This window comes from Oreochromis aureus, linkage group 6 (genome assembly GCF_013358895.1).
Source record: "Oreochromis aureus strain Israel breed Guangdong linkage group 6, ZZ_aureus, whole genome shotgun sequence".
NCBI classification, from domain to species: domain Eukaryota; kingdom Metazoa; phylum Chordata; class Actinopteri; order Cichliformes; family Cichlidae; genus Oreochromis; species Oreochromis aureus.
The window spans coordinates 31,003,538-31,114,049 of record NC_052947.1 but is presented as its reverse complement, the minus strand read 5'-3'; the positions used below and the strand labels follow the sequence as shown (position 1 = coordinate 31,114,049).

General features: G+C 39.7%; 6 protein-coding genes and 1 pseudogene across 8 annotated transcripts; 3 read left to right on the top strand and 4 right to left on the bottom strand.

Moving 5' to 3' along the window:
* Positions 1–11,158: 11,158 nt before the first annotated feature.
* Positions 11,159–18,126, bottom strand: LOC116310615 (long-chain fatty acid transport protein 1-like). The gene is made up of 14 exons (XM_031727481.2): positions 17,968–18,126; positions 17,710–17,889; positions 17,462–17,600; positions 17,098–17,353; positions 16,804–16,962; positions 16,184–16,253; positions 15,873–15,964; positions 13,910–14,019; positions 13,581–13,790; positions 13,349–13,475; positions 13,095–13,232; positions 11,899–12,063; positions 11,661–11,807; positions 11,159–11,569 (listed from the first exon to the last, which is right to left on the bottom strand). Exons 2-14 carry the CDS (start codon positions 17,877–17,879, stop codon positions 11,412–11,414), a joined length of 1,941 nt encoding a protein of 646 aa, XP_031583341.1. The 5' UTR covers positions 17,880–17,889; positions 17,968–18,126; the 3' UTR covers positions 11,159–11,411.
* Positions 18,127–18,810: 684 nt separating this feature from the next.
* Positions 18,811–34,952, bottom strand: LOC116310613 (adhesion G protein-coupled receptor E5). Of its 2 annotated transcripts, XM_031727479.2 has the most exons (17): positions 34,440–34,952; positions 30,369–30,449; positions 29,773–29,925; positions 29,264–29,407; positions 27,366–27,506; positions 26,826–26,869; positions 26,381–26,485; positions 26,132–26,285; positions 25,910–26,029; positions 25,632–25,831; positions 25,308–25,475; positions 24,759–24,953; positions 22,560–22,777; positions 22,198–22,356; positions 21,154–21,325; positions 20,860–20,961; positions 18,811–20,674 (listed from the first exon to the last, which is right to left on the bottom strand). In XM_031727479.2, exons 1-17 carry the CDS (start codon positions 34,468–34,470, stop codon positions 20,633–20,635), a joined length of 2,229 nt encoding a protein of 742 aa, XP_031583339.1. In that variant the 5' UTR covers positions 34,471–34,952; the 3' UTR covers positions 18,811–20,632. The 2 variants fall into 2 exon arrangements, with proteins under 2 accessions (XP_031583339.1, XP_031583340.1); XM_031727480.2 differs by lacking the exon at positions 29,264–29,407 and having other exon boundaries at positions 34,440–34,949.
* A 14,002-nt stretch (positions 34,953–48,954) lies between these two features.
* Positions 48,955–53,033, bottom strand: LOC116310612 (basement membrane-specific heparan sulfate proteoglycan core protein-like). The gene is made up of 8 exons (XM_031727478.2): positions 52,895–53,033; positions 51,549–51,704; positions 51,337–51,471; positions 50,577–50,749; positions 50,284–50,470; positions 50,018–50,197; positions 49,653–49,919; positions 48,955–49,559 (listed from the first exon to the last, which is right to left on the bottom strand). Exons 1-8 carry the CDS (start codon positions 52,941–52,943, stop codon positions 49,555–49,557), a joined length of 1,152 nt encoding a protein of 383 aa, XP_031583338.1. The 5' UTR covers positions 52,944–53,033; the 3' UTR covers positions 48,955–49,554.
* A 2,947-nt stretch (positions 53,034–55,980) lies between these two features.
* Positions 55,981–63,312, bottom strand: LOC116310580 (annotated as a pseudogene).
* Positions 63,313–74,555: 11,243 nt separating this feature from the next.
* mvb12a (multivesicular body subunit 12A) lies at positions 74,556–80,007 on the top strand. Its single transcript, XM_031727406.2, has 10 exons — positions 74,556–74,693; positions 75,853–75,942; positions 77,717–77,800; positions 77,888–77,987; positions 78,069–78,198; positions 78,313–78,453; positions 78,622–78,734; positions 78,827–78,885; positions 78,999–79,049; positions 79,136–80,007. The coding sequence occupies exons 2-10, from the start codon at positions 75,853–75,855 to the stop codon at positions 79,220–79,222; spliced, it is 855 nt and encodes a 284-aa protein (XP_031583266.1). The 5' UTR covers positions 74,556–74,693; the 3' UTR covers positions 79,223–80,007.
* A 1,672-nt stretch (positions 80,008–81,679) lies between these two features.
* LOC116310611 (transcription factor AP-4-like) lies at positions 81,680–92,098 on the top strand. The gene is made up of 7 exons (XM_031727477.2): positions 81,680–82,050; positions 84,076–84,241; positions 84,466–84,564; positions 86,237–86,407; positions 87,069–87,215; positions 87,352–87,516; positions 89,373–92,098. The coding sequence occupies exons 1-7, from the start codon at positions 81,962–81,964 to the stop codon at positions 89,526–89,528; spliced, it is 993 nt and encodes a 330-aa protein (XP_031583337.1). The 5' UTR covers positions 81,680–81,961; the 3' UTR covers positions 89,529–92,098.
* A 1,706-nt stretch (positions 92,099–93,804) lies between these two features.
* On the top strand, positions 93,805–109,161 carry LOC116310610 (sarcalumenin-like). 2 transcript variants are annotated; one of them, XM_031727476.2, is made up of 8 exons: positions 93,805–93,868; positions 99,791–100,735; positions 102,979–103,068; positions 103,706–103,801; positions 105,534–105,650; positions 106,212–106,445; positions 106,861–107,210; positions 107,672–109,161. In XM_031727476.2, exons 1-8 carry the CDS (start codon positions 93,811–93,813, stop codon positions 108,170–108,172), a joined length of 2,391 nt encoding a protein of 796 aa, XP_031583336.1. In that variant the 5' UTR covers positions 93,805–93,810; the 3' UTR covers positions 108,173–109,161. The 2 variants fall into 2 exon arrangements, with proteins under 2 accessions (XP_031583336.1, XP_031583335.1); XM_031727475.2 differs by having other exon boundaries at positions 102,976–103,068.
* Positions 109,162–110,512: the final 1,351 nt, after the last annotated feature.

The following is a 110,512-nucleotide window of genomic DNA, read 5'->3' as shown; positions in this document are numbered from 1 at the left end:
CATTATAACATTTTAATCACTATGTATCCAAAGTAGAAGTGTGCTTTTGGAAGCATTCAGTATGGCCACTTTTTAATGGTTTGATACAGCCAAATGTGTGTTATTAAGCATATTATTAACTACCTGTTAATAATAATCACTGATCAGTGCATTTATAAACACACAGTACTCGCAAAAGTCTTGAAGCATTCCTCATTTATTTATAATTTGCTTTAAAAAAGACAGCCTTTATTGTTTAAGTGGTCTTGAGCAACAGTCTTCCGTGATTTCTGAAGGTCTTTTAAAGTTTTTCTTTGGACATGGGTTGCGCTTTAACTCATTTTGCGACCGGAAGATGCAACAGACATGAGGGGGATGTAGCAGCCAAGGGTGTCACTGTTGTGTTATACTGACATGAGATTGGATTGGAGCTGGCTGAATTAAAAGGCAGGTCTGAACTGGTTTCAGGGGAACTCATTGTTGTCGAAAGGCCATTGCATGCCAGCTTCTATGCACCACAGCTACAGTAAAATTGAACTGTGAGTGAGGTACTGAGAGGTTAGCTTATGATAAGACAAATCCTCCTTATATATTCAAACAACCTTGTCTTTTTAATAAAGCCATCTATACTTTCCCTTTGGCATATGCTGTCCTCCCTTTTAAGAATACATCACTCAGTCTGCTCCTTGTACCTGAGCATTACAAAGAAGTTTTGTTTTTGTTTTTTTTTGTTAAGCAACTCACTTATGACTCATTCAAACATAAAAAGGCATCTAACTAAATGGATGTGTTGTGTCTACACATACAGACAGATTAGAAAGGAGCAATTTTAAATTGTGTCTTTAGGCACTTTGTTAATAGCAGCCTATCATGGACAGTGACTGTCTGCAGCCATCTGTAAAACACACTGGAGGCTCTGAAATGATTTGGTGCTGTATTTCATCCAGTGATGTTGGGGATCTTGTGAAAAGAACTCTGGAACTATGAAGAGATACATTTTAATCTACCATATTATCACCTGGAAACTGTCTGTTTGGCAACAGATTCATGTTTCAGCCTGAAAATAATTCCAAATGCATTCACAATGCAGAAAAAGCATAAATTAATAGAAAAACACACAGTGAAACCATTAGTCATGGATTGGCCTCCCCAGAGCCCAGACCTCAAAGTTACTGAAGCAGTGTGGGATCATCTTGACAGAGCGTGGAACCACAGGAAGCCAAAATTCAAGAAGAACTTTGAAATGCATTCAAGAAGCCTGTAGGACAATTCCTGAAGACTACTTTAAAAAAAAGTTTGCCTAACAGATTTCAGACTGTGTTGAAGAATAATGGCTGTCATACCAAATACTGACTTTCAAGCACTTTAAAATTGGTCAAATAATAATTGTTTAAAATATATATATACACAATGAAACTGCCTTTCATAAGTTATAACCGTTGTTGTGCAGTGTGCTTTTACTTTGCCTATATATATTTTTTTCTGATCAGTAAATATGATTATGTGGGCGTCGTGCATCAGCTTCCATATTAAATAACAGCTTATTTGGTAACTGTTTTATCAGCATTTGTGGAAATCTGCCTTTTATATGGTGTCCAGCTGCAATATGTCTGTGCAGCCTTTAATTTATATATGTTTTCTTACATGGTTTTCCCTTCACAGACAAATATGAGCTTTACATTTATATGAATTGTATTTTACAGCATATTTATTCTGATATTTTTCATATGGTGCTGAGGGTGTCATCCTAAAGTCACACATATTGTATCATCCTCACAACACCCCCACATGAAACGTGTTCTCACAGCTATGTTTTTGCTTTATCATAGCATCTTAAACTATTAACGCCTACTGCTGCGCTTATTTATGTAGCATTTTCTTTCTTATCGACCACTCAAAGCCCTTTAGACAACAAGTCTTTTTAGCCATATATTATATTGCATTATAATATAAAACAAAAGCACGTATTTTTAACTCGACTCTAACTTTGAATCACCAGTTAACCTAATATGCCTGTTTTTAGGAGGAAGCCGGAGTCAACCTTCAGGCGCATGGAGAGCATGCCTGGAGAATCCCAACTGGGATTTGAATCAGGAACCTTCTAGCTCTGAGGCAACATTTGTACCATTGTGCTAAGAACATGCACAGATCAGGCATAAGATTATGACCACCTGTCTAGCATTGAGTGGCCCCTTTCAGACACATTCAAATCCTTACACTTGCCAATTTTTTTCCTGCTTTTAATGCATCAGAAAAAAAAAAAACGTTGACTTGATCCCTAATATCCCACCCATTAACCGGTGCCATGATGAAGAGATAATCAGCGTTGTTCACCCATCAGTGGTCATAATGTTATGCCTGATGGGTGTATATATAGTCTCTTTTCTTCTGGTAGTTTAATTAATTTGCATTTTGCAACCTAAATAAATGTACATGACCTCTTTTTTTTCTTTTCTTTTTTCTTAGAAATTGAATAGAAACATGCAAAGGATATAATTTTAGAGGTCAAAGCCTCTGCTGTGCCGCCATGTAGTTCCTTCATGGCTCATTGCCTTCATCAAGGACTGAGAGCATATGTTTTTCTGAGTTTTTAGAGCAGGCTCCCTGTCTCCTCTGTCAAACATGATGCTTGGCATGAGTTTTTCAGATTCTGATTAAGAGCCTTCAGAGGTTTGGCTGGGCTTCTGCTGGCAGTCACAATGACGGAGCAGCTTGTCATGTACTGGTTCAGAGACACCAGAGCTGGAGCTGTGGGGGATGTTGGGATTGACATGGAGATGCACAAACTGCTGTGGGACTGTCTCATCTCAGCAGAAAAACAAAATGTAGCATGTAACTGACAGTGTAACAAGTAATTGGTTCAAGATAAGCACGGCACACTTATTTTTAAACCAGAAACAACTCCTTAAGTCTGACTTAGCCGGTGACTAAAAATTACATATACCTTTTTTGGATATGAGAAGTCAGGATGTCACTTAGGATGAATTCAAAGATAGTACAGGGATGGATAAAGAGAGCTTTTTCAAGCTGATACCTGGCATCAGAGCAGGTCAGATAATAAAACCATATTAGTTTATTACAAGAATATTAATAATTTTGATGTGACAACGGAATAAAGCAGCTTACAGACATAAAAATGTAAGGAAATACCTGCTCAGTCACACCTTGTGTAAGTACTGGCAGTGATATCTACAGGATCATTTGCAGAATTAATTGAGATCACAGAGTCAACAGTTCTGTTCCCAGGTGCAGGGTAAAATGAACATGCCCAGACAGAAACAGACACATACAGGGAAATGTGCAATAGCATTTTACTCTGTGACAGCACAATCTGAACAAACTCTGGGGCATAAAACTCACAATTAATCTCACCTTATTACACACCTTAATCACGCTGTCTTTGATCCTGCACAGCACTGCTGTGATCAGAGACCGAGCTCCAAAATATCGCAGCACACATATTAACCCCGTGGAAAGAAAAAAGAGTGATGGGATAGGAAAACCAATGTGATGGCATTTTAAAAAGGCTTTTATTTGCATTACTTTACTGGATATACAAAGTGTTTTGTTAATTAGCTTTGCGGAGAGCATTCTGAGTGGACTTCCTATGTGTCCAGTAGTGTCTCTTAGCCTGCCAACAAATCCAACCTACACTGCCGCATGCAAGATCCATCTGCTCCAAGTCAAAGGTGTCAGCATTTCAGATAACAACACTTAAATTTTACCCTTCAATAATTCAGCAAACTGCACCGTGAATAAGCCACCAATTTTATCAGCTCATTAGAGCTATGCAGTTGGTTTGAATAGCATAAAAACTACCTGTAGGCTTTATAAACATGGTATTAAAAAGAAAAGCTTACATCGACTTCCATTAAAATACTCTATGCATCTAAGGGCATGCACAATACTTCACATTCCATGCTGTGTTTATACAGTTGCATGGCTGCTGGGTTAAAAAGTGAAGTTGGCTAAAGAAACTGAGGAATCACCTCTTTCGTCACCTAAAGAAAATACGATTCATCCTTTTGTTGTTTTCTTTGTTAATGTAAGACAAAATCTGCAAAATTCTTTACACTGGTTTGATTTGTGAACATTTGCAATCCAGTGACATTATTTAATAATCATAATGACAGATTTTGATATTAGTTCATCGCTTTGGATCTGCGTTAGCTCTTGTCCTAATCCGTTCATGCTGTTTATCCTTACCTTATCTTCGTCAGACTTTTCACTGCGGTGGAGTCCATAAATCGTATGTTAGCAGTCAACACTCTGGACAAAGATGCCAAATAAAAGCATGTCGATGCTTGTGCACTCCCATTCATTTGGCAGTTTATTTAGCAGTTTTAAAGAATGGATCGTGATTATAGTCAAATCTTCTCCTTCTGATGTAGAATAAATATAGGCAGTTGTGAAGAAGCCTTAAAACCCTCAGTTCGTTGATAAAGGATGGATCTCAATTTATTGAAGGTCAGTCGTGGTATTTTTGTTGGTAAACCCTCAGAAAGACCTTTGCTTTCCTATTTTCAAGCTTCAGAAATCAGTTGTCTCTTTCATTTTGGCTTTCATAAAGTTTGTCATTTCCACCTTCACACTTCCACCTTTGCGTTATTACTGGTGTAGCAATTGTGAAACTCTGAGGTGTTACTAAATGAGAATTTGGCAGATTTACTGTTTCCCCATTTTTATTTACAAAAAAAATCACAGATCTGTTTGAATGTTAAACATTTAGCTAGCACAAAATTCATGTCACACAATCACTGACACTGATAAATGCTTATTTTTAATCTTATTTGTTGCTATGCTGAAATTATTCACCAAGGTAAAACTAATATTCGGCCCATTTATCAAGCTATCCTCATTTATTATCTTTATCTGATGACACGTTATGCAGACTGACATTAAAGCTTTCACTAAACAAAGGAGTTTGCATCTCCTGCTGTCACCCAGTCGCCATTACATTGGCACGTCTGAAGTATTAAAAGAACATAAGGGCTGGATGAACTATCACTGACCTGATTGAAACTATGGTGAATAACAAAGGGAAGTTCTAGCTAGATGCTGCCCTGCCTCTTGTTCATCACCCTCATCAACTTGGAATCAAGCCACAAAATCCATTCTCTGAAAATGGTGCGACAGAGGTGAAGTGGCACAACACAGAATCAGCTGTTGTAATTGAGCAAACTGATGATAGAGCTATACAGCTGAGAGGGGTAATTGTGTGCAGCACACAGAGAATGACTAAGACATTGAACAATTTTACTTCAGAGACCCAATTTTCACTGTCCTTGAAACTGATAACGTTTGGAGAGAGAGGGGGGTAACAGTCAGCTGTCAGGATTACTGGGGCTGAGTGGGAGGACATCTGAAGATGATAAGAGAGAGCTGACAGAGGAAAAACATGAAGCCGAACTCTATAAAACCTGTATGGTTGTTACGTCCCCCGGAAGGGGTCTAGGCATGCGAGTGAGGGGACCAGTAACAAATGAGTCCAGAACAGAATGAAAGGAGAACAGACAGGTGTTTTTAGTAAATAAAATAGTTTTTATTATAGATAATCTTAACATAAAGAGCCGGCAACACCGTTTTACCAATAACACTTGGAAAAAGGAAAAAGGTTGCAACAACACAGAACACAACAACCAAACAAAAACTCCACACCACGTGGAGGCACTTCCAGGGGCCCACAAGCTCACCCTGTCACTACTAGCAGCTAGCTTTACTGCCCCGAGGCCCACAAGCCAACCCTACTCACGTAAAGCAGCTACACCGCTTCCACACTATAGGCAGGACAACCACACACCTAGCACTCAAAGCAGAGACACCAGAGAAAGCCACCCCTGCTCACAGCTCATCCCCAGCTTAAATAGCCTCAGAGGTGATTGCTGACTGGATTCAGGTGGCAAACGAGGCTAACGAAGAGCAGCTGTGTCCTGGGGAGAGAGGAGAGTGAGAGAGACAGAGGGGGTAGGAGTGGCAAGAGAGGAGGAGGCGGGGAAAAACACCACGCCCACACAAGGGCAGTTCAGGAGGCCCAGCTAGGGCCGTAACAATGGTAAACACATGAAGAGATGCAGGCAGAGGCAGCTTTTTTAGGTTGATGTGTTTCATCTTGTCCCTGCCACTGTCTCCGAACTTGCTGCTCAGAGTTTTGACCAAAACATTTGAAGATGTCATGCCTGATTAAAGTTTGCCCATTCACAGCGATCTATGTGTGCAACGTGGCAAAAGTTATTTAATGACATTAATATTTATATTTACTCACTCACCAAAATAAAACCATTTTTAACAAATGTATTTTGCCTTCAGGGTTCACTTAAGCATGACTTCTAATGGATAAAGGAAAGACTAAACTGTGAAGCACATATTCAACTTGCAAAAATGTCTTGTTATTTTAATAAAAGCCTGAATCATAAAGCCTTGATCCTGCTAGAGCAAACACTGAATAATTTAAAACTCGATACTACAAGTGTTAATTTGAAATCTAAAAGAACCCCTGAACTGTGACTGTGCATGTTCTGACAAACACATGCAAGTACCGAACGTTACCAGAACTCAATTACTGCTACAGTTCAACGGGAGGGAGACGACTGAGGTAGTAAAAAAAACTAAGAAAGGAATGAAGTTAGCCCTTGGATATGAAAATATACATCATAAATTACCGGGTCATAAAGTCAAGTTGACACTGCAGGGTGATATATGGCTACATCTGGTGGACGCACATTGCCTGAGCTTTACGTTTGAGGTGGAGGTATTGTTTCATGCAGGTCACAGAAAAAAGTAAGCCTCGCTTCTCGACATATTGCACATGCGGCTCTAATACCAAGACACATGGGCACATGTAGCGCACTTCCACTTAGCTGTTTTCATTATTTGTCATCTGTTTCGTACAAACATCCAGCTTCTGTAATCGTGAAACCGAGCTGGCATCACGTTTGAAGGCTTCAACTGTCACCACCAAGCCCCTCTCCATGGACCTCTTCCTGGATTTAAGGCAAAGAGCCTTATCTTTCCTCACTTGTTACTTGACTCTCCAGAGTGTTATGAGAAATGTGAAGAGCACTTGTCAGCGTTCTGTTTGGATGACTAGGACCCCTTAAGTAAACTATTTGCAGCTGGAAGGCATGCACAGCACATGGTTTACCTTTTAACATGGGCAGCTATACACTGAAAGGTAATGAGCATAAGACTTTACATTCAAAGAAGGAATAGAAAATAATCAATGCTGCTTTCCTATTACAGACTTTACAAATTGAGGTTACATGAAAAGAGGGAGCTCATATAAACATTTACCAAATATCTCACTGCGGTATTCTTAATTCTTCACTCCTTTTACTTAACATGTGGCGTGCAGGAATTTAACCTCAAGCTTCACAATGTTGTGTTCCAAGTTTTACCAAAGCAAAGAAACCTCTTTATTTGGCATCCCATGTGAGTTATGAGCAGAAGATTAACCAAAACTATTTTCCCAACTTATTCTTTCATGTGAATACGATCAGAGGCCCCACCAACTAAACTTAGCCAGTATTTTATGAAAAAAAAAGTTATTTCACACATTTTTCTTTTGAAGGATGTTTTTCAGATTTCTCTTGACAGAATCACAAAAGTGAAAGACCTAGAAGAGATCTGTTTATTTCACTGAAAGCAATAAAGCAACTTCCTGAAGGATCAGATGCAGAGCAGCTGGCAGGAATTTACTTTTTTCCTCAAGGACACTTCAGCGGGGTAGATGATTGCCAGCAAGAGTGCTTGAATGCTGGTGTTCTAGTTGCAGTTGCACCGATGTCATGAAGCCAAACCAAACATTAGCACAAAGACATCAAATAACAGCAGAGCTCTCGCAGCCTTACAAGATCTGAACCCTATTCTTTGCAAAGACTAAGGGGGCCCTCTCAAGACTGTTTCATACTTTTTCATTTGCATGCTTCCTGCAACCACAGCAAGCGGATATTTAAACAAGGCAGCAGTCGGGCTTTAAAAAAAATCTCCTGTAAATATTCATTTTCCTTCCCAAACAGATGCCGCCTTGTGTTAATCCAAGATTAGTTGATTCAAGCTGAATTTAGAGTGAATTTCAAAGCATCATCGAGCTGAAAACTGAGCTGGTAATAACTGTGTCTATCATTGTCTTACATATGTGCTGTCTCACAAGAGTCAAGACATGAAATTTGAGCTGCACATATACGCACACATGCAGACCACAATGCCAAGAAAAACTGAAGAGCTGGAGAGGTGGGTTGTGTTTCTGTCAAGTCTGTACAAATACGAGAAAAGATTTACTTTTTTTAGATAAAAGACATATTCTCATATTCAAAACATAATTTATGAAAAAGTAGTGGTAGTAGTATTTCTGCTTTATAGTTATTTAAAAACAATTTTTTAAAGAAACATGCCAAAACTGAAGTAAAAGTACTTTTTGTGCAGAATGATCTTGTCATTGCTCTCCTGTTGTGGCACTCGATCAGAGCATCAGTTATGCTTCTTAGTTTTTGTTATATATTGTTGTGAAAAACTCTTTGCCCTTTCCTGATTTCCTTTTTTGTGCATATTTGTCACACTAAAATGTTTCTGATATCAAACGAATGTTAATATTAAATGAAAATAATCAGACTTAATATATTAAGGGAAAAAATATTAATTAAAATCTATCCAAACTTACCTGAACTTATGTGAAAAGTAATTGACCCTTAAACCTAATAATTGGTTCTGCTATACTTGGCAACAAAAACTGCAATAAAATGTTTGAAATAACTGGCAATGAGTCTTTGGCATCACCGTGGAGGAATTTTGGCCAATTCTTCTTCTTTGAATTATTTTAATTCAGCCACACTGGGGCCAGTTTAACATCACAAACTGGTGTCTTTTTTAACACTGGGCAAGTTGGGTTGGAATGCTTTTTTCCTCTTAGTAAATGAAAACATCTTTTAAGGACTAATTTTACTTTTATTTTGGCTATTTTTGTCTAATATTAAAATTTTTCGATGATTCGAAACATATGAGACTAACAAATATGCAAACACCTAATAAATCAGCAATATATATATAACAAACATATACCACTCACGGTGATTTGGTATCTGACAAAAGCTCAGGCTTCAGAGTCTTCAACCTATGTATGATGTCTATATGAGGAAATGTCCTTTATATGGGCATCTTGGACTCACATCTGTGACTGTTCAACCCTTCTGTGTGTAAGGGATAGCCAATCAGAAGAAGGCTGAGTTATAGTAGAGGAGCCAAACAAGCTTCAGACAAAGAGTGAACTGTGGGGCTACACCAAAATCAAGTATATGATAAATAAGGACTTCTGCAACTGTGAATAAATATTTGGAGACTCCTCAAGTACTTGAGCAATTGAGTAAATGTACTCGCTTTTCACTACCTGATTTGGTAAAGTACTAACATATGTTACATACTAGATAACTAGCAGCTAATCAGAAGGGCACTTATTACAGAAAGTGTGATAGATGATTAATGTTTAAGTAATGTTTCTTTTTGCCTTTAAGGGGAGCTCTGAACATCACAAATGGGATGAGCAAAAGGATGCTTCACTGCAAAGATGTCCCACAGACCTGTAAACATGCATTCAAATGATTGGAGCTGATGTTTTATTTATTTCACCGTCTTCTTACTTTACAAACAGTTTTCATTGTGTTTTAGGCTGACAAGAAGCTCACAGAAGAACACATGGAGAGGGATTTATGTGAAAGATTTTTGTGAAACAACCAGAGTAACACTGAGGGAGTAACAGGAAGATAAGAGAAGCACACCGGTATGAATGGAAAAAGTGAATCAGTCATGCAGTGAAATCTCTGAAAGACAAAAAATGTCACAGAATAAAGAGAAGCTTGATTCAATCAAATGTTTCACAACTAGTCAATAAATGAGAATGGGTATTTAAAATGACAAACTCTTTTTCACACAACTCCAAGGTTGGAATTAATTAGTTTGTGGCTTTGTTGTTTATTTTAACAGACAAACATGATTATGCCTGACGCTATGACACATTTTATATTAGTACCTGTGAAAAAACACTAGGGTAGCTTCCAGTATGGCTGATAAGATGAAACACAATGCCCTCTAGAGTTAGTTTCCATACATGCATGCAACTTTCTAGTCGCTTCATGAACTCAAGAGGCTCTCGACCCCATAAAAGATGGACAGCATCTGAGGGAGTCTCCTGGGGTCAACAGTTTCCACGTCACACAGACAGGAACAGAACAAAATATGGGTAAGTTGCCACCTTCGCAGCCATCCCTAGTCTTATGCATGCTGCAGGAGGGGTCTTTAAAACTTGAATATGCTGTTAGGATACAATTTCAGCCTTGTTTGTTTGTGCTGATAGTTTCAGTCAGATGAGAAAAAAAACTGTCCACTTGTGTTTGATTGGCCTATATTTATTTCTTGAGCTTTAGTTTTGTTTATATAAGTCTGCAACTTTCTGCCTGTCTGATTATCTTCATCCATGTAGCCCCAGTTAGTTGTCAGTGTCAATATATGCCCATACATCCCTTTAGTCTTTGTTGTCACTTTTCTCATGTGCTCCCTTGGTGCTCTGTTTTCCTTGGAACCTGCTCCTTGTTCCTCTTGTTTGCAGCCTAATAAAGATGCTTTTCTGTTGTTGAATCTGCTTCATCCACATTGGAGTTCTCATCACATCAGTTGCAGACAGCTACCCATGTGTCGCACGTTTTTGGGAGAATGATTGATATTAACCCAGATATCATTTTTAACTTTAAAATGCCAGTGTCTGCCTTAAAAGCCAATCAATGCCCAGGATGTACTGTAATATAACACATTGGTGCTTGGACTCAACGTGACTGGTATTAGGTGATGAAAGTTAAAAGTCACTTTGCTTTCACAAAAAGAACCCACATATTTTGTGCCATGATTCAAGGCTACTAATTTTGACACATGATAACTTGAGAAAAATGCTTAAAAGGATAAAATGTAACTTGCACAAGCTGGTAATTCAAGTTTGCCGTGCGGTGCGGCCCCGAGTCTTACTGTGCTGCTCTGTTTGACACAGGTCTTTAGGCAGCTATGGAGTATTGGTCATGTTAAAAAATGATTTTTCAAATAAGAATAGTTATTTGATATAGTTATTACTTAATTTCCATAAATTACTGAGTTTTCAGTCATTCTTTTTCTTGTAAGAAGGAACATGTTTTATTACTAGAAATACAAAAAATTTGTATTTATTATGATGGGAAATTCACACATTGTTCATATGTATATATATATATATATATATATATATATATATATATATATATATATATAATGCCTCAGAGAAATCTGACCAAGCCAAATCTATTCAGGTAGGTGAGCTTAATGTTCATCTTAAAAAAACGACAAACAAAAAATACTTATATCAAAAACACAGTCAGAGTAAGTTGGTATTAACCCAGTAGCCTCGTTAGCGCCTTCTTCTTTCATAGAGACACTTTCCCCTCATTGATGGCATCATATAATTCATCAGTGACAGACTCATAATGTCCAGCACGACTGTTCAGAAAATAAATCTTTTCACTCGAGTTTTGTGGCTTGTATCCTTCCTTCTGCAGCCGTGTCTTCTGAATTTTGAAAGTACCTGTGAACAAGATAAAATATATATATATGTAGTTTTTATGTAATTTTATAAAATCACATTGCCGTTTGAATGTTTTTCCACTGATGTTCACCTGTAGTGTCAACAGACGGCATGAGCCGAAGGAAGACAGGGCGTGCGTAGGAGGGCAAAGCTTTTTGTACAGCGATCAAGAATGCATCAAGGTCCAACTGGTTTCCCTCCTGAGCTATTGCTGCCATACCGGCCTTCCCTTCCACACCTGAACACAAAAAGACACAGAGTATTCATCGGCTTTTGAGTCTGTTTATTTGCCTGAAATGTGCAGATGAAATAACTCATTTCATCTATACCTGGCACAGACACTCCATAGACGGCAACATCGGTGTGTCCCAGTAGTTTGCTGAGGACTCCCTCCACCTCTGTCGTGGAAACGTTCTCCCCTCGCCAGCGAAAAGTGTCGCCGCTGCGGTCCATGAAATACATGTAGCCATAATCATCCATCACCAGTATATCACCTAAAGCACAGACAGTGACAGAGCAATAAAATAATCATCATTCTGATCGCTGAAAATGAATGACAGTCGTGAAAAAGAACGTATTCACAGGACTGGGAAATACTAAGATACCCTTACTGCTTCCATAGGAATTAAGGAAATAAGCAGCAGCCAGATGCTTTTTAATTTTGAAAAAGCCAAAGACTCTACAGGCTTTAGTCAGCATGTTAATTAGATCAATTAGAAAAAAGACTGAGCAAGTATGGCTAATTTGTAAAGGTTACCAAACAAAAACCCTCTTCTCTCTAAAAACAATATGACACAGCTTAGGTTTGCAAAGCTGCATCTGAACAAACCACAATACTTCTGGAATAATGTCCTTTAAATAGATGAGATCAAAGTAGAGATGTTTGGACATAATGCACAGCACCACTTTTGACTACAATCAGCTGTCAAGTACCACGGTGGAGGGGTGATTTGGGTTTGTTTTGCAATCACCGAGCAAAATCACTGCTCTTTAAGGCCATCTGTCTGACAACTAAAGCTTGGCCAAAGGGCCGTCATTCCAAGCACACTATTAAGTCTGAAAAAATCTACAAAAAAAGGAATCAAGGTGTTGCAATGGCCCAGTCAACCTGATTGAAATTCCATTGTGGATGTTAAGATAGCTGTAAATAAACCAATGAACTGAAGCAACTTTGTAAAGAAGAGTCAAAATTCATCCAGAACAATGTGAGAGAATGACAAAGTCAGAAAATGACTACTTTCAGTGAGGGTTGAATTCCCAATTCATAAACTGCTAAAAAAAAAAACAAAAGCTTGCTCCTCACAATGCACCATCATCTGGCCTGGAAACTGTCGTAGCCACTACATGTAGTAAAAACTATAAACAAAGGTAAAAGTTCATATGTACACCACATCTGCGTCTGCAGCTTTCTTTTCTGGATACCTGTGAGATGAAGCATGTACGATATTGAAAAGCTGGAAATCAAGAAACAGACAGTCCATCATTATTATTCTGACTAACGTTAAAGAGATAAAATAAAACATGCCTGAGACATAAGCAGAGTCTCCCATCTTGAACACATTGCGAGCGACTTTCTTTTTGGTGGCATCCTGATCAGCATAACCGTCGAATCTTCTGAGCGGATCGGTGTGGTTGATGTGTCCCACTAACATGCCCGGCTCTCCTGCAAAGATGAAAGATGATTTTTGCAATTGTTTACAACTGTTTTGTTTGCCTTTTTTCTCCCTATTGTAGCTTTGCATGTACATATGTGTGTGTGCATGGTGTGCATGGTGTTACCTGGCTCACAGGGTATACAGAGGTCTTGTGAATCCCTCAGTAGTTCTTTGCTATCCTGCTGCACCCTGACCAATCTGATGGGATAAAAATTTGGTAGGATGCGACTATTGAAGCCACACGCCCCGACCTGGATGTGCAAACATACAGTATAGCAGGTATGTAAAAAAGATGTTGTCTTTTAAATTCTTTAGCCTCCTAAGAAATCAGTAAAACAACATCCAGGTAAGGATACCTTTCCATCTATGTTGAGCAGGCTGCAGTTGCACTCTGTGGCACCATAAAATTCCCCAATTCTTTGGATTCTGAATCTCTTGACAAACTCTTCCCACACCGAGGGACGGAGTCCATTACCGATGGCAACACGGACCCGGTGACGAGCCTCTGATTTTCCAACAGGCTGGGCCAACAGATAACGGCAGATCTCTCCTATATACTGGATTACCTATGTGTGCGCACAGACATAGAGGTACAATTACACACTAAAACTAGAACTGGCTCAAGAAAATCAATAGGACATCTGCCCTGTGGCTAGGCACAGTTATTGCACCAGTGTGTACTCACAGTGCAGTTGTGTTTGACACAGTCATCCCAAAAGCGACTGGCTGAGAATTTCCTCCTGATTACAACAGTCAAACCAAAGAGCAAACACTGCCCTAAACCCATGATGTTCCCTGTAAATATCCACATGAACACATGAGCACATACAACAAGGATTCTGTGAAACAAATACTGACACTCCCAGTCAACCATGCCAGCCATTTGAACAGTGTTAACACTTGTTTAAAGCATGAAAGGTGAAAAGCTTTTCAAAAGACATTTAGACATTTATTAAAATTTCACTTTTGAATATAGCTTGATTTAGCCTTGACAGGTACCAGTAGACCTCTTTAAGACCTCTCATTAAAGGAAAATTGCTCAGTGGGTAAACCCAAGTCCTTGATTTCAAATTATGTTGAAGTGAAAAACTTTGTAATAACCTAAAGATGATAACATTTGCCCTTTTTTTACTTTTACTTTTGAACCAAATTTAAAGAATAGGTTATTCTGAAAGGATAGACTGGACTTGCGCGTTAACTGTTTGTAGTGTTATTTTTTCCCCATGCGTTCTGTGCTCCCCGTCATCATGTTTACTGCTCGCCTTCATGTTTCAGTCATATGTAGCCTATTTTGTTTACTTTCTGTTTCACACTGAAGATTAATTTTCTCGTGTTTCTTATTTCACTTTTCGTTGCTGTCCCTCCTTTGTCATTATCTACCTGTACCACCTCTACCTGCTTCCTGTCTTCTCTTGGTGTGCATGTCTGTCCTTTGTCAGTTTATTGTCATATTGTCTGTCTGTTCAATGTGGCTTTATCTGATATAAAGCATGTTGAGGTAGCTGTTGTTGGGGGGTTTGTTGCGCTGTCGGAGACTGATTGCAAATAGTTGAGCCAACTGGTTGCCCAGAGATTGAGCATGCAACACCCTCAACTTTGGACAACCACTTCTGGTTGCAAGGCAATTCCACAGGTCAATTGATGGGGCCAACCTGCCTCTAAAAAACTGCTGTCCATCTGCAGTCACTTGCAGACAAATTGGGAAATGTTGCCAATAATCCGGTCTCATTAACAAACACAAACAGATTGCTAACAGTGAGTCAGTCTCAGCTGATAAGCGCAGCTTGCCTGCAGCACATTTCATTCAACTGACTGCCGGCTGGTTTTGATCAAGGTTTTCAAGCATCTATGTCATTTTGCAGCTAATCGTTCTGTAGCAACTGAATCACTATTTCTCGAGGAATTTCTGAATTTCTGTTTGAAATCTTTGAGGTTCTGCTGGATTCTGAATAAGTTGTTCACATGACTTTGTCGCCATCGTGATGCTCTAAAGTTGCCTTGAAGACAGCAAATGACTGAAACGACTGGTCCCAGAGTTAGTCCCTGACTGCAAGGCACCGAAATTGCAAGTTCATTGCACACAGTTGCAATAACTTTAGTCACGCTCCAGTCTCCAAACACTGTTTTCCTGAGTGTGACTTTAAGGTTCTTCTTCTTCTGCCCTTTTTGGTATGGATTCATGTTTTGTTTTCTCTTTTGGATTTTAGTATGTTTGGGAATTTTTGTATCGGCCAATAAAGTCTCACTTTTTGTTTATTTTTGCCTTCCTCCGCATCCTGCATTTGGGTCGCGCAACAACTGATGAGCCTTTACCAAATTTAGCCCAGAAAATAACATCACTAAATGTCCAGTGAGATGAATGTCTGGCTTCAGGAAAAAAAAATATTTTTAGTATAATGATGAGATTTGTAAACCTCAAATAGATTTGACCATTTATCAAAGCCAGTGGAAGCAAAAATAAATAGTTTTTAAAAATGGGGTAATATATTATTTTAAAATAAACATAATAATATAAGAGCTATGAAGAATGATTCTGATTATTATTATAATGACATCGTGCTTGTAAAGATGTGTAAGCGTGGGAAATCTTACTAGATGTTAATTTGAAATGTATTTTGAAATCATGGATGAGAAGAAACAGCGTCTACCTGCAGAATGATAGAGAGGAAGGCAGTTGTACATGATGTCATCAGGACGTAAGCCAAAAGAATGAAAACCAAAGGCTGTGATGCGGTAATACCTGAAAAAAGAGAACACCAAACTAACTGACAGAAGTCATCATCATTACTTCTCTCATTATTTAAAGATAAGTAAGTACTTAAAGTGTAATTTTGTGACTGAAATGTCCTAGACATGACTTATAAGTAAATTCATGAAGTGTTATTAGCTGTTGATAAAGCTTCTTAGGTCGCTCAGTGGACTGCATCATCTTTGCAGATGTGTCCACAGATAAACTTACCGACTGTGCACCACTACAGCTGCCTTTGGCATTCCTGTTGTACCAGAAGTGTAGATGTAGAAAAGCCTGTCTGCAAATAGAAAGAGAAGAAGAAATTTCCATATTGCATTCGTAAAACCTTTTGACGGTGTTTTTACATGGGTGGCATGCACCGTGACGCTCCCGTCATTCTTTACATATTTTTTTGTTACTCTATCTGTTTTCTCTCCGTCCCATACAGGCTAATCAAGTAAAGACTTGAAGTGTGTCAACATAGGAATGCTAAGCAATAACAAAGGCAAAAACAATGCCTTTGTTAAAAATAAGAGAACAAATGCACAAAGATATAAACGATTGAATTAAACATGGCCAGATTTCAATTTGTATGCATTATATAAAATAAAAGATAAATATTGTTCATAGTCTTGAACTTTATAGTAACTTGATGATTTTTTTTTTTTTTGACACACACGTGGGCTAAATTAGAAAAAAAAATACGTAAGACAGCCAAATTTGGCAGCCAGCCATTTACTCTAGCAGGCAAAGACTTGCTAAGGACAAGAATGTGTTGCAATCAAACCTTGTAAAATGTAAAATGCAGCATACCCCTACCCACGTGCACAAATTCTACAGAGCCTCACCATTAAACTCTTTCCTTATCTTGTAGGGTGGTGGGTGTGTGGGTGAACGGGCCAGCAGAGAGTCCAAACTCTCAACCTGAAGCTCATCCTTGTCTTCCTGCTTACCAGTGCTGAACAAAACCATGCTGGGCTGCAACATGCTACTCACCTCTGTTACAGCTGGAAGACAATCAAGTGTGAAAAATGTAAAGCAGGCAAACCAGCACATGTTTTATTAGCTGCAAACAGATTATTCCACCTCTGGCCAAATAAGCTCTGTATTTATCTTATAAATAAAATATATTTAGTTCCCACCTCCAGTCATCTCTGATCCAAACACCATCGCTCGAGCTCCAGAAACACTGAGACAGTGTAGCAATGACTGCTGTCTAAGGTTGTAGTTGATAAGAGCAGCCTCCACACCTATCATAGCAAAACCCAGCCATAAAGCTGCCATTAAAGGCTGACTTTCCATGTACAAAGCCACCACATCACCCTCAGTCCAGCCCTGAGCCAATGCCCAGTGGGCCACAGCGTGGCATCTCTCCTGTAGCTCTCTAAAACTCCAAACCTGAAATGAAATGAAAACGTAAAATCAGACATCTTAATTCAGTTGATTTGCTGTTTTAATTAAGGAGCTATTTTTTCTTTCTATTTGTTATTCTTGATGAGACCTCACCTCTCCTGTGGCCTCATATATCAAGGCGGGCTTGTCTGGGTGTTGTGTCACTACCTGGGCAAACAGGGCAGGGATGGTTCTTCGGTTTCGCTGATGGTGATACATGGAAATTCTCACTTTAATTATAACAGCTAAACACCTTTTAAACACAAAGAAGAGGAAAGGAGAACAGTGAAGGGCATTTGCAAACAGGAATGGATCAGCATAGAAGCAAATGTGGGACAAGCCCATGCAAACTACCTACTTACATAAGGTCTCTTTTAACGGTATGTAACGCTATATGAATGTTCTTCCAAGATCCCATATGGACCAAGCACAGCCCTAGCCCCACCAGCAGACTGCAGAGCCAGGGGAAGGAGCGCAGCCACACAGCGCCCAAACAAATGAAGCTCAATATGACACCGATCTTTCGCTCCATGATCTTATCTCTGAGAATACAAACAATAACTTCAGGCACAAAAATCATGAAAATACACTCAACTGAAATCTCATGAGATGAGGCTTACCTCTAAAAGATTCTTAATTATGATAGTCCAAGAGAAAAAAAAGGATTCAGTAGCAACAGTGTGCTGTGAAGAGTTCCTCTACAAATCCAAATAAATGTCAGCTTCACTGTTAAATTGAGTAACAGCGCCAGAAGCAGCTCAAAGAGCTGTCAGATGTTTGCAAAGCCAGAGGTGAAATGCCTGATAAGAGGCAGCACACAGCAGAGAGTTGCACAAGTTACAACCCATGCAGTTCCTGCGTCACCGCAGAGCCAGTGTGAATTACTCCTGAATCAACGCGCTGCGGGTCCTGTTTATAAAATCAGAAATGTGTGATTTCATGAGGAAAATTATTTACTGGGTTCATGCATACGCACGATTTCTTTATCTGAATAATTGTATAGTAATTGTATATTGTAATTCTTTATCATTAAGTGTATAGGGCTTTTTAAAAAATCATTACTAAATAGATGTCTGTGAAGGTTCTCAGTCATCCAGGTCATCGTAGACTAAGGAGCTTGGAAAGAAAAGCGTCTGGACTCAACTCAAGAAGTCCAGACGCTTTTCTTTCCAAGCTCCTTAGATTACTAAATAGATCATTTTGATTAAAGCCGTTTTCAAAGAAAATTTTTAAAAACTTCCTTTAAGAATAAAAAAGACTATTTGGATTCACAAGCAATATAAAAACTATGCTTTATAAATCATTCCATTCCATGAAAGGATAGATGGATTTGGAATTTACATCAACAGCGACTCGGTCCCGGATAAGCGGAAGAAGATGGATGGATCAACAGGTCAATTCGTGGGGAAAAAAAGGTGGCGTGTTACTGATTAATGCTAATAAACCACAATATTCTCTTCAGATGAAATAGAAGCTTTAATAAATCTTATGGTGCACATTCTTCAAAGAAAACAGTACCAAATATAAACAGAACAAAGTAAAAAAATAAGTTCATATAACTTACATTCACAATACAACAAAAAAAGCATGTAGCTATTTTCACATTGATATCCATAGCATTGTATGAAAAAAAGGTTTGATGGCCATAAAAGTGCAATCACACTTACCAACCGAAGAACAGGGTAGATGTTAAAACCAACAACGAGGTGACTCTAATATATTTCGCAGTAAGGATTAAGACAATAAAAACAATCGAAATGTTTCCTTATATTAACATCTTTGTCACTTTTTGTTTTTTCTGTAACTGGAAATATATTAAAAAGTTTATTTTTACTGTTCAGGATCTGTAAGTGAGGCTGGTGCACTGTGTGAGTAAAGAGGTGCGAGATCATCATATTTATCATCATGGAAAAGTGCAACAAAATAAACAAATTCAGGTCTGTACAGCTCCCATCGCTTTAGTTTTATAGTAACTAAGAGTGTGTAAAGGCACATTGTGACAGCTCATAGGCTTAAACACAGTTTGCTTGCAGGAAGTTGCAGGTTTATCAGTAGGGTGGGTCTGTTTTTGTGAATTACCCACTCATTTTGGGACAGATTTAGAATTTCAAGTTCACAATTTTGAGAATAAAAAGAAAACCCTTGAAATATGCACTTGGGGTGGGAAGAAAAGGCTCAGTTGTTAATCAAGGGCGAGTCTTTGAAAATAGCCACAAGTAATTTTCTGAAAAACCACTTGTTTTGTTCGTAATCAAAGAAGCAGACATAAACTCCTTGCAAGAACCCACATGGGAACAAGGGGAAACTCAGGGACACTTCATGGGTAATTTGCATCATTGGTCAGCTGTTTCCGTTGCAGCCTACTGTTAAATAGAGTACATGGAAACAAATATTATGACAGTAACAAAAAACGTTCCCACTCTTATATACAAACAGCCATTTATGCAAAAACAAAAATACAAATATGTAAAACAGAACAGTTTGCATGCTCATTTTTTTCTTGTAGCCTACATAACATAGACTTTATTGTCTGCACTGAAATAAATATTAACATAATTAATCATTTTTTATGACTTTGAAAGGAATACAGCTTATATTATTTCTGTGATATGTTCTGCATGAACCAATAAGCCACTCAAGCAGCTTCACTTTCACGCTCCTGAATAAACACTTCTAATAGCCGGCTTTTTCTTGCCTGTGACTTTAATGACATTTTTTTTTAACTCAGTGATAAAAATCAGTCATTACCAATACGCCTTGAACTGCAAAGAGTGCTACAGCACACAAACAATGAGGAAAATAACCTAATTCAAGAGGTAAATCGGACCTTGCGACCTTGTGAGTAGCAGACGATGCTACAGGATTGAGCTGAAATTTGGTCCCATTAATATTACGTTACCTAAGAGGAATAACCTGTGCTTAAGAGGTCACGATTTCATTTCTAACTGTATGATGTGGCGCTTTAAAGTCAAGCTATAAATGCTTGCTATCAGTACCTAAGAATGACATTTTATTTTGATATAAAGGATTTTAAGAGGACTTGGATAAAACTAGAAACTATAGTTTAAATGTAAATCTCCAAGAACCCCTTTTTTTCTTTTTTTCCCAAGTCACCGAGTGTGGGCGAATCTGCCCACAACCCCCAGCATTGTGTAATCATTTAGTGAGTCACTGCTTTAGACTTCACCAGAATCAAGTTTAAATGAAGAATTGCTGTAGGTGACAAAATAGGCTGAATGTGTGATAGCCATTAAGTCTTTGGAGGACAGCATAAACTTGAGCTCTTCATATTTGTGATTCTCCTGTTTGCTGCCCACTCTTTGAACCCTAAAGGGAGACAAGCCACACAGTTAGAAACAGAGTAATTTAATCTGAAAAGCTAATAATTACACATCCCTAGTAGATTAAAAAGTACCAAAGTGCTACCAGTGAGAAAATGCAGTTCGTTACTTTCCACTTCAAAGTGTGCTTGTGACCAATGATGATATCCAGGGGTATTATTGCATGCTTACTTGTGATTGACTGCTGGAGGGATTTGTGGTGCTTAGGTCTGAATATCTCTTCTTCTGTGACGTGCAGATACAGGAGAGGAAATTGGCATATTCCTCTCTCACCTACAGAGGGCAACAAAACATTAAGAAACAAATCTGTTTTGGCACCTCGCAATCTGACACAATCTAGCGTGTTTGTCACTGCTTTTGCACTTTTCATTGATTTTTTTTTAAATATACATTTTTATGCTGTTTTAATTTCTGTCTTAGCATCATGTCCACATGAAGCTTTACACAAATATACTGTATTCCTACCTGTTTGGACAGCAGACAGTGCATGATGAAGACCAGTGCGCCCTGCAGGCTGTTGAAGATGGTGAAAATGTACGGAACCGCAACAGGGGGATCCTCTTGAAACAAGAAGACCCCAGATACCCACATCAGACCCAGAATACACATCTGGGCTACAGCTGTCACAGTGAAAGCTCTGCAGACGGAAAAGAAGGATGGGACAAAGGGTAAGTCGATAAAGATTACCGGAGAATGGTAAAGGTTGCACACGGATGACTCAGTTACTACATCAGTGTTTGGAAAGCCCCATTAAAAGTGAAAGAACACAATGAGACATGTGTTCTAGGCAAAGCAGCTACAGAACAGATCATTTTAGTTCACTTTGCTGTTTGCTGAATGTATGTGGAAGCAGAAAAGCCGAAGGCTAATGATAAATATAAAAGAGAGGCTAAAAGAGGCACTCTTAAAAAAAAGTTTCTGTCAGTTTACTCTGTATGGCTCCTTTGTTCTATTTATTTATCCAGCCTAGCTCAAGTTACCAACTTAGCCAAGAATCCATTTAGCAAACAAGAGGATCCGAAATGTGAAAAAGAGGCTTTTCTTCCACTGACAGAAAGTGTTGGATTATAATTTAATGCCTTCTGACTTTTTCTCTACTGAAAAAAACATCTCGCTCTCTTGTTTCTGGCACAAGAAGTTCACTTTCCCAACTCCTTGGACTGAACTACACATCATTCATGATCGACTAGCAAAAGGAAAGAGGGATTCTTTTTCTTTTTAACTCTAATGTTTTTTGCAGCTATGAGCAGAGGGTCCATGAGCTAAGTATGAGCATACTGTAGGTAGACAGGCGAGACAAAATCCATTAACAGGAGCCCATCAGGGAGCTGTCACAACTAAGAAAACATTCCCTCCATTTTTTCCCCCTCACAAAACGTTTTCTTTCTATCAAAGCAATTCAAAGTCCCGAAGCTGCCATATTGAATCTATATATTGTACGTTTTATAGTTACACAGTTTGGTCATGCAGTGGAAAGGGTTACACATTCAAATTAATACACAGACTGACTTAATTTTGTGCAGGTTGGAGAGGTCTGGGTTGAGGCTGGCAAACTTCTGGGCAAGTTTCCAGACGGTGATGATAAAGAAGAAGACATTCACAAAGATGACTAAGCACACAGGCCCGAAGAAGCTCCAGACGAAGCCGTCATCCGTGGATAGCCAGCAGCTACGTTTAGGAGTGATAAAACACACGTTCACAACAGGATGTTCTTTGCTTCACTGAGATAGATAGCATTAAGTTTACGTAACCTACTGATGTCATTACTATGAAGCAACTGTAGAAACACATGCACAGACAACCCTTCTCTGTTCATCACAAACTATTTATTTTGCTTTTAGTTACTGGAAGACTTTTACTAGAAGACTTACTGTTCTTTAGTGCCGTATCCGTTTGGTCTGGCGCAGGCGGATATAATGACGATAAACAGAGGCGTCCCATAGCCCACAGCATATAGGTAGAGGGGCCGCATGGTGGCATTGAACACCAGAACAACCATACGGTACAGCTGCACCCCTTCTAACAGCATCCAGGTGAATACTGCCAGGAAGAAGAAATGGAGCATTGCTGCAACAAACCTGCAGCCACCCTGTAATGTAAAAGGACACGGAAAAAGAACATGTCAGAGAGGAGAAAGCATCGCTCTATCCCTGATCGCACAGCAGTCAGCTGCTTGCAATGTTTATGTGAGTGAGAATTATTCACACAAACATTTTCCATTCTCCAAATTTAATTAAGACCACATGATTAAGTAGCTTAGTAGCATTTTACATCTTTACGGCCAATGTATTAACGGAGCAAAATGTACATAAAACATCACAAAAACAGTACCACAGCACCAGTTCTGCTCCAATCATATGGACAAGCTTAGCAAAATACACCATTTTAGCATGTAACGCTTCACGGTCATAAGTCAAAAGGCAGACATCAGCAGTTTTAGTTTTAGTCTTAGTATAGCCATTGCACTTCAGGGTGAGGTGTGCTCACTAAGTGCTCTTGTTTCATTTTTGCTTATCGGGAACCTTCAGTCATGTGATCTGTCTGAAGGAGAAGAGACTACAAAGTAACTCTTGACAGCTGTGAAAAGCACAGGGTGTGACAAATCAAGCCAACAGCAACACTTTACCAACACTTTAACAGTGGCCAGGCTTGGCTGTTACTTTGTTGCTGTCAGAGTTAACCACAGACAATTCCTCGGTGCATCTCTGCTGCTGAATCCCAAAACCGATCAATAGATTAACAGAGCAAGAACTAAACAAAAGCATCGGGTTAACCAGCAAGCTGCTACCTTGTCTGCATTATCAGGTAATTATCCACTCGCCCTAATTATCACAGTTTGTTATCCATGTATCTGTGGAAGCTTATCAGCTCAAGGACACCCTCTCTCAGAGTTGGCAGATGCTCCTGGCAAGGCTGAAATCCGCCCACGGTTTCCTGAGCTCATCATTGTTTACAGTTAGTTTGTATTACTTCCATATGCAACATATGAGCACTGAAAACAATCTAATTGTTAATGAGACAAATTATAAGTGGGTTTTTGTACTTTTGAGGTGTTAAAATATCCAAAAAATGGCATTTTACACTTGCTAGGCAAGGTACTGTTCTCTGGTAGTATCCTGAGCTGCCACCCTGCCTCAGCAGTACTTACTCTGTTCTCGTTCAGATACAGGTCTTTTCTTATTATTGCATTGGTTAGTTTATAGCTGAGCTGCTGTAACAAGCCAGTGTGTCTGATCAAAATATATTCTGTTCTTAGTCAGATGAATAAACGACAGCATTAAGAGGTAAACAAGCCTTCGTCTCTTTTTGCAGAGTCGTGATTGTGTAAACTACACAATTCAAACAATCACAGTTCAAACAGTGAAGTGTAATTAAGTGTGACTGCAGTAGGTAATGTCAGCCAACATTATTCCAATTAAAAATGAGTCCACAGACATCTAGAGGCATTTTTAGAGGTACTCACAAAGTCAGTAATGGATGAAATGGCATTAACTACAACTAAATGGGAATAATCAAGCAAAGCACATGTTTCCTAAAACCGTACTTCTGGCTAGCACATGTGGAATAGGTTAGGTTATGGGTATAGAATCTGATTCACACTGAAGTTTTCTTTGCAACAAAGTTCCCTGTCCTCATTTTTGTAATTCTCTGCTTCATTCTGAGCCTACTCCAACAATCTGTCTGTGAAACATTTTCACAGACAGATTATTTTTAAAAAGTACATTTTTTCCCCTTTGGAAAACCCACAAGGGTATTCTGCTTTATCACGTCAGAAGGTGCCGTTTGAGATTTATTTCTGCAGGAATGCTCCAGTGTTAAAGTGAGAAAGACTCTGCTTCATAGCATGTATGCAGAAAGATAAGTATCGTGTGAAGAAGTTGCATGACACTATATGACAAACTAGTTAGTCACATTAACTATGATTTGACCCACATTCTATAGTACAGGCCATTAGCTGCGTGGTAACAACAACATATTGTTGTTACTGCGAAATCTGGTGAATTTGCATATTCTACTTAAATAATGTAGAGCATGTCACATGTAGCTTTTTTTTCCTTTTACAAACGTACCACAGGTTCAATTTTAGAAATGCCAGCCAGGAAGATAAGATCAGCGATGAAGAGGCAGATGCAGAGGTGCAGGTGGATGGTGGTGCGGGTTCCCTGTATGGAGCGGCAGAACTTGAAAGTCAGGATGCAGAGTGTGAGACACAACAGGGAGATGGTCAGTCCTATTTTAGTCACCAGCTCGAGCCCATAGGTGTGCTGGAAGAGAAGACAATAAGTGTGAATGTGAGTGCAGCTGGTTACCAGTGAATAACATTTTGTTGCACATTTCTTTTCAAGATCATAAAATAATTTTACTTATAAACTTATAAAGTAATGCTATTCTAATAGAAAATGATTTGTATTTTATTGAGGTATAAGTCATGATCACTGATGACCTTTACCCTATGTTTTTAGAGATACTGTTCTCCCATGTCTTGGGAATTAGGGGACAACTGACATCCATCAGAATTTTGTTTTTTTTTTATCAAGATATAGCATTAGGTTTAGGGTCAGGGTCACCGATGAGGTCTTAAACCTTACATGGTTACACTTTTTTAAGCAGTTTCTTACCTTGATGGGGTGAAGAGCCATGAGCACTGCAAAGCTGCTCAGATGGTTACATGTACATATGGTGTGTGAGGCATTGGAGTCCTGCTTAGAACAACCATCTGTGGACCAGGCCCCTGTCTCGGTCCAATATGCACAGATGTAACTCACGTTAGGCGATACCTCTATGTCCTAAAACCAAAGCAAACATGTCAAAGACGCGATTTATGTTTTATCTACATCTCTTGTTCTTTTACTAATTCTTTTACTCCTCATGTTTGTGACTGTGATGCTCAAAAGAAGTAAATGACTGATTTTAAAAAGTGGATGTGGCACAGGTGGGATTACCTCAAGATGTCTGAAGGTGATGTTGACAGAGCGGCTCAATGTTTGAGTGGAAGGATTTGAGACCACCACAGATACAACTTTAGAGAAGACCTGGTAGGAGGGCTCTGCTCCATTTTCTTCAGATCCTTTGACCATCTCGAAAGACCTGTTCACAGAGCTTTCAAGGTTTTTGTAGCTCAACAATGCAGCCACAGCAAAACCTGTAAAAGATCCTCAGAATATTAGAATATTATAAACTTATTATGACTTGAACTGGACAGAAAGGAACTGAGATTTACCAGAATATTTTCCCGTCCCGGCTGCTGTTGCCCAGTCTGTGTCCAGATAAGCATACTCGCTGGACAGACGAATTTCTCCAGTTGGCCGAGTCGTTCCTCTTTGAACAGCAATCTGTGCATCTATTCAAGCAAATCACTCATTTCAAATCATAACGCACTTTGCATCCTAACTATTAGTTCCCAAGATGGAAATCATCAAGTTCACTAATTCAAAAGTGTTACCTATCCTGTTGTTCTCCATCTTAGTGTGCTTGTTTTTTAGCTGAGGCCCAATGAATAAAATCGATTCCTCCACAGTAGTGAGCAGCTCGCTCACACTTTCATCGATGTTCAGGGTTCCAGGAGACAGGATCGCATCAGTCTCTGTGAAAAGTTTCTGTCACAAATAAAAGACACAGAGGGGGGATTGTGAATACTGTGTATGCATTTGCCTTTGGTATGAGTGTATGCATACTTGTATCTTTTCCTAACCTCCAGTAGCGCATCTCCATCAAGCTTTACTTTACTGCCAGTTCCAGACAGAGCCAAACAGCTGTTTCTCATCATGGACATGATGTTTGCCAGGCCCCCGAGGAACTGGGAGACACATAGACAGAATAAAGACACTATTCAGCCTGCCCTATTCTAAAGTTCATGTATTTTGAACCTTGCATGACCATAGGGTTGTCTAGAGGAGCAGGTCCTACGTGGTGTGCCAAAGCAAACTGGTGTACTTGTGTGCGAATCCAGGTGTGCTATGAGATTTTTTTGCCAGCCAGATGTTATTGTCGCAGTAAATAACTGCATAAAAAGTTGTGACACTGCTAACACAAATTTCCCCTAAAAAAGATAAATAAATAATATCCTGGCTCTTCTAATTATATCTGTGATTGTTCCATTATGCTGATCATGATCATAATTTTATTTCCACACTTACCTGTTTGGGTTTTTTCCCAGCACTGAAGTTATCGCAATCGAGTTCTAGACAAAACAAAGCATTAGGTTATCACCACACAAGCTGACTGGGATTCTTGGCTCCAGCATGAATAGAGTGTGTGATAAAAAATCTCACAGTAAAGGAACAAGACTATGCAATGTGCTGGAAGACATAAGCCACAATCTAGATTCTTGAACTGATAAGTTCAGACAGAAAGTAGATAGAGTGTAGAGTAAGCCCTGATATCAAAAACGAAACTGAGTCCCAAAAGATAAAAGAAAGCAAAACCACAAGCTGCATGACTAAGAAGGAAAAAAATGGACTGTACTCAGGAAGGGCAGTGGATGAAATTTGGTTTTCTTACTACTTAAACAAACGTGGTGGTGTAAAAGATGGTCTGCAACTAATACAGTGACATCTTTGTCGGGAAAAATTGCAAAAATGCAGCATAGGTGTGTTGCCTAAAGTGAAGAATATGAGGACATAAAAGCTGTGAAGTGCACTCGTTTATAGGAAATAACAAAAAAACTGCACACTTACTTGAGCATGGTGTCTTTTCCACGCTGTAATTGGTGTATCCATTTGAGCAGTTGCACCAATAACTCCCAATAATATTCTTACACTCTCCATTGGGTCCACAGAGCTCTTCTTTATTGTCACTCTCTGTGCACTCATTAAGATCTGTGTAGGGATATAGAGCAGAGGCATAGGTAATGGCTCATGTTCCTCAAAAGTAATAATTTTGATTACAGAAACATCTCTGAATACAGGAGGAATTGGTCCATCCTTCAAAAGAATAAACGTCTCTGAAATGTAGCTACCCGCACAGTCATGTGACTTTTATAATGCTGGTAAAAGGATCTTAAGGGAAGAGTTAAACTTTTCCAGCAAACGGTGTTGTGACATCTTGTCTTGTATTTTGGGATCACTAAGTTCTACTTGCAGGTTATTGCATGTAGAACTCACAGGAGATTTCTTTAGTTTAGCTCAGAGGACACTGTGTTATAATGTAAAGGGCCTATAAGACTATCAGCACTGGCAAAGTTTTTGTAAGCTTTCATTTTCTCTTGCTGGCTGGATGCTACTGTAAGCCTGATCTCCCGCTCTCTCCTCTCTCTCTTTTGTGTCTTTTTGTTATTGGAGACAGATTTGATTTCCTTATTTTATGTTGAGCTTGTTTGTACTCAATGGGTGTACAGATAAAGACACCTGTGAAATGTATGAAATAGAAGAACTTGACGAGAATATTCAAACCCAAATTAGCAAATTTGGGGGAGCCTAATTTTAATATATTCAACTCCATGCGATACCTATGGAAGCCCGTTCTCACCACTAAAAAAGAAAAGAAAGTATCCATTTTAAGAGAAGTAACTCAAAATTTCAACTTATTTTCTCAAAATATTGAGTTATTTTCTCAAATTTTTGATGTATTAACTGGAAATTTTGAGAAAAGTAACTTGAAATTTCGAGTTACCTCTGCCAATCATATACCGCAGAGGAATGCGCACTCAACAAATTGGCGCTTTTGAGAGTGTGTTTGCTGATTGTAAAGCTATGTGATTCAGCTAATAACACAAGGATTTCACCATCAGCCACGCCGAAAATACTCAGCAATTTGTGCATTCATGACTGGCAATAGTACTGGTAGCTTAGCTGTAGCATTTGTAGCTGAGAGCTTCAGCTTCCAGGTAACAAGGAAATGACGTCATTCACGTAGATTACTGATTTGCAGCGCTAACTCGAAATTTCAAGTTACTTTTCTCGAAATTTTGAGAAAAGTAACTTGAAATTTCGAGTTATGGATACTTTTTTTTCTTCAGTGGCAGAAACGGGCTTCCATAGATACCACTATCTGAACCCTACACAATTTTCCAGTTGGAACTCTGGCTTCAGTATTCTGTAATTTATACAAAGACCATTATTAAACATTCCAGAATTCACATTTTGCCTTAGATATCAGATCTCCTCATCATGATTACTGCTTTTATTCACCACTCCAGTATGTTCCCATAAATAAGAAAATTGTGTATATTTTAATATTTGCTTTAACTTCACTATTCACCATGACTTAAAAACACCTTTATCATAGTGATTTTTCAAATCACTTATTCCTGTTTGTGTTCAATAATCTACACCAGAAGCCAACCACCCCACATTCAACAATTTTAATCCATTTATTCTTCAAAAATATAACATGGAAAACGTCAATAAATAAAATATCTTCTTGGCACCACACCTCTGACTTGTAAAACAATACAGGTAAATACCATCTGGTTGGTTAAACAAGTATAACTGAGTTTCAGGAGATAATCCCAGATCTCTAGCTTTAGCAAACAGACTATAGTGAGCTTTCCAAGCCTGATATCTGTTTTTAATATTACACACTGTTAACAATGGTGAGAGCAGACTGGAGAAATGCATGTCACACACACACTTACCTATGCACTGTCCCTCTGTGAAGTTAACCTTTCTTGAATTGTGAATGAATCCATGTTGGCACTGACAGTAGTAGCTGCCAATTGTGTTAATGCATCTTGAATGTTCCCCACATATAGATCGATAAACTAAACACTCATTTGTATCTGTAGATTTCAATACAAAATCATAAAGCATAGCCATCAATAGATAATAAAGCACAAGATTAGGTTATCAGGCCAATCAGTCAATCACACCTCATTTAGCCTAATTTTACTCTTTTTGGAACAGGACCGCTCAGGTTGAACTGATGACACTACGTACAAAAAAACACCATTCACCTTCACAGCTGCTTCACTGTTGCTGTTAATGACAGTGAGATAGGCAAAATGATGGCTACAATTGTATCTCCCAATTAATTTTTTAGCTTATGAGAGCAGTTGTTGACATTATTGTACTCACTGATCTCTGAAAAAACACACCAAAAATGGTAAGAGCAAGCTGGAGAAATGCATGTCTCATACAAATTTACCTTGGCACCTTCCCGTTGTTGCTGTGAAGTTAACCTTGTCTCTCTGTGGCAAACGGAATCCATGTTGGCACTGACAATAGTAGCTGCCAATTGTATTAAAGCATCTTGAATGTTTCCCACATACAGATGGATTTTCTGAACACTCATTAATATCTGTAGATTTAAATACAAAATGAAAACACATAACCATGAGTAGATAGTAAAAAATAATATTCAAGTTTTTATTTTATTTTTTTTACAAATGGAAACATATTATTTCAGTTTAAAGCAAACTTGGTATCTGTCTTATTAGATTATTTTCTTAGCGTCATATTTCTTTAATTAGCTGCTAGTATTTGAAATGATCTAACAATTTAAAACTCCTGTACTGTTGTTTCTAATGTAATCCTCCATGGACGTGAGCTAAACATCCTAAAATGGGAAAAGAAATAAGGAAGAATGCCATTAAGAAAGGCCACTTCCCTATTAAACTATGCTAAGAGTCCTTGCATAATGGTAATGCCATGTTTGTCTGAGAGTTCTTGTTTTGAGAAACGGCGCACAGAAGCAAGAAAATGTCGAAGAAGAGTCAAAACGATAAGTAATGACAGATTTACCAGTGCAGTTTTTGATAGTTGTGTTTTGGCTAAAGCCAATTCCACACTCCAGAACACAATTTCCCAGTGCACATGCTAACCCTGTGGAGAAAAAGCAAAAGAAAAAAATGTGATTAAATTACAGATCTTATTGAAAATCCATCTTCTGATATAAAGAGAAAAAAAGTTTTAAATAAACAAATTGCGAATGTGAAGTTGCCATGTAATATTCTGTGTCTTCAAAAAGTTTACTTCATTTTAACGTCTCTGTTTATGTTCCCATCTACAAATATCCATCACTTGTACTCTTACATGCTAACACACTTTGCTAAGAGTGTGAACTAAGCAAACAGAATTATTTGCTTAGTTCTCAGTTTTGCAAAAGTCATTATGTTTCCTCCCTCAGTTAGCAATTTGCACACATGGTGTTTAATGCTCCCGGATCCTTCTTCTGTTTTTCCCTTCTTCTACCATAATGAGGCTTCTGTTATTTCACAATGAGGCTAAACTGTCCCAGAGTAATGCCACAGGCAGTGTTGCACAGTGAACAGTGACAGAAATGTGAAAAAGGCTGACTTGTTCTTGTTATATGATGAAATAACCACAGACAGAAACAATACCTGAATTTTTTTAAAGACTAACCGCATGCTCACATGCAGACGACTCTACTGACCATTGAGCACATGTGCCCTAGCTGTATGACTCATACACATTTTTACTCTCTAGCTTTTAATTGTGTTTTGTTTCGTTCTTAGTGTGTGTTTGATCTACTTGTTTTTAAATGTGCTTATAAATAAATTGTTTGATTGATTGACTCCTCTGCCTTTTCTGCCATCTTTTGTAAACTGCATGTCTATTTTTCTCTCTCTGTTCCTAGAAGTACATTTTGACTTGATAGACAGTAAATACTTCCTTCTGTAAACTGTTTCAGTTTTGTAAACACAGTAAGGTTATCTTTTCGCTAAAGGCCTTACTGTGAGAAGTAAGAATAAAGGGGATTTTTGAGTTTGCTGGAAAAAGTCCAGCTTTTGTTTGCCTTTGGTTACAGTAATAGCATGTGAACAGAGACAAGGAAATTAATCATGCAAGACCTATTTTGCTATACTCGTGCAGCATCTTTTTTTAGAAATATTAGTTATTTAAAAATATTGTGATTTGAAGAAAAAACAGAGCCTCGTATTATGGTCGAAATTATTATGTTTGAGTGCTGAACTAAATTGCTGGCATTTGGTGATATCATTCATTCAGTTATTACTAAGACTTTAGCCCCTATCATTATTGTTAGACAGGGTTTTCTGTGGGCCACAGTTAATTTCAACTTTAAACCTATATTCATCTGAACTCTGTTTATTTTTAACCACAGCGCAAACATCTAGCCAAAATTGGTTGCAGACCACATATTCAGACATGTAGTATTCCTGTCTAACACATAGTACACAATGTTGACTTTTATATTTAGTGCTGTCACAAAAGATGTCTTAAAAAATGTCATGTACTTTTTAGATTTTCACCATCTTCTGAGGGGACTAATTGACCCTTTTGCCTATTATGTCACATTATCATTACTGAGCAGTTTGTGGAAGTAATGTTTATTTCATTCAAAGGCTACTGACCAACTTTTGACTTGGTCAGCACACGAACTCATTTTTTGATATTCCTCACAACCGAAGACCAGGGACCTTCAGTTTTTACAACAGTGGTCAACAGAGCTGCAACACTTGGGTGATATAACAGGATGTTCGACACATTACTGGTTTCATGTTAACAAAAAACGAGTTTTGCCACATATTGCGATAGCTCAACGCAGACAGGTTCGTAAGCACAGAAAGCGTGAAACTGTGATGCAAAACCCCCACAAAACCAGCAACAACAACAACAAAAAGTTGACCAAAAGAAGCAACAAATGCTGCAGTGGGCGATAACTCTTATTGTGCTTGTTTATGAAGCAGTGCTATATTGAGCATTGAACAAGCAACATTTTGACAAGTACAAGGAAAACAAATTGGCATATTAGCAACATGTTTACATAACTTTATATAGGAAATAAACATAGACTGTATATGGGGAAGGGATAGCTCAGTAGACAGCGTGTTGCCCTGTGAAGGTCGGGGGTTCGAATCCACTGAACGGCTACCCTGAGGTACCCCTGAGCAGGGTACCGTCCCTACACACTGCTCCCCGGGCGCCTGATTGGTGGCTGAGTGAATGGGTTAAATGCAGAGACAGTAATTTCCCCACGGGGATCAATAAAGTATACATTATTATTATTATTATTATATAAAAATCGCAGCAGCATTGTGATGTCACCCTCTCTGCACTAAATCATACTTGTTATTAATCTCTGGCTCTCTTCCACAGCATGTCTTCTATCCTGTCTTCCTTCTCTCACCCCAACCGGTCACGGCAGATGGCCCCGCCCCTCCCTGAGCCTGGTTCCGCTGGAGGTTTCTTTTGGTTAAAAGGGAGTTTTTCCTTCCCACTGTCACCAAAGTGCTTGCTCATAGGGGGTCATGTGATTGTTGGATTTTTCTCTGTATATTATTGTAGGGGCTACCTTACAATATAAAGCACCTTAGGGTGACTGTTGTTGTTATTTGGCGCTATATAAATAAAACTGAATCGAAATGGATTGAATTGAATTGAATTGTCAAGTCTTATTCTAAAGCTTTAAGCTGACCATTTTGTCTGTGGCCACCTCGGCCCGCTAAAACCAGATGCCATTGTGCATATGACTCAAACCTCAGTGACTCTTGTCTTACATCAGCTACTTCTCAGTCACAGGGCAGCCATCCTGGACCCTGCACTATTATTTATTTGGCTTTAATAGGGACCAAAATGTTGAAAATGTGAACATCAAACTCTATTCAGTAAAATCTGAAGCCAGCAGTTTTAGAGACAAACACAAGTGTTCACTGGGATTATAAATCAAGTGAACAATGCAAACACATTTTCTCATAGGTTTCTTTAAAATCGAATGTATTTCTGCAGCCAGATGCATCACCCTGTGTTAGGTGTCTTTACTTTTCAGACCTGTACTCTATTAACAACTTTTATACACAGTCTATGGGTATATTAAACTCGTTGCATGGTGTTTGTTAGTTGATGATTGTTTAGTACGTTTTAGATGTATTTATCTTAATAAAAACATGATCTCATTAAAGAATATTGTACAGCGTCTGTACAAAGATGACATAAAATAGAGTCAAGTGAGCTTCTGAAATCAGCCTACATTACATGAACCATCACTTCTGGTGTACCACTAGACAAACCAGAAGAACTAACACGAACGTCATGCTCTGATGCATCTGCGGTTTATTCAAACAAGACTTGAAGATTCCTCTTACGGTGAGGCACGTTGTCTGCGACCTTTGCATATTACTGCTGACATATGCAACGGTCTGATTGAACAGCGATACTGGATTCAGGTTCAGGGTTTCTGAGGATGTGGCGGTTTTTCTGGAGGTTTTTACTTGACGCCAACCAGTCTGACAAGCACAACCCATTCAATAAAAGCGAATTACCTCAAGAAAGATCTACTTAGAGTTCAGCTAAGCTTCATTTATATAGCACCTGTTCGCAAAAACAGTCACCTCAAGCTGATTCATAATGTAAGCTAAAAACCCCGGACAATCTGACAACATAACCAAGCACTTAGCGATAGTGGGGAGCAAGAACTTCAACACCAAGAGACAACTGGTAGAACCAGTGATGTGTAACGATCAACCGCACTAGTTACGGGTGAGGGAAAGGACCATAGAGACCGCAAACAACAGTCAAGAAACAGAAACTGGGGGGAAAACACAAAAGAAAACTGTTTGACAGGGTTATGTTACCACTGTTAGCTAGAATGAACCTAAATAACTTTTAAAAAGAAAAAAGTAATAATATTATATTTTCGAGTGACAAACTTCGTTAATATCATGCTGGATGGATTAAAATGTTCTCTAATTCTTGAATTTTTAATTTTTTCTCTTTTTTGCCCATGTCTCGTAAAATTAAGAAATTTGTTTTATGTACCCTGAACTTTCCCTTCGCACACTCCTCGTCACTCATTTCCACACACACACAAGGTAAAGTCATTTTAAAACTTACCAAGCAGAAGTAGTTCCTTCCCAAATCCCATGCTGAATAGGAAAACAGTTCCACGCAGAAGTTTACTTTTGAACTATCGCGACTATGAATGAAGTGAAAATCTGGTGGCTGTCCGCTCACAAGGTTCAAGAAAAAAATTTCAGGTCCATAAAAATCGAAAAAGTATCTGAGTGAAAAAACAAACGCTGATCACTGAAAGGAAACGTCCTTTTTGTACAAGGTATTTTTACTTGTGGGGGGAAAAACAAGAATGAACCTTCACCAGCTTTCTTCCTCCCTCAGATTCAGACTTTCAGCCTGGGCATGGCTCACGCTCCACTCCCTACCCCTCGCTCTCTCTCGCGCGCGCGAGACCTCTCTCTATCTCAGTCTCTCTCTCTCACACACACACACACACACACTCTCTCTCTCTCTCTCTCCCTCTCTCTCTCTCTCCTTTCTTTCTTTTCATTTATCAGCGTGGCCCTGTCTCCCTCACACTGCTCTTTCTTGCACTTTTCTTTGACTCTGTGTCTTTCCACATGAATACGTTTCTCACACTGGCACATATCACATTGCTTGCACACACAACCCCCCTCTGTCTACACCAGCTTTCACATTTCCCCCTACGCTCCAGTGGCCTCTATTTCAGGAGCTATTCACATGGGAGACAAAGGGGGGGGGTGAAGAGAGGGCGATGACTAACACTCAGCCTAAACAGCTGCTGCTGTACTTGAGTTTTGCCCGTAAGTAATCTTATATCCGTTCCCATTCTCCTCCAAGTCCTACTCTGCTCTTCTTCTACATTTTCTTCTTTGCCTGCTCAGCATTCAGCCCTTCACCCAGTTCCACTGAGCCCTCTGCATTTTCTCAACCCCCCCGAGACTGCGAGAAAACAGACTGGAGACAGATAGAGTGACCTCTGTTAAAATGAAATCCACCACACAAGCATAATGCTGTGGTTCACAGAAAATAGCAGGGGTTTGACAACAGCTTTACATTTGATAAAGGCATAAATGCTTTTTTTTGTTAGAATTAGTCTCTTACAACTGAGGGCCCTTGCAAAGGTTACACCCTCTCTCATCACTTCATTTCATCCAGGCTTGGTTATTGCAATAGCCTTTATTTGGGCATCAGCCAGGCTCTGCTTTCCCATCTGCAACTTGTCCAAAATGCAGCAGCTCGACTCCTAACGGGCACACACAAACAAGACCATATTTCCTTAGTTTTGGCTTCCAGGCACTGGCTCGCAGTGTGTTTTACAATTAGTTTTTAAGTTTTTGCTTGTCTTTTAATCTTTAAATGGGTTAGCAGCTTCTTATCATTCTGATCTGTTAACTATGCACACTCCCAGAAGATTACTGAGCTCAGCTCACCAGATGTTTCTGGTTATATGGAGAAGCAGATTAAGGCACAGAGGAGATCAAGCCTTTGTTGTAGCTGCCCCTAAACTTTGAAACAGCCTGGTCCTTCACATCACAACTTAAGCAACACTCGGCATCTTCATAGCCTGCTTGAAAATTCATTTTTATTCCTTGGCATTGAAACCAGACTTGGCATTTGTTTGTCTTCTGTTTGTTTTTCTTGCTTTTATTCTTTTAGTTGTACAGAACTTTGGTCAGTGTTTATTGTTTTTCAAACATTAAAAAACAAAAATGACTTGACATTAAAATTAAAGAAATAATTTCTTTAACTAGAAAACACGTGGGGGACAGTCTTTTGTAGCTGAGTGCTCTGTATCTTCATTAGCAATATAGGATCATTATATAAACATGTGAGTCCTACAGGTCTCGCCTTTAACAAGAATCAGAATCACATACTAAGACTGTTAGGGTTACTGCAGTGTACTACAGTGTAACATCTCAAACCAGCTTCCAGCTTCCAGACACATGATCCTGATCAAGAAACTGATTTTTGTTAAATCAGTTTTATGATCATGTTTTGGAAATGTTTGGAAAATAATACAATAATGACACTCATCTTTATATCTATATTATTGCTTTTAATATCTTCCCATACACACTGCTTAGCAAATACATTCTGAACCATGACATGTTACACACTGACACTTAGTCAGGGAAGCATTATTATCATATTGTAAAGGTATATCCCCTTAGCTTTATTTTCCGATGCATTGACTGCAAATATGAAGACAGAAACCTTCAAAAGTTTGCCACAGGTAACAGCTGGGGTGGAAAACAGCAGACCACAAGATTATGTAACCAGTTTGACTTTTTTCCATTTCATTTTACTTTCTTTTTGACTCTACTGCAGCTCTATAATTAGGTTTGGGCTTTAGTTAGGTATAGAATTGACTGATTGCATTTAGCCATCAAACCATGTGTTTATAGGTTTAAGGGAAAGAACATTAAAATACACGCTTTCAACTTAAACCTTAAACTTTTGCAAACTTTTACCATCTGCAACACACTTCTTTGATTTTACCTTGGTTACCCAGGTTTACACATCCTTGGTTACCATGGGTACACGTTCTGCAACCATAACAACACCTGTGGAGCCCTTAAACCCACAGTGTCATTGCATGGTTTTCTGATTTCAATGATCTCTGGTTTGGTCCTATTGAAGTGCCTTGAAGATTGAAAAATACAAACTACAACTACAGTTAACTCCATTTTTTTATCAGTAACACATTTATCAAGACTTATCAAGCCACATTCCCCAACTGGGTAATGTGGCTGTTACTTGTTTTGTTTTGTTTTATATACATAGGTTAGTCTATCACACAAACATGCACTTTCACTCGCAATGATACATGAGGGGACTTTTTTGAGGTTATCTTTTCCCCGTATGTTCCCCGGGTGTAACACTATTACCTTGAAAAAAAAAAAAAAAACACTCCGACAGAAAAATATATTGCCACCAGTCAGCACCCAATGAGGTACACAAAGGACACTTGTGATGACAACACAGAACATCGCACTAAGATGCACATATACAAAAGCTGTGACAGAGGTGTGAAAACCCACAGTTGAAAAGGGGGAACGAAAGATTTAGATCTGTACTGCAAATACTTTAGAGATTGTTTTCATGGTTACTGGACAGTTAACAGAAACAGTGTCCACCACTGATGGAAATCTCTTAGTGTGCGGCACAGATAGCAGTCGTAGATAACCAGTTGCCGCTTCCTGTTGCATGCAGCGACAAGTCCACTTTCCATGACGAGATAGTTGAAAAATCTCTGCTTGATTCACACTGAAAGTAAATCTCATTGACGTGACCTGTTTTCCTGCCTTTGGTCTCTTGTTCTCTTACTGTCCCGGTCTTCTGAAGCATCATCTTGACTCTGCATCTTCATATTTCCTCATATTCTCACAGACAAATGAGGAGACACTTGGAGACAGACAAATCACACACACATGTAGGCAGGAAGAGGATGAGAGAATCCAAGTTCATGTCCCTTCAGCATCTAGAGTAAACAAAAGTTTAAGTAAAAGCAGATGCGATGTGAGTTTTTCTGTGTGTGTAGGGTGGAAGTGTGTAGGCAGGGTGCACTGACCTGTTTAAAGGTTGTTCGTTCCTGTCTGTGCCTCACAGACATGAAAGAAGAGTGTCAGCCTATGAAAATCAGTTGCAACTTTATCTGCAGCTGTATTATTATATACTTTAGTGCTAACATATGGCAAGATCCATTTATCGTGTGTGTGTGTGTGTGTGTGTATGGGTGGGTGGGTGTTTGTGGGTGTGTGTTGTGAGCATGCGCTTGGCAGCCAAAAAACATTAATCCCAAATGCACTTAATGGATGTCTGCCCATTGTAGCCATCAGTCATCCAAAAAGAGAAACTCTATGGGAAAAATGCAATCTGTCAGAGGGAGAGTGATTTTTAAACAAGACGAGCAAATAGCAGTGATCAAATGACAGCTCTAAGCTATGTGGTCACAGCAAGTGGTTAGTGGATTCCTTTGGTTGCTTTTAGTGTGTGGCACATTTTCATTTGACCAAAAAAGTGGAAAATGAAACCGTCCCCTGATCGACTATCTGTACTTCTTAAGTATATATACAAGTTTAAAAACTGCTGATTCGTGTACAAATCTAATGCATCCATCTGTAGGCAGCTACCTCATGTAACAGATGCTGTGCAGAAGCTTTTATTTATGACTCCATAGCTATGAGTTTAGGTATCGCTTTTGAGCATTGTGTGTCTTTTATGACTTTTTGAAGGAAGTTAGACATATAAATATGTCAATATTAATGAAATAGAGATAAAGAAGTTGGTCATAACTTCTCTCTAATACTGGAAAAGAGGAAGATTTTGTTGTTTGGAAAACAGCTTCAGTTCAGCCTGTGAAAACAGCAGGCTTCAAATATAACATTAGCTTGAGAAGCAATAATTGTAAAAGTTAAAGTGGAGGTTTTAATTGCGCTGGCCATTTACAAAAAAGAAGCACTTTTAGTTGTTTTATGAGAACTGTAACTAAAAATAACTGTCAAAATAAGTGATTGGTGACTTGTTTTTAGAAAGACTTTGCTGGAAGTCAGAATACCACTGTTTTTCGAGAAATCCCGAGATTAATATTTCTTTTTACAATAATAAATGTCCCTGAACTATGCCTTAGTTATGCTGCTATAGCCACGGGCTGCTCGGGAACTTCACATTTGCACTTCTAACTAACTCTTCTTTCTCCCAGAGTCTTTGTTTCATCCTTGTTTCTCCATAGTTTCTGCTTTCCTCTTCTCTTTACACTCATCCCCCAGAGCTGGCTGCCTGTGACAAGGACCTGACGCACACACAGGCAGCATTGTAGGGTGAGCATCCATGTATTTAGAATACCAAGACACAACAACACTAAATCACACTCTCACGCTTCCGTGTCTCCAGTCCAGTTCAGCTCTCCTCATCCGGTCTGAATTGGCTCCTAAAATAGGGAGCATAATTAGACAATCAGTCCCAGCTTCTCTGCCAGCCACCCTAGCACTGCCCCCTGAAGCCACTGTACCTCTGCAGCAGAGCCGAAGACCACCCCCCCCTTTCCTGAGACTTCTGTAACAGGGTTTGTGCTTGCTCATAGCAGATGATATACTTATTGGGGTTTTCTCGCCTTATCTTGCAAAATCAAGCACCTTCAGGCAACTACTGTTGTGAATTGGAGCTATAAAAATATACTGAACTGAATTAGAACATGAACTAGATCTCCTGTGTTTTTATGATGCTGAGTCATACCTGTCAGACATGTGGTATTAAAGTCAACAAACACAGGACTGAAACTTGACATAATTCATAATATTGAATATATTTTATGATTTTATTCTGCTTTTGCTTTAACGGATTTTTCTAGACTTTTTCACCATGGACTACTTGAGGGTGCATGGGAGTTTGCCCAACCAGTCTACATGTGTTTTGTGGACTTAGAGAAGGCATTTGACCGTGTCCTTCGGGGGGTCCTGTGGCGGGAGGGAAGGCTCCGGGGGTATTGCGTGTCCGGCCCATTGCTACGGGCCATTCGATCCTTATACAACCATTGCAAGAGCTTGATCCGCATAGCCGGCAATAAGTTGGACTCCTTCCTGGTGGGTGATGGGCTCCGCCGGGGCTGCCCTTTGTCACCAATTCTGTTCATAATTTTTATGGACAGAATTTCTAGGCATAGCCAAGTGGCAGAAGGTTTTCACTTGAGTGTCTCAGAATCTGCGTCCCTACCCTCACCTATGGTCACGAGCTGTGGGTAATGACCGAAAGAACGAGATCGCAGATACAAGCGGCAGAAATGGGCTTCCTCCAAAGGCTGGCCTCTCCCTTAGAGATAGAATGAGAAGTTCGGCCATCTGAGAGGGGCTCAGAGTAGAGCCGCTGCTCCTCCACATTAAAAGAAGCCAGTTGAGGTGGTTCGGGCATCTGACAAGGATGCCTGCTGGGTAAGGTGATCTGGACATCCTCCCACCAGGAGGAGGCCCCGGGGCAGACCCAGGACACGCTGGAGAGATTATATCTCTCGGCTGGTCTGGGAACACCTTGGTGTACAACAAGCTAGAGGAGGGAGGTGTCTGGGGAAAGAGAGATCTGGGCTTCTCTGCTTGGGCTGCTGCCCCCGCGACCCGGCCCCGGATAAGTGGAAGAAGATGGATGGATTTTTCACTATTTGGAAGTCTCAATCAGAGGGATGAAGTTCATGTCCAAAAGAGTAGTATAGAGAACACAAACAAAGGAAAACAGAGACAGAGAGAAATTCTAAATTTTAATTTCAGGATAGAAGTCACACATGGGAAAAGAGGGAACATAAGGAAGCAGGGTTGTATCGACTGAGAAGAGTGACTGGATACAACACTTGCATTACTATTCAGAATGGGGTTGTTTGGCGTTTGAGATTATATAATACAGCAGTCGGCTGTAACAGATTAGTGAACAGGTGATTCAGCTGTGCCGCTTGTTATATATAATTAACATTGCTTTGAAATGACAGCTCAAGAGTTAGAATTTCCTATTTTGTTAAATTGCTGTTGTCTCAACTCTTCGCTCCTCATGTCTTCCTCACCTCTGCGGTGAGGGAAAAAGAGGATTTACAATTAAGAGCATGCAATGAGAAGAGGGAGCTCTCTCACATTTGGTGAGTAGGTGTAAAACTTGGGTGACAAATTTTGCAAAGAACCAAAATCCCCAAAGCACTAGCTAAAGGAAGCTAACATCTCTTGTAGCAATGAAGCAAGCTTTAGTAATGTGCAACCCTTTAATATTAAGCCAGAATCATTTGATCAGAGCAGCTTTAATAGCCTTTTGTCATGCTTAAAGGATTGATTGATTAATTAACAGCTTGATTGTGAAAGAAAACCAAAGTGCAACATGAGCAATAAATAGAAGTTGTTAACTAAACTGTATTTTAAATATAAAATTGTATTTGCCTTTATGAAGGATATGTGCATAGATGTATGTAAAAGACAGAAGTAGCCATTGCGACATCACCCTGTGTTTTTTGAGAACCAAAACCTTAAGAAGAGCTTGGTCATCTCCATGACAACTGCATAAACTTAACAAGTGTGGTTTACAGACACAGAAATCTAGATAAGCAGGAAGATGAGTATGAAAATAAAGTTTTAATTCATTGAAATTTAGTCAGGAAATCCTGACTTGCAAAAAGGAGACGCTTGAAATTTGGTCTGCAGTCGCTATAACTGAAAAATAGAAAGTATCATAGGTTAGGGGTTTGAAAGCTTTGGCAGCTCACTCATGGTGATGGGAGAGTTGTATTTTAAAAACATATCTCTAAAACGTATCTTATATGCTGATCACAAATTTTAAATAAAAGAAAGCATCAGCGGGCATTTGGGGTCAAAGTGGAATTCACTGCCATGCAGTCTGAAAGTAGAAGCTGCTTCAGTCTTACATCACAGTGGTGCGGTGGAAAGTTTCCTGTGGAAATTTTATAACGGTGTCCACTTACACACACAGACACACACAGATGCAAGCACACACGGGATCTTTCCATATTGAAACAGAGCAAATAGATCATAATCATATAGCTGCAGTTGCTGTTTACATCCTGAGACACATAGCCCTTTTTTTTTTATTTCCCACCAGTCCACAGTACCTTTAGACCAAGTGTGTCTAGTTTGTCTTCTTTTTATGAAGCTTGTAGTAGTATGTTTTTTTAAAAAGTGGTTCCATATTGTAGTGCTCAGCTAACAATGTGCCAGAAAGGGCATCAGGCTTTAAAAAAAAAATCAGCCACATCAAACATGCAAAGTTACCCACTGTGCCAACCTCTCGTGAAAAAGGCAGATGCCAAAAGTAGCTTTGTAATAAAAAAAAACAAAAAACAAAAGCACCGCTGCATGAAACCTCAGTAAAGTCAAGAATAGTTCAAGCTAATGTGAGCTTTAACTTTAGGGCTAATCAGACTGTGCAAGTTGTTACACATTGGAAAAAGTTTGGTTTAAATACTGTAACGTTACCTGTTCTGGGCAAATAAACTTGTTATTTTAGGTGTCAGTATTGTAGATGGTAGTTCAGTGCATAGCCATTACTTTAATGGTAGATATTCTGATAATAGCAGTGATTGCAAAGAAAATAGCAGATTCCATTCAGTTCTGATTTTAGTGTTGGGTTACACTCGATAATCAAAGCAATTTACAAAGTGCTTTGTAGTGATTTCAAAAAGGGTTATTTCTGTCTTAGACACAAACTTGTTTACCTGCATGTTGCTGAATTGGACAAGTACAAGTATGAAAGCATGTAATGTACCGTACACGTTGCTTCACACTGACTGTGACCATCATTCTGTGTGCCTCCACTTCTTTTGCTTTTATACCGTGTATTTTTAACCAGAAGTGCAACAACTTTTTTTCACATCTGTGGTTTCCTTTAAGCGCCACAGACGCAAGTGAAAGGATGCAAGTTATACTGACACATGCTCGCACATATATACACACAGCTGTGGTAAAGGTTCTGCAGTAATGTTTGTGTACGATCTCCCACTGCACTATTGCAGTGCAGAACGAAGTGTTGTCAAATTTGATGCGATTGAGAAGACCTTTTATTATGTGGTTAGAGTTTCAAATGAAGAGGCAAAGGTCGTGATCACAGGTTGCCTTGACACCGGTTCGTATTTACGGAGTAAAAAGCACCAGCTCCAACTTTAAAGCGCAGCCACAAGGAGCTGGTTGTGCTTTAATTTAAACCACTGCTGGCTGCTGCTGACAACAGCGGTCTCATTTTGTGTTACACCCACCTATAGTTGCCATAGTGTTAAATCTCTTCAACAAATATAATCTAGTTGAAAAGACGGATTATAATTCATCTTCGTTCAGCTAATACAGACATGTGTTTTCTGTGTTATATCACAGTATTTACTAAAGTATTTTCCTTGACTAAGAAAACTGGATGACTAAATCATGGGTGATTATTTTTACTCTTTATGATTAAACAAAGTGGAATCACATCTTGGTCAAGCATTAACAACCCTCAGTGCTATTTGCTTTACTAGTAAAACGATTAAAGCAGATCTCAGAGATGTGCACGTATGTCTTGTCGGTCTTAAGTCTGAATGTGGGGTGACTGAAATGTAAAAACACTTCTAAAACCGAGAACAGAAAGCGCTAAAAGCTGAGAAGTGTGCATAGAGACAGGGCACATGCAAATTGGGATGCAAAATAACCTGTTAGTCATTTTTCAAAGTAACAGCATTGCAAGTGCAGTCCTTTGCAGCTACTGTATAGCCTGTTTATTAAAGCTTTTATCCCTGAAAACGATCGCCTCCTCTTGAAACCAAAGCTGATAAGATCCGTGAGAGAAAACCAAAACATTACATAACATTAAAAAAGTTTAGTAGAGTATGTGTTCTCTAGGCTTCATTCACCTAGTTATTCACTGAGAGGACTTCAACATACAGGATTTTTTTTTTTTAATGCTAAATAATGATTTCTGCACACTATGAGCCCCAACAAGTCAACAGATCTACAAAAAAAAGGCTACTGATGGCTTGAAAATTACAATTGTAAATGGACTGGTTTTTATATGTCACTTTTCCACTTTAATCAGCAACAAATTAACAACAAACTTAAAGTAAATAGGCCACAGTTGCAAAGTACAGGCCTTATACTGTGACAGAGAGAATACAGAAATATGTGAGGAATCATATGCCTGACTGGTGTTTTTGTTCTGTGACAGGTGGCTAATGGAAGGAGTGAACAGAAGGATTGATTTCCCAAAGCATTTTTTTATGGCAGCAGGTTTGAATTAGTCTGAGGGAGAAGGAGCTCCGCCACCTCAGTAGTGTGGGCTGGAGTGGGTGAGATGGGTGCTCCATGATTGAGAGCAGTTTGTGACCTCCTGTCCCTCACAAACACCTCAGAATTCTAGTCAGTGATGGTTCCAGTCATGTGGATTAGTTTGTTGATCCTGCTGGCATCTCTGGCACTGATGATGGATGCTGTTCCCCAGCAGACAACAGCAAAGCAGATGGCTCTCGCTACCACAGACTTCCAAGCATGTCACTTCACTTTATACAACGTGTCTCATTCAAACTTTCACACACATTCATTCAAACACTTTTTTGTATGTCTGATTGTTTTCTATTCAACATTCACACTAAACTCAGGACTCGTGGTTTTATTATCTTGCTTAAGGATTTTTTGGCATGCAGACTGAAGCATCCAGGGATTGACCCACCAACCTTCTGATTAGTAGATGACCTGCTGCTCTACCCCTAAATAAGCACACACTCTTAAATATAAACCAGCCTTAAAATGTATTAGTACCTTTTCTAACTTGGTTGGATTAAACTGCTGTGTAGGGATGGTAATCGAGCACCAGTTCTTGTAAACAACTGGTTCCCAGTAGTCCTTTTCCTTGGAATTGTTAGTCTGCTTGCCTGTTGATCCCAATTATTAGTTCCAGTTGTGCTCACACTTAAATCAGTTTGTGTTCAGTTCTTGTGTCAAATAGCAAAAACAGCAGCACAGTCTACAGCGTGGATATGGACATAACTTATTATGACATTGCGTATTTTTAGTGTTCAAAATGATAAGAGTGTGATCGTAAAGTGCAAACTGCACCCAGGACAGAAACAGCTGCAATATACTACAAATTCAACTTTGCCTTATTGCAAGGATGTGCACAGACAGCTTTCTAACACTAAGCTAGCCAACCCAGAGTGAATGCCGACGCCAGCCCAGCAGTTAGACCCTGAACTTCAACAGGTAACAAACTGATGAGCAGTCAGGTTGCTGAATCTGTTTCTACCTGCTTGTATTTCTACCGAATAGAATCACTACAGTGAGTGCTTGAAAGTGTCTTAGTGCTTGTTTAGGTCTTTGCTTTGTTCATACCTAAATGCTAAGAGAAAGATTATATGTGTGTCGTCATTAGGATAGGGGTTTGTGTTGTGTGCAGGGCTGTAGCCTCAGGTTTATATTGTTAAATGGTAATTATGAGTATTATGTTTGTTTCAGTTATTTTACAGAAAACCATGAAAGTAATGTAACGAGTAGTATAATTAATTACTTTCTCCTGGGAGTAATTGTGTAATAATTATTACAAACTAAACACCAGCAACATGCACAAACATCAACACTGCATGGAATCCATTTGTACAAATGTAATGTTTTTGTTATGCTGCTTAGCAATGGTGATGACTGTCAAAGCAGAAACCAATGAGACTCTACAAGATAATTGCTAAGGGGTTGAATCAATAAGTAATTTTTATAATGGAATCGGAATCACTAAATTCTTATTAATTCCCATCCCTACTGCTGCGTACCGATATTTTAGATGGTGATGATGTTTACCAATTGCATTTTCAAATTAAATAACACAGTCACTGATATTAATCTAATCATTACTTGATAAGATCTCATTTCTGTTCTCTTGCAATATTTATATGGTAAGTGATAATTTGCTTCTGATAGGCATTATTATCAAGACAACTTGACATTTCCTGCACAGGCAGAGCAGCACTTTTCATGCTTCTGCAAGTGCTAACATGGTCAACAACACAGCAGCCTAACGCGCTTGTGTTTTCACAGCTTCACTGTTCGAACACCAAGGTACATAAAAAACAACCTGAGCAGGTTAAAAATATAATTGATTACACATTGAACAACTCAACAAAATCATATATCATTCATCCGGATCAGGAAAAAAATAAAGAATTATTATCTAGTTTACAGGAGACGTCTCTCTACAGGGATTACTGCTTTTTCCTCAGAAAACATTTCAGTTCATTTATACAAGATGATTTAGTGAGATTAGCATACACAGTATATTATTGTAACATCCTGGTGTACAAACAGGAATGTCTTATTGACACAAAGTGAGATCAGACAGCGTTTGTTAGTCTGCGCTCTGGTATTCATCCCAGCTCTGGAGCCAACACTGTACAGGAACTCCATTCATTATCGCCACATTAGTCAGGCTTCCTATGGCCTAAAGAAAATGTTTTTGGTTTATTTTTTTTCCCTTTCCTGCTAACTGCAGCCACTTTACAGCTTATCCAGGTTCACCGGAGGGAAACCCTAGCAACAAACTTGCCAGGCGCCCCTTTTCCACCTATTATTTCCTGGGGAAGCTCTCCCCTCATAGGTTCCTTCCTGAATGAGTGGGATTTACAGCTGGAAGATTATATTTCTCTATCCAAAACCAGTCCCATTTCTCACTGTTGAAAGGAAAATTAATATTTGGGTGTGTTTTCCTCTCCATGTGCACTAATATAACCTTTTTGTTTTATCCTCTCCTCACCTCTTAAGCCTAACATAAGCAATGTGTGGTCCAGGATAGACGTAGGACGCCTGTCCAAGCCTCCTCGAATGTAAACCAATCTGATGCTTCTTAAATTGTGACAAACTCTCTGTTTGAATATGTGCGCACATCACTTTTGTGGGACGTCAGCTGGAGCCCTGCAAACTTCTCTGTTTATATCAGGGTCCATTACGTAACATGTGACTATGTCTATTTAACATGTATACAAAGACATACAGAGAAAGACAGAGATTAGATTTAATAGAGAGTTTGCACTATTTCACTAAAAACATCTTCTCCTCTTTTCCAGCCTATATTGGGGGGGGGGGGTCTTCCTCAGCTATCATGTTTATTGCTTTTATTTTGTCTTCTTCATCTTCCCTCCCTGACTTGGCCTCTCTGTGAAGTGAGGGGGCGGAATGAGGTGATAGAGGGCAGATGTTTCCTCCCCAGCTTTGAAGAAGCTTGTAAAGATCAGGAGAGAAACTATCACTATCGGGGTATACGCCTGTTACGCCACAGAGGCTGGGCGTTTTTACGAGGGAACCCACAATCGCATGCAGCAGATATAGAGTTGATTCTGGCAACAGTTTTGGAAATGGTAGCTCACTGCTCAACCCTGTGCTGCAGCTGCAAACCCTAAATGTCGACCTAACGCCTCATTACGCCAGAGCTGCTTTAACGTTTTTACAACAGCGCAACCACTGATGCGTCCTTTTGCAACATGTGTTTGAACACACAGCCCTTTGTTCAAGAGGGAGTGGTAGTCCTTCTGTACACAAAGCGCTGCCATGATCTTCCTGTAGCCATACGGGAATCAATACTGTGGTGTCACCTGGCACTCCTTTGGCTAAGGGTGTGAGGCCCTAATGGAAATGTATGAGTGCAATAAATCCACATACTGCCACCATGTGGTCAAGGAAGTGACTGGGAAGTGATACCATGGTCACAAGGCAATCTCATGCCAAAATGATGACATGAAAACCTTGTGTTTGGGGAGTTACGTGAAAACCTTGGGTTTCACAATTTTTTAAAAGCAAGGTGCTGCTATTGCAACATTTTCTTCTGTAACTCGCACTATTAGTGCTGAAACATACACAAGTGAAAATACAAAATGAAGGCGATCAAGCCCAAAACTCTAGAATACTGAAAAAACTACCAAACATTCCAAAAGGGGAAATACAAGCAAAAAAAGCACATAAACAAATATGCTTTCCTGGAAATGCTCCATGATGCACAAGGGAGTGAATGACGCAATATGACCTCGTGGCAACTTAGAAACTTAGGAGTCCAGACTCAAAGGTCTATTTACAGTTGGTCTTGCAATTACACTTTAACACAAGCTCAATGTACTGTGACAAACTAATCTGAATTGAAAGGGTCAAATGCAGTTTTTTTTCAGGAACTGATTTTGTAATTGACAATAGGTAAAATAAAATAGTTGACTAGTTATCCCAACATGCAGCTGCTCACAATTACATATGTTCAGATATAAAAATGAGCATGTTTTTTGCATAAATGTTGATAACACATGTTGAAAATTGATATTTTGTACTCTTTTATATATTAATAACAAAAATTAAAGTAACAAAGGAGCAATTTTAGAATTAAAAAAAAAAAAAACACTGTTCATGTGATGTCCAAATTAAGCACATCACTTCCTCTTAGGTCCCAGAAAAAGGGGATGCAGGAGTCATGCTGCCATTGCTGACAGCATTGTTTTATATAGTTGAGTGCCCATTCTTTCTGAACTCATGACCATGGCATCACTGAAACAACTGTGGGAAACTCTTTAGATCTGGACACAAATAAAGCAAAGGTCACGACCGTGTGACATCATCAAAACACATTCTTGGCCCAGACTCGTGAGAATTCATATGCTAATTATGAGAAATCTGTGCCACTGGTCAAGTGGCTTAAAGAACAAATAGTGACGTGAGGATATTTCATGTTTTAAAATGTTAAAAGTCATTCTCTCTCTGACTTCGTAATAGTGCGAAGAAGAAAAAAAACACTTTTCTGAACATTATTAAATGTTTAAACTCTGTAACGGAAGATGACCAGATTTCATATTTGGTCGGATATGAATTGGTGACATCTTTGGTTTCTTCCACACTACGAGTCTGGAGACACACAGATGTGAACGGGCTGCACAGCTGCTATGTTGTAATTTTAGTTTCAGCTATTTTTTCTGTGCATTTTCATATTTTTTATCATTTGTGGATCTTAATCTGAAATATATTTCCTCCTATGTGGTTTCGCTCTCGTATGTTTTTCCCCTTCAGAAGGCACCCTAATGTCTACACAGTCATTTTTACAAGCAATTTTTAAAAACATGCATAGCAAATGAGTGGTTTAACTGTTTATAATTGCATTATTATAGCTCAAAAGATGCATAGTCCTAATTTAAGTACACTTCAGAAAAAAAAATATTTCTTTTAGTACAGATTAGACAATTTTGTTTAATATGGTATACAGTGATTTGATTCTTAACAAAGGCTTTTATAATGTTTTGTACATTAGATCAGGAGCATTTTCTATCTCGTATCGTTGCATTTTGACAGTGTAAGCTAAGCAGATGACAAGAAGGGAGGAGGACAGTGTGCAGATGCATTCCACTAGAAGAAAACACTCCCACACATACATGCTGTTAGCTGTCAGTAGATGCAGAGTTCCAGTAAAAGCTTCCTGAAAGCTGATATGAGACAACAACAATAGTAGGGGTAAAATTTTTCTGCAAAGAAGAAAATTAGCCCAACATGCCTAGTAATACCAAATGTTTAAATGTCAGCATAATTTGCTTAATCAAACATCTAAGTAGATGAATCTATTAAATATTTTCTCTGGTTTCTTTGAATTAAACACCAGAGCATCATCAGCATTACGATCCATTCTTGCACAAGGTGTAAGCACTGCATAGATGTTTACCAACGAGACACGCTGGGTTTTCTTAAGCTGCAAACAAAACAAAAAAGCAAGATAGCATTAGAATCTAAAAGAAAGAGATCATTTGTAGTCATGAAACCGCTCACTTTAAACTCAGCTCACCTCTTATGATCACTCTGGTTGTAGCCTCAGTGGAGCCAATGTGGTTTGTGGCCACACATTTGTACGTTCCACTGTCGCTTTGTTTAACTTTGGCTATCAGGAGCTTTCCGTCGTTTGTGAGCTCTGCTGTCGGGGACAGGCTGGGCCGGCCCACCCGACTCCATGTGAACTGAATGGGATGAGTGCCGTGGGCAAGGCATTGCAACTGTAGTGCATCTCCAGGTTGGAGCCTCACCTGATCGGGTAGGATGGTGGTGTATGGGGGTGCTGTGTGGAGAGGAGAAAGATACAATTTTGCTTACCATGAGTAGTGGCAAGGACTGAATGTGTGGGATCTGTGTTTAAATATCCTTATGTCCACTCACTCTCCACCTCCATATCTGAGTAAGCTTCACTGTAGCCATGTATGTTAGTAGCGTTACAGATATATTGTCCCGAGTCTTGGCGCCCCACGCTGGTTAGTGTGAGAACTCCACCATTAACTGTGTGTTTCCATGGCAGTGGAGCTCGCAGCTTGGACCAGGTGATAACAGGAGGAGGGGAACCTAAAAGGGAAGATTTGAAGGGCAAAATGAAAACTGAAAAGCAGAACTATGAACCATCTAAAATATGAGCATTATAGGCATCTTACCACTGGCCTGACACTCTATTATGACTGTATGTCCCTCCACTGCTGTAATTTCAGTAGGGGTCACTGAAGCTACCGGCGATCCGGGCTCCCTCTCGACAATGATTTCAATTTTGGCCTCAGTCATCCCCTCAGTGTTTTCAGCGAGGCAAATATAAACTCCCGAGTCATCTGGATGTATCGCAGGAAACTGAGAAAACAGAATATCATTTCCTTTTTCATTCATTTGAACTATTTTTCTAGCCTAAATGTGAAAATCAGTTTAACCAAAACTTGAGCACAAGTTAGTATTTCACCTTGATGGTGTTGACATCATTTTCTTCAGCGGTAACCAGCTTCAGGGTGGAGCCTTGGCGTTTCCAGGACAGCGTGGGATTTGGCCTGCCTTGGGCACGGCATTCCACCGACACAGCCTCACCTTTCCTGACTCTCAGCGGCCCCGAAGGTGTTAGTCGTACTTTAGGTGCGTCTAAAAGCAAGAAAGGGATACACTACAGATACTGAAAACTGTAAATATGCTTTTTTTTCCTTTATACTTTTTTAATTTTTTACAAAAGACTGACAGCAAACAGTTGGTTGTGTATGCCTACAGCACTGTAATACATAGTTTGCTCCTATATGATGTTGGTGCCAGTGCAGAACCAGTTCTGCTTTGGTTCCTTTAAAAGAACCAGCCCACATTTCAATATAATGTTACATAGAATTTAATAGCAGAGCTTGAACTAATTTGTGAAGAAAATCATAGCGTATCTTTGAGAGAATTTGTGGAGATAGTGGTTCCCTATACTGTTTCCAGCATCGGGTCCCAACGCTGTCTGATGTCACCACCAGCACCAGTCTTTTTACTCAGCGAAACCCTAAACATTTTATTTTTAACAGTATTTCTTCCTAAAGTTTCATTAAATACTAATTTACCCTTCATTAACAAAAGTTATTGTAAATTTTTACAGGGTTTTGTGTCATTGAAAACAGCTGCATATAAAATGTGTTTCCAGGGAACCCACGCTTTCTGGTTTTGCACAGTTGGGAAAAACTGGACTTTGAATACAAGCTTACATTTGACGGTCAGCATAACGTTGGCGGTGCTGCGGCCGGCAGCGGAGGATACCACACAGCGGTACTGCCCATGGTTTCCAGGTACAGCGTTAACAACCGTGAGCACAGACCCATCAGGACCGACTTTTACGTTATCTAGAGGGAAACAGGGAGACTTAAGTTAGACCTTACAAATGCTGTACAACAGTGATTGTTTTAACATGCTGTCTGACCTGGTAATGCTTGGTTGTTGGCCTTCTTCCACTGTACCTCGAGTGGCCGTGAGTTAGAGTCTGTCAGTTTTACAATGCACCTAAAACTGACAGACTCTCCTTTGCGCACAGTAGCAGCTCGTGGCTCCACTGAGATGACAGGAGCCTGACCAGCCACTGCACAGAGAAACACAACTATCAGCACGCACAGTAAATACATACTTTAATTAAATATACTTTGTGGCCACACACTTTATTTATTCATTTATGTATTTTAAGTAATGAATCTGCAATGACTTATTGTTCAGGCAGTCTTTTTTCTCAGAATATAAACATAATAGTGCTTTCATTGTTTATTCAGTTATATTCTATTTAGGAAATAATTGGCTTGGACATTAAATGTAGGTTGCAGTGTTTGTGCTGCTTTAAGGTCATATTAGCAACAGGTCACTGAGGTTGCTGTAGAGTTTAATGACTCCTGGCCAGTGTTCATGTTCAGAGTTGCCATTCAGTGTTAATTAAATTGCTGTTCCTGTAGCTATACTAGATCTCGATGTAGTGTCAGTATATTGCAAAAAACTCTTAACTTTTATCACAAAATTCAAAAAATAAACCAGGTTATTTATAGTCACTTTGTGTGAATTATTAATTATTATTATTATTAAGTCATCCAAACTACTATAAAGTATATTTATAAAGTGCAGATATATGAAATTCTTATCCGTCATGTTCATTTTACTGCTCAACTTAAGTAATGGCTTATTTCAATTCTTCATTCTTGCATTTTTTTAGGAACTGAGTTTGAATACTTTTTATGTTTTTTTAAATGTAAATAAAATCTTATGAATTTTATACTGCGTGCAAGAATACACGTACGTCTTTGTGAACCTTTTGACACATCTGGGTAAAACACAGAGTAAACAAACGCGAGCCCAAAGCAAACAACCCGAGCAAGTACTCAGATGGAACGGGCAGTCGATGACGAAACAACAATGTACAAAAGATGAGGTTTTTTTCTCAATGAAGACTTTGCTGAATAACATTGTTAGATGTGTTTAATTTCCCTAACTCACACGTGGAGTTTGAGATAGCTGTCGCTTATATTTAAGTCTGGGGAGAAAAAAGTCTGTTTCAACGGTTAGTGCCCGTCAGTATTTTGGTTAGAAAGTACTTTTATCGTACAGAGTAGTTCCAATGGGAACTACTGCAGTCTGAGAATAATCCCCAGTGAATCTTGCAGGTATTTTCAGTCCGGTGGGTTCAATCTTGTTTCAATTAGGCCTTTGAAGTTCTTAAACAGACACTGTGTTGCCATCTTCCAACAAATGCCTTTCTCCTCTTTCATTAAATCAAATGAAATGACTCACCTGAGTATATTAGAGAGAACAGGATCAGAGCCCCACGTGATAAATCCATGATGAACACAGAGCAGACTAACTTTCTCCGCTGTGCAGCCTCACTGTCTGTCTTTCTGTCTGTGCCTCTTATCACTTTCAACCTTTAACCCCTTACCAACCCCTTACCCTATTCAAATATCCTCTACAAATGCCAGTCAGCTATTAAATGGTTATATTTTTGCAATCTTTTTCAGTTAATTATTTTCTGATTCTGGTGACCTGAATGATATGTCTTTTGAGCCGAGACCACGCCAACTAAAATAATTAATTTCACAAAGCTGACAAGCACTGAACTTGCAGGAGATATATGGGGAAAAGCACCGAAATCAGATTTAGTGACTGCGTAATTATTTATAAGTCTGTCGACTACAGGAGGACTATGATTTTACTGCTATGCTTTAGAGGATTATTCAGCTTTCCAAGAAAATAACATCCCTGCAGTGAAAAGCTCTCCATGTGTCTGTATTGATTGGTGAGCTTGGTGATAGTGGCTGATGAAACTGATTTTTGAGGATTGTGAAAACAGAGCTGCCCTTGTTTTTGTACTGTCTGCAGATAAAGACAGTCATTTATATGCAATGTCACCAGATATCACTCATAAGAACATTATTGTTTGTCATATTAGATAAGCTCATATCAACATTTTAATATATAACTCCAATAGAACTACTGTTGGAATAACAAGCTGGTGGTTTTTATTGCATAAAATATAAAATGCCATAAATAATGAGTAACATATTTGCAGATAAACAAATTAATGTAACTAAAGCAGAAGAAAAAACAGTTTTAAATTACTTAAATACTAAAAAACTAACATTCCACATTATTAGCATGGCCATTTATCATACAGATTATCGATTACACTGTGTAGCACTCACTTCATTATCAGATACTCCACAGCAACAGTCCACCCTGGCAGCTCTCACTCTCTAACTTAATCAGTTTGTCCTCTTCCTCAAATGTCTTTTGAGGACTGATTTTCTAATCCTGGAAGAAGACATTTTCACAACATTCTCCTGTTTTGAAATGAACATTAAATTAGCTAGAACATTAAAACCGTGATCAGTATACAGTTCTGATCTGGATGATGTGATTGCAGGTATATGGGAACGTCTGATTCACTTTTTCAGTGAATTCAGTTCTGCAGTTAATCAATCAGTATGCTTTAGTTTGGCACAAAGAAGTCACAACTTCTTTTTTACTAACCTGTATGTGTTCAACTGAAATCCTTATCAGACATACACACTACTAGTCAAAAATTTGGACACACTTTCTGATTTAATGGTTTTTCTTTCTTTTTATGACTATTTACATTGTAGATTCTCACTGAAGGCATCAAAACTTTGATTACGGCTTTGCACACTCTTGGCATTCCCTCGATGAGCTTCATAAGGTAGTCACCTGACATGGTTTTCCAACAGTCCTCAAGGAGTTCCCAGAGATGCTGAGCACTTGTTGGCCCTTTTGCCTTCAGTCTGTGGTCCATCTCATCCCAAACAATCTCACTGGGTTTAGGTTACTGTGGAGGCCAGACCATCACTCTCCCTTTTGGTCAAATAACCCTTACACAGCCTGGAGGTTTTCCTGTTGGAAAATACATGACGGTTTTCCATGTTGCTGCAGGATGCTTTGGTAGCCATGCTGGTTCAATCTGTCTTCAATTTTGAATAAATCCCCAACAGTGTCAGCAAAGCACCATCACACCTCCTCCTCCATTCTTCACTGTGGGAACCATGCATGTAGAGACCATCAGTTCACCTTTTCTGCATCGCACAAAGACACGGTAGGTGGAACCAAAGATCTCAAACTTGGGCTCATCAGACCAAAACACAGATTTCCACTCGTCTATGTGTTTCTTGGCCCAAACAAATCTCTTCTGGTTGTTGCTTTTCCTTAGTAGTGTTTTCTTATCAGCTATTAGACCATAAAGGCCTGGTTCGCACAGTCTCCTCTGAACAGCTGATGCAGAGATATGTGTGCTACTGGAACACTGAGTAGCATTTATCTGGCCTCTAATCTGAGTTGCTGTTAACTTGCAGTTTCTGAAGCTGGTTACTCAGATGAATTTATCCTCAGCAGCAGAGGTGATTCTTGGTCTTCCTTTCCTGGAGCGGTCCTCATTTGAGCCAGTTTTGCACTTGATGGATTTTGTGACTGTTCTTGGGGACACATTCAAAGTTTAAGCAATTTTCCGAACTGACTGACCTTCAGTTTTTAAAGTAATGATGGACTGTCGTTTGTCTTTACTTAGCTGATTGGTTCTTGCCATAATATGAATTATAACAGCTGTCAAACATGGCTGTCAGCTGTGCACCAACCTGACTTCTGCACAACACAACTGATTGTGCCCATCCGCTATTTTGAAGAATCTAAAATATAAAACACAAGTTTTGAGGGTTTTTTTTTCTTTGCTACATAATTCCATATATCTTCTTATATTTGAAGTCTTCAGTATCTACATTGTACAAAGTAGTAAAAATAAAGAAAAAACATTAAATGAGAAGGTGTGTCTGAATAAATAAAGAAAAGAGACGCCAAGAGACAATAAAATTTTGTGAGTGTACATGACCTGGTTACAAAGTCCCCAGAAGCCAATTTAGATGCAGTGACATGCGAATGCCCTCTAGTGGTGTGGAGAGTGGATTGCGCAGATGAGCAGCACTGAATGTTCTAGAATGAGACCACAATCCCCTTTCCTCATAACGAAAGAAAGAAAGAAAGAAAGAAAGAAAGATACAATCATAGCTTCAAAACCTAAAAAGAACAACATGCATCTTTTATTTTACAGCATTAAGATGAAAGGTCCACATCTGGTTTAACACCACATGCAAGCTCTAGTCCTATTTTCATTTTATCATTAAAAAGATAGTAGTGTCAGCACAAACAAAATGTGAGAGGTTAAAAAGGAATCCCAGAAAGAGGTGTACAAATGCACCACAAATCCAAATAAAAGAAAAGCTTTGGGGAAGATTTGCCCGTGTCCGTTTGTGACGCCACTTGACGCTGGCCTCAATAGTTTTCCTTTGTATTAGTCTAAGCAGGAAGACAGATAGTGGGGAAGGGATAGTATACTGTCAGCTGTGACAGAGCACATGTCGCCTAGAGGTCTGGGTGAGGGGAGATATGTACCACTGTGTCTTCAGCCTCCTTCAACCTGATGAAAAGAACATTCAGTCAGTCTGGATTTTCCTAAATATGTCTGTGAATCTCAGGGTATTATTATTTTGTTGCATACACTTTCACTACAGACGTAGTAGCTCATCAGGTTCACAGTCCATCACACACATCACTGATCGCTCCCCATGATGAAATTCTAATCAATACTGTAGAAAAGAGTCTTGTAAACAATAAAGGGACAGACAGCAGACGCCACTCCGCGACATAAGTGACATCAGCTTATCATTCATTCAAACAGATGATCTAAAAATCCTGCTTATGTGTGTTTAAATGTTCGGTCAATAAATCTGATTCTGATACAACAAAAAGCCATAGCCATGACTTTAAACACTATTAGTTTACAGCTGACGCTTCACTTTTAGTGAAATTTATAGGTACGTTTTTGGTCGATGACACACAAGATGCCAGAGAAGTGCAGACTTCAGCTTTTTTTGCGGGGTTTCACAAATATACTGCATTGACTGTTTGGAAATTACAGCCATTTTTATACAAAGTAAATGCGGAATTCATTTGTAAGAAAATTATATTTCAGTTTGAGCTACGATTTTTATGATGATGATGCCTTTTTAGTCTTGATCGGTAATCTAATGTTAATTTTCAGGAGCTGACACAGCAGGAGCGATTTTAACATCAAACCTTTGGGGGGGGGGGGGACTCTGTTCCCAGTGATAATGTCATTCATTGCAGTTTATACATTAATAAAGGAAGAATAGTTAAAAAAAAACAAAAAAAAAAAAACAAGTAATAATAAATTACTTTTAGTAACTTGACTTTTATGTCACAAAATACTTGTTAAGAAAATGAATAATGCTTCTGGCCAAAGTATTCAGCCCTCGATAACTCTGGAGAAGTCAGTTCAACTTGGTATCTGTTACAATGTTTCTTTCAAAAGCAGCCTAATTAGTTGGATGGCTGATTGCATTGTCTAAGATTAATAACGACGAATGGCATTCACTTATTGGGCATTATTTACACTGGAAAAATCAGACTGATTGCCACCCTGATTTTTCCAGTGTCTGAGCAGCACAAGTCTTATTTATTCATGACAAGCTTCACTATTGAAGAATCCAGTGCTTATGTGTGTGTGTGGCAGATAAAATCATTATGTTATGATCACAAGACATTTAAACCTGTTTTTGTTCTAACCTGTACCATCTCCAATAGACTCCAGAATATCACATTAAAACATAATGACAAATAAAATTAAAATAGATAATTATTGCTAATTTTAGGCTACTGCAGTTATTTTCAGGCGTGTTAAAGTGAAATTTGGGGCTTCTTGAGCACCCAAAGGGGTTCAAACTCGCCAGTGCAGTGCAATATGGGTACAGTGGCTATAGCACCTGGGACACACAAACAAAGGTCTCTGCAGAAAGCAAGTCGTTGTTCTTTGACCTTGTTTCTTACTCTACATCTAGCAGATGAGGCTAGAACAGCAATGTGTTAGACTAACTACTCACATGGAGACAGAGAGGATGAAGAACAGCACCTCCAGTGACTCCTCAAAGCCTCCCATCAGGTGGGTACATATTGCTGGGTATCCTCCTGTTGGCAGACAGGGGGACACTTGAAGAAAATATTTTCCACACATGCATGAAGTAAAGATTTGCACACACATTTCCTTAATCTAAAAAAACAGACACCTGGTGGCTCTTCTTTGAAAGTTTGATAAATATTTTTATTTTTCTCATCTGGCATTAGAGAAAGGTAACCTTGAGGGTGTATACCTGAGTTTGGTGTAGCTGGAGAGTTGGCTTGGCTGGAAAGCGAAGACACACTTGTCGCTGTCTTCGTAGCATAAAGGTTAGCTTCCTCCGGGAACTTTGCAATATTCTTCTTATACCAAATCCTCTTGTTTCCAAACCAGTTGGCTATCTGAGAGAATTAAGATAAGAAAAGGGAGCAAGTCAGAAAATTCAGCTGGCTTCTTTAGATTAAACCAAGTGCTGTCTCTGGTCTTTCTTAACCTGAGCAACAGTGATGGCGCACTTCTTGGCCAGCTCCTCCTTGACTTCCTCATTAGGGTAAGGGTTGGCCAGATGGGAATAAAAATATTCATTCAAAATCTCTGTTGCCTGTTTGCTGAAGTTCCTGCGTTTCCGTCTGATGGCTATACATATATAAAACACTATTTAATTAAAAAAAAAAATGCTGGCAGACACCTGAAGACTAAACTTAAAGAGGAGGCAAGGAAATAAATATGAAAACCAACCTTGCATCCAGGAACCTGGAACGTAGGATCATGACAGCTTCACACGTGCTCTGCTTCAACTGCGTCTGGATAGCCCTGAACTTACGGTGGATGATTGAAACCATTCGCTCAATCTCTTTGGATGAGATGGGTCGCGTGCGGGACTGCTCCCGTTGATCACATGGCTGGTGAATTTATTGCAAGCCTGATTGTGATGAAGGCAAAGAGTTCAGGCATGAATGTGAACAAGAGGGCCAAAGACAAGAATTCTAACACACCTCAGTGATGTAGTCTAAACCCTTGCCTGTTCACCCTAAACTCTCTTAACAACACACCTGTTCATATTTGTCCAGTTCCACATGGTAAATCTCTCGAATTTGAGAGAGTTTCTCTTTGTAATCCACATGTTCTAAGCTCCCATCATCAGGCGTTCCTCCGGCTGCTGCGGCCACCACTGCTGCAGAGGCTCCACCCTTCTCTGGACCAGCAACCCCCTCTGCTAACAGCATATTATCCAGTCGCATTATCTGAGCATCTGGAGGGTCTTCTTGTTGAACACCTTGGATACTCAGGGCTATAGAGCAGAATATAAACTGTTATAGGCTCAATAAATAAATTAATCAAGTTCAAGACATGCAGCATGTCAAGCATCTACACTCTTCACATATACTTCATTTTTTCATTTTCTGACATATTTTTGAATAGTTTGTACTGAATTTAAAAACTACTTGAACTGACAAGATCTTAATATGTTCAAAATGTAGAGCATCTTTTAATCAGTGGCAAACAGAAGGGGAAAAGTAGATACAACAAGTCAAAAAGAGCTGACACTCCCTATCCTGCTTATGTAATACTGCCATCAGAATTTCAGTCTCTGCTGTGTAGATTTAGAAAACAGCAAAGACATTCAAACTTTTTAAGATTCATCTTAATATTCTCATTTGACTAGTCAGTCTCCTCTAAGCTGCATGGCTTTAAGGTGGTAATGATTGTGAAGCAATGCATTCAAATGTTGCAGAAAAAAAAATTGAACCACACAAACCAGCAACGCTGCATCAGCAGAACACTTTAATGGTTCAATTCAATTTCATTAATGCAACACCAGTTCACAGCAGTCTTTACTTTGTAGGACAAAAACCCTACAGTTTTAAACTGATGACCCCAACAATCAATCGCCTATGAGCAAGCATAGTTTAAATTCACTTTGATTTATATAGCGCCAAATCACAACAATAGTTGCCTCAAGGCATTTAATATTGTAAGGTAAAGACCTTAGTGTCTGTTGCTATGGTAGCAATGGCATCTTTCCTTATCAAGTCTAAGGCAGAGAAAATTCAAGAGACACACACACACTCATCTTCACCCACATGCTGTTAATTAATTAACACCAACTCTTAAGGAGCATCAAAACACTCAGTGAAAAAAATTAAAGCTCATTTGAGAGGTTGTTAATGCGCACAGTTATGCAAATCAAACGGCAATTACAAGGCAGTTTCATGTAGCATCTCCCATTCATAGTGTCTAATAACTGCAATGACAGCCTTCACATCTTCACATCCAGCTTAACCTCTGCAGGAATTAGACAAACGCACCGCAGTACACCAACACTGTGATCAGCTTTAACTTTATAAGGCACACCAGTGAACCGTATTACTGTAGAGCACTAGTACTACACTTGTCTCATACAACAGTATTTTTAAGATGTTCAGTATTGCATAATTAAAGTATAAGTAGACAGCAATTAGCAGACCAATGTGCCACACTGAAAACTACATCAGATGTAATCCAGAAACCCAATATTTAACACATTTGTAATGTAGCCCACCCGAAGTGTATCTATGTATGTGTGTGTGTGAGCTTCTCCAAAGCCAGTAGATCACAAACAGTAAAGATCAGAGTATCCCCACCCCCAGTTTTTCTCTGTGCCTGCACTGCTCATTTATCGCCCTCTGTGATGCTCCCTGATGATACTTTACATAATTTGCTGTTTGTAGTGTAGATTCTGGCACATATTACTAATATGATCCAAAGAAACAAGATTAAGAATTCATACAATATAATTGGTTGGTTATTATTAACAGCCACAGCTGCACACAGGCAAGCATCCTACAGCTAGCTTGAGTATGAATATTTAACAGCACATTTCAAAGTGCACATTTTTTTGACGGCCCCCAAAAGATCTTTTTTGTTCCAACAATCCTGCTGCTAGTTCTGAACTCAGCCCCGCTATTTTCCTCTCATATTGTGTAAGTTTCACTTTCAGTTTGTGTTGCTCACATTCATTCAAACTACCTCTGTAAAGAAGAACACGATAAATAACAGAAGATTAACAGAAGAATTCATACTGGTTCATTTGATTAACAAGGTTCAAAAGGACAGTTATTCATCGCAACACTTAAATGTCATTATTGTTACTACTGTTTTACCACATTGAAAGGTATATCTCTAAAATTTACTGATGAGGCATAAGAGTGGTATCAATATTTTTATTTAACAAGAAGCCAGTATTTTCCAAAATCTCAAACAACTTAGTGCAGTTTACACTGACTTGGTCATACAGAAGGTTGTGAGCTTAGCACCTCTCAGGAAAACTATAGTAAAAAGACGTATCCTGTGTTTTTGAGAAAATAAAAGACATTTTCTTAATTAATTATCTAATTATCGTGCTATGTTGACATAAATAAATTATTTTCTTATCTTGAGATGAGCTGATTGGAAAGCATATGATCACTTCTATGCTGGTTTCCAAAGTCTTCCAAACTATTTTTGTTACACACACACACACACACACACACACACACACACGCACACACACACAAGCCTTTCTTTATGTCATCTTTTCCAGCCCTCATTTTCCCCTCATGTCCAATTTTGTGAATCTGGGCTCTTAGTTTGAAAATAAGCAGGTGAGACAACTACTTACTTTGGAAACTCTGAATCCTTTTTGCTGCCACCCTTAAGCTTCCTGTTTCCAAGCTAACTGAGGTAATACCAAGGTGTACGGCGCAGTTTGTACTTTTTTGGGGTGTTTTTTTTCAACAAGGAAAAAGTTGTCGACTGATATTAAATTACAAATCTTTCCTGCGAGGTTAAATATAGATTTGTTCACTTACTGCAAATTCAAAATGAGTTTGGAATAAATGCAGGATAAGAAAAGCAGGAGTATTATTGTGAGTCTAAAGTCACTGAGTCAATCTTTCTTCTTCCATATAAACAATTAGACCTATTTAAACATTGCATCATCTCAACTGCTGGCACAGATTCCTAATGTCAATCACCCAGATTAGACGATCCTGTTGCTCCCATGTATTTCTCAGTCAAAAGCGTCTGTTGTTATGACGCTCCTCCTGCAGTAGTGCTTCTAGCCTTTTCACCATCTGAGCATTTGGAGGAGAGCATCATCAAAAATCATCAAGAAAGCCAGCAGAGAATGAGTTTTGGAAAAATACCATGGCAAACTGTTGGGGATAGAGTGTGGAGCACAAGAGCAGGAGAGGGAGAAAGAGAGATGCATTAATGACAAGTTTCATGAGGACGGGAGAAAATGTAGATAAACTAGTGTACATCCTGCTTATGTGTCTCCAATCTCTCTGTCGCTCTCTGCCACAGATGTGTCATCTCTCATGTCATGTGAGTCACTACCTAAGATATGAATAGTAAATTAAATCTTCAAAAGGGATACAGTTTATTTGCAGTCTTGTTTAAATCCCTTGTCCTTACACACTGACTGACCAAGAGTCGTTCAAATGTGATAAAAAGTCAACTTTAAGCCTAAAATTAACCACAATAATGAATTTGATGAGAGTAAAAGTCTTGTATTAGCATGCAATGTGTCTTTGCTGGTTGATAAATATAGAAAGAAAGCTACATATGCATCTTACCTGTCTTTTCTTTGGTCTCACACAGGACGCTGAAGAGGGCAGGCTTCGTTCTGTGACAATTTAAAGCATGTTTCCTTTCATGGAAAATCATAGAATGTGGCAGAAAGACAAAAGACTCTGCATTAAAAAACAATTCTTTGTTATTATCAGTCATTTACACCCATAAAAAAAAATGCTCTTATCGAACAGATAAAGCAATTTTCCACAAATGACATTTGACCCTGGAGTCTTCTACTGATAAACCATCAGAGATCAGAACGCAGACCTTCTTTGCACGGTCACCTGCCTGATGCAAAGTTTTTGCTATGTCTAATTGCAGCCATGTGACAGAAACAGTAACAATGCTGATCATTTTTCAGCAAATTCACAGTAAAACAATAACCCAGAGGAGAGGAGCTAAAATGGCTTGTTTCAGACAGTGGAAGAACTAATGGATTGCTGCCAAAGTCCAGTATTCTAAAGATTTATGAATGGCACTATGTGTTGAAGGGGTCCCGGCAGTCTTATAAGTAAATTACAGCAGATACACGGTGAATACACTCATATAACAAATAAAAAATTCAGATCAAGAACTCCTTACTCAGTTCAAATCCTTTCTCATTTTTTCTCTGGTATATTATTTAGCATTACTGCCACGTTGGTCAATGAATCACAGGTGACTTGCAAACTCAGCTTTGTATTTATAGTGAGATGATGGATCCTGTTGGTCTGGGCTATGGGATAAAGATGGAGATATTCTGAGGTGCAAAAGGATTCAGCAGTATTGGGGGTTGGTAATTTCAGTGTGTGATGAGTGAGAAGTGGAACCACCATGCAACTCGGCGGGATACCGAATCCCTCCAATCCCGTGTCTCAAATCTAATTCTCACGTTGTACCTCTGTTATTACCTGGCCTGGGCCGCATCCAGACTCTCATCTGTGATGGCCATGATCTGCTGGAGGATGTCGCCGATGTCCTGCAGCGGTTGGCAATTGTTATGGCGTTTCCTATTATCGTGTGGCTCATCCACTTCCTCTCCAGTTAAACCAATATGACACGATATTTGGTGGGCTCTGTTCTCCATACCTCCAATGTGGCACTACCAGTGTGGAGGGAAAGATGGGAGCAGGGTAGCTATAAATGAAGTTCTTTCTCCAACTTTCCGCGCTTACAGCAAACTGAAAGGTTTCCCACAAAAACGGAAAGGTAAGAGCGGTGTAGCCTCAGCAGCAAGGATTAGTGAGAAAATAATAGCAGGGGGGCAAAAGCTCTTAACTAATGATCTTTTTCTTTGGCAAGAGAGGGCACAGCTCACTAAATATTTTTTCTGTTATTTTAATGAGCAGGGTCTGGAGGGTGAAAATCTCAAAGAGAAAGAAAGCAGTCTGTTTAAATGGACAGCGGTCTTGGCAACAAAAAGACAACAATTGCCAAACTCGCCAACTCGTTGCTGCTTTGGAATACTCAGTCTCTTTTTCAAACGCCAATGAAATACTACAGAAAACAAAACAGATACGCCAAATGACTTTCCCACTGTGTGAAACAGTTGTGTGTATTACGTTAAAGCTGGCTATCTCGTAACCTGAGCGCCTTTCTCATGCCGTCGTCTTCGCCTGCTCTCCCTTTATCCCCAAATGCCTACTCGTTCATTAAAAGCGCAAACCGACAGGGTCAGTAAACATGCTCATTCGCGATTAACTTCATCCATCTGGTTCGATCCAAGATCCCCACAGCCACATTTGTATCATTTGTTGTTGGTAATTCCTGTTTGCGTGTACCACCACCCTTCCAAGGGAAACGCCGTGGAGCAGCACTGCCCACTGTCAAGTTAGACAACAGGGGGAAAGACGATTTCCGCTTGTAACACGGATAAAAATAACTGTTTTTAATCACAGTGAATTTGGCCGTCTTCGCATGGACTGCTGGCTTTTATTACTTCTGTTTATCAGCTTAAATGGAAGCATTAGAATCATAATTTCACCATAAACAGCGTATGCAGATGTTTGGAGTCTGTACCCCAGGGCAGGTCGTCGCTGTCTTAAGTTACCATCCATAGCACTCATTGATCGCATAGAGACATTTTTCATTCATAGTTGTTCGCTGTTGGAAAATGCTGCAGTGTAGCGCCAGGTGTTGGAATTGATATTTTTTATATTGTCATTTGTGCTTAGGAACATATAATCATTTATGCTTAGAAATAAATCATCATTTGTATGCTAAGGAATCAGTGGAAGTTGGCTAAGGACAGGTGAAGGCCTGGGCTGACTTCCCTCGCGAGCCACAAAGACAAAGAGCTCTGTCTTTGCCTTGTTTTGTCGTGCAGTTATTGAGTGTGTCTCCAACTTGGGAAAGGGTGAAACTGCAGATCACCCGCAGCCCTTGGTGGATACACAATGAAATATGAATAAAATATTATAATATACTATTGCTGTTATATAAATATATAATAGCAGTAATAATAACGAAATTAAAGCTGCAAGCAGCGATATGAGGGCCCTCGCACCCCCGGCGCGTCGAGCCAAGCCCAACACCTAAAACCAGCGCTTCCGATCTGATGTCACATTGATGGAATTCATACATTTAACCACCAGCTAAAATTTCATCTCATTCAACCATTATTATAGTCGTCCCACTAGGTGGCGCTCTAACCATTACTGACAAATGGCATAACAAACATTTCCGAGCTCGAGTCTCATCACGCCTGCGACCTTTGGGAGAGATTGGACATTGTGTTTTTGAGCGACAGCAGATTACTGCTTTTTGGCGAGTGATTGAAACTCCACGTGCCGCCATGACCACCCCGTTTCCCTGAACGTAAAAAGCTTCGCAATTTAACATCACAAAGGTCTTTAGATTCCACACACAGGAGATCGCGTAAATCTAATGAAATCCCTTGGAGGAGTTCGTAAAAGTATGAGGCCTGAAAAGAGGGGAAAATGTCGCCAAATTTACACATTAATTTTAAAATGGCTGACTTCCTGTTGGATTTGGGATATTGCTCCAAGAGACTTTTTTGTACATCTTGATATCTCCAATAAGCTTGCCAGGTTTCAAACTCATACATAAAACACAGAGCAGGGGCTGTTGTTTTGAAATTTTGTAGGGGGCACTGTGGAGCCATTTTGCGCTATTCAAGGAAAATGATCACATAACAACAAAGCCTTCATGACATTGGAGGTGTGTGCCAAATTTCAAGACTTTTTAAACTTTCCAAGCCCCTTAAAAGCCACTTCATTGTTCATGGTGAACTGCGTTGCCACCAGGGTGCGCCGTTCAGTTTAAACTCACAATTTTCTCACTGAAGCATCATGAGGGACTGATGGTGATATTCACCGCTTTTGAGGTGGCCACGATGAACCTGTGAAAATCAGTAGAAGAAAATGAAAGCCATGGCATTTCCTGGTGCCACTAGGTGGCGCTCTACCTATTCCTGACAATGGGCACATCATTCTGTTCAGGGCGGGTGTGACATCATTCCTGTAAAGTCTGGTACTGATCAGACCAGATTTCATTGAGTTATACTAATTTGTTTCTTAATGGCGAGACATCAATAATCGCCATGCTGCTGGGGTCACACCCTTTCGCGAAAACTCACAGTTTTCACTGTAACCCAAGACCAACTCCTTAAGGCTTTCCTGGAGAAATTTGAGGCTGCAGATGTCAACCATAACAATACTGTACACCAAAGTGTAAAACATGACATTTCCTGTTCCCACTAGGTGGCGCTGTCCCTGGTGTCAAATATGGCAGTTGAAATATGTTCAGGGGTGGAGCCTTATCATATGTGTTCTCTTTGGTCCAGGTCAGAACATGTATGACAGAATGAGAGGCAATAAGATTTTCATGGCGAGTCATCGAAATTCGCCATGGCGCCACGGCCTCACTGTATCCCGAAAACTCAAAAGCTCCGCAATTTAACATGGCCCAGGTGTGTAGTTGACACTGACCAAATATGAAGCTTATGCAATCAAATCCCAAGGAGGAGTTCGCAAAAGTTCGAGGCATGGAAATGGCAAAATTAGAGCCAAAATGTCACGTTCACTTCCAAATGGCGGACTTCCTGTTGGGTTTAGGACATGGCCATAATAGACTTTTTTGTGCGTCTCCGAACGTTAGATATGTGTTCGAGTTTCATACATGTAGGTCATACCCATCTCGGGGCTCGCGTTTCCCATTTTCTAGGTGGCGCTACTGAGCCAATTTTCCCTGGACATGTCTACGGACATTAAAATACGTAAATTTTCACCAGACCTGATGCGTGTGCAAAATTTCATGAGTTTTTGAGCATGTTTAGGCCCTCAAAAGGCCGATTCATTTGCCGTAATAATAATAAGAAGAAGAAGAAGAAGAAGAAGAAACGGAGCAGATACAATAGGGCCTTCGCACTCTCGGTGCTCGGGCCCTAATAATAATAATTTGAAGATGCACCTTAGTCAGTTATGACGTGAGGTGGATAATTGCTAAAAATAGTCTGCATCAAGCTTATGGTAGCTCAAATTAAGTAAAATGACATATGAGATGAAGTAAATGATGAAAATAACTAAACTAATAAAGTGCATAGAGGCACTTCACCTGCTTGAAAATCTGTTATCCTATTATGAGACATTGTTAAAATATAGGGTAAACCTATACAAACGATTAATGTGCTAAACCCTGTGTACAACAACTAAATGGAAAATGGAGAAGCTGAATTAAATCGATGATCACTTTTAAGCAGTTACAGAGAGACATGAACGTTTTTAATTCTCAGAGCAGGAACTGCATGAGAACACATCAGAGGAAGGGAAACAGAGCTAGCTCAAGCATGCAGCTGTCCGTGAGCAGTTTTTAACACTAAAGTGGAGCACAGTTTTTTTGTCTCCCACTGATTTGTCTGCAGCAGCAGCTTTACTTGCATCCTGACTCATGTGTGAAGCGTTCATTGCTTTGTAGTAGTATACTTCACTGTCCATATGAAAAAATGAATCATGAGTTGACTAAAATTATTTTTAATAATTTATATTTATTTTTAGCACTCAGTCTAAAGGTGAAATGCTTTATGTTTGTAGCATAACTGATAAAAGTGATCTACGCAACAGTGTATGCAATTTATCACTGTCTGAATACCTCAAAAGAATAGGGCAATAAACCAGATTATTGATTTCCAGTAAAGGTCAAGATAGAAATTTAAATCAGTTTACTGCTGATTCTATACAGAAACTGGTTCATAAAAGTATTTTCTATACATATTGAGCTATGACTGTGTCTTCTGTTATACTTGCGTTGTTTCTTGAGGTAGAGTTCAACAACAGTAATATGTTTTGTTGTTTTGTTATTTTTTGTTTGTTTGTTGTTTTCTTGGGTTGAAAAGTAGATAAATAAATAAATACATTTGTGATCATACCTGTGGATCACAGTGCCACATAGTAATTAGGCGTATGATTTACTAATGCAAATGAAGCACAAGTTTATTCTAAAGTGCAAAGAGAACAAAGAAGAACAGCACCTTGAGTTGTGTCTTCCTTCCTGTGTTATTTTGGTGGCTGTTGTTCTCTGTGTCATGTGCTGAGTTTTTATGCATTTTGTCTAACTCTTTCTTTGATAGGTTGTCTGAGTAAGAATAATTGTTACCTGTGAGCTGGCTCTCATCATGCAAACTTAATGATGATAAGTTCAGAGCCAGCTGAGAGCTTTGTGGTCTGCTTTGTTTTAGGTGATAAGGCAGAAAAATTAAAAATTAGTTTCTTGTTTTAAGTGTAGAAAAAAAAAGGAAATGAAACTATGCTATTTCTCTATATAAATATATATGGATAGAATAGAATAATCCTTTACTTGTCCCAAAAGGGGAAATTTGGTTGTAACAGCAGCAGAGGAAAAGCACATATACAAACAGCACTGACACATTTTTGAAGAAAACATTTACATGACAAACGATAATTACAAAAACAGAGTACTGTAAAGTTATTAAGCTTAAAGTACAGGGGTTTTTATATATATATATAAATTCAGAAAAATAGTGTGCAAGTTATAACAGTTGTAGTTGACAGCTGCAGGGAGGAAGGACCTGTGGAAACACTCCTTTGGGCATATAGGATGCAGCAGTCTGTCACTGAAGGAGCTCTGCAGTTCAGCAACTTTACATGCATGGGCTGGGAGACTCCGTACAAAAAATATATGAATAAAACTCTTTATATTCGTGCAGTATTTATTTCCTCACAAACCACATTCTTTTTGTATCTGCCGGTGTGACGTGTTTAGTCTTAGCTTACTTACTGCTTTATGGTGGGGTTTTTACACTGTAAAAGGAAGGATGATTTACTGATGTTTGCGTTTTGTAATTGCATTAAGTGTTTTGCAAGTATGTGATGTTATTTTATTACTATAGCTACTAGTTTCATGCAGCATTGACACTAAAATTACTTATTGTATGACGGATCACTGAACTACACTTTTGTTCACTAACAGATATTAGAGCAAACCATATCTCTAACATTGTTGACACATTTAGCTCAGACAGGAAACACACATGTCACTGTTGAAGCTGGAGTGAGTGCAAAAGAGGAAGTCCTCCTGAGAGCACAAAAAGAAAAAAAAAGACGGGGGGGGGGAAGCTTACAAGTTAATGTATACTATCTCTCTGAAAACACCTGTACAGAACTGCTGCAGTTTTTGAGCCATGGGCCACGCCCTGTCTCAACAGGGGGGAGGTGGCAGCAGTGGGATAACACCTCCACACGTTAGAGTTCAACACCCTCTCAAAACTTTTTTGTAAAAGCATGTATGCTCAGGGGAACTTGAGACCCAAGAGCTGAAAAGCAAAGAAGTCATGAGTGCAAATAATCTGCCAGATGATTCTGTTTCTCTACAGGTAGAATGCCTGAAGCCAGGAGCCTGGGTGCTGATAAAAGTCATAAAGAGAAAGTGCTGGTCACAGTCACGGTGGGACGGACCATGCCAGGCTCTCCTGACAACACCAACAGCTGTAAAAATCGCAGAATGACCCACCTGGATACACCAAAGTCATTGCAATAAGGTGACACACTTCCAGGCCAGCTCGGAGTAAGTGGCAGGAAGACCGGGAACAAAGGGGAGGGAAAGCCTCCAGGGCCCCTCGTCTCAATCCGGTGAAGAAAACAGCTGAGCCACAGGTACTCATCAGAATGGTTGGTAAAGTGTTGTCTACCTTGTTTGGTGTAATAGCCCTGACGCTGTCATGGACACCTGTGGAGATCCTGTATGACAAAGGAAACCACACCCAGTACTCTCATGGATTTTCAGTGAACTCCTGGTGGCAGTTTATGAATACAATTGCTCACCTGAACAATAAGACAGACTGCTTTGTGTGCGTGTTCATATGCCTTTGTCTCCATACACATCTAGACTGTGGCCATACAACATTACAGAGAACAAGACTGTTTGTCTATTGGCTATGGCGGCCAACTTCTCAACACTTTTAAACCTCACAGGATTGGTCACCTGCCCAACCAGTAACATGGACTGTTTGGAAGAGACAGACTTACTGGCCCGGCCTCAGGTGTCAGACCCACTGCCGTGCATAATATTGCTAAAGAAGCCGGGCACAGCCCAGCTGCCTGTGTGTGTGTGATAAATAATGGATCACCAGCGATAGAAGAAATGACACAACAAAACCATCTTCATGTTTTGCCTTCCAGAGAAGGAAACCAGGTGTATGGGTTGCCGTACAAACACGACCTGTGCCCACAAGTCAACCTTGAAGGCGAAAGAATGCAAGTTCAACTCATTGTATAGGATGACTTTCAAAACTTCAGCCAAAAAGAGCGAGCGCCTGTTCAAGAATTGCCCCCAGCTGAAAGGGGGAGGCCTGCGCTCTTGTGAAACTATCAGATCATGTTTTCTTCATGGAAAGACTGGAACATCAACCTACTATACGCAGAAGACACAGTTCAGACGGCCTGACTGAGCAGACGGGAGTGCCGTACCAGTTCCTCATTTGGAGAGTCGGAGAGACGTTTGGTCAAAACCTGTTTCCGTGGGTCGGCCTGGGAAAGGTACGAGACCACGTGGAAATCAACTGTTATGTGTTGTTGAGACACATAAACCTGACAAAGGCCCTAGGAAAAGCCCTTGGAGAAGAGCAGAAAGCCATCAGAACGGTGGTGCTGCAGAACAGTCTGACTTTGGACTTGATTAAAGATGGACCGATCCGATATTAGGTATCGGTATTGGTCCAATACTGACGTAAATTACTGGATCGGATATCGGAGGGAAATAAAAAATGTAATCCGATCCATTAAATATCAAAAAAGCACCTCACAAAACTTGCGACACCCGTAGCATGTCGGAGCAGTATGTGTCATGTGATAGAGCGGCTGTGTGTATTTGTAGCCTTGCTACCAAACCGGCATTTCATCTCCGAGGAAGTTATCCCAGAGAGAAGTAAAGCAAATGTGTAAGTTCATCTCTGAATGTTTGTAAAGCATTCCCACGTTAAGCTTAACAACCGATATATGGAGCGAGTGCCTCTCTCTCTCCCTCTCCTGTTGCTACTTCAATCATGAAACTGATCAATGATCAGCTGATCGGCTTTTCTGTCCGTCTCTCTTCTTTGTTTTTGGCCCACTTTGCACCAGAAAGAGGAAACCAGCGGCTGAACAACAGCAGCACGTTTAACCTGGATAAGCTGTTGTTAGAATTTATTTAATATTACTTTCTACACCAGGATCCTTTTCTACGTAGCTGACGGCTGGTAACTGTGCAGGGGCGGATCTAACAAAGTTTAGCCAGGGGGGCCGATAGGGCATTAACAGGGAAAAGGGGGCACAAAGACATACTTTTCTTTCTTATTCTCATTTAAAATGTCTAGCTTTTAATAAATAATTATCTGAATCCTACACCCAAAGTTTTAATCTGATGTAAAATGTATAGAAGTCCATTACTGTATATAGTAACTATTAAGTTTAATATACCCTAGTAAGCTATACTGCTTTTTCCTTTGGGAAGGTACCATCTGTGCAGTCTGCAATTCTGTTGAAGAAAGATGTTGAATCTATTTAATTATTCTTGAAAAATAATTAATTTCTGTGCAATTTTTTCACCTTGCATCAAATTAAAGTTGATTACGTCGATTAAGCATCATGAGGTGGAGGGTGGGGGGTGGTTCCCTATTTTTTTTTTTTTTTGCTGGGAGTTTGCAACCCTATTAGTTAGGTTGCTTAATATTTCTGCTAAGTACTCTTTAAAATACCAGAATAGGGAGGATGGTGTAGGTTTAAGTTTATTAGATTGATCAGTATTGCTGAACTATGAAATATTTTGGGTGCAGTGTATTTTTTACATACAGGTATAACAGAATAGCTTTAGTGTTTTTGTTTATTTAAACTTGAGTATGAACTTATACAAAATGCAGCAAGATATTAAAAAAACAGTTTTATTGATTAAAAAACACACTATATCGGATTCATATCGGTATCGGACATAAAAAAGTGGTATGGTGCCATCTCTAGACTTGATAACTGCATCATAACAAGGAGTATGCCAGATCATCGGAGACACTTGCACCTGTATGCCAGGTGTATATACGACTGAAGGACACATCTATGAAGCACTGCAGAACTTAACCGCTCTGCAGAGATATGTGGCAGCCCACACACCCGGAGGGGACACGCCACAAGGCTGGACAGCCTGGTTAATGTCCGGACCGTGGTGGCATATGTTTTTAAGAGTGTTAACCCCAGTTCTTGTACTGTTGACATTGTTTTGCTTGTTTGCGGGTTGCATTTTACCATTTCTAAGATCAATGATAAATAAAATGATTGCTAACACCTTTACTAACTATATTCTATTGCAGCAAGGTGATGTGGATGGCATGGCCGAAACGTGTTTAAAATGATGCATGCACTGAAAATGTTATGTACAACTGATAAGGAGCTGAGAGCATAGTGCGACGGAAATGCCTTGCACAAACGACAAACAGGAGGGAATGTTGGAATTGATATTTTTTATATTGTTATTTGTGCTTAGGAACATATAATCATTTATGCTTAGAAATATATAATCATTTGCATGCTGATAATAATCATATCCTTATTAGGTCTGATAAGATTCTGTGCGCACTTGTGTACCATGAGATGAGAGGAAGCAGCCTCGATGTTATAATTTCCATTATAGCTTTAGAAACCAGACTGTTTGTCTGAGACATTACCTATTGCAAGTTCCTGTTCTTATCATTTAGATAAGAACAGGTACTTACTTCTGCTTTTCTGCATACCTCATACACAGTACAGTTTAAATTCATTGAAAGGTCATATGTCTATGTATGGTATAGCTGGAAACACACACACACACACACACACATACCCACACACACAGAATATAGACTCTGATGTTGTTAAGATGTGCCTGCTTAAGAATGTCACGTGTATTTGTAATTGCATATTCATGAATGATTGCTTGCTGACAATAAAAAGGGCTGTAGCGAAGGAATCAGTCGAAGTTGGCTAAGGACAGGTGAAGGCCTGGGCTGACTTCCCTCGCGAGCCACAAAGACAAAGAGCTCTGTCTTGCCTTGTTTTGTCGTGCAGTTATTGAGTGTCTCGTGTTCCAGCGGGGTTTGTGCCTAGATAAACCCAACACTAGGCAAAAGGGGGCAGGGATAGCTCAGTAGGGTAGAGTGGTGGCCCCACGATCGGAAGGTTCGAATCCACTGAACAGCTACCCCGACGTACCCCTGAGCAAGGTACCATCCCTACACACTGCTCCCCAGTGCCCCTGCTTAGTGGCTGTCCACTGCTTCACTGAGTGAATGGGTCAAATGCAGAGAGAGTAATTTCCCCACGGGGATCAATAAAGTATACATTAGTAGTAGTAGTAGTATTAAACTCATTTACATTAAAGTGTAAATGCAGTAAACCCACACAGAAGGGGGGTGTACAAGAAGTTAGTCCTGCAAAACTTCAAGTCTTCCAAGTTTTAATTTGAACTCGACACTGACCATCTTCCAGACTTGTGCTTGTTCTCTGTGGCTGCCTTTACGCAGCTCTGCATCAGTAAGTTTGTCGGCGGGCTCCGGGGAGTGCTGCTCTTTGATTTGAAACCACGAAGAAGTCATCATTTCGCTGTGGAGACCATGTTGGCTGGTGGTGCTTGAGACGATGATACCCCCATGGCTAGTATCAGCTGGTTTTGTAGGGTTTTTATTGTGGGATCATAGTTTTACTGTAACACAGGTGGCACTAACACTAAATTATTGTTGTATTCTCACAACATCTCAAAACTGAGATGTATTATGTATTATTGAAACCGCACGTCTTTGTCTTTAATATATATATATATTGTCTACAACATTACTCCTTTACATCAGGGGCCACAGTGGGCTCTCACACACCTTCCAGTGTTTTGGTGTGAGTGTGTGTTTAACACTGAAATAAATGTGACAGAGACTTCATGCATTTCAGGCTGAGCTGTTGAAAAGATGGGTGAATCGCTCGACAGTAAGCGAAAGAGTGACGCTCATACTCAGTCCATCATTTTCATATTTATTTATGAACTCTCACGCAGGCGACTGCATGCACCCCCTGCAAGCAGATATGCAAATGTGTCAATGGGACACACACACACACACACACACACACACACACACACACACAGATGCAGTTTACCTCATCTGCCCCTTGTTTTACTCTCAGCAGATTACAGCTGGCTCCTTCTCATTAATTACCTACTAATTAACTGGCCAATCAACCAATAAAGCTAAGTGCCCTGGATAAGCTGACTTCCTTCCTCGTCCACAGTCCACCTGCTCGACCCACCCCCGCACTTGCATGCACGCACACACATTCTGCATGTTGCCATGCCAACAGGGACCTAAGCCACTCTGGTTGATGCTTGCAATCAAGGGTCTTTTTTCTGGTTTTCATACACATACACAAACCGACACACAAACACACACATTAGGATTACGAGGACTGTCTGGTAGTTTCATTATATAATTATTTACAGTTTTAGCTTCTCACCCGCTACTAAAAGCTTGCAAAAAGGGCAAACATGTGTTTTCCTTTCTTTAAATTGTTGAATAATTTCATTTACAACAAATAAGAAAGGATAAAATAGTGCAACTTTACGAAGTATTCTGAACACTGTGTGTGTAGGAAAATGTCACCCAGAGCATGCGGTGCTTTCCTTCATTCACTGATTTATTAATTCTTGCTTGTGCAGAGATAGTGGATTGTAGGACAAAAAATCAATATCTATGTTCTGTTATGCAGAGAGATTAAATGAGGCAAAGTGTTTCTTCTATCGTTAATTCTAACACTTTTTTAAAGCAGCAAGTTCAATGGAAGCTGTGAAAATTTGAGCCGTATTCTCACGCAACTGCTGCCATCTAGCGTTCAGAAATGAGTTTGATTTATAAAGCTGACGTCATGCCTCGGAGGATGATGGGAGTTGGAGTCGGGACGGAGTCAGAGTACTTCCTGCTCCTACGAGGACGTCCAGGAAAATTTCCGTTGATACTAAAAAGTTTTTCTTTCACCTCGGAAAAGAACACCACCTCGGAGAGCCAAAAGTAAATACATATACAGAGTAAGTGTGTATTTTTTATAATTACACGAATGAGCTCACGAAGCGGTGAATATTTAGCTTATTTAACAAAGAAGCGGTGAAGTGAACAATCGCTATTGCCACATAAGCTAGTCTTGACAGGGATGTTACACGGTACTTGTCTTTAATTTAATAATTTCACCAGGTGTTGTTGTTAATAAATGTAACAATAAACGTATGTTATGAAAGGCAGACGTGTGTTTAAAAATGTGGATAGTGAAGTTTAGCAGTTGTTTTAAGGTACCTGCATCTGGCAGGGTGATTTCCCCACCCGGTTACCAAAATAGAGCTCAAGTTATAACAATACCAAGCACTGTCAGGAAGTTTGATCAAGTAAATTGAAGTTATTACAAAAAAAAATCATTGGTGAAATCATGAATTGCTGAGATTTTTTTTCATCTTCATTTAAAATCGGAGTTTTATATGCTTGTTTGTCTTTCTGTTACATTGTGACTTTGCTGTTATTCCAATGTGCTATTCGGTTTTGTTTAGTCAAATGTGCTTGTTTGAACAATTTACCACGCAGTAAAAAGTCTTTACCAGTAGAAATGTATTTATGTTTATGGGTGTCATGTAGCCAAAAGTTGAGTAAATGCTTAAAAAAAACAAAGACATTAAAATCTATATTAAAAGTGATGCAAGTGGATTAAATACGTCTGCTGCTGTTTAAGATGAACTCTTACACTGAATAGTGTCATTCTCTGCCCTAATATATATAGACGACTGCCTGAATAGGATTGTTCTGTTCTAAAGGTAATTTTGACCTAATTGAGTTACCATTTAGGAGTCACATGAACTAAACGATTTGGGTGTGACAATGCCTCAGTCTCAGAGGGAACATGTTATTGTGCACGCATTGAAATTGAAAAAACAGATAAGCTTTGAGAAAGTTTGTATTAGAATGACAATCCAAAAACATCCTTGGGCAATAAGAAGACTGTCAACATTTTATTTATATACATAAATATACATATATTTATGTATATATATTATTTATATACATAAATAAAATGTCAACATTTTATTTATATACATAAATAAAATGTTGGATACATAATTTATGTTAAGACCAACCATTAAACCATTTTGTACCTTGTTTACCTTCCATATTTATATAAACTTTTGTTTGTGTCTTCCTCAGATGTCTTTGATGGAACGTGGGAATGTCCGGCCAGTGACCGCTGTGGCCTGGGCCTCCAACTCTGGCACTTGCCCCAAAGATTTCACCCTTGTAAGAACAGAGCTAAATTATAGATATTTCATTTTCTCCAACTCCAACCGCAAAGTTTGCAGGAGAATTACAATAAAATCTCTTGTCCTTGTTGTAGGGTCACAATCACCTAGAGACTAGTTAGCAACTGCTTGGTGACCTCCAGTCTCTTGGGAAAAATTTGTTCCCTTATTGGGTGCAAGTAGTTGCTGGAAATTGCTAGCAGTTGGTGTGAAATCGATTGATAAGCCCCAGCAATACATGCAATCCGTTGATTGCATTCAAAATGCGTGAATCGGCTAGGATTACAAATCTGTTGCTGTCGATATACACAAAAATTCACTTGAACTACTTAAGTTTAGAGTCCAGCCAGAATCTTTTTGATTTTAAACAGAAATTCCTCCTGAAATAGTGATGTGGTTGCTGCAGATGATCACTGCCCTTGTTTTTCTATAGGAATATAACCAAAATACAAGCCACACAACTGCAATGTGTTCTAAAGAGACACATTGCAGTTGCGCTGAGTTGCACAGACTTGACTCAGATTGATTGTTTTACAAATTAGATGGGAGTTACTTCCAAACCTTCGCTAATCTGTCTGATTGCATTTAGTCCAAGTCAGATCACAATTGTACTGAAACAGGTTGCCTCCACCAGGTGACCTGTGCAAAGGTGTTGCACACTCAACTTCTGGGTAACCAGACGGTCGCTGGTCGCTGCAACAAAACAAGTCAGCGTGTTAATTATGAATTACAAGTGACTGTGACAACCACAAGTTTTTTGGTGACACATCCTATTTGGGGTGGCTCTAGTTTAGGAGACAGAGCAGCCCACCAACTAATCGGAAGTTTGGTAGTTTGATCCTCATCTGCTTCAGTCTGCATGCCAAATATCCTTGGGCAATATACTAATTCCAAGTTGCTCTCCGATGCATCCTTCAGAGTATGAATGTTAGATAGAAAGCACTTACATAGGAAAAGCATAGAAATAAGTGTCTGTATGAATGGGTGAATGAGGCGAGTTGTATAAAGCGCTTTGAGTAGAAAAGCACTATATAGGACCCAGTACATTTACCAGACCATTTTGACCCAATGATAGCCAGCAACCTCTACAACAAGAGGGCTCTTTGTGCTCCTTGAGTAGAAGAATACTTGTATTTTTTTCCTTGATAAATTAACTTTATAGTAAGTATAGTAAGTAATAGCCTGGGAAGCGGGATTTTCAGAAAGTAAGCTTAAGCAACTTAATATATATACAGTGGTCCCTCGTTTATTGCGGGAGTTGTGTTCTTAAAATTACCCACGATAAGTGAAATCCGCGAAGTAGGCAATTTTATTTTTTACAGTTATTATATATGTTTAAGGCCGCGAAAGGTGGACCGCGTTATAGCGAGGAACCATTGTATATTAAAACAGCCTGTTCATAACTTCCCTATGCACGCCACCATTTTATCAAACTTTGGCCACTATTGGCTTAAAAAAAACATGGCAGTAGCCATAAAAACAAGTCCACAAACAAGTGGGTGATGTCATAGTGCCAATTTCCATATTTTATATTCCGTCTAAGGTTCAAACATATCTGTGCTGATGGCCAGTATTTTGATCCCAAACGCGACTCTGAAGGAGAGCAGTTAAACAAATGTGCAATGATTCTTTTCTGTTGAATCCAAAATCCCAACTTTTAAACTGACTGACTCAAGCTGACTCAAATTTTCATGGTACTTGCTTATTTTGAAATAAATCAAATGTGTTTGTGATCCCACAGCTGTCTCACTGTATCTCCCCTTTTTCTACAGATCAGCCTCACAGAAGACGGAGCATCAGCAAATTTTACACGCACCTTTGGGATGAAGTCTGGATATTACCTCTGTTATAGCAAGGTGAACAGAAAATGCCAACTTATACATGTATTACCTTTATATTACCACAATACATCGTTTATTTTTCTAAATTTTCCATAAATGCAGGACTCAGCAGGTGGTATGGTAGTGTCTGACATCCGGATTCTTTCTGATAAGGACTCACTTCCTCATGGTTACTGCTTTATAGCCGAACATCTTGAACCAAGTGAGCACACACATTTATACTTATTTAGCAGAATGCATCATATTCATTCACTTCTGACCTACCGTGTGATTGTTTGTCCAGAGGCCACAGTTTCCAAGAAAAAACGTGTGTGCGTACGCATCGTCCCAGTGGGCAGTGTGGAAACAGCTGTGTTGGATATCAAGCTGACAGCCAAAAGCAAAATGATGTTGCAGCATTACACATTTCTGGGGTACATTCAGATACATGGACTTTTGTCTTGGGCCTGTTTTATCAAAGCATTTTCATGAACTTTTATGAATATTATGTTGCATATAATTTGCCATTACGTGCACTTTTTCTTTAGAGACATCCACGGCTATGTGCTGTGGTACAGAAAAGGTTACTTTTCTAAACCCACGCCTCAAGCCAAGCCCCGCAGTGTCAGCCTGGACATCCGCCAACTTTCCTTAGAGCAGCCGTCTCCTCCTCTACCCCTCAGACCTAGGTACAATGCATATGTATATTTAAAATGGAGACGTTATTATCAAAATGTCACATATGTCCCTTATTAGAAGTCTATATAGTTACAAATTTTAGCGATGTGACATTATTACAGCAAAATGTATTATCTTGTGGTCGACATCTTATTTGTTTATCTTATTTATTTCTGCAGCAACCCCCCTCCTCCTCAATTGCCACCCAGCAGACTTAGTAACAGACGCCACACTCTTCAAACAAAGGATGAGTTAGACAAACCTGCTGATGGAAGCATCCATGGAATTACAGGTACCCTGGGTCTCCCGTCACACAAAGGGATTCTTATTTACGCTTCTCATCACAGAGACCCACTCACCTAGGCTTACTCTTATTCTCTGCAGCTCTAGATGGAGTTCCTTTCAGCCTCCACCCAAAATTTGAAACCCAGGCAAATGAGACGGTATGTTTCAAGTTTTCAGTATTCAAGGGATGGATTCCAATGCCAAATACCACTGACTTTCCTTTGTGATCCCAGTTCTCTTATACAATTATCTTTGACTATTTTTGTCTTAGAACTCGGATTTGAATATTCCCATAAAGTCTCTCCAAGACATTGAAAATGAGGTAAGTTCTCATCTGATACTTTTTATTGGGTTTATAAATTGAGAATATTGCCACATTGTTTTTTTCTTATAATTTTTTCCCCCCAGTATAACTACACTTTTGCCGTGGAGGAAAATGCTGCCAATAGGATCAGACCATCAGTACAGATGGCAGGGATCCCGTCAACTCAGTGATGCTTGCACTTTGTCAAAGTTACAAAATAAAATGTTCTGTTATTCTGTTCTCTCCGGAGGGCATTTGCCAATCATGCTACAAGTAAAGGATAATCATCCCTCCAATTAGGTTTATATTTTCAGGCTTTAAAAGGTCAACTCTGGATAGCCCTATTTAAGTCTTGATCCAGATTTCCATTTTCAAGCGTTTAAAGTTTCTATCTGCCAAAGAGAAGGCCTATTTTAGCAAGGTCCTAAATGTGAGCACCTTTAACAGCATAACAGCTCCTTTCTGGCTAACCATGTTGTGAACATATGGCTTAAGTTCATTCTTTTCTTTTACATGATTTATTTCCAAATTTAGAAAACTTCTGTGCTGACATACAAAGGTGCACCTTCGTTTGCTCTGTTGTGTGGTGTCCAATAAAGTTTACCGTTAGATATTTTTGAAGAATTGTACTAAGTGGCCTTAGTGAATACATTTTCCTACAAATGATGACTCATTAGATACACTAATATATCTCAATATAGACCATGGTGCATTTCTTATATGAAGAATACTATCATTTTTTTATTATTTCAAAAAAATGTGTACATAAATATAAATATGTTATTTAAAGGTGAATATAGTAAATTGGGTCATTTTTGAAACACTTTCTCTGTATATTAGTTACTTAAAGATTTGTGGTAAAAAGGTCACTGTTTTTGTTTGTTTTTAAGACCAAATATTTCATCAGTGTATAATGTCGTTTTACTATCTCTTTAACATGTGCTACATGGGGAAAATAAAAACCTGAGAACAAAAAGCATGTGTGTTGGTTTAAATATTATAACTTAATAAAACTGTCCAGAGGCACATGTGACCGGTTAAGCTTCAAGACTTGTGAAAAGGCCTGCTGATAACATGCTGTTTTAGATGACATACTACGGTTTCATTACAGCAGCAATGAAGCTATTAGGAATTTATTATGTTGACAGTGGTGTGGTGGTTAGCACTGTTACCTCACAGCAAGAATGTCCTGAGTATGACTCCACCATCTGACCAGTGCCTTTCTGTGTGGCGTTTGCTGGTTCTCCCCGTGTTTGTGTGGGTTCCCTCCAGGTACTCTGGCTTCCTCCCACAATCCAAAGACATAATTAGTGGCGTTAGGTTAATTGATGATGATAAATTTCCCTTGGGTGTGAGTGTGGATGGTTGTCTTTCTCTGTGTGTTAGCCCTGCGATAGACTGGCAGCCCGTCCAGTCCGCCTCTTGCCCTATAACAGCTGTGATAGGCGCCAGCTGAAGAGAATGGATGAATGGTTATTTTCCACTTTTCATGTAAAGAAAACAAAGAACCAGATTTTCTGGTTGGGTGACTTTCCAGCTTAATACTGCCACCTGCTGTCCTAAACCGGAGTTTTTTATGCTGAGGAGCTTCCTTCTGTAATAAATCATTATCAGTCTGCATATAAGAATTTTATTCAGCTGTAATGTTTCCTTTTACTTTTCACATTGTGTCCTTTGTATTCATATGTAAGGTGACAAATTAAAAAATACATTTGGAGCAATTTTAAATAATTTTTAAAAACCGATGCAAAGGGAAAATATATATATATATATATATATATATATATATATATATATATATATATATATGCACATACGAGCTGCTCAGTCATGCCACAAAGTTCCTGGCATACAGTTTTTGTGCTGAAGTTAATGCCAGAGGCAGTTTGAAAGTTTGGCATTATTAAGACAGAGTGTTGGCAATTTTAATGCACTATGCAACCCAACAATCAGTGACTCTGTTCTTTAAAGTAACGTGGTCTACCACTTCATGGCTGAGTTGCTGTGGTTCCTCAACACTTCCACTTTGCATTAATACCATATACAGCTCACTGTGGAATATCTAGGACGGAAGAAATTTGACACACTCGCTTGTTACTACAGTTACTGTAGTAAACTTGAATGCACTGAGTGCTCTAGAAACACATTGTTTCACAAATATTTGTAAAGGCAGACTGTACAGAAGGTGCTTGATTTTAAACACTGGTGGCAATGACTTTTTTTGTCCAACACATTTTCATGTTGGTCCTTTGTTAACTTACAATGACAAAAATTATGGACGGTTTGTTCATAAGCTTGGTAATGTCATTTATTTACAATATTATTTACACTTTTATCACAATCAAGATGTCAGTATTTGATTTTTATGTGATACGGCTATTAGTACCAACACTGGACAGTCAGTCGCTGCACTTGGAAAAACAAGACGCGAACCGCTGCAGTTTAAATTTACCTTTAACCCTGCTGATTCCCGGGTTATAGTTTGGCGTAGTTCAAATTATATAGTCGGTATTTTGCTCACTGCTCGTAGATTTGCAGCACTGCCTGCCGTCAGATTCTTGCTGGTCTGTTTGTTCTGCTTTCCGGAAAACGAGCTCTGATTCCAACCAGCTGTTTCCCGCCTCACATAGATCAGCTGCACACACACACACACACACACTCGTAGTAGGCGGAGGCAAGAAGCCACACACACACACTGGAGGTAGCCCCATCAGCTGGGGAAAGCAACACAGCTTGAATTGTTATTTTTCTAACGTTTTTCTTCAGTCAAACCGAATTGAAAGCGGCTTTTTAGATGTAAGCTACTGGCGAGTACAGTGGAAATTCTGCGAGGGAGAACGAAAAACAACCGAACATCTATTTATTTTAACAAGGAGCGCAGGGGAGGGAGAAGAAAACAGCAAACACGGACTGAAGGTGGCTTTGAAAGCATGGAATATTTCATGATGCCGACAGAGAAGATACAGTCCTTACAACAGTTCAAGAAATCGGAGAAGGATGTTATTGGAGGTCTCTGCAGGTGCGCAAAAATCCTAACCATCCGTGTTGTTACCGGACTGCGTGAATAAATAACCTTTCGTGTAACGCGTGTATGTGTGTGCGCTGCAGTCTGCCTTCATGTAGCATGCTGTTAGCTTCGCTGCCATGTCTTGGCAGCAGGAGCGTGGTTGTGGAAATTAGCTGCCAGTGCTTGTGCCAGTTGATGTTGTTAGAGACGAGGGTATATGTAACATTTTACCCCCTTGTTTTTAAATATGCTGGCTGAATTGTTTGTAATAACTTATTATAAAGCATGTTTGTAACCGCCTGGCTCAGGAATATGTAAATCAGTGAGGTGAAATCGATACATTGCCGTCCAGAGCACGTGGTAGTTAACCCGCCGCTTTGCTGCTACACAACAAATCACGTTTGTAACGTCACCGTTGCCCCAAAAAACTGGCCATATTAACTAAATCGCTCGTGTGTCTCATCTATGTGTAGCTATGATTAAGTATGTGGTGTAAAATCGTGTTTCGGGGGTAAAAATGTGTGTTTAAATACTGATTCGCGGCGCAGTCGTCGTTGCGTCTTGTGCTAAAATTAGCTTAGCGTGGCTAACTAGTTAGCTCTCACTGCGCACTCCTTCCAGCCGTGTGAAATACACACAGGCGTCTCATAACTCGTATTTCCTGAGTCGCTTAGCTGAAATACATCGTTTGTTGTGTGGTGCGACAGTTAGAAGTGTTTATCGGTTAATGGTGGATCGATAACTTAAGTTCTAGCTCCATGCTAAATGGGGAAAGCATTGTTCTCTATGACGCCAGGGGGGCCTGCGGCTTCTGGCGAAGTGGAGTCACGTTTCACGACTGCTACCGTGCAGACGCGCCCCCCGGCGGCCGTGCCGGAGGCCCGCAGTTCCCGGCAGCGTCACCAGACAACAGCTGGTTTTATGTCTGAGCTACAAACCCCGGTGCGTTCAATTCTGTGGGAGAAATGCAGTGTTTCTTTCTGAGCCGACATAAACACCGCTATGATTTGTGTCAAACGTTAATATGAGGCTGAATGTGTAGAAACAAATCTCTATGAAACGCATGCTATCCATCAAATTACATGATTTGACAGATAATTGTTTTTGTTTAGATAAGTTTTTTTGGCTTTGATATTGATAGTTTTGGTTGTTAATCTTTTATTCTTTAATTAATCGTTCACTTTTTTGTAGCCAAAGAAAAGCCTTTGTGTGCTTAAACATTGCTATAGATATGGCACAGAATTTCCGCGAATAGTTTTTCCTACTATATATTTAACACCAAGGAAAGAAATGGCAGGCATAAAGACAGTTTTTATCTACAAATTAACGTTTTAGGATTTTTTTCCTTCCCAAAGATGTCTTCCTGGTGTCTAAATTTATAAAAGCGAAAGTAAATGATCCATAATTTGCATATTTCACTCTAGAACTAGAACCTCAGGATCTAATACAGTGTTTAAATTATGTATTAATCTAAGTAATAGAGAAAGTTTACTGATGATATGTTAATATCACACTTAAATGCTGTTAAGTTGCAAGCTTTACAATTTGATTGGCACATGTCTGCCTACTCTTTCATGTTTTGTTGGACAGACATGTTTACAACTATGTGAGCCGTGTGTTCTGTCTCACCTTTAGGCCTAGTAAAACATCACAAATCTGGTTCTTCAGGTTTGCTGCAGCAGTCTTTGACTTAAATTGTTCACTTATTTTTCCCTCTGAACAAATATGTCACAAGGTTTTGTTGCCATGATATTCATACTCATGCTCTACAAGTGCTTTAAGGGGCAACAAGTTCATCTCAGGGAAACTCAAAGACTGCCGTGCAGTTAGTAAATGCCCTGCAAAGTTCCAGGTAAAAGGTTTCAGATTGCAGCTAGTTACAGACTTTATTGTCCCATTGTGTCATTTTAACCCAGAATACAGATTTGCTCAGATCTAATCATAAACTTGATTGTGTTTGAGAGGGGAACTTACGCTTTCTCTGTGACTTCAGGACACAGTCATGATCATCTTCTTCCTTTGACCTCTCTCCTTCAGCCTGGCCAACATCCCCCTCAGTCCAGAGACTGCTCAGGACCAAGAGAGGCGAATTCGCAGGGAAATCGCTAATAGCAACGAGCGCCGGCGTATGCAGAGCATCAACGCAGGATTCCAGTCCCTGAAAACACTCCTGCCGCACACCGACGGGGAGAAACTCAGCAAGGTGTCTCAAACGTGCACACATTGACAGACACACACACACGTGCGCGCACACAGTGTTATTCAATGAACCAAATGCTGGCGCAGGAGGAATACAAAGTGACTCAGCACAAATGCACAAAGCAGGGAATAAAGTTAATTTGTGCCTGTTTTTGGACTTGCACGAATGTCACATGTCCAGGCTCTGCTCTAGAGTTCAGCTTTTGGTTTTGGTTTTCTCCCTTCCAGGCGGCCATCCTGCAGCAGACAGCAGACTATATCTTCACCTTGGAGCAGGAAAAGACGCAGCTTCTGGCACAGAACAATCAGCTCAAGCGCTTCATCCAGGTAACAGCATGTCCCCGTTTTTTACCATAAAACATTCTTAAGTCTGAAATTGGGTTGAATTAATGTCAGCGTCACATAGATGAGATACTGTGTTCACCAGAGCAGATACCGTTTTTAACCCTCAGACGTAAAAGGCTGATGTGTAATTGTCTTCCTGCCGGGCAGCATGGACACATAAGTCTGGTGAATGCCATAACTTGAGAACAAGGAAATGTAGTATTTTGAAAATGATAGCATAGGTGTAATTACTAAGAGGCTGAGGGGTAGCACTGGTGGTTGCCGTATTTTTGTAAGTAGTGAATACGTGTGTGTGTGTGTATGTGTATGTATGTATATGTATGTACACACACACAAATGGCCCAAATGCAACAAAAAAGGCTCAAAGGGACACACTGGGAATCTTTACAATATTGACATACAGCATATGAATGTTTTAGCTTTGCTTTAACTTGTTAATGGAAGTAGGCTGACAGCTAAACTATGTTAAATCTCGATATTTAGCTCAATATTTGATTGTACCCTCCACACACAGCCAAATTTTTCACCGACAAAAACAGCAGGTGGAAAAAAGTTAAGGGGAAAAGAAAAATGAGTGTCTCTGCAAGTGCAGTCACATAATGTTGTAATTTAAAGATTACCCCAGTGGTTGGAAATCTCCTCCCTTTGTTTGATGGATCAGTGGAGGTGACGCACACACAGTTGGTTGTAGGTGCCCGTGCACATCCAGTCACGTCTGTTGCAAACATGACTGTGTAGAGTTTCAGCATTAAACTATACTGAGGCAGAATCAGGTCCTCATCATTCTGATAAGTTAATGCATCAAAGGGGAAATGAGCTAAAAGTTGCTTTGACTGGAGAGCTGTTGACAATCACTTTGACCATCACTGATTGTGCAACACAGACTGGTAATTTTCTTCAAAGGTATTAGACGGTGGTGTAAGCAGACAGTGTGGTTACAACTTGTCCGCTTGAGAGAGAGAGAGAGAGAGATTTACATTTACCAGTATTAAGATGTTAAAAAATGTATAGCCTTGCTGAATCTTTATGAAGATCAGTTAGTATTAGGAAATGTATTAGATATAGAGATGGGAGGCAGTCATAATTGAGTCCTTCCACCAATTTCAGTTACTCAAGTCACTATTTGATGACTCCTAAAGTGAAGATTGGCAAATAAAGCAGGAAAAAAAAAGTTAACCTGCTTGAAAATGCTCAGTGCGAGGAAGCTAAACCAAGAGCTGACAAATAAAAACAAAACATTTCATTTTAAAAATACAGATGCACACTGACAACACAGAAATTCAGCTTTTTGAGTGTTTCAGAATCCCTTCATTTATTATGAGCAGCAAATTACAGCAATATCTGTGATTCTTACCTCTAGTCAGTTGTTAAGTCTTTCACCTTATACGCTTTTCATTACAGACAAATTTTAACTTCATGTTTAGCTTCATGCATTACACTTGTTGCCAAACTCGGTACATAGCTTGAATTTGTTCTTTGCGCATTTAAATGTAAGTTTACTGGAGTCATTTTTTACCTTCCCGTTGGTTCACCTGGCACACTGCCTGTTTGTTCAGGTCAACATAGGCACCATGTGTTGTTTTAAATGGAGAAGAAAATTACACCAATCATGTTGTTTCACATTTAACCGAATGTGGTTTCCATGTCATTACAGGAGTTAAGTGGCTCATCGCCTAAAAGGAGGCGAGCAGAGGAGAAGGATGAAGGGATTGGGTCTCCAGACATGATGGAGGAGGAGAAGGTTGAAGAGCTGAGGAGGGAGATGTTAGAGCTGCGGCAGCAACTGGATAAGGAGCGCTCGGCTCGCATGCAGCTGGAGGATCAGGTGAGGTTAAATCAGAATCAGAAAGACTGTTTATCCCCAAGGGGCAGGTTAAAGCAGGGGGTTGGAAGAGAAATATCCTTTTCCTTCCGTGTTACGCTAAATATTTAAAACACATTTCAGTTTCTTGCTGTCATTACAAATAAGAGAGAACGTTTGATTCAAAAGAAAAGGTACAAAAACAGGACCGTTGATTTACCCAGGTTATATAAATAAGTTCGTTTACACCTTTAGGCTACAAAATAGTCTCAACTACTGGTCATGATATCAAATACTAAAATACTCAGCTTGTGGGGCTGACAGATTTTCCAGTACTTGAGCCGGTTCCTCATAAGCTCGCATCCTGGATCGACCTGAAGAGCAGGTTGAGACAAAAGAAATGGGACAGGTGGAGAATACAAACAAGACCTTAATAAGTTGTTTAAGTGGAAGGTAAACATCAGAGGAATGCATGGCAGTTATGTGTCTTGGACACTTTTTTTTTTTTTTTTCTTCCCTTCACAGACAGTCATTATGTTTCCAGTGGAAACATTGTGTTGATATTACAGTGTTAAAACAAGGTTCCCCATTAGAGTATTTATTTGATAGAATGCTTGGATATATTTTGTTGCTCTTGAAATTGGGGGTCTATCTTTGGTTGATGTAATTGTGTGCATTGTGTAAGGTGCGCTCTCTGGACACTCAGCTGCACCCAGAGCGTCTGAAGGTGATCACCCAGCAGGTGGAAGAGGAGCATGCACTCATCCAGAGCCAGACGCTGCTACGGCTACACCAGATCCACGCTGTGGACAGACAAACACACAGTCCACAGGTTAGAAACAGACATGCTCAAAACATAATGTGTACCTGTGCTACTGTTTCTGAACTGGAAGAGGTAGAAGATGTTTGTATGTGATGGAAAACTCACTTTGATGTCTGTTTTATAAATATTTTGTGTGTTCCTCTAGGTGTTGGCTTCTCCCCCTGCCCCCACCCACCATCCCACGGTGATAGTCCCAGCTCCAACACTAACCCAGCACCCCCACCATCATGTCACAGTGGTCACCATGAGCCCGTCAGCCCACACCAGCACGGTGTCCACCTCTAGACAGAACCTGGACACCATTGTGCAGGTTTGAACTTTTTTTTTTTTTTCCACTTCAGAGGATCATTGCTGATTAGGCATTGACATTGCATTACTTCACATCACATTTTCACACTGCAGAACTTACTAGGCAGGTTTTGGGTGTCTGACACGTTCAATGTGTGTTCAGCGGCCCTGAAAAACGTCTGTGTGGTGCTCGATGTTAATTGGGTAGACTCAAAGGCAACCACAACCAGCATTTTCCTCGTGTTTTATAGCACTTCCTTCTAATGGCTCAAATAATGTTTCTGCAGTGGTCCTACAGACAGGTTTGAAGACTGTCACCAGGGGGCAGTGTCACAAACAACTGGTCTGTGGTAGGGATGGGTGCCGAAACACCCGGGATTACTGACCCTGAGGCAAAACTGTTAAAGACTGGTGTGTCAGTAAAATCCGACATTATTGTTATTTTACATTTTATCTGACCACCATCATTACTATTTGAGACATTAATCTGTCATGCATTTTGGCTATTTCCTGTCCAGAAGAGAATTCTCTGTCTCTGAGCTTAGATGTGAGGGGTGGTGTATATCTGCCTCACACATGCACACGCATACTCTGCTCTTTGTGCTCAGTGGCGCGGTTGCACATCACTAGAGTCCGCGCTGACAGCGATTGTTGTCCTGGAAAGGCAAAAACATGAAAACACTAAGCAAAAGTGCATCACATTCGGACAAAGTTTCCTCCTTTTTAGCTCATAGTTCATCTGCCACTGTCAAGTTATGTAAGACTAGCACCCTGGAACACGCACGCAATTGTCTAAGTTATCAGTTATCTTATCTAAAACATGAAAGTGGTTTAATGATTAAATGATCAAACGTAATTACTAGCAAGCTGATTGTTATGCATTCAGTCCAAGGTCGTCAAAACATCATCTGAACCGTTGCTTTCAATTCCCAATCCCGAATCCCCAAATTTAGTTTCAGATCACTCAGTGATTTGGAGGCTGCACTCAAACTAATGTCACAGCACAATAACTTGTCTTAAAAAGCCCTCAACATCTGTTCAGTGCAGAGGTTTGAAATTTTACATATTGGATACAGTGTACATGGACTTACTTTACAGTGTATTGTTTAATTATTATTAATTCATTATATTTTGATATGACAAAATGACAAAATCATATATGATCTGATAGGAGTTATGTTAAAGTACCGGTTCAATAGCATTACCATAAGAGTAGTAATGCTGTTACAGTGGTGTCAGTCCTTAGTCTGTGGGCTGCTTTTGCTTGTTCCTGGTCCTTGCCAGCTGTGGCAGAGATAATACAAAGAGCTGAAGTGAAACTGACTGTTTTAAAACAATGAAAAGTATCCGCTGCAGTCACCATCTGTGCCTCACATGCTCTATTTTATCATCTTTTGACATCCTGTTTGGAGGGAACTTGGCCATCGCTCCATTCCTTGTTCCAGCCCACTTCCCAACCAGTCAGCATACACATACTGTCATGCTTGTCGAGCTACATGCTGTTGCGTCATTGGAGGACTGCATGCAACCACATTTGTGCTGGTTGCATACCCCTCTCCAAAGCCAAAAACCTACAAAAATGAACACGTGTTACCATAAAACAAGCATTAGCCTGATTGCCAATGTTGGGTTAAGTGAAGCCAGATAATAGAAAGAGAGCCTGGGTTTGCTGAACTTGATTCGTAGTGCACGACCCAGGTCTCTATGCTTTTCTGCATGTTAAAACAAAATGTTCAAGCAGACTAATTAGCCTGATCTTCATGGGTCTTTACTGCAATGGAGCGGAAAAAACTTCTGTGTGCTTTGTATGGAAAGCTGCTTTTGATTGTTAGTCTGGTTATTGACTTATATTTAAAGTATACCTTCTTCCCTTTCCAGGCCATCCAGCATATCGAACGCACTCAGGAGAGGAGAGCCAGCGCTGAGGAGGAGCAGAGAAGAGCTGTCATTGTAAGCCCCGCCCATGTCGCCATGGACACCGCCTGCTCTGACACAGACACTGACACAGAGGGGGAGGACAGTTCAATGAATTGATCCATCCCATGAACTCTCTCTCTCTCTTTTGCTCTCCCTCACACACACACACACACACACACACACACACACACACATAAATACCTTTTCACTGTAAGATTCCCTCCAGGAGGTTGACTGCTTTTTGACAAAAAAAAAAAAAGGAGAAAAAAAAAAGTCGTCTTTGGCATTATCCAAACTCCTAAAATCCAATGGTTAAGCTCTGTGTCAGTCTTGTACTGTAAAATCTCTTAATATTGAAAACATAGGATGGTCAGCTTGCAGAGGAGACACTGTGGGATCTCTCGAGGCTGTCTTTCAATGGCAGAGCCGGTCTGTGACTATTTTGAAACTTGAGGGTCTTCTCGTGTAAAAAAAGCTATCAGCATCAGTCCGCCCTTCATTTTGTGTTTACGTGTCGCAGTAATCCATCGTCACTGGCACACCGGCAGTATTACTTGTGCTTCAAACTGATGGGAGTCAGTGTAATGGAGAGCTGAATGTATGATCGCAATAACCGAGCAGCTCTCAATTCTGAAACTCAAACTACAGCTGAAGCAGTTTCAAAATGTCAGAATTTGGAATTAAATTCACCTAATTACAAGTTTAATTTGAAGATACTCACTTAAAGAAATTGTCTGATTTTACTTGAAAGAAAAAATGCTTTTGATGTCGAAATAAGCCCTTAAAATAAGCTCTTGATCAATTTACTTTGGTCGTCTTTTTGGTTATGTTTTTGTTAACTTTATGTCAGCGTTACTGAATACGGAAGGTGAACAATTTCTTAAATTGAATTTAACAAATTGGAGGTTTATCAGGTTTTTACAGGGAACCGGGGTCCCTGAGGGGATTTTTTTTATTTTTTTTTTAAATAAAGTTCTGATTTCAGTTTTGAACCAGCCGCCATCAAATGTTGGTTTATCGCTCGAAAATATTAACCAACATTAATGTCTGGTGTTAATTTATGATCACTCCCAGACAATTTGACTGAATCAGATATTTTTTTCGTTTTTTTAATTGTAAATGAAAATATGTGAAGTTTAGCTGATGCGATTTGGATGATTCATATGCTTGCACTGCATGCAGGCTTCTGGTGTTGCTCCAAAGACTATCTAAGTCTCTTTTAGTCCTGGTTTATTAATTTCAGTGACTATGCACTAACGTTTTTTGGTATTTATGCAATTCCATCTTCATTACATTTGTTGGTGTCATTTCTACATGAGGTGAAGATCTCTATGCACCGTCAATAGGTGTTTACGCGCCTACAGTATATGTATGAAACTTGATGAGCTTGTGTCAAAGAATGTAGTCTCTACTTGCAAGGTGCTCTTTTAATAACCCTGGTGCTCTGCTGATGAGCAGTGAGCTGAGGCCAAAACCCTTCATGTAACCGTTAATCACATTTCCTACAGATCCAGTTTTGTTTTAGTTTTTTTTAATATTTGTCATTTACACACTTTGAACATGCTCAGAGTGTAGAGCAGGGATGGGTTTTCAGGGTGCTCACACGCAGAAATAACTGGGAGGGAAAACTCTTAATCAAGGCAATTCATGATGAGCAGCTTTAGGTGGGGAAAACTGAGCATATAATCAGGTCATTGTCAGTTTTCTGGGCATCAACATTTGCCACAAAAAGTTCAAAAACACTGTTTGGTAAAATGTAAAATTGACACGACACCCAGCTACAAGCCCTCCATTTGTCTGTCTCAAAAATGCACCAAGTCTGTCCACCTCATGTTACTTTGTTCATATTTCTTGGGAATTTGACTGGAAACCCCTGCTACGAGCCTCTCTCCTGTCATACTCAATTTGATACGCTGACTTGATGCTGTAAACATTCCCTTTTTTGGATTTGTATCTGTCTTTTGATCTCTTGTATGTTCTGTTGCCAACTGAATGCATATTACTAATCGGCATTTTCTCTCGTCTGAAGTAATCTTTTGTTATGACATTTTGTTTATTTCTTGTGGGTTCTTTTTTTTTTTTTTTTTTTTTCCCTTTTCATGAACACATGACTGATGCGTTCAGTGACACTGTCTTGTGTAGGATGTGTGGACACTAGTCACTCCCAGGCATCAGGTTAGGCTAGACTAGCATTTTCATGCCAAACGTGGGGTATTTTTCATATTTTGTTTGTGAAACTTTGTTAAAGGGTTTGGTGTTGCTCTGACACATGACAACAGCCTGATTTTAATCTGGGCTGTTGTTGGTCAGAGAAACTCTTACACCCAAATGTTTCTGTACATTGTGTTGCAGCACTGCTGTCTTTTGGTGGAATTTGACATATTTGATATGAAGCACTTGCTGTTCTTTAATGCCTGAATCAGCTTTCAGGAAGGGTTGTTTTGGGTTTTTTTTTTCTCCCCATACGCTCTTTGCCGTGACGCAGTTTAAAATCTTTCATTTGTCTTGCTTTTCATTTTTTCAGTGACAAGCCTTTTATATTGTGATTTTAAGTTTTGGTTTTTGTTCTGCATCAGTCCAGGTCGATGAGAAGCTGTTATATTTTGTTTATAAAAAAAGAAAAACCTTGGGTAAACAGGCCTTTGTAAAGATGAAAAAATAAAAATTTGTACTTTTTTATTACACTCCCACTGTTTGGTTGCTTTTATTCATACATACGACCATTTCTGGCCACCAGGTGGTGATAATGAGTGACTATTACTGCTGTGATAGAAGATGTGGCACATACACATGTGCACTGCAACAACTTGTAAAAATGATAAAATATTGTAGTGTACTATTTGTTTTGACAGATTAAAATGCAGTCCACTACGTATTTGTAGTATGACAGTAGTATTTGAACACGAGTCATTCTATTAAAATAACTTTATAGCACCAAGATGTACAAGAGCTTTGTCAAACAAGCAAAAGCAAGCCTGACATTAAGGACAAAACAAGATAAAGTTAAAATAAATTATGCTAAAATACAAACAAGGAAAAACAGAACACCTAAAAGCAAGTCTATATATATTTTTCCTTTTATTGTCTATTTGAAGGAAGTCAGTGAATCTGCATGGTTTTTCTCAGTGTTTAAGTTCAAATGAATTCTATTAATTTTGACACAACTTTTAGGGGTTGGTTATTAGTGGCAGATGGGCTCGTCTGAGTATTTCAGAATTCTGAAATTTTGCCACACAACCATCTGCAGGGTTTACAGAGGATAGTTTGACAAAGAGGACAAAATCCAGTGAGCATCGGTTCTCTGTGCAGAAATGTCTCATTGATGTCAGAAGATGGCCAGACTGCTTTGAAGAGCAGTAACTTGAAAAGCCACTTGTTAGAAGCAAGGTATGCAGAAGAGCATCTCTGATCACACAACACATTGAACCTAGAAGCAGATGGGCTACAGTAGCAGAAGACCACACTGGATCCCACTCCTGTCATCTAAGAACAGAAAACTGAGGCTACAGTTCACACAGCTTCACCAAAATTGGACAATAGAAAATTGGAAAAATGTTGCCTGGTCTGAGTCTCAAAGTCTGCTATGTCACTTGGATGACAGAGTCAGGATTTCTGTGTAAACAACATGAAACCCTGGATTCACCTTGCCTTCTATCAACCGTTCAATCTGGTGGTGGTGTAAAATGTTGTGGGGATATTTTCTTGGCACACTTTGGACGCCTTAATACCAAATGAGTGCTGTTTAAATCATTGATGCAACTGTGTCCATCCCTTTCAAACCACAGTGTACCAGTCTTCAGACTGCTTCCAACAGGAAAAACACACCATGTCACAGAGCTCAAATTATGTCAAACTGGTTTCTTGGGCATCATGATGAGTTCACTGCAGTCAAATGAGCACCACAGTCTCCAGAACTCAATCCAGTAGAGCGATGATCGGAAACAAAAGTTTCCAAAACCTCAGAGGAATGTTTCTTGGACCTTCGTGACTCTATGCCTGTACCTAATAAAGTGGCCACTTTCTTTTTGCTCCCAAACTCATGGTAATCCATTCAGTATTTTTTTAATCTGAGCTAAAGCAATGAAGCAAATGAAAGGCATTACTGCTGCACTATAAATATGACTTAAAAACTTGTCTCATCAAAATGTAAAGCTTCTGAATTTTTATTTTTCAATTTTCCAAGGTCCTTTTATACAGCCTGCAAACCAAAGCACAACATGATCACTTAGTCTCCCTCTTCTCTCAACATTCCCGATTAGAACCGGCAGCTGCTCTGACATACAATGGCCGACACGGGTGCAGCTGCTGTGCCCCCCCCTTCACTGGCATGCCCTCTGACCTTCAGCTAGAGCAGTATATATAGCTGAGGGAGATGAGCGGCAGGTCCCTGGCAGCCAAAATGAAGTCTGTGGTGTCTGTGTGCTGCTTGCTGTCTCTTCTGGCCTTGTCTGCTGCAGGTACGGTGGAGTGTTGAAGCTGGGATTTTGTCAAAATGTCTAAGTTTTGGAAAACCGCCTGATGGTTGTGTAATTCAAGCAGGCGTTATGTTTGAAATGGACCAGCTGATCCAATACATTTAGATGGCTGTAGGTATATTTCGCCTGTGTCTTTAAGCATGCGGGTTTTTGCACATCTTGCTGGAAATTGAAATGATAACGAACAACAAATGGAAAGTTTAAATATTTTTTAATAGTCTTTATTTATTATTATCATGATTTGAGCCAGGAAACTATAATGGGGTCACCGCTAACTGAATGCATTCTCAGGTTTGATTTTTAGGTGTGTACTATATGCTTCTGTGGTGCAGTGCAGAATTTTTGGTTGTGTAAGTGGAAATGTCAGGGCTGAGGTGTGACTCCAGCTGATGGAAACTGTCCTGCCTGCTGTTTATTCTCTGTGCCCTCCAGAGGAACACAGTGACAGCACTGACAGAGTAACTTGGACATACTCCAAAGAATCACATTCTCTTCTGCATCCAAAGTAAACGCAGTGATTGCAAATGCAAATACATATAATCTGCATTGACAGCACCGTGTGGTGCCCAAGTAAGGATTTAGGTTAGCTCATATTTTGCTTGCTCGCCTTACAGATATAGGCATGACACTTAATCAAACTTGTTGCGAAAGTTGTTTCAGAACGTTATACTTGTTTTTAATTGATTTCTTTACTAAAGTTGAGGCCAAGAACACCCTTGTCTGCCCTTGCATTGCTTCATTTTGGCCCCTACAAGCTGCTGTAGTCAGGTGTCACAAAGTCGTCATCAGATACTGTAGTCGCCAAAGCCGGGGATCAGTATATCTCTCTTTCAGGAATGCTCACATATTTGCGCTGTGTAAATAGTCACATACAGTGACTCACTCATCATAAAGTCATACATGAGCACAGACAGTCAGTACTTCATTTAATGTCTCAATAAAGCTTCACCACTCCCACTCTGCAGAGCTGCTAATCTGTCATTCCAGTCAGCGCTGTCCAGTCAGGATCTTCCTTCTAAAACAGGCACGAGAAGCTCGGCACAGGGAATATAAGACCTGAGCCGAGAAGCCCAACAGTTGGGCTGTTTAAAATTACATAACGGGGCATTAAAAGTCGAGGTGAATGAAAATAAACTGTGGAGATAGAGTTGCTAACAGAAAGCACGCTGTCTTTGGAGGGTTAAATGACTGTATTTAATTAACTGTTTAAAGATGATGTTAAATGATGTATTTAAGTACTTGTTAACTGCTAGTGGCCTTCTAGCATATAAGATGGCATTTGCCAGTGTCAGGAGTCGAATGAAGAAGAACAAAAGAAAAACGCACGTATCGACCCAAAATGTAACAGTCCTTCCATCCTGTATGCGAACACTTCTTTAACTGTGGTTGTTATGCTCAAAGTGCAATACATAGGTGCATGTCATTGATCTCACCACTGATGCTTTTATTGTTCTTGGTCTTTAAAAAGAGCTTTGTGCGGTTGCACGCTGTTGCAGGGGCTGCGTGTAATAGTGCAGCACAGATGCAGGCCTGCCTCATGAGAATCACATGGAGAAGAAGAGCGTCACACTTCCTGAAAATAGGAGTGGAATTATCCCTCCTTCTTTTCACCCTCTGACTCATTGTGTCACTATTTCTGTCTCAAAGATGTACCATCCAGCACCCAGGCACCTGTCCCACTCTATCCCCACAACACCACGGTCTGCCCAGGCTCCACTGCAGCAGCCGGCGGTGCAGGGATTAGGAGCACATTGCTCCTTGATTTTGATAGCTTTACAAACTGAATCATTAACTAATAAATTATTGTTTTTAATATACTAATATCAACAAAGATACAGAGCATGTCATGTTCACCTTTAGATTAGCACATTAGCTTGCTATGATTAACACAAAAGAAGCTTTATTTGTAAATCCCACATATTTTGTTCTGGACCAAAGGGATGAATGGGCCAGGGCCTGTATATAAATGATAGCCTGGTGGACAGTCGGAAGGGCCTTAAACCAATATTACTAAAGGCCAGCAGGAGGCAACTTCTCTGTTTGCAAAACGAAATCTGATTACACAGAAAAAAGACCCTACTGCTCACTGTATTCATGACCTCAGTAAGGCTCCAGTCATAAAGGCACCAAGACCAATCTCTATATTTGTGTGGCTAACCATCAGTATCCAAAGAAAAGACCTTTTGAGGAGTGGTTGCCAGAGATTGGTGAAAATTGCAAAACCTCCTTGCAATTGCTCTTGTCTGTAGCAGATTTCTGCAGTGAGCTGTAGTTTCCATGAAAGACACTGGCTTGTCTTGCAAACAAGTGGTAGTGAAACTGTGAAAAGCATAATACAAACTGGAAATGCAGACCATTTGCTTTCAAAGTAAAAGTTGAACCTTTTAAAACGTCTAGCCTATAGTACTAAGGCACAACTTTTACTTGAAGGTGAATATTCTCTATTTCAAGTTTGCATCGTGCTTATTGAAGTTTTGCTACCACTCAGCTAGTTAGTAGTAGGTGTTTGCAGACCAGCCAGCAGCCAAAGCAATCACAAGGAAGGTTTTTGAACAACACTTTGTTTGTGACTGGTTTCTGTACATTTTTCTCTATCAGATGGTCGCCAGCCGGTCTGTGAGACTAAGGCCAACTTTGCTGATGAGTTTATGGTCTGAAGTCTTTTTAATTTTTTCATGATGCTCACTTTTTATAATACAGCCCCATCTAGAGTAAAATAAATACAAAAACCGTATCTTTTAGCTCATAGCTACCCTGTACATCAAGCGTACATGAGTAGGTGATGCAACCATTGCTCGTCAAGCCTGGTTTCAGAAACTGAATCAAAATGATGAGTCTGAGGTTTCAGCAGAGGACTTCACAAACCCATGGGTATCATAAAAGTGGCTACATCCATCTAATGTGTACAGCAGACCAGCAGCAGACCCTTATTACCATTCTCACAGCTATGCTGTAAAAAAAATGCTATAAAAATGTGAAAAACACTTATTTGGGTTTTTCTAACTGTTTTTTGCATTGGAAAGCTGTGTCTCTGAAAGCACAGGGGATTATTTTCACACATACTATGTCTCATATATTTTTTTCCTTTCCCACTGGCACGTCATTCCCATTTTTAATTATGTTAACTTTAATTTAATTTGGCCACTGCTGGCAACTAGCACAGCAGAAAATGATCTCCCCGCTTGATGTGATCTTGAGACCAGCAGCTTCGAGAAAAGCGTGTGCATGAAGTTCAGACAGCATCGCTGCGGTGTTTGCAAGTTTAAAAACTACATGTAAATACCAGTTTCTTTAAACATGCACTTTCAGCAGTTAGTGTGATAAAGAGCCTTCCACTAAATTATCATATCAAGGGTTTGAAATAAATGTTTGGTACATACGCTTTGATAATTGATCAGATGACAAAAACAGTGGATATTTAATCTGTTTTATATTGCATAATTAGTGAATGATCTTTAAACACTGACCTTGGTGTGAAATGTCATTTAACTCTGGAAACCTTCATTCACTCACTAAACTCAGGATTGCAGCGCCTGCTGCTGTTCGTGTTACTATGCAGACAATGCTGTAACAACATGTCTATGGACAGCATCCAGACCTCCCCCAAGCTTGATCAGAATCTCTGAACCAAACACCCTCCTCACTTTTCCTCTCACTAATCCTCTCTCTTTGAGTCACTCAATTGCTGACACCTAGCGTGCACTTAAGTCTGGCCAAGATGTGTTTTATTAGCCTTGTTACACCCAAAATGCCAGAGTCTGGACAAGCATGACTTAGCCTCCTTCAGTAACAGCGAGGAAGCATCTTCGCATCCAAATGCTGTCTCTCTGATGCTAATCACGCTCCGAAAGTGTGCTAAAAGTCACTAGACTCTTCTGCTTCGAAAGGAATTGTTTGTAGGATTTTCTGTCTTTTTGTGTGTTAGAGCTGAGGATCGGACAGTGAAGCCAGTTAGTAGGTTGTGCATTAAAGCCATGTTTAGCGATGGACCAGTGAAACAAATCTGTTGTTTTCACTTGTATGAATGGATTGAGTTCCAGCACATAGTGTCCAAAACATTTTAAATTATAACCTTTATAGTTCATGCACAGTGAGGATCCTTTGGCATTAGAAACCTTCTCTGGTCGCAGATGCTGACAGCAGCTCAGTAGGTGATAAACTAATGAAGCTTCCAAGAGGTGATAAGCAGCATTATGAGAATAAAGTTGATGTGTGGTGTTTGATTCAAGGCCTTAAATTAGGGGAAAGAAACCATAAATCAAAGCTTAAAGTCCAAGTATACCTGATTAAGAGGGAGCTACTGGTTACTTTCACATCCACCTTTTAGACAGAAAGTAGCTGATAGCCACACTACTCTTTGCCCACAGACACAAAATGGAAAGGCATTCGGTGTTGTATCTGCATTGATACTAACCTGATAGTTTGGCTCACTCAGCATCTGGATTTTCTTTCATGAACTAATCTTGGATGTGGACACTGATTCAGAGGTTTGGAACTAGCCAATCCTGATACAGCAAAACAGAGAAAGAGTCCTGCGTTGTGGATTTTATGCTGTTGTTACAGTTTTTCCCCCAGCAGCCTTTTAATTTTCCAAAACAGGAACAGCGCAAGTGAAACAAGTTTGGGTAATATTGATTTAGTTTCTTTAAGTGTCCCAGTAAGCAGTGACAGTGAAACTGAAAGATAAAGCTTTAGACTGAGAGTCGAACCAAAGAAAGTTTATTGAGCAAAATAATTCATGCACTGGATTAAATCAGTAGAATTTTAATACATTTATGTTGGAAGTATTTTGTCTGTCCAACAATGTAAATGAAATGATCACAAATGACTTATCAGCGTAGGACAATCTAATAACCATGACAGCTGCCTGAGGCTATTAGTCTTCATCCATTACACTGACCCCATCGTGTAACATGAACCGTAGACATGTATTTAACTCCCTCACATCACACGTTGTACCACTGTGCATTCCTCCTCACACGCAGTTATAATTAAACAGAGGTCGTGGCCTTGTGCTCTTTGGTCACTCTGGTTGTGAAGCGTATCTAATGCACATGTATGTAGTGTAATGTAGAGGGAGAAGCATGTTTATAGGTATGATTGTTTAGAAGCCACGGTAACTGTAGAACAATGCTGATGTCTGTTTGCCTGAATGGGTGCGAGCTACTTGGTGTAGTCTCTGCTAATAATGTCATATTGACCTGTGAGAAACATTTAAACCATTTTATCATCAATCACTGAACAAATCTTTGGCCTTTAAAGTTAAGAAAACATTATTTAGTGGGAAAAGGCGATGTGAAGAATATGGGTTAAACAGCATGTTTCTTGGTCTCGTCTACAGTTGCAAATAATCCTTATGTTTTTTCATACTGGGTCTTGGTGCAGCAAATAAAGAAGAAAATAAAGGAACTTATTATTCATTCAGTTTTGGCCAAAAATGTCATGTTAATTAAAAACACCACATCAGTAAAAAATTTGTACCTTCACATGAATTCATTTCTGTTTGGCGTCCTCTGCCACTGTCCAGTGTTTGTAGCCTTAAATAGTCCATTCCTTCATTCCACCACTCAAGGACCTGAAATCTGAGTCAGAAATCCAAGAGGTGATAAACATGTGTTCTGCTCTGTTCAAGCATCCTGACTGAATGCAGGTCGAACTCTGACGTAGCAAACTAGGTGACTTGTCTGTACATCTCTAATTGAAGTGACTTGCATAACAGTGATTATTGTCTATGAAATGTGAGGCATTTCATTGCATCTCTTTGAAGTCTGAGATGACAATGACTTCAAAAACAATCACTTCTCTTTCTTTACAAAATGTTGCTGTCATCAGAGATATATTTCAAAGGTTTGTGTCGTGATGAAAGGTAAACTTTTGTGAAATCATATTTCCCTCTCTTTTCAGATCTCCTGCCTGACTCCTCTGTCCAAGATGAGGAGCCTCGGATGCGTCTGAAGCTCCAGCGGCCAGAGGGAGGCCTCTTTTCCTGTGGTTGTGACACATCAGAGGAGCATTCCAGCCAGAGCTCCTCCAACGACACCCCAGCCCCAGAGAGGGCCGTGTGCCATCCCTGCAAAGCCCCATCAGCTGCAGATGCTGAAAAAGACCCATCCTCCTCAGAGGATAAGGAGGAAGAGGAAGCACCTCAAGATGATTCTTCGACTGAGGTGGTAGCAAGTGAAGAAGAAGATGAAGAAGAAGTGACATCAGATGAAGAAGCTGAGGAGACAGTAGATGATCCACCTATTCCTGAAGACGAGGAGGAGACTTTGGCTGTGGCTGAGGAAGGTGAGGAAGAAGCCAAAAACGAAATATCCCAGGAGGAAGAAGAAGTGATTGAACCTAAGGATACTGATGGAGAAAAAGCGGTTAAAGAGACTGAGGAATCAGAAGATGAAGACGTACAGGAAGAAACAGAGGAAGCTTCTGTAAAAATGAAAACTGTGGAAACAGTCCTGCAAGATGATACAGATGTGGAGGATGCAGCTGAGAGGGAGGCGGTCGAAGTGACCGAATCAGAATCAAAAGAAGAACCAGTGGTGGTTCCTGAAACCAACCCTGAGTCTGAAGAAACGGAGCCAGAACTGATAGAAGAACCAAAAACAGCATCAGAAGATAGTTTAGAGACTGAACCTGAACCAGAGGTCATTGCAGAATCTCCGGCTGGAGTGGTTTTAGAAAAGCAACAAGAGCCAGGAGTCACTCCACAGGTTCACCCAGAAGCTGTTACACAGGAGATAACACCACAGTCGGTTGAGGAAGCAGGAGTGCAGGATGTAAGTGAGGAAATTACAGTAGAGGCAGTGGAGGAGGTGACTCCAGAGGAGCCTTCACAGTCTAAATCCAAAGGTACAAAAACATGATGTCCCTTAGATTTGTATATCAGATGTATATGCTCAGCTTTTATATAAAATCTATTTGCTTGAGGGTTTTTTTGGAGAAGAGCAAAGTGACTTGTATGTTTTTGCTGAAACCAGAGCTAAATGTCTTGTCTTCATTCTGACCTGCAAGTACACTTGGAGGGATCGTGTTACAGAAAATCTGTCCCCATCCAGCTGGTGCTTCTGTGATTAAGGAAGCATGTCATTATCTGGTATCCGTGTGTTGACACCTACTATAAAAGAGGAAGGCAAAGTCCTAAAGGGATTCCAATCTCTTACTCTGATCCCACTTCATTAATTTGTTCATTCATCATGTTTAGTGGGGTGTATGCTGTCCTTTTTTTTAAATCATAAATGAAAAAGACCTGTTTCTTTGCCTGCTTGTAAATATTAGATAAAGCAAGCATAAAACAAACATTATTTATGGTTTTAGTTAGTGGACCTTATGGGTGATATTAGGGAGATTAGTTTTTATATAACCAGTGTAGCTATATCTGTTTTCAGTCTTTGTGCTAAGCTGATCTTCTAGTCATTTCATAGCTGTAGCTTTTTAGCTTTCAGACCTAAAACTGTATGTATGGTGACTGTAAGCATTGTGGTACCATCTATTGGTTTGTGGAGCGGTATTTTGAAGTTTTATGGCCTCCATGTGACTTTTATGTCTACTCTGGTGCCAGTTTCTCAAGTGAAATCATGCACACAATAGTTGGGAGTTGTTGAAGGCACATTTTCTGTTTCCGCTTTGTTGTTGAAAGTCAGAGAGTAGTTGGTGAGAGTTTTTGCAGATTTTGGTGTCTTCCCTGCAAACTAACTGAAATTAGATTTTTTTTTCCCACCGGTCAGGGAATATATAAATTATTACCACATGACCGATGGTTGCCAGATGGTCTGACTGGGGCCTTATTCACTTGACCTTACAGGGTCACACTTCCAAAATGGCATACAAGTTACCCTCACATGGTTAGCAGCCACATGACTGCAAAACCGAAATATTCCACAGACTCTGCGGGTCAGAGTCAGAGTCAGTCAGATAATTACATTAAAACTGCTTTAAAAGTTTCTGGTGACAACCACCTGTCAATCTAAGCTTCCGGTTACTAAACTTTAAGTCTTCATACTGTTCATAAGGTTAAAGCTGAAGGCCTGTGAGTGAATCTCACCTCTGGTCTCTCTCCTGTTGTCCTACTGCAACAAAGGCTAAAAAGCCCAAAAAATATATTTGAAAAATGTAAAAGTGAAAAAAATCCTCCCTTTTACTTTTTTATGAAGGGGTAAATTATCTACAAGACTAACGTTTTTAACCCATTGTAAACACGTTCATTTTACTGTGAGTTGGCCTCTTTTAACATCTGCTCACTGCTCACTTTTGGAGGCAGACTCAAGTGGCCACTTAAGGACCTGCCATATTTGGCACTTGTGCTCTGGCTTCATTTTTCAGCCTTAGAGTCGCTTAGTATGACATGCCTACTGATTTTCTCATCTAGCTTCTGACAAGAAAGAAATAAAAATTAAAAAATGAGTCCCTTAATTTAAAGAACGCCTCACTGGAACATTTCGTGCTTGCCCTTTGGAAACGTTCGGTGGAGCACCCAGAAAAGAATCTATTGATAAATGAAAACAACCCAAGCTTTGAGAACATGAAAGGATTTTTTTTTTTTTTTTTACAAATGCTGTAATGTGCAATTTGCTTATTAGGCAGCTTATTGGTCTGTCGCAACTTTAATAAAGACATTGTGTTTTGTGTATATAAAATGTGCCTTATGACATAAATTCTGTTTGGTAATGAGATATTTGTGTAACTGGGCATTTAACTGAGACAGGTCATGAAATGACAGCAAAGGTCTATGGTATCCGGCTTCTCTCTTTCTTTTGTGCACATGCCAAATCCCCAGAATATGACACTGTGTGTAGTTAAAGAGGAATCAGAAACAACCTCTGGTACAGAAATAAACAGCCAGGAGTAGCTGTGGAAAGGAATAGACAGATAGATATATAACAGCATGACACAACAATTTAGGACATTTTACATTGAGTCCACGTTTATTTTCCCACCATGTCAGCAGTTGTTTTGTGTGCGCAACAGCAAAAATATACAGTATATTTTTCACAGATAAAATTCGATGACTTACTGTCATTGTGTGCCTGTTTTTCCATGTTAATTGTCATGTGTTAACCTAAACAGTTGGTTCTTCCAATTTAAATGCACAGAAGGAGAGAGATTAAGCGTGGCACCGAGGAACCGTTCCCACATTGAGGATACGCTGCGACTGGCGTCTGCTGAACCCTCAGCAGAGTTCTCAGGTAAGGAACGAACAGCGGCGGTTAAGAATCTCCCTCTTTAAAACTCCCATAAAACACATCCTCTCAATAAAAAGCTAGTTCTTCAGTGAGCACATTTGCTACGCTGCACTGTTTCAAATATCTTTCAGACTTTTGCTGCAGAAATGATGCCTGGAGTTATGTACTGAAAAAATGCAGGAGAATGTTTACAGCTACTTTGTCAGTGGAAAAGAAAAACAGATGCTTTTGCATGCAAATGAAAGGAAGTTTGAAACAATTTTGGAGGGTTTTTTTCTGCAGAAACTATTCTGAAAATTGCTTCCCGATGTCTGGGTCCTGAGGCCTTTATGTGAGCATGTGTGTATGCAGACGTGTCTTAAGGGAAGGTGATTAATCAGTGAAAATGCCTAACTCTGTCCCCGGCACAAAAAGCCCCTCTGTTCTGTTGAGCTAGATTGTTTTGTTGCGGTGAGGCCAAAGAGCTGAGCAAAGCCAGCCCCTAATCACCTCAGATCCATTCAGTAAACTTTAAGAAGCCGATTCATCACATGCAGCAGAAGCAATTGGTGTCGTCAGTAATGGTAGTAAGAGCATTCGTAGTGCTCTTTTACATCACCATCCCAACAGTCCAGTTTGTCTTTGCTTTACTCCCCTCCAGGTGCCGTGAAGACGCTGTTGAACATCTACCACAAGGCCGTCAAGCCAGTAGAGCAAGCCTTCAAGTACAATGAGCTCAGGCAGCATGAAGTCACAGGTGATTTAGCTTCCTGTGGAGTTTAACTGCACTTACCAAACGGTTTGTCTGTACAGTCACAAACAGGTTTTACAGGTCCACATTAGCAACATGGGAAGAAACTGTTGGACCTGATCTCTTCACGTCTATTTTTAACTTCAGCAGCGGCTTCTTGTGTTATAAAGTTCAATCTTAATTGCAGAGCATTAGAAATCACGATTTCAAATGCTTCCCTGTCACAGAAATACTGTTGCTGTGAATGTCAGTCAGAAGCCAAAGTTCTGGCAACTAATCAAAAGAAACACAAACACACACGACACGCATGTATTAATACTGCAGATACGACTTCAACAAATTCCTTTTCCAGCCGTTTACTGTGGTGTGTAAAACCACAGCAGCACACCCTACCCACATTCCTTTATCAGTTCACATGTACACAGTGCCTGGTTTAATGAAATGGAACAGCACAGAAACCCTGAAGTACAAATAAAGTCATAATTAAAAATGAATATGAAGCCAAGACGTGACATTATTCAAACCAGGCACACAGAGAAGCACAATAAGGACTCTGTCTGCTGAAATGTGGGCCAGGCGCACTGCAACTTTGTTCCATAGCACTTCAGGGCATGAAGTATTATTTATGCTAAGGAGCAGGATCAAGACTTCACACTGTGCCATGTAATTCTGGGACACCTTGTGGTCCAGAATGGAAGTACACAATTACAGTCAATTCAATGGTAGTTTCATTTATTATTGTTATTATTGTTTTTAACATGGGCGAGTATATATCACAAAGTGTACCATTAAAGTCCTTTATATTAAGAGATTCTATGCTTTGTTTTCTAAGTTTATATTCTGAGGGGAGAATAAATGTGCTTTGAATTAAATGTCCCCATTCATTTTGGTATTTCCTTTGTCCAACGGGAGGTTTTAATTTAAAGCCAAGGATGCCACAAAAGAATAATCAGAGGGATTTACCAAAACTTTAAGTGGGCACCTTCAAAACTTTCTAGCATTCTTGAAAGTCTTTGCTGACCTGTGTTGCTCTGAATTAAAGTGTCAGGGGTGCATACCCACTGTATACTGACAAACCAAACAACCAGTGTGTGGTGTGGTGACATAAGCAGGAGTGATGGCTGCAGCTGTGGATTGACTGTTAACTCTTTCCCCCAAAAAGAGGACATTTGGTGACCTTTCATGTACCCTTAATGATGAGTTTTGGCACTTCAACATATATCAGTGAAGATGCGGTTTGACGACCATTACAATAGGTTTTTTCAAAGGGTGACGCTAGCAAGCTGTAAGGGCAGAGGTCACCCTCAGTGGCTTCTGATGCACAGCCAGTCATTTTGTTCTGGAAGCAAGCCTGAAATATGACAGAAACCAGGATTAGCTCTAGTAAGCACTCGAGGAGGTAAAGATGTTTATAAAAAACAGTAGTTAAACAGTAGTATAGTTTACCTTTTTTCTAAAAAAAATGGTTTGATATGTTTAATGACTTCTTTGTCTATGGCTTTGTTCCTTTTTTCTTCATCCTTCTTTTTTATGCTTGCCTCTCGCCTCTGTCAGTGCGCCCCAGGGTGGCTGTGGCTACAATGTAGCTTGCCATCACCAGTGTGTGAATGTGTGTGTGAATGGGTGGATGACTGGGTGTGTAAAGCGCTTTGGGGTCCTTAGGGACTAGTAAAGCGCTATATAAATACAGGCCATTTACCATTTACCATTTTTTTATGTCTGGCTCTCACATACTCAGAGGGCGAGGTCACATCCAAGCCCATGGTTTTGTTTCTGGGACCCTGGAGCGTTGGCAAGTCCTCTATGATCAACTATCTGCTGGGTCTTCACGGCACCCCCCAGGAACTCTACACAGGTTCATACAGATAAAGCATGATTGTTAGTTTGTCAGCTTCATCTTGACTTGTAGCTATAATGTAACAGTGTAAATAAACAGAATAGTATTAATAGTAATAATAATAGCTTGATGCATGCTCAATAATCCAGGTGAGGAAATCCCAGAAAGTGGATTATGTTCTCCTGGATGCGATGTTTTCAGTGGGACGAGTGTTTCAACACGTCCTCAGACTATATAACATATTATATATTATTTCATTATTAAGGAAGGTTCATTGCCACTTGGGGCCATATGACACACATAAAACAACCCTGAATATCTGCCAAAAGTTTTATCCCTTCTTTCAAAAGTGTTAAAAACACATTTGTCTAGAAACATTTTACAAACAAGGCTCAAAGTTTAGTTAAGCATTTAAACGATAGTTTATTTTTACAGTCGTTAAACATTAGACAAGCATTTCGTTTTAGTACTAAAATTATATGTTGGAGTTATTTGGCATTAACAAATTCACAATTAAGTCCTTATTACAAGTTAATTAAGCAAATTAATAAAGCATTTCCTTTTCCATCATTCCAACAGGTGCTGAACCCACTACCTCTGAGTACACTGTCATAATGCACGGCGAGAAGTTTCGGAGCATAGAGGGCATCGTCATGGCGGCAGATAGCTCGAGGCCTTTCTCGCCTCTAGAGAAGTTCGGCCAGAACTTTCTGGAGCGACTGGTCGGCATTGAGATGCCACACAAGCTGCTGGAGAGGGTCACCATAGTCGACACACCGGGCATCATTGAAAACCGAAAGCAGCAGGAAAGAGGTGATGGTCACATTTTCTTCTATCAGTGCAGCAGTTGATGAAATATTTAATGTTTTTGTTCTAATGCTCTAATTAGACATGTGAAATTTAACTGCAGGCTGCTATTACTGGGGTGACCCACTACAATGACATTTCCACACTGGTTTATAGAGAGAGTTGTGAGAGTGGATTAAATCAGTATACAGCACTATCAGATATCTACACACTGATAGGCTAGTAGTTTATTAAACCTATATTCTTTGCTAGTTATTTGTTTTTTATGATGTTTTTTTTAAACTAAGCCTTTTACATAAAACAAAGAATAGTTGTTAATAAAAAGCATGTTGATTGTTTATCTTCTGGATGCAATGAGAGGTTTCCTTGAAGCTTTCTGACTCTAAAACACATGACATAAATTGTCCTCTTCTTCCTTCAGGATACCCATACAATGAGGTGTGCCAGTGGTTCATTGATCGGGCTGATCTCATCTTCCTGGTCTTTGATCCTACTAAACTGGATGTGGGAGGTGAGCTGGAGATGCTCTTTCGGCAGATGAAGGGCCGCGAATCACAGATCCGCCTCATCCTCAACAAGGCAGACAGCCTCTCGACCCAGGACCTGATGAGGGTCTACGGAGCTCTGTTCTGGAGCATGGCACCGCTCATCAATGTCACCGAACCCCCTCGTGTGTACGTCAGCTCTTTCTGGCCTCACGCCTATGCTCCAGACACCAGCCGGGAGCTGTTTATGAAGGAGGAGATCTCACTGCTGGAGGACCTCAACCAGGTGCAACTTCTACAGCAGTTTTTGTTGACTTATTAGTTTAATAAGCAGGATTAAACTGGAGTTAGCTTTCAGGTGGATGCTGGAGTAGAAGTGGGGGCTTTTGAAACACTGTAAGCAAAAAGTAGCAGCAAATCTTTTAAGTGAGTATGTGGCAGCACAGATGCAAAAGAATTACCGAAATACAGCTTAAACCAGTGTGATTACAGAGAGGAGGTTGTGTTTTACTGAGAGCAGTACATATGTCATATTAAGTGGAGAAGTAGTGGACTGAAGTTGGGTATGAGCTTTCAGGCTTTTTCAGAAGTCTGCTCGTTGGTTCAGCACCACTGGACTTCATAATGGTATCATTGCAATCAACGCACACTTTCGTGCTAGTATTCTATAATTCATTGTTTCGTTTGGTCCTTTTATCTGTTTTGTATCACCCACTCTGTCTCATTTCTCTTCCTCCTCCCTTGCAGGTGATTGAAAATCAGATGGAGAACAAGATTGCATTCATTCGGCAGCACGCCATCCGTGTGCGCATCCACACTCTGCTGGTGGATCGCTACCTCCAGACCTACTACGATAAGCTGGGCTGGTTTGGTGACCCCCATGAGGTGTTCCAAGACATTGTCAATGACCCTGACAAGTATTACATCTTCAAGTCCATTCTGGCTAAGACCAATGTCAGCAAATTCGACCTGCCAGACAAGGAGGCCTACCAGGACTTCTTCGGGGTCAACCCGATTTCCAACTTCAAGCAGCTCTCCTATCACTGCAGCTGGACTGGAGGATGCCTGCTGGAGAAGCTCGAGAAAGCCATTTCACACGAGCTCCCGGCTCTGCTCAGCAGCGTTAGCAAGAGGACAGATGCACCCGCCCCTGCGAAAGCTGCACCAACACCGCCGCCCCCCCTCCCTGGTACCTGTGAGGGCCCTGCGTGTGAGGAGAAGCCCAAAAACCGCTGGAGGAGACAGTGAGATGGAGGAGAAGGGTGCAGGAGGAGGCAGATGGTAGCTGGGAAGACTGAGAAATGACACGGGAAATGTACCACGAACTAGAGAAACTGGAAGACCCAAATCAGAAAGTACTTAAGTTTATTTATTAGTGCTTGTTTGTGTCTTTATGATGTAACAAGCAGACAGAATATTTAACCATGTGGTTTTCATTTATCTAATCGCTCGGCAATAACGGCTCTCTGGAATGAATTTAATACATAACAAAACAAGAATTACAACATTTTTGCACATACCTTTTTAACCGCAGTTTCAATTTGAAGTATAAATAACAACACGTATGCCCATCTTTCTATCGGAAGCCACTGCTGTCTACAAGATGTGCCATCTGCCTCCATCATGACAGGCTTGTATAATCTCACAAGATATCTGAATGAAATCTGAGAGACATTCTATCTCACAGCTTTCAAGTTTGTATATTATTTATTGGCTCTGCTTTTCATCAGAGAAAATTCGCTGGCAGTGACTCTACTCTTCCAGCGATATTAAACGCTGCGAGTCTCGCGTCTTTTGTGTGCAATGTCTGAAAATTCAATGAGATCTGCTGTGCTGTGTTTTTATGGCCTTTACTCAGCTAGCCACCAGGTTAAATGTCCTAAAACCAGAATAAGTTTATATTAGTACAATGGAAGAGGGAATGGTGCTCCTGGTGTAATTCCACTACCCTACTGTAAACTGTACTGGACTCTGTATTTTACTATACAATGTTCATTATACAAACTGTTTTTATTTGAACATCTCTGGTGATTTTCTGTTTATCCAATGCAAAAAAAACCCATAATAACACGTGGCCTTTTCAGCCATCCAAACTGATACTAGTGTTACCTCAACAACGGCTGCAGACCACATGGGCATTTCCTTTAAAGTGTAATCTTCTTCTCATTCTTTTAGGCCTGTTTCTCATTGTCATTGTTTTGTGTGATTTCTTTTGAGTAAACACCAAAAATCAGGAATCGTGCCTGTTTCCTTTGTGAGCCTTCAAAGACATTACCGACGAAATCTCTCCCACTGAAACGATTTATAATTCATATCATTTGGTTGTTCAGCTGCAAAATTTAGAAGGCTTTGGGAATACACAAGGTAAAAGCATCAGTTCTCGCAACATGCTGTTTTGGACTGGACGTACTGTGAGTCGAGAGGAAGAAACTGCAGTCAGACTTATTCACATATATCCATACAGATACATGCTTTATGGATCCGAGGCACAGCGGAACGTGTAACAGCTGAGTGAGCTCACAGCAGCCCAAATCACAGCAAAATAGAAACGCTATGCTTTTTTAGAAGAGGCTGGTTAATTATCCTTTGCAGTGAGTGATGACAGACACCAGGTGGCGCTTCCATTCAATGTGTTAATTGAGTTCAAAGCGCTGCATGGTGAAAAGAAAGCAATAGGTTGGATGTATTTTTAGAAGCTGCGCGTTTTTTGCAGTTTGTTTAACAGCTACACAAACTTGGTATAGACAAATCTTTCCGCTTGCTGATGGTTTGTCAGCAGCTTATCGTTTTATATAGGCTCACATTTATTTAAAGGAGTGCATTTTTCATTCATCAAAAGTTTGTGTGTGCGTGAGTATAATTATATATCTGTGTGAAGTGATTTGGATGGATCCCACTACAATCGCGTGCCAGACAATGCTACACAGTCAGCAGAGAAGTGTGCAGGAACTCAAGCAACATGAGATGAGTTCATAGTTGTAGGACAAAAGTCTGACAATGTAGGACAGAGTCTGACACTCTGTAAATACGGGAAATGGGGGCCTACACAATTAGCGCGGCTTTTCTAAATCACCGCCCACATCGCAGATCTGTTCAGTGATGAATGAAATTAAACAAAGAGGCAATTCAGGCAATTCAAGCAACAGTGTCTCGCTGCTTCAAAAGCACACAATGAAACATTGAAACTGAGCTAAACAATCAATGCTCTAGCCCACTTAGAAACTACTTTAAATAAGTGACTTGACAACACACTCCAAACAAACTCATCTTTAGTGTATATGATGGCATACAAGCAACATTTCACGTTGCTTGTCGTTCATTCACTTATTTTTTGCCTTTCTTTTATTCCAGACTGTTTGGACACTGGGAAATAAGTCACTGTACATGTTTACTTGTGATTCAGTGTATTTTATCACTATTTGTCTAAATTAGATCAAATAAATGATTTTTCGTCCTGGGCGCCTGAGTGTGATTGTACCAACATGACATTGCTACCATACTAATGTAAAGAAAGCATGCTTATCATGTTTAATATGTTAGTTTAAGTTGGCTCATTCACTCTAAATGGTAAGGGATATGGAATATTTA

What these genes read in the sequence shown, in the direction of transcription:
- LOC116310615 (XM_031727481.2), bottom strand. Translation starts at nt 17,879, where the DNA reads ATGGAGCGAAAGATCGGTGTCATATTGAGCTTCATTTGTTTGGGCGCT. An exon ending in ACCGTTAAAAGAGACCTTAT is followed by an intron (nt 17,601 to 17,709) that starts GTAAGTAGGTAG and finishes TGTGTTTAAAAG; the next exon opens with GTGTTTAGCTGTTATAATTA. An exon ending in CTGTATACCCTGTGAGCCAG is followed by an intron (nt 13,233 to 13,348) that starts GTAACACCATGC and finishes TCATCTTTGCAG; the next exon opens with GAGAGCCGGGCATGTTAGTG.
- LOC116310611 (XM_031727477.2), top strand. Translation starts at nt 81,962, where the DNA reads ATGGAATATTTCATGATGCCGACAGAGAAGATACAGTCCTTACAACAG. An exon ending in AGCTCAAGCGCTTCATCCAG is followed by an intron (nt 84,565 to 86,236) that starts GTAACAGCATGT and finishes ATGTCATTACAG; the next exon opens with GAGTTAAGTGGCTCATCGCC. An exon ending in GCATGCAGCTGGAGGATCAG is followed by an intron (nt 86,408 to 87,068) that starts GTGAGGTTAAAT and finishes GCATTGTGTAAG; the next exon opens with GTGCGCTCTCTGGACACTCA.
- LOC116310613 (XM_031727479.2), bottom strand. Translation starts at nt 34,470, where the DNA reads ATGGGATTTGGGAAGGAACTACTTCTGCTTG. An exon ending in TTTCTAAAATTGAACCTGTG is followed by an intron (nt 22,778 to 24,758) that starts GTACGTTTGTAA and finishes TTTACATTACAG; the next exon opens with GGTGGCTGCAGGTTTGTTGC. An exon ending in ACTGTCTGCTGTCCAAACAG is followed by an intron (nt 20,962 to 21,153) that starts GTAGGAATACAG and finishes TGCCCTCTGTAG; the next exon opens with GTGAGAGAGGAATATGCCAA.
- LOC116310610 (XM_031727475.2), top strand. Translation starts at nt 93,811, where the DNA reads ATGAAGTCTGTGGTGTCTGTGTGCTGCTTGCTGTCTCTTCTGGCCTTG. An exon ending in ACCCTCAGCAGAGTTCTCAG is followed by an intron (nt 103,069 to 103,705) that starts GTAAGGAACGAA and finishes ACTCCCCTCCAG; the next exon opens with GTGCCGTGAAGACGCTGTTG. An exon ending in CAGGCAGCATGAAGTCACAG is followed by an intron (nt 103,802 to 105,533) that starts GTGATTTAGCTT and finishes TCACATACTCAG; the next exon opens with AGGGCGAGGTCACATCCAAG.
- mvb12a (XM_031727406.2), top strand. Translation starts at nt 75,853, where the DNA reads ATGTCTTTGATGGAACGTGGGAATGTCCGGCCAGTGACCGCTGTGGCC. An exon ending in CCTCTACCCCTCAGACCTAG is followed by an intron (nt 78,454 to 78,621) that starts GTACAATGCATA and finishes TTATTTCTGCAG; the next exon opens with CAACCCCCCTCCTCCTCAAT. An exon ending in AAGCATCCATGGAATTACAG is followed by an intron (nt 78,735 to 78,826) that starts GTACCCTGGGTC and finishes TATTCTCTGCAG; the next exon opens with CTCTAGATGGAGTTCCTTTC.
- LOC116310612 (XM_031727478.2), bottom strand. Translation starts at nt 52,943, where the DNA reads ATGGATTTATCACGTGGGGCTCTGATCCTGTTCTCTCTAATATACTCA. An exon ending in GTTCTCTCTAATATACTCAG is followed by an intron (nt 51,705 to 52,894) that starts GTGAGTCATTTC and finishes TTCTCTGTGCAG; the next exon opens with TGGCTGGTCAGGCTCCTGTC. An exon ending in ATGATGTCAACACCATCAAG is followed by an intron (nt 50,471 to 50,576) that starts GTGAAATACTAA and finishes CTGTTTTCTCAG; the next exon opens with TTTCCTGCGATACATCCAGA.